At 53.7% G+C, this 121,896-nt stretch overlaps 5 protein-coding genes and 1 pseudogene across 7 annotated transcripts; 5 read left to right on the top strand and 1 right to left on the bottom strand.

The window, feature by feature from the left end:
* The first annotated feature begins 574 nt into the window (after nt 1–574).
* On the top strand, nt 575–38,083 carry LSS (lanosterol synthase). 2 transcript variants are annotated; one of them, XM_047099875.1, is made up of 22 exons: nt 575–634; nt 937–1,105; nt 1,732–1,870; nt 4,482–4,590; nt 5,621–5,742; nt 7,123–7,219; nt 9,347–9,482; nt 9,800–9,908; nt 10,473–10,591; nt 12,587–12,684; nt 13,153–13,180; nt 15,175–15,231; nt 15,912–15,983; nt 16,312–16,362; nt 16,949–17,098; nt 17,715–17,811; nt 18,669–18,774; nt 30,311–30,376; nt 30,896–30,976; nt 31,514–31,684; nt 32,644–32,722; nt 33,286–33,508. In XM_047099875.1, the coding sequence occupies exons 1-22, from the start codon at nt 621–623 to the stop codon at nt 33,415–33,417; spliced, it is 2,202 nt and encodes a 733-aa protein (XP_046955831.1). In that variant the 5' UTR covers nt 575–620; the 3' UTR covers nt 33,418–33,508. The 2 variants fall into 2 exon arrangements, with proteins under 2 accessions (XP_046955831.1, XP_046955830.1); XM_047099874.1 differs by lacking the exon at nt 32,644–32,722 and having other exon boundaries at nt 33,286–38,083.
* A 644-nt stretch (nt 38,084–38,727) lies between these two features.
* On the top strand, nt 38,728–38,847 carry LOC124527454 (uncharacterized; annotated as a pseudogene).
* Nucleotides 38,848–42,133: 3,286 nt separating this feature from the next.
* SPATC1L (spermatogenesis and centriole associated 1 like) lies at nt 42,134–60,751 on the top strand. The gene is made up of 4 exons (XM_047098736.1): nt 42,134–42,335; nt 46,807–47,157; nt 60,143–60,294; nt 60,425–60,751. Exons 1-4 carry the CDS (start codon nt 42,134–42,136, stop codon nt 60,749–60,751), a joined length of 1,032 nt encoding a protein of 343 aa, XP_046954692.1.
* A 2,782-nt stretch (nt 60,752–63,533) lies between these two features.
* On the top strand, nt 63,534–83,060 carry FTCD (formimidoyltransferase cyclodeaminase). The gene is made up of 14 exons (XM_047100032.1): nt 63,534–63,587; nt 64,349–64,532; nt 65,355–65,483; nt 67,613–67,701; nt 67,821–68,000; nt 69,580–69,717; nt 69,972–70,103; nt 75,850–75,911; nt 76,365–76,494; nt 76,588–76,749; nt 80,317–80,360; nt 80,564–80,702; nt 81,911–82,006; nt 82,974–83,060. The coding sequence occupies exons 1-14, from the start codon at nt 63,534–63,536 to the stop codon at nt 83,058–83,060; spliced, it is 1,626 nt and encodes a 541-aa protein (XP_046955988.1).
* LOC124526512 (small nuclear ribonucleoprotein G-like) lies at nt 65,829–66,059 on the top strand. The gene has a single exon (XM_047099527.1). The coding sequence runs from the start codon at nt 65,829–65,831 to the stop codon at nt 66,057–66,059; it is 231 nt and encodes a 76-aa protein (XP_046955483.1).
* Nucleotides 83,061–86,947: 3,887 nt separating the features above from the next.
* COL6A2 (collagen type VI alpha 2 chain) lies at nt 86,948–103,703 on the bottom strand. Of its 2 annotated transcripts, none has more exons than XM_047099598.1 (27): nt 103,586–103,703; nt 102,854–103,452; nt 102,573–102,593; nt 101,805–101,870; nt 100,979–101,032; nt 100,852–100,896; nt 100,588–100,614; nt 100,348–100,374; nt 100,220–100,264; nt 99,653–99,706; nt 99,199–99,261; nt 98,347–98,409; nt 98,043–98,132; nt 97,306–97,368; nt 96,652–96,714; nt 96,392–96,454; nt 95,944–96,006; nt 95,607–95,657; nt 95,260–95,295; nt 94,884–94,946; nt 94,572–94,634; nt 94,352–94,387; nt 94,167–94,212; nt 93,794–93,946; nt 93,115–93,567; nt 92,907–92,945; nt 86,948–87,546 (listed from the first exon to the last, which is right to left on the bottom strand). In XM_047099598.1, exons 1-27 carry the CDS (start codon nt 103,695–103,697, stop codon nt 86,948–86,950), a joined length of 3,057 nt encoding a protein of 1,018 aa, XP_046955554.1. In that variant the 5' UTR covers nt 103,698–103,703. The 2 variants fall into 2 exon arrangements, with proteins under 2 accessions (XP_046955554.1, XP_046955553.1); XM_047099597.1 differs by lacking the exon at nt 86,948–87,546 and adding an exon at nt 89,625–89,920 and having other exon boundaries at nt 103,586–103,697.
* Nucleotides 103,704–121,896: the final 18,193 nt, after the last annotated feature.

Raw genomic sequence — 121,896 nt, 5'->3', positions numbered from 1 at the left:
GCCCCTGGGCCCGGGGTGGGGGGCGGGGGCGGTGGAGGGGGGGCGGAGGCTCGCCTCACCAGGCCCATCCCCATCAGGGCAGCTCGGGGGCTCAGCCTCCTCCGGGTCCCTACCACCTCCCTCCTCCGCCGAGGAGGCTTCCCACCTCATCGCCTGGAGGCCCAACCTCGAGGCTTCCGTCTTCCCCTCAAGCACTCACCTCCAGCTAGCCGGCCTCTCCCTCAAGGGCAGGAGCTCTTCCCTGCCTGTAACCTCAGCCTGAGCCTCTCTCCCAGATCGCTCCCGCCAGTCCGCCCTCCTCCGGCGCACCGGGACCCTCCCCACGCGGCTCTAAGCCTCAGGCACTCCTCCTCACCCTCCACGCGGCTCGCCACCTGGAGCTCCGGACCTGACTGCAGGCCCCGCCCCGCCTAGGCCACGCCCAGGACACGCCCTCATCGCGCTGGGGCGTCTGGCTCTCCACCACTGAGGCGGCCGGGCGCGCCCTGGGCCCACCCTCGCGGCGTTCTGATTGGCTGCACGGACATCGGCCCACCGCGCTCGCCCGAGGCACGAGTCTATGTATTGAGCGCGCGCGGACCCGCGCCAGGGCGTGGGTGGCGGACATCGCGGCCGGCTTCATGACGGAGGGCACGTGAGTCTCTGCTTCCCGGGACCTCTGCGCGGCCCTAGCACGCCCGCTGGACGAGGCCGGGACCCCCGAGAAGGGAGGGAGCGGTCCGGAGCGCGGCCGAGGGGCCGCGGGGGCGGGGGCTTCGGGGAGAAATCCGGCGGCGGGGGCGTAGTGGCCCAGCTGGCGCGGAGAGTTCTCATTTTGTGAGCTGAGGAAAACGGTGGCCTGTGTGTGGGCTGCCGGAAGGGACGGCCGCGGCCTCCGGGCTCCGACTTGGGAAGAACGGGCAGGACGGCCTCTCACCGGAGCGCGACCATTTTCAGGTGTCTGCGTCGTAGAGGGGGCCCCTATCGCACCGAGCCCGCCACCGACCTCAGCCGCTGGCGCCTCCGAAATGAGAGGGGAAGGCAGACGTGGACGTATTTCCAGGAGGGGGAGGATCCTGGCCGCGGGCAGACCGGGCTGGAGGCGCACTCCCTGGGACTGGACCCGGTAGGTGGGCGGAAGCCGGTGCGCAGCCCCTGCCTTAGCGGGGAGCGCCGGGCCCGGCGGGGGTGGGGCGTGCGGACCAAGATGTCCCCTAAAGGTCGGCCGGGCTCCTCTGCTTCAGTCCCTTTAGCACCAGGTGACTCGGAGGAAACCGCTGTCCTTTTGAGAAACACGTTTTTGATCCAGGGAATTGCATGTGAGCGATTCGGCTGGTGGAAGGAGTGTGCAGCGCCGGGCGGTGGGGCTTCTCCCTGGGGCCTTGTCTGCCGGTGCCACCTGCCGTGCCGTTCAGTCCAGTCCCGTCCCGTTGGCGGCCCTTCCTGAGGGGGGGGGGGAGAGGAGGGCAGGCCCGGGGCAGTACTGCACCCCTCCCGCGCGCCTGGACATCTGTCTTACTGATTTAAGACGTCCCAGAGAAGTTATGAAGAAATTTGAAAATAGTGACTGGAAAGCAGGAGAACGTAGAACCTTCCTTTTGCCTCTTGAGGTGGCAGTGCTTTCGAAGAGTTGTAGACTTTTGATCCAAACAGTTGAAACTTGGAAAGTAATTTTGGCCTGGCTGTAGGTGCTGAGGGTTCCTCTGGCCTGGCCACAGACCCCTCATCTCTCCTGTCTTTTGTCTTCTGCAGACCGGTTACTTTAAGGACTTGCCCAAAGCCTGCACAGCCCACGAAGGGGCTCTGAATGGGATGACATTTTATGTGGGGCTGCAGGCTGAGGATGGGCACTGGGCAGGTGATTATGGCGGCCCACTCTTCCTCCTGCCAGGTAGGTGGGTGCTGCCCCAGCTTGTGGGTGAGGCTGTCCTGGGGTCCTGGTCGGGCCTGGTTCAGGCCCTTGGTGAATGTAGCATGTGAATGAGTAAACAGGTGAAAACCCAGGAGCTTACTTGGAAGATGTCTCTGGAGGGTTGCCTTGTGCCTGTGTTGTCCTGGTGTTGGTGCTGGGGAATGGGAGTGCCATCCCCAGTGTTCACTGCCAGCCCAGTGTTTCCGTAAGGGAAGCAAGGGGTATTCTTGTGGGGACAGAGGAGGAGTGGCTCTTGAGTCCCAGTACAGAGTGGTAGGGACACTCCAAGGGGGAGGACCTAGCCTATGTAAAGGTGCTAGCTAGAGTGGGCAGGTGAAGGGTGGGACCTTTTTAATTTTTTTTAAGTTTATTTTTAATCTCTACACCCAACGTGGGGCTCGAACTTACAACCCCTGGATCAGGAGTTGTGTGCTCTACCAACTGAGCCAGCCAGGTGCCCTGATGGGTGGGATCTTTAAGGCTTCTTTGGGCAGGTGGGGGGAGGCCAGACAGCTTGGGTGTGTGAACTTAACCTTGAAGGGGTGACTGAGGGAGCCAGGGCAGGGAAACTGCAGGTTCAGTTGGTTGAGTCCTAGGAGGATTGCACTTGGGCCTCCTGGGTACTGAACTGGTTTGGCTAGGTAAGGCCATTGTGTTCTGAGAGTGTTTCACTGAAGAAATACTTGGCCATGTAATGTGAGAAATCTCCTTTGAATTTATGTAGAAGAACTCTTTTCTCCTAGTGGGAGGAGCATTGGGAATCCATTGTGTTCTTGTCTCTCCTGGGCTGTACGTCATTATATCTTCTTATCCAGGAACCCACGGGCATGTCCTTAGGGGCAAGTCAAGGGCCTTTTTCTTCCCTTGGCCCCACTAGGAGCCTGTTGAGACTATTCCAGAGGTTTTCATAGGGAAGTAGTGGCACATGATCCCACTGGTCTGCTTTGATCCTGGGCAGAGTGACAGGACTTCACTGTGTCTCAGCCACCTCATCTGTGACATGAAGATGATGAGAATCAGGTTAGGTCATACACGTACAAAACCAGGCATGCAGGGAGCTCTTGGTCCTGCGTTATTTTAGGCTTGCTGCTGCAGCTCTGGGCTCATCCAGCTGGGGCTTCTTGCTCTGTGCAGGCTACAGGTTGGGGCTTTTCCTGGGGTTCCCCTTTTTGGACTCTGGATAGACCTTCTTCCTCAGGTTGATGCTGTTCTGTTCAGAAGTACCATTCCAGCGTTCTTCCGTGGCTGGGTGAGCTTTGGTCCTTCCTTTATCTGCTTTAATTTGGAAAATGCTCCTGGTGGGGGGGGGGGGGCGATTCTGTATAGACAGTTCCTGACTGAGTGTGGTTCATGTGGCATTGACTATTCCCAGGGGTCTTTATGGGGGAGGCAATGACATGGCACTGGCTTGCTGTGACCCTGGGTAAGGTGACAGGACTTCACTGTGCCTTAGCTGCCTCATATGTAATATGGGGAGTTGGATTCAGTCATATATATACATATATGCATCGCTGTGGTGAGCCCTGATTCTAGGGTCCAACCCCCTGGGTTCCTGCCCCAATCCCACCACTTGGGGCCCCTGCCTCAGTTTCCTTGCCTGTAAGATGAGGGAGACACTGGTTCTGTTTTTTGCCCACGTGTGTTTCTTTGTCTTGACAGCATTGTAACTGATGAAAAGAGATGGGCTTGATTTGGGATGACTTTTTTCTGTGAACCTCTGTAGCATCTCCAGACCTAGCTGTCCCTTCTTCCAGGCTGTGTCTCTGTGTGGCCATGTCTTCCAGGGCTTCTGATGCCTCTGATCTAGAGCCAGGCATGTATCTCATGGTGCATTTTGGCTAAGGCCTACCTTAAGACACCTCTCCCCTTGCAGGGCGCTACAGCATGTGACTGATGGAGCCAATGCTAGGGGAGATAAGAGTGGGGTTGAAGATGGCCTGGGAGCACCATGTTGAGGAGGGCTAGGCTGGGTAATGTTTATTGTCCTTCTCCCACATTTGCAAAGTGACATATGCTAGTAAAAAACGTATAGGGGCGCCTGGGTGGCTCAGTCAGTTGAGCATCTGACTCCTGATTTCAACTCAGGTCATGATCCAGGGTCGTGGGATCAAGCTCTGCATCCGGCTCTGCACTGAGGTTGGAGGCTGCTTAAGATTCTCTCTTCCTCTGCCCCTCTCCCCCTCTTGACACACACTCTCTCTCACTCAAAAAAAAAAAAAAAAAAAAAAAAAATTCCTACGTGTGGTTAAAAAAAAAAAACATATAAAACAGAGAAACATAAGCAATAAATATTCTGTCCAGGGGTGACCCATTTGGTATTTCTTTTCCAGCAGGTATGGACAGTATTGCAGGACCCTGAACTTGGCTGGGTGGGCTCTGCACACCCTATGTAAGGAGTGTCCTGTGTTGTGGCTGCTCCCCGGGTCCTCACTCCCAAAGTCCCTCGTGAGGCCAGGAGGAATAGCCTTCTCTGGTTTGTTTCCATGCAAAGGAGACCCAGCTCCCTGTTGGGTTGAGAGGAAAGGGGCCTAGGCTTGGCAGTACTGAGTGTTCCTCCTCCCAGTAAAGGAACGTCCTTTCTGCCACACAGGTCTCTTGATCACATGCTATGTGGCGCAAATCCATTTGCCAGCCGGATATAAAGAAGAGATAGTGCGGTACCTGCGGTCAGTGCAGCTCCCTGATGGCGGCTGGGGCCTGTGAGTCATTTTGTTACTGCACACATGTGCTTACTTGTGCACACATGTTCATATGTAGGAGATATACCTGTCAAGGGTGGGGTGACTAGCTCTGGACCTGGGTGGGTCGGGGGGAGAACTTGGGAGGAGGGAGGTTGGCTGGATGCTGTGTGCTGAACTCTGGTTTCCCAAGGGTCTTACAATAGGTGGCTACTTGCTTTCTGGGCGTTGGTTTCATAGCTTATGTTGTACCTGGACTTTATGACTGGTTGAGAGGCTCTTGAGACCCACACCCCACAGAAAGCCACCTGGCTGTTATTGCTAAGGCAAAAGGAAATTGTTCTGGGCCCTGGGATGGCAGCAGGTGGAACCAGGGGGGCCAGGTAACCCTCCCCAGGTCTCAGTGTGCCTTTCTGACACTTAGCACACTCTGGGAGCAGGGTCTTCCCCCAGGGTGGTCAGCTGCCTGCCCACCTTGGTCATGGGCTCTGCTGCCCCTTGTTCTACACCCAGAGATGGGGTTCTTTCTGGCGGGCTGAATCCACACCACAGGGATTCTCCATTAGAATTCTTGAAGGACAGCCCAGCCTCTCTTCATCCCTTGACAGAGTTGTGGGCCTCAAGCTTAAGGCCTTGGCTCTCGGGCCTGCAGGTCCCAGGGCATCTTGGTGGATGTTGAAATCTCATTAGTGCCCTTGGACAGGCACAGGGTCTTGGCCTTACCTGCCATGTTGCCTCTGATGCTTGTTCTGTGTGCTGTAGTGACAAAGGAGCCTTAGTTGGATTTGCACCCTGGGACTGGTCATGTTGATTCAGGCATGGGAAGTAAGCCGAAGAGGCAGGCAAGTCCTGCACAGGCACTTTTGGAACTGTTCAATTATGGGAGGCACGTGAATTCTTACTGGAAAATTGCTGTTCTGTGTTTTATTATGTTGTCATGTTGTATCAGTGTAAGGTAATTTAGTATTTTTGATTTTCTGAGGAAATTTTGCTGAAAACCTTACAAGTAATGAAACATGGCATTCTCTCACTCTGTCCTTTGCTCCCCTAGGCACATGGAGGACAAGTCCACAGTGTTTGGGACTGCACTCAACTATGTATCTCTGAGAATTCTGGGTGTTGGCCCTGACGATCCTGACTTGGTACGAGCCCGGAACATTCTTCACAAGAAAGGTACCCCTGGCACAGCGTGCATTGGGTTAAGGGTCCATATCACCTGGGCATAATGAGCTCTAGCCAATGAGAACTAGAAAGATCAGCCTCCATTTGAAATCCTGGGTGAAATATGTGAAAAGGGATCCATCAAAGCAGAAAGAGATGGACACATTCCAACCTCACTGGTATTGTTTCAAAAGGGAATTAAGATAAGTACATAATCCCGTTTGTCTCACACAATGGCAAAGACTCAGCCAGTAGTCCGCCAGTGTGCTGCTGGCAGGGCTATACCTGGAGTGGCTTTTCTGGAGGCAGCTGGCTCTGCTCAGCCCCACAGTCACCCTCCCACACACCCCGTGGGGCTTCCAGCAGCTGGCGCCTCTCCCTCCCCTCTGGACTCTGAAGGTGACAGATTATAGCTCTGGGGGGCGTCTTGGCTCCTGCTGCTCTACAGGTTGGGCAAGGTCTCTCCCATTTGTGTGTCACAGACGTTCCATGATCTGCCTGTCCTCCTCGCTCCGGTGCTCACACAGAGGCCTCCCGTCAGCTCCTTGAGACCCCTTCCTACCCTGGGCCCTGTATATGGTACTTCCTCTGCCTAGAGCACTCCTCCTGACCCACTCCCACCCTGCTGCCCGGGAACTTCTACTTAGCCTTCATCCAGCACTGTGGTTGTCACTTCTGTGGGAGCCCTTCCTGACCCACCAGGCTAGATTAAGCCTCTTGGTGGACATTCTAATAGATCCTGCGTTGTTCTTCACAGGTTTTGTTCTGATGGTGAACTTGTCGTTAGCCTCAAGGCTGCTTTCTGGTTCCTTGCGTGGTGAAGGAGTTTCCTAGTAGCTTTGTGGGTGTTTGACTTTACACACCTGGGTTTGGGGTGAGGCCTTGTTGGGAAGCATGTCCTGGACAGTGTTTCTGTGCCTAGGCCTGGTGCTTCTGGAAGTGGCCCCAGTTTGGCGTCTTGAGTGTCTCTGAACGCCATGTTGGGGCATGGACATGTCTGCCAAGTAGGGAGTCCCAGATGAGGAACAGTTAGGTATGGTCCCCCGAAGAGAGAAAGCTGAGTGTACGCTCACTTCCCCTCATCACCTTCTCTAGGTCTGAGGCTGCTGCGTGCATCTGGGCCCCTCGCCTGCCCAGGTAGCTGCCTTCCTGCAGGTGGAGGCTATGAATGTCTCTCTTGGGGCTGGACACACTTATTCTGGGGAAGCAGCTGGTTCCACTCAGCGACTGTGCTGTTGGGTGGTTCTGAGCAGCTCTGGAACCTGCTGCTCATCTGGGGTTGGAGGATCCTTAGCACTGTCTTCAGTTCATGTGAGAAGAGGCACACGTAATTTCTGAGGAGCTAATCTTCATAGTAAGAGGCAGATGATCTGGGCCTTTTCTCTTCTGCAGGTGGTGCTGTGGCCATCCCCTCCTGGGGGAAGTTCTGGTTGGCTGTCCTGAATGTTTATAGCTGGGAAGGCCTCAACACTCTGTTCCCGGAGATGTGGTATGTTTGTCCTTCTGAGGTTGATGTGTGGCTGGGTTGCCAGTGCCTTGCTGAGTTGTGTGACGGGCCCTGGATCGCTTGCTGCCTGTTCCCCAGGTGAAGAGGCGGTCCATTCTGTGGAGTGAGGCTGTGTTAGGCTCCTGGTGGAGGCCTGCTTGGCTGAATCCTGCAGACAGATGGAAGGGGTTCCCAGTTGGGCAGGACGGAGGGAGGTACCGTGGGGGTGGGCCATGTGGCAGGTGGGTGGGGCCCTGCAGGGCTGGGAGAACCAGTGCTGTCCTGTGTCTTGTTAGGGATGTTTTGAGCATCTGTAGAAGTGGAGACAAGAAGGCAGTAGGCCATGCAGCCCTTGCCAGCCTCAGCCCTGGAGTGTGCTGTGCTGTTTGTTCTGTTCCCTTAGCTTTCTGCTGGTGAATGTGAAAGTTAATGCCAGACATCATACTTTATCTGTGAACACTTCAGTGTGTATCTTTAAAAGAGAAGAATTTCCATGTTACAACAGAACCACAATGCTTTTTAAATACTCAGTAAAATTGGGGCACCTGGGTGGCTCAGTAGGTTGATTATCTGACTCTTGATTTCAGCTCAAGTCGTGATCTCACTGTTCAGTTTGTGAGATTGAGCCCCATGTCAGGCTCCGCGCTGATAGCACGGAGCCTACTTGGAATTCTTGCTCTCTCTCTCTCTCTCTCTCTCTCCTGTCCCTGTCCTTCCCCTGCTCGTGCACATGCCCTCCTCTCTCTCTCTCTCTCTCTCTCTCTCTAAATAAATAAATAAATAAATAAATATTTAGTCAAATCAACACTAATGTGATACTTCTAATCAATGATATTCACGTTTTGTGAATATCTACTGAAAGCTATGGGCGTCTTCCCAGAGAACATTCACGTGTGTGTAGATCCCCCAGAGTCCCCGTCAGGAGGTGAGCCCCCTGCTAGAGCCCCTGCTGGCTCCTGGGAGCACACCAGTGATGTTGCAGCCCCCCAGAAAGCTATCAGGGAGGTTGGAGGGCTTCTGTTGTTAGATGACTTTGGTAGAGGAGAGGCATCGGGTGAAAGATCCTGATGAAAGTGCTGAGGGCCAAGCCTTTGCAGCCTTGAGGGGCAGTGAGGAGGCAGTGGGAGGGGGTCTGTTACCCAAGGCCTACACTTGGGAGGAGTCCGGGAGGCATTCTGGGGCTATCCCAACGGTGCTCACTGGCTGCCTGCTGGCTGCACCCTGGACCTGCCTGGTGTGTAAGGAATGGGCAGAGTGCCAGGAGGGTGTGTGGGTGTCAGAGCACTGTTTGTTGTCTGTGCCCCTACATGGCGGATCTGGCAGTCAGTGCTAGGCTGTGAGGGCACTGCCAGTCTTTCCTGGAGTGGTTTTGAAGGGGTGGGTAGAAGATGAAAGGAATGTGTGCAGGAGGGGGACCAGAGATCCTGGACCACCAGCTACAGAGAGATTGTAAAATACCTCCCTTTAAAGTGAGTAGACAAGCCCTTGAGGGTGAGGGAAGTGTCCTGAGGACAGGGTTGGGAGAGGCGGGAGCCTGCCCAGCTCGTGACTGGCATGCCCATGCCTCTCACACACGAGAATAGGAGGCTTGAAGGGAAAGCGTGGGGAAAATACTCTGGGTACCCACCTACGTGGGAAGCTGGTGGAACTGTGTATGCTGAGGTCAGGCTAACTGGGCAAAAACGTGTTGGTGGTGATAATTCTCCAAGCCTCAGTCCTTGGGAAGATGTGCCAGTTCTAAATGGTTTTAGGTAAACTTTTTATTTTGGAACAGTTTTCAATTTCCACAGAAGTTGCAAAGATAGTCCAGAATGTTCCTGTAGACCCTTCACCCTGTTTCTGTTATTAACAATTTATATTTCTGTGGTACCTTTGTCCCAGCTGAACCCACAGACAGTCCTGAAAGTTTAAGAGTCAAGTCTCCTGGTTTTAGGATGTGCCCAGCTGAACTGAGAGGAGTGGTTGTCACTCTTGCAGACTGTGCTCCTCGGCACCCCATAGGAACGTGGCTGTGACATGCCGACTTGGGCTGAGCATAGCCATCTACCCCGACTCCACCCTTGGAAGGGCCTGGGCTGTACTGGTGGTGACGGCGGGGCCAGATCTCCTGCTGACATGCCGTCTCCCCAGGCTGTTTCCTGACTGGGTGCCTGCACATCCCTCCACACTCTGGTGCCACTGCCGACAGGTCTACCTGCCCATGAGCTACTGCTACGCCATCCGGCTGAGCGCTAAGGAGGACCCACTGGTCCAGAGCCTCCGTCAGGTAAGAATTCCTGGGCAGGGACCCCAGGTGAGGGGTTACCCTTGAGTCCCGACTGTACACGCCTGCTTGCCGGAGACCCTGCAGGGCTGAATTCTATGAAGTGGGGGTGAATCCTGCACCTCCCCGTATCATAAGTGACTTCCCAAAAGGGCTTGCACGGTGGGATGGCCTCAGGGCACCTGTGAGCAGAGTCCTGGCCTGCGCTGTGTCTTGGGGAAAGAGGTACTGAGATGGGGCTAGGGGTGCAGATGTTCCTTGGGCGTGCCCTCGGGAAGGGAGTGGGCAGAGGAGGGTGCTGAGGCGCTGCTGCCCCCCAGGAGCTCTACGTGGAGGACTACGCTAGCATCGACTGGCCGGCGCAGAGGAACAACGTGTGCCCTGATGATCTGTACACGCCGCACAGCTGGCTGCTCCGTGTGGTGTACGGTGGGTGCTTTCTGAGGGGCTGGTGGGCCTCCTACACCTAAAATGATGCTGACTCTCCTCCTCTTCCTCACCGCCTGTCGTTTGGGTCCTGTGGTGACCAGGGCTACCGTGTGCGCCACGTGTCCAGTAGGCCTGCCCTATCTTCACCTCTGGAGCAAGCCTGTGGCTGGGGCTCCTGGACAAGAGGATTGGAGGCTGCAGGCCTGGAGGGCACGCTTGTTCCTTCCTTAGGGGAGAAGGGGCAGGACCCTGTGGGGCCCAGCTCAGACCCATCTTCCTGCGAGAACCCTGGTGGCTCGGGGGCCAGCATGGGGTGCCGCGTGTGAGTCATGTTCCCTTGATCACATGTTGTCTTGCTCACGTCTTCTGTGCTGAGCCCTGGGGTGGGAGCTGGGTCTTTGCCCCAGTCAGTGCTGAGATGCACCCGGGCTGGAGTTCCACTCGGGGGAGTGGACCCTGAACATGGCATCAGGGACAGGGCAGGGCGGCATACTAGGATGTCCAGGAGGGTCATGGGGAAGGCCCCAGGTGCTGCCCTGTGCTGACACCCTTGACTCCCCGCAGTGTTACTCAACCTGTACGAGGGCCACCACAGCACCAGCTTGCGGGAGCGGGCCATCCAGAAGCTGTACGAGCACATCGTGGCCGATGACTGCTTCTCCAAGTACATTAGCATTGGCCCGGTCAGTGATCCCACTGCTGGGTGTCTGGGCCTGGGGTGGGCACCCAACTGCAGCCCATGTGGGGGGAGGAGCTGGGGCAGAAGGCCGTCTCGAGGCCAGTCTCTGGAGCTGGGAGTGGGGGTCTTCCCGGAGGTGAGGTCTCCCACGAGAGCCTGGCAGAGAGAACCCCCATCTGTCCCCTGTGTCTTGCACTTAGTACTCCCTTCCCTTCCTGTCACCTGGTGAGTGTGTAGTGCTGCTCCTGGGGCTGCCTCTCAAGATCTCTCTGGCTGCTGGGAGGGATGCTTGGCCTCTCCTGAGTGTCTTCCCTAGAACTCATTTTCTGCCCTTGTCCTGTGGGGTTTGGAGTGCCGGGGCTCTTGGGTTCCAGTCCTGGTTCCTGCCGCGCCTGGTGACTTGGAGCTCTCTCCTCCGAGCCTCCAGGCTCCTGGGCTGGCTTTGCGTCGTGAGGCTGTGGAGCTTGACAGAGGGCGGGTGTACCCCAGCCGGTGCAGGGTTGGGGGGCTGCCTTACGGCCGTGGGGTGACAGCTGCGGGGGACGTTGTTGTTTTGGGCCCCTGGTGGGCCGTGCCGCGGCCTCTCTGGGGAAGTCCAGTTGGTGTGGCATCCCGCAGCTCCGCTCTGCAGCCTGCTCCCTGGTGTTCTGTGGGGCCTCGGACAGCCTGGTGGGTTGTCCTGCCTCGACGGAGCAGTGGAGCAGTGAGTCGTGTTCCCTTAGCAGCAGTGTGATTTTCATGGGCTTTCGGCTCAGCACTGAGTAAAGCATGGCTGACCTACATGAGAACAGCACTTAACTGCTTATGAGAAGCCAGAGTCGGAGGTTTGGGCCTTTATTTTTTTTTTTATAAATTCTTTTTTTTTTTTTTTTTCAACGTTTATTTTTGGGACAGAGAGAGACAGAGCATGAACGGGGGAGGGGCTGAGAGAGAGGGAGACACAGAATCTGAAGCAGGCTCCAGGCTCTGAGCCATCAGCCCAGAGCCCGACGCGGGGCTCGAACTCACGGACCGTGAGATCGTGACCTGGCTGAAGTCGGACGCTTAACCGACTGTGCCACCCAGGCGCCCCAAGGGCCTTTAGAACGTTCTGTCCAGGGATGCCTGCCTGCCTCAGTCAGTTGAGCATCTAACTTCGGCTCAGGTCATGATCTCATGGTTCGTGAGTTTGAGCCCCGCATTGGGCTCTGTGCTGTCAGTGTGGAGCCTGCTTTGGATGCTCTGTCCCCTTCTCTCTCTGCCCTTCCCCGATGCTTGCGCACGCGCTTTCTCTCGCTCTCATTCTCAAAAATAAACATTAAAAAAATATATCAAGGGGCGCCTGGGTGGCTCAGTCGGTTAAGTGTCCGACTTCGGCTCAGGTCATGATCTCGTGGTTCACAAGTTCGAGCCCCGCATCGGGCTCTGTGCTGACAGCTCGGAGCCTGGAGCCTGCTTCCGATTCTGTGTCTCCCTCTCTCTCTCTGACCTCTCTGTCTCAAAAATAAATAAACGTTAAAAAAAAAATTTAAAAAAAAAGTATCAAATCATTTCTTAAAAAGAAAACAAAAAACCCAACATTCTGTCGTGAGCAAGCAGTCCATGCCACACAGGTCTTGTCTCTCTCTCTCTCCCCTGCCCCTCGAGGCTGCCATCCTGTTCTGCGTCTCTGAGTTATTCAAGGCACACCCTGCATGCCCACATGGGGGACCCCCAGCCCTCATGGTGGTTGTGCTTGCTCGCCAGTTGCCTCGGCTCACATTGTTTCTCACAGGATGCTCTGTCTTCTGTCTATGCACGTGCCCCAGGCCGTTCCCATCTCCCTTTCTGGCGGCACAACTTGGCTAGGTCTCTGGCTCTCGGGGCTTGGTGAGCAGTGAGTTGCTCCGCTTAGAGTTGAAGGCCTTGTCTGGCCCGGAGCGAGGCTGTGCTGGGGGCCCAGTGTTTGGGCTGTGGTCCTCATGCTTGGGAGCCACTACAGGTCTGGAGCAAGGTCCTGACACAGCCATGTCTCCTGCAGATCTCGAAAACCATCAACATGCTTGTGCGCTGGTACGTGGACGGGCCGGACTCCTCTGCCTTCCAGGAGCACATCTCCAGGATTCCTGATTACCTCTGGTGAGTGCAGCTGGAAGGGCCTGTGGCTGGTCAGCATCACACTTGGTCCCTGACGCACATGGCTGAGAGCCAAGGGCAGACGTGCGTGGGGGCCTCCCCAGCACAGTGGCAGGCGTGGAGATCACGTATGTGTATAGTGACATTTGGAATCAGGAATTTCAGGGGTTGTGTGGAAGATGGTGAGGGTTATCTCTGAGTTGAAAGATTTGTTATGTGGCAAGAACTTCTGGTGGTTTGGGAAGGTAGAGCTAGGAAGCCTGGGGGTGCATGGGGCAGGTTCTGGTGAACGTCAGAAAGGCCTCGCCGACAAGAGTAATGGGTCAGTCACTGATTGCAGTTGGGACCATGGTGGGTGGGTCTGCCAGGTGGGTCTGCTGCCAGCAGTGGGGTGAGCCGGGCTCTGGGTGGCCGCCTGACTTCGGCTCTTTGCCCTCTGCTTCCTGACCTGGGCTTTTCTTGTCCTCACAGGCTGGGTCTCGATGGCATGAAAATGCAGGTAAAGGCTATAAAGCCGTGGCCGTTTGCTTCCTTTTCAACCATTCCTGCTCTTTAGGTTTGTTAAGATTCAATAAGTCCTCACAGTGAGTTCTGGCAGCACGTGCTGAGCGGCCGCTGGTATCCCCAGTCCTGAGTCTGAGGGGACAGCCGGGGTGCTTCCTGGGCGTGTGCCGTGTGACAGCGATGCCGACAGGCCCCAAAGGCTGCGGGAAGGCTGAGAGTCTGCAACTCCCCCATGGGAGGTGGGCGTCAGGCAGGGAGGAGGGGAGCCTGTGCTTCATGCCCCCAGCCTCGTGTCCTCGTACCCCCGGCTGAGATGTGCTCCCCTGTGGCCCTTCTCTGTGTCCGCTGCTCTGCTTTTTGTGCCATTTATCATAAATGGTGTTCTGCCACCACCTCCCTCCCTGGCTCATTTCCTGTGTGTGACCCTGGGGGTGGAGGTGTCTGGTCACAGTGTGGCTAGGGCTGACCTGAGAGCGGTCAGCCTGGGAACCGCTGCATCACCCCGTGGGAGTTTTGGTGACAATGTGCACTGTCACCCACCTGGCTAAGTGTGGAAACACAGAGCCTCTGGCAGTGTTCTTGGGTCAGATAGGCCACTGGCCCTTGGGACAGATACACATGGACCCAGCACTGCCCAGTACAGAGTTCGCTTCGGCGTCCTTGCCTTACTCCCAGCTCCCTGACTCTTACATGCCAAGTGGAGGCAGGTCACAAACCCCTGTGTGGGCTCTCCATCCCCTCTGACTCCTTGAGCACCCCAGCTTATTTGTTCTTGCAAAATCACACTGCTTTTGCCTTATGGGGTTGATGACAGTCCCTAGTTTGGTTTTGTGGCAGGTTTGTTGGCATCAGGGTTTGAGCCAGGTGACTGGTCCTCGAAGCCACTTTTGCCCAGTGGTCTTCTGGGTGCTTGCCCTTCCTTCCTGGATGACTGATTGGTTCCCAGGGCATCCCCCTTCTGGATCTGACTGGTTGTTTCCTCTGTGCCCTGTATTTCCTGCAACTGGCATTTAGACCCTCAGGCTTGATCCAGTTCAGGTTTCTTTTGGCCAGGAGGCTTTCCTGGTGGCAGGTGTCCTTCCTATATATTGTCCTGCAAGGCCATGGTTTTTGTTGCTCTCTCAGTGCCGCCAATTGGTCTGGGCTCTGGCCTTGCCATCCCTGTCCCTATTATCCAAGTGTCTGTCACCGTCTATCTTAGTGTCACTGGGATTTGGCCACTGGCATTCTGGTGGGACCAGAGTGTTGACCAATGAACTAGGCTCCCAGGGTGGGATTTGAAGGGGGCCTTCCCAGCTCTGTTGAGGCTTCAGCCAGGCCCCACCACCTCCAGGTGTACTCAGAAGTGAGGGGGTGTTTTTGGTCATCATTGTGATTGGGGCAAAAGCCTGTTGTTGGGTATTGGGACAGTGGAGGTCACGGGCAGTGGTTGTCCAGATACCGGAAGTGCCCTGAGAGGGTTCTGTCCCAACTGGTGGCCTGGTGAAGGCAGGTGGAGCTGCCTGACTCTCATCTGCCTGCAGAGACGTCCCCTTTCTGGCCCTCAGGGGCATTGAGGGGTGCACAGAACATGGAGCCTAGGTCAGGAGTTGGCTAGGCTCCCACCACTTTGCGGGAGCTGTTGTGAGCCCCCAGACTCCTCCTCGGCCCTTGAGGTGCCCTCGATCCCTGAGGATCCTGGGCAGTGGTGGGTGGGTAGAGGGAGCTGCAGCTGCTGTTCTAAAAAAATTTTTTTTTAATGTTTATTTTTGAGAGAGAGAGAAAGAGAGAGAGAGACAGAACATGAGTGGGGGAGGGGCAGAGAGAGATGGAGACACAGAATCTGAAGCAGGCTCCAGGCTCTGAGCTGTCAACACAGAGCCCCGATGCAGGGCTCGAACTCACAAGCCACAAGAATCATGACCTGAGCTGAAGTCAGATGCTCAACTGACTGAGCCACCCAAGTGCCCGGCTGCAGCTGCTGTTCTAATGGCTTGTGCTTGCGTGCAGGGCACCAACGGCTCACAGGTGTGGGACACCTCATTTGCCATCCAGGCTCTGCTAGAGGTACGTGGCTCTGCCTCCTTGTTTTTTAGCCTCCCGTGGCTCCAATTGACTTTCCTGGGTGTCCACCCCTGCACTCAATGTGGACGTGGCACTTGCTAGCCCTGACCCTTTGTCCACCTGGACTCCGAGGCCTCTGGCGATGGTCTTGCTGAGGCAGTGATCTTGCCCAGAAGTTTTGGCAGTGATCTTGCCAGCTGGGAGGCTTCAGGAGTAGGGAGCGTATAAGGTCTATTCCTGGGGAGACAGGGCAGGAAGCTTCTAGCAGGGAGAGTGGGCTCTAGGCTTTTCTCAACATTCAAATTGCTCATTATGGGTACCTCTGAGCACATGCTGGAGGGAAACCAGAATGTGTTTTTGTGCTGGTAGGATTGAGAGTGGTGACATTCTGGAGAACCTTGAAGAGTGGTCAGGGCCACGTATGGTCTGCCTTAGATGGGGCAGGGATCCTCTGGACGTGGGCTGGGCTGGGCTCCACTGGATGTGGTGTGGACTGTCTCTTTTGCCTACTTTATTTCTCTGTCACATCTTTCTGACTTGTCAGCAGAATCCAGAGCCTGAGACTCTGGTGAGACTGCTCCTGTTTCCCAGTGGTGGCAAGACGTCACCAGGATTGTCTGGGAACCACTTCATCTGTGCAGGCTTGTGTCAGCGAGCAGCTTAGCCTCTGTTGTCTCTTCCAGGCGGGGGCACAGCACAGGCCCGAGTTTTCATCTTCCCTGCAGGAGGCACATGAGTTTATCCGGATCTCACAGGTGAGGTCGGATCTGACCTGAGGGTGGTGGGGCTTCTGCACGCAGAGGTACCGCCTCCTCACCTCTGCCTTGACACCCTGGTCTGCCCTCTCTGGTGCCGCGTGGTGCCTTGGTCATGTTTCCCCAGCAGTGGATGGGGGTGGCAGGCCTTGGGCCACGGGGTGATGCTTTAAAGGGTGCCTTTGGCCCCGATGGTTGAGAGGGCAGTAGGCCAGTGGCTCTTGGTCCCTGTGTATTTTGCACTAGCCCCTACTGGCTCTGGTGTCTGCATCTGATGGTGACATGGGCCTTCTCTGTTTTCTGCATGTGCCATGTGGATGCCGCCTAGGTGCTAGACAGCCCCCCTGACTACCAGAAGTACTACCGCCAGATGAGCAAGGTACCACGGCCATCCCTGTTTGCCCCAAGTCCTACGCCCTGCGCTCCAAAAGAGACCACCACAGTTAGCTATGCCTTGCTAGTTGAGAGGGCTCTTTCCTCGGTCTCCTGTGGCTTCCTGCTCTGATAGACACACGGTGTGGGGTTTCACCAACACACTCAAGGTTTCCCTGACTGGGGAGTTGTGTGCGTGAGTTAGTGAGCCATGTGGGGCTTCCTCATGCTGCCACGACAAGTGTTTTGTGCGCGCACACACACACACACACACCTGTGCCTCAGAGATGCTATTAGACAGCAGTACATGCAGATACCAGATACGCTGTCGGAATGTGGTTTAGGGTGGTGAGGGAGCTGCAGAGGGTGGAGGGCAGCTCCTCTGGGCGTGTGGGAGCGTGGATGCAGTGCACACCTTCTCACAGCAGGTTGGGAGGCTGTCCACATGTGTGTGGTGTGGGGCTGCGGCTGCACCTTCATAGTGGCCAGGGCTCTGCCTGGGTGAGGGAGGTACCATCACCTCGGGTGGTCCTAAAGATCAGGGTACGGGCTCGGCCCTCTGCCCTGGCCATGACTGGCCCCACACTTTCCAGGGTGGCTTCCCCTTCAGCACGCTGGATTGTGGCTGGATTGTTACTGACTGCACAGCTGAGGCCTTGAAGTCCATCCTTCTCCTGCAAGAACAGTGTCCCTTTGTCACCAAGCATGTCGCACGAGAGCGGATCTATGATGCTGTTGCTGTGGTAAGGCTGCTGGGCACGAGGGAGATCCGGCTGCCCCGCCGCCAACCCTTGGGTCCACTTCGTGCTGCGTAGGAGCTGCACTTCCCGTGGCTTTTGTGTCCACAAATCCCCAGGGCCAGATTGAAAGCCCAGAGGGGCATGTCCTCTGACAGCATCTGTGTTTGGGAAGCCGTGAGCCCTGTGTTGGAGGCTTGCATATCTGGCTGCTCCCAGGGGCTGCCTTCGGGAAGGCTGGTATTCTCCACGGGGTATCTGCAGAAAGATGAGAACTTCCGTTTGTTTTTGTGTAAAACCCTTTCAGTACACCCACTCTGTGCGTGTTTTACAATGGAGATCGTGTGGCTTGGCAGCACACATGTAACTTATAAATGGATAAGCAGGTGCATGTCAGGGTCCCAGATGGTCACTCGTAGAGCACGTGAGTGATAAAGTTGTGGCCCACTCCTCTAGGCACTGAAGGTCTCAGTTTAATATGAGAACTGGCCCCCCATTCCCCATCCCTGCCCCTTTCGTTTTAGCCTTGGGTGTTTCTAGAATGGTCTGCCACAACCTGTGGGCTCTCCCGCCTGCTTAACCACATGAGTGAACTCTCAGGATGCCCTCTCTCTGGTTTTAGTTGCTGGACATGAGAAATCCTGATGGAGGGTTTGCCACCTATGAGACTAAGCGTGGGGGCTACTTGCTGGAGCTGTTGAACCCCTCGGAGGTCTTTGGTGAGTGGTTGGCCAGCCAGGTGGTACGCAGACCCAGGGGCCCTGCATGCCCTGAGATGGATTTGCCAACCAGAGCCCGGAGTTCCTCCCCCAGGGTGGGAGCAGTGCCAACAAAGGTGTTGGCAGATGATGGTGGATCCTTTAAGGAGCACTCCCTAAACACTGGAATGTTCTGTGCTCCTTGGCCTCTGAAGGTGGTCATAGTGCCTGTGGTTGTGGATGGAAAAGCTGTGGTTTTGTTTCTCGGAGGTTGGCAGAGGAGTCACCTGGCTTTCTGGCTCGAGCCTGGGCTGGCTCCTGCTCTGTTTTCCATCCTCCGTGGAGACCACCCTGTGTCCTGCGTGCTCTTCATGGAGCTCAGGCACCTGGCAGGAGGGTGTCGGTAGGGACCCCCTAGCCCTGTGTCCTCCCTGCTGTGCGCATGGTTCCGGTCTGTAAGGGCAGCTGCTTTACCTGAGTGCCTTCACCTGAGTTTCTCCTTGCAAACCTTGCAAATGCCCCTATACCCTGCTTGCAGGTCTCTGTCTCGCTTCTGTAACTGTTAAATGTGGTCTAGTTGGAGTGGCTCTGCCCTGTACCCCTCTCCTTTCCCCTCCCACTGGCTTAGCTCTCCTGTAGCCAGATGGGCCTCCAGGTCACTGTGTATGTGCCGGCCACTGTCCCCCCGCCAGTGGCTGTGTCTCCTGGGCCAGTCACTGGGGTCTCTTGCCTTGTTCCTCTGGAGGACCTTCAGGCTCTGGATGTTCCATGTAGGTCTGCATGTTATGATCTTTGCATTCTTCATGGTGTGGTCTGAGCTGCCAAATTGGGCAACAAGGTGAAGCTGATAGGCATCGATTCTTCCTTCCCTCTTCCAGGGGACATCATGATTGACTACACATATGTGGAGTGCACCTCAGCTGTGATGCAGGCACTGAAACTTTTCCATGAGTGTTTCCCGGACCACAGGGCCAGGGAGATCCGGTAAGGGTGGTCTTGGCACAGGGATGTTTGGTCACTGAGCCACGGGTTGGTCATCAGCTCAGGAGCCAAGAGCTGAGATGCTGCCACACAGGACACAGAGCGTGTTGTTGCTGGGGTGGGTGGCTCACTGCAGGAAGGGGACTCTGTGGATTAAAACTCACTTAATATCAGAAGGGATTTCCAGTGTTCCTGAGTCTAGTTGTATGCCCTAAAGTACAGTTGACCCTTGAACTGAACAACTTTGGAGTTAGGGGTGCCAAACCCCTGTGCAGTTGTAAATCTGTGTGTAACTTAAAAAAAAATTTTTTTTGCGGGGGGGGTGGAGGGCGCCTGGGTGGCTCAGTTGGTTAAGTGTCCGACTTTGGCTCAGGTCATGATCTCAGTGTTCGTGGATTCGAATCCCGTGTCAGCTCTGTGCTGACAGCTCAGAGCCTGGAGCCTACTTTGGATTCTGTGTCTCCCTCTGTCTCTGCCCCTTCCTGCTCACGCTCTGTCTCTGTCTCTCAAAAATTAGTAAACATTAAAAAAATTTGAAAAAGAAATTTTTTTTAATGTTTATTTTTGAGAGAGGCAGAGAGCAAGCAAGCAGGGGAGGGGCAGAGAGGGAGACACAGAATGAATCCAAGGCAGTCTCGAGGCTCCATGCTGTCAGCAACAGAGCCTGATGTGGGGCTCGAACTCACGACCCTCAAGATCATGACCTGAGCTGAATTTGGATGCTCAGTCGACTGATAGAACCACCCAGGCGCCCCATAAATTTGCATACAACTTTTGATTACCCAAAAACTTTACTGATAGTCTTGTGTTGACTAGAAACCTTACTGATAACATAAGTAGTTGATTAACATGTATTTTGTAGGTTATGTGTTATATATACTGTAATAAAGTAAGCTAAAGAAAACATTAAAATAATAAGAGGAAATATATTTACAGTACAGTATGATATTTATCGAGAAAAATCTGCGTGAAAGTGGAATCCATGTTCTGAAGTCAGTTCTACATCAAATATGTGTATTGAGGGCTCAGAGTGGCAGAGCTGTAACGCAAAAATGAGTTACTTTTCACATCTCTTAATGAAGGTCAGAAAGATCTGTACCCCCAACTCTACCTGTGTCCCCATAAACGGTAGTTTTTAAATAAGCCTGTCCTGTTGACATCTGACACATATGCAGAGAGGTGTACAGATCTCCTATGTGTGGTGCCTAATGAATTATCACCAAGTGGGCACATAGATGTAACCAGAAGCTGCCCTCCTGGTTCTCAGGCTGCTCTGATCCTACACTTAGGGAATCAGTCCCACAGCCAGACTCGTGGGTCTGGCTTCTTTCACTCGGCTCGGTGCTCGGTGAGGCCGTGGTTGCGGAGCAGCAGCCCACCCTCTTTGCTGGCGGCATTTCTGTTTGGCGCAGATGCCACACTTTGTTTATCCATTGGTTTGTCTTGGATCCTTGGGAGCCTTTCAGTGGGTTCCTGTGAATTATCCTGCTGGGAACACTCTGTACTTGCCCAGGGCACCCCCTTTCTTGAGGACACGTGCTTAGGAGTGTACTCTCTGTGTTGTGGGGTACGTTCATTCACTTTCGTAGATAACCCTTCATCCAGTGTGATCTCATTGTTTCATGCTTCACAGCAAACCTGGTATAGACTCAAGTTTGGTCGTGGTGTGCTTTCTTTTTTGGATATCGCTGGATCTAGTTAAAAAAGTACTTTTGAAAGGATTTTTACCACTGTGGTTATAGGGAAACCAGTCTGCTCTTTCCCTTCAATGTCTTTGTCAGGCTCTCCCAAGAAGGTAACGCAGGACTTGTAAGAGGAGTTGGAAAGTATATTTTCTTTTTAGATTTTCTGGAAGAGTTTGTGAGGTTTGTGCTATATCTGCCTCAAGTGTTTAGAGGTTCCATTTGGCCCTGGAGTTCCCTTTGACGGAAAGGGTTAAATTTTTATTTACAGGTTCAGTTTCTTGTTATAGAACTGTACAGATTTCCTTTTGTTTGTGTTTCTATCAGTTTTGGGGATTTTCCTGTTTAGCTCCATTTTCTGTGGATCAGCACAGAGCTTGCCCACGGTGCTCAACAGCTCCCTTGCCACTGATGGCCTCATTTCCTTCCTGATGTTGGCAGCTTGGACCTCTTCTCCACCAGCAGCTTATCAATCTCACCAGTCTTTTCACAGAAACCATCTTTAGTCTTTGATTCTGTCTAGCTATGTTTATGTTTTTGATGTTTGTTTTTGGTTTCACCAATTTTTGCTCTTTATTATTTTCTTTCTACTTTCTTTTTCTAACTTAGATGGATACTAAAATGATTTTCAGGCTTTTTAAATGTGCACTTAAGATACAGTAAGTCTTGGTGTATCATTCGGTTAAAATTATTTCTGTTGTGAGTTCTTCTCTGGCCGGGAGTTGTTCAGGAGTATGAGGCTTCATTTCCAAAAAAAATGGAGGATTTTCTAGTTGTGATTTGCTGGTTTTCTTCTGTCCTGGCAGGTGGTACAGCTGCTGGGGGGTTGTCACCTCTGTCTCGTCGTGATTTTGTCACCTGGGCCTGGGGGTCCATGAGCCATGCACTGCGCTGAAGGGTGATCTCTGGTCCCTTCCTCCGGGTACAGCTTGTTCTCAGTGACACTCTCGTGTAATTGACCTTTTTTAATGGATCATCTTTTTAGGAAGTATTCAAAAAAAAAAGTAAAGTGTGCCCTTTGGAGGAATCTTGGAGAATGCAGAAGCAAGCAGCTCATCATTGCTGGGAGGAATCTGTGAGGACTGCTTGATCTCCACGTTTCCATGGGTCCTATAGAGCAGGCTCAGTTGGTGCTGGCGAGGAGTCTGAGAGCAGGGGATGACTTTCCATGTCAGGAAGTCCCGTTCTCCTCCTGCAGGAGTTGTGATGGTTGTAGGCATTTCATTGTTTTAGTGGCCCAGTAGTGTCTTGGGTATTTCTAAGTTTTCATTGTCATTTTTCAGCTTTTCCCCATTTTAACCTTAATTAGTGTCCTCTTGCTAAATCTTCATCCAGAACCATTACTTTTCCCTAGATCCACGTGATTTTAGGGTCACCCTGTGTGGGGAGATCCCCCCCCTCCTCCACCCTTGCCCTTTCCTGGTAGTGTTGTCCTGGTCCCAGTCACTTCCCCTGTTGGCCTGGACTCCCCGACCCAAGGGGAATAGTGGGATGGGTGGGGGCAACAGTTCGGGAAGCACAGAGTGACTGTTGTTAACTGTGTTAAAGCTCTAGACCATTTTTATCTCTTGCCAGTTTGAACAGAAGCATTTAAATAAATGTATTAATTTATTATATTAAAATTTTAAATTTATCTGGGGGAGTTTTAGAGATATAGTTTGAGGTAGCCAGGTACTGTGACGCTACATATATGGAACATTCCATTTTTACTACCTTGACTTGAAATTCTCTCTTAATTTCAAGCTTACAGGAAAGTTATACTAGTAGTACAAAGCTTTCCTCTTTATCTTTTACCAAGATTCTTCAGCTGTTAACATTTCACATTTGCTTCATTGTGTTCCTTCAACGTATATTTTTTCCAAAATCATTTTAGGGTAAATTGCAAATATGATGTGCCTTAATCCCTAAAATCTGTAGCATTTCTTTTTAAAAATTTTTTTTTAAGTTTATTTTTGAGAGAAGGAGAGAGAGAGTCGGGGAGGGGCGGAGAGAGAGAGAGAGAGAGAGAGAGAATCCCAAGCAGGGTGAAGAGCAAGATGTGGGCCTTGATCTCAGAACTGTGAGATCATGACTTGAATCACAATCAAGAGTCAGATGCTTAACCGACTGAGGCACCCAGATGCCCCAATACTTTAGCCTTTCTTAACAAGGATATTCTCTTATGGAAATACAAGTCACAGTATTAACACTGTATAATATTAATGTCGATATAATCCTATTGTTTATTCTACAGAATTTATTTAAATTGCCCAAGTTGCTTTTATAGCAAAATCTTCCCTCATGATTTAACCCAGTGTCACTGAATTGAGCTGCCAGCTGTTAGTCTCCCCCTGGAACAATCCTTTAGTGTCTCCTTGGGGTTGACGACTGACATTTTTAAGGCTGTGACAAGTTTTTGTAGAATATCCTCAACATGTGTTTTTCTGGTGTTTCCCCATGATTAGATTCAGGTTATGAAATTACGCATTTATGTCAGGAAGATTACAAAAGTGATGGGGACTTCTTAGTGCATGACACCAGGATGTGCACGTCAATATGGACCCTGTGATTAAGGTGATGACCACTTGTTTTCTCCACTGTGAAGTTACTGTTTTTTTCTTGTGGGAGAAAGTGTTAGATTATGTAAGTGACCTGTTTCTCATCAAACTTCTACTTGTTAGTTTTCTCATCTGATGATGATTTTTGCCTGAATCATTATTTATATGATGGCTACAAAACTGTCATTTTTTCCATATGTGTTAGTTGGTGTTCTACTGTTTGCTTTTCCCCTGTTTGTTTATTAATGTGGAGTCATGGGTTCTTATGCTGTTGACTTTTTCTTTTTTTTTATTGTGTTAAAATATACCTAATGTGAAATTTATCACCTTAATCATTTTTATTTTTGTCTTTTTTAAATTATTATTATTTTTTTTTTTCAACGTTTATTTATTTTTGGGACAGAGAGAGACAGAGCATGAACGGGGGAGGGGCAGAGAGAGAGGGAGACACAGAATCGGAAACCGGCTCCAGGCTCTGAGCCATCAGCCCAGAGCCTGACGCGGGGCTCGAACTCCCGGACCGTGAGATCGTGACCTGGCTGAAGTCGGACGCTTAACCGACTGCGCCACCCAGGCACCCCTTAAATTATTTTTTTAATGTTTATTTATTTTTGAAGGAGAGAAGACAGAGCCCAAGAAGGGAAGGGACAGAAAGAGAGGGAGACACAGAATCTGAAGCAAGCTTCAGGCTCCGAGCTGTCAGCACAGAGGCTGATGTGGGGCTCGAACTCACAAACCGTGAGATCATGACCTGAGCCAAAGTCGGATGCTCAACTGACTGAGCCACCCAGGCGTCCTTTAAATTATTTTTTTAATGTTTATTTTTGAGAGAGAGAGAGAGAGAGAGAGAGAGAGAGAGAGAGCGAGTGGGGGAGGGGCAGAGAGGGAAACACAGAATCCAAGGCAGGCTTCAGGCTCCGAGCTGTCAGCACAGAGACTGATGCGGGGCTTGAACTCATGAACCGCGAGTTCATGACCGGAGCCAAAGTCAACGCTTGACCATCTGAGCCACCCAGGTGCCCCTGTACCTGTTAGCTTTATTTCCTCATCTCTTCTGCCCCCATTCCCTGGCAGTCCACATTCTGTTTTTTGTCTTTTCTTACCTCATGTAAGTGGAATCCTGTAATATATTTTTGTGACTGGGTCTGTTGGTTCTCACCCCCCTTAGGAGCTTCCCATGTATAATCTGAAACGTGCCTTGTATGTGGAGGGCAGGGAAAGACCGAGGAAAGAGACAGACCCTCCAGATGGGTAGGGGCAGTTTTTTTTTTAATTTTTTTTTTTTTTAACATTTATTTATTATTGAGAGACAGACACAGAGCGTGAGCAGGGGAGGGGTAGAGGGAGGGGGATACACAGAATCTGAAGCAGGCTCCAGTCTCTGAGCTATCAGCACAGAGCCTGACATGGGGCTCAAACTCACAAGCTGCGAGATCATGACCTGAGCCCAAGTCTGTTGCTCAACCAGCTGAGCCACCCAGGTGCCCCTGGGCAGTTTTAATAAGCAAAGGCGTGTCTTGGGGGGGGGGGCGGGGAAAGGGGCAGAAAGGTAATGGATCCCTGCAGGCTCTCACCAGATCATAGAAGTTTATAAAGAGGCCCTACCTGGGCTCAGTCCTGTATACCTTGGAGAAGTTCTTTTTATTTTTTTAATTTTTTTATTTTTTTACCTTGGAGAAGTTCTTAGTACCACATCACCATCTCAAGGTTGGGTCCTTGTAGCAGCCTCTGGTAGCCAGAAAGGCAAGTGGAACCCATATCCCCAGGACAGGGGAAGGGGTGAGGAGCCTCCCAAGTGCCCAGGTCCAGCTCATGGGTCAGTTGGCAGTCGCTCCTTTTTGATGGCCTTCCCCAACAGGCTTATTTCACTGAGCATAATGACCTGAGGGTTCATCCATGTTGTGATTTGTGTCCAAAGTTCCTTTTTAAGGCTGAATAATATTCCATTGTATAGATAGACCACATGTTGCTTATCTGTTCATCTGTTGAGAGACACTTGGGTTGCTTCCACGTTTTGGCCATTGTGACTAATGCTGTAGTGAACAGCATTTAAATTCCCTGGTGGTCACTTCAGCTGGAGTGGGAGGTGCAGCAATGTCTGATCAGAAGCAGCAATCAGAGCACAATATTTTGGAAGACGGTCCTTTTTGCCCACCTAGGCGCTGTAAGCTGTGTGTAAGCTGCTCCAGGAGTAGGTGCACACCAGCCTGTCGAGGGGCTGGGGCTGGGAGACGGGTGGCTGCTGCCGTGCTGAGAGCTGCAGTTTCCCCTCCAAGCCTCCCCCTGGAAGTTGCAAGCCTCGGACAGACTCCAGAGTTACAGCAGACAAGGTGCTGCCGGTGCCGTTGGTGCCCAGGTGGGAGACAGGTTCCTGGGGCTTCCTGCTCGGCCACCTTCCCAGAGTCCTCTCCAGTTGATTTTTGATATTGATCTTACAGCTAGACAATTTGCTGAACTTAAAAATTTGATGCACTTTATCTTATTGAGCAGTTTTAGGTTTGCAGGAAAATTGAGTGGAGGGTTCCTGTTTACCAGCCCCCTTCCACCTCCTACCCCATCTTGCATAAATTGGTTCGTTATTTTACAATTGATGAACCGATATTAATACGTTATCATCCAAAGTCCACGGTTTACATTCAGGGTCACCCTTTGTGTTGTACATTCCATGGGTTGTGACACATCTATAACACGTGTGTTCATCATTATCCTATAGTAATGTTTCACTGCTCCAAAAATTTTCTGTGCCCATTCACCCTTCCCCTTACCTGTCCCTGAGAATCACTATAGTTTGCCTTTTCCAGAATTTCACAGTTGATTTGCTTCTTTCACTTAGTGATATGTATTTAAGTTTCTTCCCTTTTTCTTTTTCTTTCTTTAAATGTTTTTATTTATTTTTGTGAGCACGTGAGCGAGGGAGGGGCAGAGAGAGAGAGGAAGACACAGAATCGGAAGCAGGCTCCAGGCTCTGAGCTGCCAGCACAGATCCGGATGTGGGGCCCAAATTCATGAAATGTGAGATCATGACCTGAGCCGAAGTTGGACACTTAACTGACTGAGCCACCTAGGCGCCCCTCTTCCCTATCTCTTCATGGCTTGGATGGGTGGCTCAGTCAGTTAAGCATCAGACTTGCAGTTTGTGGGTTTGTGGGTTCAAGCCCTACATCAGGCTCTGAGCTGTCAGCACAGAGCCTGAAGCCTGTGAGATCATGACCTGAGCTGAAGTCTGATGGCTCCTTTGTCAACGATCACTTGATTAAATTTATGGGGGTCTATTTCTGGGCTCTCTATTTTATTCCATTGGTCTCTTTGTTTATTCTTTCTCCAACACCACACTGTCTGATCACTGTAGGTATTATAGCAAGTCTTGAAGTTGAGTGGTGTTGGTCATTGACTTTATTCTCCTTCCGGAATTGTATTGGCTGTGCTGGGTCTTTTGTCATTCTGTATAAACTTTGGAATCTGTCAGTATTCCAAAGTAACTTGCTGGGATTTTGATTGGGATTGCATTGAATCTATAGATGAAGTTGGGAATATCTTTGATTTCTTTCATTGGATTTTTGTACCTTTTCTGTTATAGATATTGTACATATTTTGAGAGATATATACCTAAGTATTTAATTTTTGTTCTTGATGCTAACATAATTGATCTTGTGATTTTAATTTCAGAATTGCTCATTGCTGGTAGAATTGTTTTTTGTCTATTAACCTTGTATCCTGCAAGCTTGCTATGATTGTTTAATAGTTCCAGAAGTGTTTGGGTTGATTCTTTGGGATTTTCTATATAGATATTGGGATTTTCTACATAGATAATCATGTCATCTGTGAACAGGCACAGTTTTATTTCTTCCACACCAATCTATATACCATTTCTTTTCTTGTCCTGTTACATTGGCTAGGACTTCCAATACGATGTTGAAGAGGAGTGGTGAGAGGGTACATCCATGTTCTTCATCTCAGCAGGAAGGCATCATTTCTCACCATTAAGTGTGATGTTAGTTGTAGGTTTTTTGTAGCTGCTCTTTATCAAGTTGAGGAACTTCTTTCTATTCCTAGTTTGCTGAAAATTTTTAATCATAAATAGGTGTTAGATTTTGTCAAATACTTCTGCAGCTATTGATGTGATCATGTGATTTTTCTTTTTCAGCCTAGTTGATTTGATAGAGTATATTAGTTGATTTTTGAATGTGGAATCAGCTTTATGTACCTGGGATATCGTTTGTGGTATATTATTCTTTCATGTTATTGTATTTGATTTGCTAATACTCTTGAGGATCTTTGTGTCTGTGCTGCTGGGAGATAATGTTCTATAGTTTCCCTTTCTTGTGATGTCTTCGCTTTTGGTATTCAGGTGATGCTGTCCTCATAGAATGAATCAGGCCGTGTTCCCTCTGTGTCTATTCTCTGGAGAACACTGTAGACACTTTGTATAATTCCTTCCTTAAATGTTTAGTAGAAATCACCAGTAAATCCATCTGGGCAACTCTTTATATTCTAATTAATTGTGGCTTCTTTTGATTCTTCTCCCTAGACCGTCCTATCACTTGCAAATGATACATTTTTCTTTGTCTTACTGCCTTGGCTAAGCCTGCATAGCAGAAGTGGCAGTAGTGGCATCTTTGTAGTATTTCCTGATGTTAAAGGGGGCTGCTTCCAATATTTCTCCATTTAGAATGATTTTTGCTGTAGGTTTTTGTTAATTACCCCTTTTCAGGTTAACAAAGTTCTTTTTTTGTAATTAAAAAAATTTTTTTTTTTTTTTTTTTTAATTTTTTTTTTTTCAACGTTTATATTTATTTTTGGGACAGAGAGAGACAGAGCATGAACGGGGGAGGGGCAGAGAGAGAGGGAGACACAGAATCGGAAACAGGCTCCAGGCTCTGAGCCATCAGCCCAGAGCCTGACGCGGGGCTCGAACTCACGGACCGCGAGATCGTGACCTGGCTGAAGTCGGACGCTTAACCGACTGCGCCACCCAGGCGCCCCTAAAAAAATTTTTTTTTATGTTTATTTTTGAGAGAGAGACTGACTTCAAGCAGAAGAGAGGCAGAGAGAGGGGGAGACATAGAATCCAAAGCAGGCTTCAGGCTCTGAGCTGTCAACACAGAGGCCGACGTGGGGCTTGAACTCACAAACCGTGAGATCATGACCTGAGCCGAAGTCGGGTGCTTAACTGACTGAGCTACCCAGGTGCCCCTTTTGATTTTTTTTTTAAATGTTTTTTTTTGGGGAGAGAGAGCGCGAGCGAGCATGAGTGCGAGCGGGGGAGGGGCAGAGAGAGAGGGAGACACAATCCAAAGCAGGTTCTAGGCTCTGAGCTGTGATCACAGAGCCCGACGTGGGGCTCCAACTCATGAACCATGAGATAATGACCTGAGCTGAAGTGGAATGCTTAATCAAGTGAGCTACCCAGGCGCTCCTGACAAAGTTCTTTTTTTTTTTTTAATTTTTTTTTAACGTTTATTCATTTTTGAGACAGAGCATGAATGGGGGAAGGTCAGAGAGAGAGGGAGACACAGAATCTGAAACAGGCTCCAGGCTCTGAGCTGTCAGCACAGAGCCTGACGTGGGGCTCGAACTCACGGACCGCGAGATCATGACCTGAGCCGAAGTCGGACGCCCAACCGACTGAGCCACCCAGGCGCCCCGACAAAGTTCTTTTTAATGCTACTTTGTTAAGTTTTTTCCCTCTGTTGTGAATGGGTGTTGTATTTTAGGAAATGATTTTTCTATCTCTGTAAGGATGATAAACATAATCTCTTTTATATGTTAATGTCATAGATGATTACTATAGATCTTCCTAGTGTTAAAACCCCTCTGTTTCTGGAGGTGTTTTATGCCAACTTAGTATTGCATATGTCCAGCTTAGTATTGGCATATATCTATGCTGTATTCAGTTTCTTAATATTTAGATTTGAATTTTGCATCTATGTTCATTAATCAATAGCCTGAAGATTGTGCTTTGCTACATCACTTTTATATGGTCTGTTGGATTTGCAGAATAACAAGGGGTGTTCCTTCCTCCTGTGTTTTCTGAAAGAGTTTGTGTAACATTAGAATGATCATTGTTGGTGAGTTAGTAGAACTTACCTTTTAAACTTTTAGGCCTGGACTTCTTTTTCTGGGCAAAGTGACTCCTGTCTTTAGTAGTTGTAGAACCATCCAGGCTCCCTCTCTGCTTGAGGTGGTTTTGAGAAGCTACTTTTCCAGTAGTTTGTGCGTTCTGAGTTTTCCCATATGCTGCCGAAAGTTTTTTTATTTTCTCTTAACCTTTTAGTTTCCACTATACTTGTGGTCACATCACTCTTTGGTTGCTAGTGTTATTTATTTGTCCCTTCATCCTTTGTTATCTCTTGCTGAGTCACAACATTACTAAGACTTGGTGGCTTCAAACAGCACATGTCTGTTGCCTCACAGTTTCTGTGGGTCGGGAACCTAGGCACAGCCTAACCAGGTGCTCTGCTGCAGGTTCCATGGGGCTGCAGCCAGGATGCCGGCCAGGACTGGGATCTCATCTGAGCAGCGGCTAAGGGAGGGTCTTATGGCATTCATGTAGTTGCTGGCAGGTTTCCATTCCTTGCAAAATGTCAGCCTCAGGGTCTCATTTCTTCTCTGACTGTTGTCTGGAGCCACCCTCAGTTTCTTGCCATCTGGGCACCTCTGTGGTGTCTCATGAAGCTGGGAAGGGCCAGGGAGTCTGCTTGCGAGACAGAAGCTAGACTTCCCTGTGCCCGAGTCACGGAAGTGATGTCCCATCAGCTTTGCTGCAATTTGTTGTTTGGGAACAAGTCTTAGGTGCCGTCCACACCCAAGGGATGGGATGACATGGGTGTGGGTACCTGTTGGTGAAGGTCACGGGGGTCACCTTGGAGGGTGTATTTGTATCTTCACTCTGGCCTTTTCAGGGAACCAGTTATTCTCCTAAAGTACCAGTTAGACTTAGGATGGATCTCTGCCCTCAAAATCTATTATTTTCTAATTTTTCATTTCTTTTTAAAATTTCATTCTGTATATTTACTGAAACTCGCGTCAGTGACATTATTGGGGTGAAACAGAGTTTGTCTGTATCTGTAGCTGCTTGTAATACGGGTTCATCGCTGACATTTTACTTCCCTCCTGCATTTCTTTTCACTGGCAGTTTGCTTCTCCCTCCTCTGCCCTCTCATCCCTTCTTCTCTGACCTTTGCATTTCTTCTCTCAACTGTTGGTTTATTTTTACCTATTTTTGTAAGGGAGACCTTGCTCATTCTTCTGAGGCCGTGGGACGGGTGAACTCAGGGTGGGTGGGTTGCTCTGTTGGTTAGCCATCCTTCTGTGTTCCAGGGAGACGCTTGAGCAGGGCCTGGAGTTCTGTCGGCAGAAGCAGCGGGCTGACGGCTCCTGGGAAGGGTAAGTGAGCTCCCGGTTGTGTGCGTGGGATGGGAGGGCTCTGCTCTTCTGTGCTCCTGTGATGCTCAGTCGTGTGCTCCGGGAGTGAGCTGCCAGCAACAGATTTCTGGTGGGCCTTGTTCAGTTTTGAACACTTGGCCTCACGCTGGCGGTGCTTGCTCAGCTCACTGTTAAAGCGGTTTGGCCAAGTGTGTTGGAAGGGCTCGGTGGCCTGGTTTGTTGTGTCTGTGATTACTCCTTCCTCTGGGTGTGCATCAGTTCTTACACTGCTTTGTGGCGGCAGCAGCTGGAGCCATCTTGTGAGGGTGGGGGGTGGCAGGTGTGTTTTCCTTGGCCTGAGAGCCTGGGGACACTAGTCAGTTGCTTGCTGAAGGCTATGTGGATGGGTTTCTTGCAAATCACCCCAGCTTCCTTGATTCCGTGATGGAGGGTGTTCCCAAAGTCCAGCAGAATTCCTGTTGTTTTACACGCCCTTCTGAATGAGACTGCAAGGCTGAGGTCCTCCTGTCTCCCCTCCAGCTCCTGGGGAGTTTGCTTCACCTACGGCACCTGGTTTGGGCTGGAAGCTTTCGCCTGCATGGGGCAGACTTACAGCAGCGGGTGAGTATGGGCATTTGTCCCTGCTGGAGTGAGGCTCTTTTCAGCAGGACATTCTGTTGGGGGTGTCTTTTCCTTTGAAGTATTTTGTATTTTTCTAAGCTCATGAGCCAACAGCACCCTTTCTAGTAAAGACACTGCTCTGGGAAGTTTCTGGCTTGTGTGTGGAGGGGCACCTTGGGCTTGCGTGGGCCCCACGCCCAGTGGGATACCCTCTGGGCTGGGCTGAGAGAAGGGAGGTGGCTCAGATCTGAGCTGTCTCCAGCCACCTCACCCAGCTATGTTTTGTGGTGTTTCGGGGTGGTCATACCTGTGCGGCATCTGCAGCCAGAGAGCTTTTCAGTTTATCTTCCCAGCATACCTAGGAGGCAGGTGTCTCTGTGCCCTTCACTTCACATAGTGGGTGGGACTGGGGTGCAGACTGCCTCCCTCCCCCCCACCATTCTCCTCCCCTTACCCCTGGGGAGGCCTGGCCAGTGGGCCATCGGGCCTGGGACCTCCCTGGAGTGACAGCATCTCCTGTCTTGCTGGTCTCTACAGGGCTGTGTGTGCGGCGGTCTCCCAGGCCTGTGACTTCCTGCTATCCCAGCAGATGGTGGATGGGGGCTGGGGGGAAGACTTTGAGTCCTGCGAGCAGCGGCGTTACATACAGAGTGCCACGTCCCAGGTCCACAACACATCCTGGGCCTTGATGGGGCTCATGGCCGTCAGGTGGGGGCTGTGAGACCCATCCCCAAGTAGTGGGGTTGGGAGGAGTGGGGTGTGGGTGGCTGACCTGTGAGCAGGCGTGGGAGGAGGTGAGGCCTGCAGGGCGAGGGCATATGTCTGGCCAAACACAGGGCTTCCTGCAGAGAGGCTTGCCTTTTAGAAGACCACCCAAAGTGACAAGGGAGACAAGAGGCCTGTGTCAACAGCGTAGGGTGAGGCAAGTCCCTGTAGTTGCTGTCTTTGGGCCTTCCTACCTCCATGTGTGTGTGTAAGCACAGACACGTGCACGTGTGTGCACGTGTGCATACATGCACACAGACACGCGTAGTGTCCCAGCCTGTGCGGTCTTGTTGGTTTTGAGGCCATTTGGGGAATCTTCCTAAAACTCCCTCAAAATTAGGCCAGGTCAGTGTGAGCAGGAGCAGCAGTCTGTGGGGGGGACCTCTAGGGAAGGGGGCTCAGGGACCAACCCCCAATCTGCCTACCACAGCCAAGCTCAGTCCTGCACCCTCAGTCCTGGGGTGTCATCCCTTTCCATGATGAGTGAGGATTAGCACATGTGGCGTGTGCGGCCCTCAGAGGGTCCTGAGGACCAGTGGGCCGACAGCCATGAGGTTTCACCTCATTCTGTCCAAAAGAGCAGGTCTGGAGCAGGCGGGGCCATCAGCCAGCCACATGTGTGGGGCTGCCCACCTGGCCTGCTCACCTCCACATTGGCTGCCTTTTGCATTTTTGTGGGATTCTGGGTAGAAAACGTGCAGCGGTAGCCTGCAGCGTGCTAACTCTCATGGTGGGTTCTGGTTCCTTGTGTGCGTCAGCGCCAGTTTAGTCACCACGCAGGATTTCCCATCTGCCTTGTGCCAGTAGCGCAAGGGTGCGGGTGCAGGTTGGGCTGTAGCCAGAGGCGCTTCCCCCAGAGAGTGGTGGCAGGTGCACTCAGTGCCTCCTCTCCCTCCCCCCAGGCATCCCTGCGTAGAGGCCCTGGAGAAGGGAGTCCGGTGTCTGCTTAGAAAACAGCTCCCCAATGGCGACTGGCCCCAGGTATGCTGAGGAGGTCTGAAGAGCTCGAGGCCCAGCACCGACCTCGATTTGCACGAATGTTTTCACAGCCCTACGCTGTCCCTGTGTCCCTGGTGACCTCCTCGCGGGCGGGGTCTCAGCTTTGGGGATTTGAGATTAGTGAACACCGCCAATGAGAGCCTGTGGTGGAAGCAGGTGTACAATGAAGCCCTGGCTCGGAGGCAGGGCTGGTGGTGCTGGGGCAGAGGATGCTGGATAGCCTCAGGCTCTGCCTCAGCATGGAGTGCAGGAGCACCTTCACCTGTCTCCTCTGATGTGGGGTCACGAGGTCACACGAGGCTGACCCCCTCCCTTGGATGAGTCCAGGGTTGACAGCTGTGAGGGGCTGGTAACTCAGGCCAGAGGGTTTGCTGCAGGGTGAGGGGTCCAGAGCTAGGGTGGCAGCAGGGGGATGGCCTGCAGAGGTTCCCTCGGAAACCCCCCCGCCTCTGGGAGCCTGCCAGCTCTCTGGCTAGGGTCTCTGTTCAGGGAGCCCCTTAGCCACCTGCTAGAGCCTTTGTGTTTATTTCTCTGTGTTCTTTCAGGAGAACATCCCTGGCGTCTTCAACAAGTCGTGTGTCATCAACTACAGCAGCTACAGGAACATCTTCCCCATCTGGGCCCTTGGCCGCTTCTCCCACCTGTACCCTGAGAGTGCCCTTGCTGGCCGCCCTTGAGGGTGCCTGGCAGGCAGTTGGGTGGTGGGCACTGTTGTCCGGGAGGGCGGGGCAGGAAGGGGGCATCATCTCCCGTGAGCTGCAGGATCCCCTGCCCAGGGGTCCAGTGCCCCTCACAAACCCCTTCCCCGGGGTGGGACCAGGCCTGGGGCAGGGGTGGGGCCGGTGGCTTTAGGTACTGGATTTTCAGGGTAGGTTTAGTTCTTAGAAGAGCTCATGGAGCTCAGGTGAGGAAAGGAACAAGATGAGCCATGATCCTGGCACAGTGTGTTCTGCAGCACCTAGCCAGGGTGTGCGGCCTTGCTTTAGGGCTGGGAGGGCTTTCTCCACCAATACTTCAGTTCTTGGGAGAGGGGAGTGCGGCCTCCCCTCTTCCTGCCCGGTGCTGCCCAGGAGCCAGCCCGACTGGGCTTGCCCCTAGGCTGGCTCTTCCTATTTCTTCTGTCTGTGGGGCTGAGGGACGTGATCTGTTCACCGTGGCGGCCCTGGGCTCGGCAAGGGACAGGGACCAGACTCGCCGAGTGTCTGTGGCTGTGTGGAGGGGAGTCAGATGTGGCTGCTGGCCGTACCCTACACCCTAGGCTCACCCACGCTGCATCGTGGTCACCAGTTGTGGGCGCCAGTATCGCTCTCTCCCAAGTTTGTAGCCTGCAGTGTCTCGTGCTGACAGGCGCAGGCAGGAGACTAAGTGTGACGAGGGACAAGTGCTCGTGAGTGGTTTAGTGGTTACCACCATGGGGCACCACGTGTGCCAGGCACAGCGGAGCAGTCAGCGCTGCTGGCTGGACGGGCCTGATGCTGTAGGGTGCCCTCTTGGCCGCCGCCAATGCTCATGTCCTGGTTTGTGCTCTGAGGGGAAGTGAGGGCTGGAATTCCAGGGTGGTGCCTCTTAGGAGCTAAACCTTTCAATTCCCTTCTGGCTCTATGTCTGGTTTGGTGTGCATGGATTTGGGGGCCAGGATGGAAAAACTTGGGCTCTGGATTTGCCTTTGACCTATGAGGACAAGTGGGTCATGTGCTCAGGGCTTCGCTAGGAGTGTGGCTGTGAGGAGTCACCAAGAGCTTTGATGAGAATAAAATCCAGGCCTGGTGTTGCCCCTAGGGCCCTGCTCTGGTTGGCCACCCTAGTGCCTCTCTGCCTGTTCTTCTGTGCCACCTCCTGGATTGGTAGCCGCCCCTGACTGTGCTCCCTTGGCAGACCGTCCTCCCTCAAGACAGCCAGATGTCGGAGTGTTCCTCTGCTCCTGCCATTCTCTGCCCAGATCCCTACAGGGCCATTGCTGAGACTTTGCACCATATGGCCTTGACCCTGCAGCTCTCTTGGCCTTGAGTGCCATCCCTGACTCTGCTTGGGGCTTGCCTGCTTTGGGCTTGAGCTGTTCCTTCACTAACTTCTCTTGCCCCAGGGTGGTGCTTCTGCTACGAGCCCTGCAGGGCTGGGTTTTGTGTACACGTAGATGGCCCCATCGGCTCTACTGGCTGCCACACTGTGTGGCACGTAGTGGGTGTTCAGTGGATACCTGTTGACATCAGCACTTCTCCCCAGACATTTTTAAACTCGGGTTTATTTTGGCTGAAGGAACTGTTGGGATCCCTTTGAAATCATCGGGTTTGCTCTTGCACTTCTTTTCGTGGCCCCTGTTCTCCCCAGCTGGGGTAATAGCAACATAGGTGGTGATTGACCACAGTCTGCTCCTTGAAGTGGCTGCTGCCCCTGGTAGGCTCCCAGCCATGGCCAGATCATAGGGTTAATGAAACCTAAGAAATGAAAATCTACTTTTATACTGCAAATGTTGTCACTTCTGTGGGCAGCTACCTTAATAAATTGACATGTGATTCCCTTAGAAGCATGTCACACTTGTGTTTTGTCTCATCTTGGAAAGAGTCACAGATGTGGGGTTTTCAGAGACTCACTTGGATACCATGTTGGACACTGGGCCACCACCTCATCAGTTTCAGGGGATAAGAGTAACTGCTTAAAGATGAGCAGGTGCATGTTGTTTTGAATGGAAATTATGCGCTTCAGCCTAATTAAAAATCAAGTTCTCAACAAAACAGAACAGAAATAGAATGGACTCATGAATATAGAACAAACTGGTGCTTGCCAGAGGGGAGAGGATGGGGGATGAGTGAAATAGGAGAAGGGGCATAAGAACACAAACTTCCAGTTATAAAATATGTAAGTCAAATGATAGAAAGTACAGCATGAAACATATAGCTGATGATACGGCAGTCCCATTGGGTGGTGACTGCACTTACTTTGGGGGTACTGAGCATGTACACAGTTGAATCAGTGTGGTGCACCTGAAACTAACACAACCTTGCGTGTCAGTTGTACTTGAGATTAAAAAAGAATCAGGCTCTCTTTCCTGGGCAAATCATCAAAGATGCTTGAATTCAAATTATTTTTGGTTATTGGGAACAGATTCTGAGTATTTACTGGGAAGTTTTTGCTGGAGCCATATTAGGTTTTCTGCATTCACCAGATGTAAACTTTAAACCTTTCCTTTGAGGAATTCTCTAACTATAAATCCTTAACTCACAGTGGAAATTCAACTCTAAGAAAATACTTTTCCTTACTGAACCTAATCAATATGCTACATATATTTAGATTTTATTTAGGCAATAAAATGTTATAAAAAGTAATGCTATTTACTGTTGCTTCTTTATCCTTTTCTTATCTCAGCAGTTATGCTAATTATAGGTTAATTGGTCAGCTTGATTTATCTTTGTCTCCATCTGCAATATAAATTTTTATTCACGATTCACTTTGTTTAAAAAGGAATTGAGGGTAGAAACAGAGGAAAGTCGATAGGACATGAGGCATGGGTCGGGGTCAGATTGGTTTGTTCTTATGACCTCAGTTTTGGTGCTTAGCTTTCTAGGAGGTGGCTGGAGCTTACACACAACAGCCCCAGTGGTTGGGGAGATGCTGGTCTCACCGGTTGTGGATGGGTCACAGCTAGGGCGTCTGCTCGCGGTGGGATCCCACCATAGTCACCCACATAGGTGGCAATGGAAGGAGGCTGAGGATGCTGCTCTGGAGAGCACCGGGCCACTCTGTGGTATGAACTTCGTGCCTGGCATTTTCACCTGGGGTTTTGGGTGCTGTCTCAAAGACTCCCTTTCATCACTCAGGAGGATATAAGGGTGATATGGATAACTTAAGGTTACCTGTTTTCTTCAGTGAAAATGATTCACCCATTAGTTTCTCCATGATGACTACTGGTGGGTGATTTCCAACCTTTCTCTGGGGACAGTGATGGCCCAGGGAGTGTCTGAAACCCATGCTTGAGACAAGTGGAGAACAGCTAGTTTGCATGGCTTCAGGTGGCCTCAGATACCTTCCCCACAACCAGGCCTTTTGTGGGAGTGAGACGCAGTGGGCTGGAGACCCTGTGTCTTTGATGCCCTCTCTGGTTCTTGGGAGGGGGTAGAGAAGTGGGGGCTATTCTTGGACCATCCAGGAACAGGTGAGCACTGAAACAGCCCATGGTGGCCAGAATACTTAAAAAAAAAAAAAAAAAAGTGCCAGTGACCTGTTGGATGATCTTGTGTGGTCCAACATGCATATGATTGGAGTCTCACAGAATGGGGTGGGAGGGAGGCAGAAAAACATCTGAGTAATCATGGCTGAAATTTTTCCAGGTATGGAATATATAAACCCATAGATCTGTGATGCTCAGCAGACACAGAACAATCGCACAGACGAAACATGCCAAAACCAAAACCTCCTCCAGAGCACATCATGAGTTGATGAAAACCAGTGATGAATAAAGGCTTAAAAGCAATCAAAAACAGACATGTTATATACAGGTGAACAAAGGGAAGGACAGCTGACTTCTCATCAGGTAAAATGCAAACCAGAAGGCAGTGCTGCATGACATCTTTATAAAGTATTAAAAGGGAAAAACTGGTCAGCTTAAAATTCTCTATTCATGGAAAATGAAAGTGAAGGCAAAGTAGACCCTTTCCAGACAAACCAAAACTGAAGGAATTCTCCAGCAGCCTTGCCCTACAAGAAACGTTGTTTGGGCCCAAGGATAGTGATAACCAGGTGGAAACTGATCTGCACCAAAGAATGAGGCCCAGAAATGTTACGTGTAGAAGGCTTTTTCCCCTTTGTTAAAAACAAGCATACAAACAAAAACCTCTTTAAAATAGAATTAACTTTTAAAGGCAAAAACAAGAATGTGAACACGGACAAGAAATGTGCTGGAGGACAACGGCAGATGCTGCTGGGAGGGCTCCCCTTGTGTGTCAAGTGCTGCGTCCCCAAGTGACAGTATTTACCAGGACACAGATTGTTGTAAGTAAAAGGAACCTATTGTAAACCCAGAGTAAACCACTAAAAAAAAGAAAGGGGGTATAGCTAGAAAACTGATAAAGGGGACAAAATAATCCCAAAGGAGACAGGAAGAAAGAACAGACAGGACGATAGAAAATGTGATAAACCTAACTTGTGGACTGGATTGTGTCTCCCAACATTCATTTGGAAGAAAAGGACCTAAATTTGGATATGGGGCCTTTCAGAAGATGATAAGGTTAAATGAAGTCACAGGGTGGCTCTGATCTGATAGGACTGGTGTCCTAAGAAGAGATGAGGGGACACACAGGAACGACCACGTGAGGACAGAACTCTGCCCACACCTGATTCTCAGGTTTTGTGCTTTCAGAACTGTAAGAAAATAAATTTCTGTTGTTAAAGCCACCCAGTCTGCTGTTTTGTTAGGTAGCCCTAGAAAACTGCCGCACCAACCATTTAAGTAATTTTACTAATTGAAGGGCCAAGTGCTCTAGTTAAAAGCAGAAACTGTCACATTGAATGAAAAAGCATGACTCGTGTGTTGTCCGTGAGAAATTTTAAATGCAAAAATACAGGATAAAAGGACTAGTTTAGAAAACTATACGAAAAAACATTAATCATAAGGAAAAGTACTATATTAATATAAGGTAGGTTTCAGGAAAAGGAATGGTACTAGAAGCAAAGAGTCATTTAATAACAGTAATGCGTATGCCCTAATAACAGAGCTTCAGAATATGAAAATCAAAAACGGGCAGAGGGAGAGGGAATCCAATAAAGTGGGAGATTTCAACATTGTCTCAGCAGGAACAATCTTGAGTAGACAAAATCTTGAGCCAACTTGAAGTGATGGACATTTATGGAACACTTCACCTAACATTCTTTTTCAAGAGCTTATGGCCCATCATTCACTAATACCACATGCGGGGTGAGGAAATTTGAAAGGATTGAAGCCATACAGTGTATTCTCCAACTGTAATGGAATGAAATTAAAAATCAGTGACAAAAAGAATACTTGGCAGGGGAGCTACCATTGCACTCCGAATGTGCTGACCCCTGCGATTTCCCCAAATGTAGGAAATTTGACTGCATAATTTGTGATGGGGGAAAAAAAGAGAAAATCCCAAATATCTGGAAATTAAGCAATATGCTTCTAAATAACCAATGATCAATAAATGAAAGTACAAGGGAAATAAAATATTTCAAGCTAAGTGAAAAAAATGACATCAAAATTTGTGGAATGTATCTAAAGCAGTGGTCATAGAAATGGTTACAGGCTGAAATATTAACACTAATATAAGGTTTCAAATCTGTGATTTAAATGTCCACCTTAAGAATTTTATTTTATTTATTTATTTATTTATTTATTTATTTATTTATTTTTAATGTTTATTTATTTTTGAGACAGAGAGAGACAGAGCATGAACGGGGGAGGGGCAGAGAGAGAGGGAGACACAGAATCTGAAGCAGGCTCCAGGCTCTGAGCTGCCAGCACAGAGCCCGATGCGGGGCTCGAACTCACAAGCTATGAGATCGTGACCTGAGCCGAAGTCGGACGCTTAACCGACTGAGCCACCCAGGCGCCCCTTAAGAATTTTAAAACTAGGGGCACCTGGGTGGCTCAGTCGGTTAAGCGTCCGACTTTGGCTCAGGTCATGATCTCCAGTTCATGGGTTTGAGCCCTGCGTCAGACTGTCTTGACAGCTCAGAGCCTGGAGCATGCTTCAGATTGTGTTTCCCTCTCTCTCTGCCCCTCCCCTGCTCATGCTCTCTCTCTCTCTCTCTCTCTCTCTCTCTCTCTCTCTGCCCCTCCCTGACTCACACTCTGTCTCTCTCTCTCTCTCTCAAAAATAAAAAAAAATAAAAATCTTAAAACCAGAGTAAGTAGAAGGAAGGAAATACCAGATAAAAGAGCACAAGTCAAATGCTGTAGGAAACATAACAGAAGAGATCAGTGAAGTTGATGCTTGGAGAAACTTAACAAGCCTCTGGTCTGATCCGGAAAGAAAGGACACCTACAGCAGGCATTAAAAAGGTGCATTGCCACAGGTCCCGCAGATACCAGGCAGTATCCAGCCTGGTTACCCCCAGGCCTACTGACCTGGCGTGGTCCGCTCGAGCTCACCGTGCTGCTGCCTCTCTGCATCCCACTGCTCGCACTGCCTGGCTTGCTGATCCTTATATCCTGCTGCACACACCTGCTGGCGCTGCTGTTCCACGTTCACGTTAGGTTTTCTGCTATGGCCGTGCAGTCTGTCCTCACAGGCATGAGACCACAGAGTACAATGAGAGAATGTCGTGGGGTGCTCAGTGCCAGTGTTCCACAGCGCAGACACGGAAAAATGCCCTGAAAGACACGGTTATTATATAGGTGTTCCTGAGAAGAAGTGGGAAATTTAAATCACCCTGTATCTATTTTAGAAACTAATTTGAAATTTAAAACTTTCCTAGAAGAAAACTCTAGTCTCAGATGGCTTCCTGGTGAATTTTGTCAATCATTTAAGACAGAAATAACAATCTAACACAAATACCCAGACATTCGAGGAGGAGGGAACATTTTGCGACTCCTTTGAGAGGGTGTGACCTTGATAGAAAACCAGACCAAGACATTACTGGAAAAGGAAATACAGATCAATTTCCCCACACAAATACAGAAAATATTTAACAGACTACTAGCAAGTTGAACCCAGTGATAAAAGAATGATGCATCATGATCAGAAAATTGGCAGACGGTGATGGTCCTGTGGCTGGAGGGGATATGATTTCCATAGGGTTTTCTAGGGGTCGTAAGAAATGGCATTTTAAATGCCATGGTGTAGGGGGGATGCTTTCATGTCCCAGGGCCTTGCTCTTAGGGGTTTCGAGGGGAGACATCCATCCTCCGTCCTGGGAGCTCCTGCACACCCTTGCTTAGTGGGAACTACCCATGTCCCCGCTGTCCTTGTCTGATGTGAGAGGCTGTGGGTCCAGACACTGGGCCTGTTTCAGGTTGAATGAGGGACGTTTGGGACTTAGAAATCCTCTTTCCCAGGGGTGCCTGGGTTAAGCGTCCGGCTTTGGCTCATGATCTCACGGTTTGTGAGTTTGAGCCCTGCATCACACTCTGTGCTGACAGTTCAGAGCCTGGAGCCTGCTTTGGATTCTGTGTCTCCCTCTCTCTCTCTGCCCTTCTGCTACTCACGCTCTCTTTGTCTCAAATAAGCATTTAAAAAAATTAAAAAAGAAAAAAAATCTTTTCCACAAAACCCAACTCAAGGCTTTCTCTCCTTGAAGGAACCTTATGCTAACTTGGCAGTCTGGGGAAAATAATGGCTTTCTTCTACCTGTACCCCGAGTGCCCTTGATGTGGCATGGGGAACCCTGGGTGTTGGGGCTGAAGGATGGAGGATATGCTGGTTCCTTGTTTGGACTCTATCCCTTCCTAAGAGGATCAGGACATGACCTCTCTGGTGCCTCAACGGCTGCCAAGAAGCACGACCAAGAACTCCAGAGCCAGGAAACAGTGCTGAGTGCATTTATTGCCCTCAGTAGTTAGTTGGAAGAGCGGGTGTTGGGGTGGCTTTTTGGTGGTCCCACTACCTGAGGACCGAAATCTGCACCCTGGCAGGACTCCACAAACACAGGTCTGTGTGTGATTGGTCCGCACAGCCCTTGTGCCCGGTCAGGGGGAGTCTTCAGTTAGGTCCAGTAACAGTGTTCCGGTCGCTCAGGGCTCACAGTCCAGCCCTTCTTACGAGGGAAATGTGGTCAGCAGGCTGCCTCCAACTGCCAGCCCCTTCAGATCAGAGCCCTCCTGGAGTCCACGGGGCTTGTGGGCTGTTGGGGGCATCCGAGCTCCCCTCCCTCTGCCCCACTGCCCCTTTTTCTTAAAGTGTGTGTCCCAGGTGCGCACCCTAATACGTGTCTGCACACCAGACACCGGCCTCGGTTCTGGGGGATCCCGCTTACCCCCCAGAATGGGGAGCCACTCATGGGCAGAGACACCATGAGTCAGGCGGAGTAAAGGCAGAATCCCCCTGAGGTCTGCACATGCCACACGGTGTGGATGGCCCGATGCTCCCCTCAGCCCAGCGCTCTGGCTGTTGCTAGAAGGTGCCGGCGCATTCCTCTCTTGAGCTCACTGCCCTCCCCTCAAGACCCGTCCTCATTCCTCCTGTCCGTTCCCTGTGTTCTTGGCACTCACTCTTGGTGGGAGGTGTTGCTCTGTGGGCACCGGCCCAGGCGAGGTCTGTGGGTGCAACGGGTGGGACGGGCGACGGCCGGGGTGGCACTGGCTCTTTAAGGGCGACATCACAAGGCTGCGGAACGCCAGGCAGTGGTGGAACTCCAGGGCTGTTTCTGGAGCGTCTACGGCACTGGATTTTCACCTCCATGGGGCCGCAGGCCCATGCGTGAGCACCTAAAGACGTGGCCATGGCCGAGGGGAGTGAGCTGATGAACAGGCTCATGAGTGAGAATGCAGACCTGAAGAAGCAGGTGCGCCTCATGAAGGAGAACCAGATGCTGAAGCGTCTGCTCAGCGAGAGCTGCCAGGAGCGCTGTGGCCTTCGGAGCCGGGACCTGCTCTTCCCCAAGGCACCCGCCTACCCCGAGGACAGCTCCCCCGGGAGCGCAGGTGAGGCTACAGGCAGGACAGCAGGGCCCAGCTGGCTGCTGGGGTCCAGGAGCTGTGGTGAGGCCGCTGTGCCCCGGCAGGGGCCTTGTTCGGTGATGCCGGTGGTCTCGGGCCCCTTCCCATCCCTCAGGCCTGAGTAAACCAAGACCCAGTTCCCCATTCTCCTGTGTGTCCTCAGGTAAGGCCCTCTGGGCCACGAAGCCACATCTAGAAAATGGGGTGGGCGTTAGCCCCCCACCTCACTAGCTGCTACTCACCAGCCCCCTGCACAGAGCTCATGGATGCAAAGCCCCTTGGGCAAACATGTCCTTGGGGTCCTTCAGCCTCAAGGAGGACCTTGAAGAGGGAGCCTGGACAAGCAGAGGGTGGGGGTGGAGGATGGCAGAAAGAGGACAATGACGCCCCAAGGGGCAGCTGGAGAAAACCCTATCCCCACCAGTTCTGAATTCCCACCAGAGGCCAAGGCACATGCTTGTCACCAGAAACTTGCTGAAGAGGGACTGACCTCCCAGGACTTGTCACCTGTGTGACATCCCACAGAGGGTCAGTGCTGCCTTCTTGGGCCACCAGGGATGCATTGTGCAGTGGCTGCAAAAGGCACTTGTCACCAAGCCTCATAGGTGCTGTGATTACTGCCAAGAATCAAACCCAGTGTGACTTCATTGTCCTTTGTCCTGAGAACTGGGTCAGGCTGGGGCCACCTCTGAGGGCTCAGAGCCACCCCTGTGTCAGTACTGGCAGGAATGCTGGGGCCCTCCCTCTCTCACCTTCCCTCCCATGCCTGGTTAGTAGAGGTGCGGACTCACAAGGGTCGGGCTGCTCCTGGAGAGACCCTGGTCAGGGCCTAGGTCAGGGCAGAGTCTCTGAGACCACAACCAGCACCCCTGCCTGTGGGTCACCCCTAGCAATCCCAGACTTTTGCCAGACACCAGTCTTAGCAGGAGCTCCAGTCCCCCTGGGCCAGCCCAACACCACTAAGCCTTCCACACAGAGGCCTGGAGCCCTTGCTGCAGGGCGTGGGCCAACGTCAGCATGGCTGACCATCCTCAGGGAGGGGCCACCCCCATGCCTGGGGCTCTGGGACGCTGCCTTTGGGCCTGGCCACAACCCTCAGCCTTCTTTGGGGACTGGAGTTTGGAACAACTCTTAACACAGCAGCAGACATTTGTGAACAGAAGGGAACTGCCACCAGCAATGGCTCATGTTTCCCACGGGCCCTTAACGTCTGCCTTCAACGAAGGATGTGCTTTAAAAACCTGTTTTCTTCATTCAACAACAGGAGCTCCTGGCAAACTTATAAATACCCCAAGAGGATGTAACATACAAGGCCAAGCTCGTGCTCCTGGCCCTGCTCCCAAAGGGAGCCACTGTCAACATTTTCTTGGGTTTCTGTCTGAAATTTGTGGTGGATATTCATGTGCACATCGGGGGATCTTCTGGGTTCCCCTAAACACGGTTGAACTGTTCTATACTTTGATTGCCCCCTCCCTCCACCTTACTTTTGTCACCTGGAAGTCCTCTTTTCTAGATCCAGGGCCTGCACTCCAGCGCTGGAGCGACTCTCGGGGTGGAGGGCAGGGGTTCCCCACAACAGCAGCCCGGCGCCAGGCCAGGTGGTGCCCTCCAGCCCCCTGCCACCTGCCATTGGGGTAACGGCCGGGAAATCCTTGCGTCAAAGGCCCTGTGCTGTTGAAATAGATGCTGCTGTGTCCTCTGCGCCCTTCCAGTTCCCTCCTGACCCACAGGACCACGCACAGTGGCTAGGCTCGCACACCAGCCTCTTCCTCAGCTGCCTGTGTGCCCTGTGTGCTACGCTTGTTAGTTTGGTCTGTTTTCTGAGTCTACAACCGCCCTGTGTGCAAATGATTTAAATGAGATCGACAGTGTGTATACTTGTTAATTTTGCCTTTGTCTTTGCCCTTGGTATTCCCAGAACCCTGGCTCTGGTGGCAGTTGGGCCTGGGGGTGGAGGGGCATGCAGGCTAGGTGCTGGGAGGACCCTTGTAGTCCTTCTTTTTAAAGAACAAGAAAAATTGAGAAACAGCTTGTTTTGTTCAGTTTCCATGACCTTGTTTGGCCTTGGTAGGGTGCCCTCAGCTCCTGCCCTTGGCCTGCTCCATCGGGAGGCCCCGGGCTCCTGTTGTCTGTCCTGGTGTTCACTAGGATGGGTCTTTGCTCGGGATCTGGGGACTCTGTTCCTACCTGGATCTGGGCTTTGGTCTTCTTTCTGTGGGATCTCTGTTTGGGGATTTGATACCAGACTTGTGACCAGTTATAATCTCAATCAAGAAGCATCTTTTAATTTTTTTCAGTGTTCCAACCTTATTTATGTAATATAGGGATTAAGAATCATTTGGAGCCTGAAAGAATTTACCGCTAGGCCCCCAGGCCTGCAGCCCTCAGAGCATAATTGTTTTATAACTTCTAGATTTTTCTTCTTTGCTTACTGGTCCATTTAGTTTTTCTACTTCTTACTGAGTCATTGAAAAATAATTTCCCGCAAGAGTTCTCCTGTTACTGAAATCTTAGTGACGATGCAGTTGTGTATAATGGTTGCTTGTAACTCAGACCTCTTCCTGGTCTTTCTTATGTTGCTTTTCTCATTTCCAATTTTATTTCTTCATGTTTTCTGTTTCCCTAAGGTAGTTTTCCACAGTTTCATGGTCTTGTAGACTTTCACAGAACTGTCTGCGGTGTATTTTGCGGTCGTGTTCATTGTTTTCTTAAGAGCTCCTCTTCATATCTTGATTTGAATGTTTAATTTTGAGATGATATTTATTTATTTATTTATTTATTTATTTATTTATTTATTTATTTATTTTTTAACGTTTATTTATTTTTGAGACAGAGAGAGACAGAGCATGAACGGGGGAGGGTCAGAGAGAGAGAGGGAGACACAGAATCTGAAACAGGCTCCAGGCTCTGAGCTGTCAGCACAGAGCCCAACGTGGGGCTCGAACTCACGGACCGCGAGATCATGACCTGAGCCAAAGTCGGAGGCTTAACCGACTGAGCCACCCAGGCGCCCCGAGATGATTTTTAAAAAGTAATTGAAGCATTTAAATTACTAATTTCAATCCAAATACAGTTTTAAACGTACTGATGTCTTAATATATAAAGTTCTGATTTTCATTATTTCTCAATAATCATTGTTTTTTATTATTATTTCTTCCTCGATGTGATCGTTACTTGGGAGAATGCTTTTACTTCTGAGGAAATGCAATTTTCTCCTGGCCACATGGGCAACAGGAGGCAAGACACATCCTAATGGATGTCTTTTTTTGAACATTTTTTTCTGAGAAATCATTGCTGGAGATAGATCGGTTCCTGAGGAGGCACCTTTTAGGATATAATTTTTCATGATAGCTCTTAAAACACACTATTTCTCAAGTATATATTTACCTTATTGCCAGGAGAACAATATTATAACATGAGGGTAAGAAAGGATTTTATAAATCAAAAAGAATCGATAAGTTAAAGTTGACTACATTATAATTTAAAACTTCTGCATGAGAGTCAGTATAAAAAAGATTCAGACCTAAGCAAGGCACCCACCGGAAGACACAACACTTTTCATCAACAAGGAATTAGTATGCAGGAGACAAAAAAAGCTGCTACAAATAATTTTAAAGACTACCCCTCCCCCCGAAAAAACAAGCAGAGAAAAGGCAAAGAAAATTCACAGAAAGGAAACCTGAGGGGCCGATGAGCACATGAAATGATGTTCACTATCACTAGGGATTAGGGAAAAGCCATGTGTTGTTTTCTGCCGGGGGACCACTGATGTAGAATACAGAGGAGGTTAAACAGCACACACCTGAGCCCAGTGTAGACCGTATAAACAGCACACACCTTGCCCACTGTGAGCAAGGAGGCACATTAAGGAATGCTGATTATAGCTTTGCTTTTTCAAGGAAAACAGGAATCATCCCCATGCTTATCAACAGGGCAGTGGATATGAAAATTCTGTGTGTGTGTGTGTGTGTGTGTGTGTGCGCGCGCGCGCATGTGCGCGTGCACGCTCACATGCGTGCATGCATGCGTGCCCATGTGTGCCAAGAAATGGTTAAATGTATCAGGTAAGCTACCCAATGATTCAATATGGATGAATTCCCAAAAAAATGCTGCAGCAAAAAGGTATTTTGCAGGATAAAACATCTATAGGATGATACCATTTATGTACATTTAAAAGCATAAGCAAGTCCCTCTGTATTGTGTGTGGGTTCCCAGGTGGGTGGGAAGCGCATGGGGGCACGTGTGCTTGCCATGCCCATAAACTTGAGGCTGGTGGTTTCCTCAGGTGGGCTGGGCACCCACAGTGTCATATTCTCTAGAGGGAGGAGGAGGGCTCTGAAACATGGGGTGGGGTGTTACAGATTGAGGCTGGGTATGTGGATGTTCTTCTGTATTCTCTCCCTCCTTAGGGATGTCTCAGGAACACAGCCTGACCTGCCTTCCCTCCCCGTCCCAGGTGCAGACTTTGGAAGGTTCAGTGGCGTCCCTGATGCACCCTCCCAGCTGCAGACGTCCTCCCTGGAGGACCTGCTGTGCTCACATGCCCCCATCTCCAGTGAGGATGACGCCTCCCCTGGCTGTGCCACCTCCTCCCAGGTGCCCTTCAAGGCTTTCCTCAGCCCCCCAGAGCTGCGTGCACCCCGAGGCACTGACAGGAAGCTGTCCCTGCTCCTGAACCCCTTGCAGGACCCGCTGGCAGACAAGACCCTGCTGGAGCCCAGGGAGATGGTCCGGCCCAAGAAAGTGTGCTTCTCAGAGAGCAGCCTGCCATCTGGGGACAGGACGAGAAGGAGCTACTACCTTAACGGTATGGCCCAGGCAGGGGCGGGCACCAGGGTGCAGTAGTCTGGGTGACCAGCTGGGCACAGCTTCTCCATTTTCCTGCAGAGGGAGGAGAGTGTGGCTGGGAGGCCAGGGTCTGGGGCTGCTTCTGTGGACATTTTTTGCCTATTAAAAAAAATGGACTTGCTTATCTTATGATCGAGTGGTCAGAGGTCTACATATATTCTGGATACAAATCCTTTTCTGGGTGTATGTCTTGCAAATGTTGTCTCCCACTCTCTGGCCTTTCCAGTTGCATAAGTGTTCTTTAAAGAGCAAAACTGTTTAATTTGATAAAGTCCAGTTTATTGATTTTTTTTGTTTTATACAGTTCATGTTTTTTGTGTCCTATTTAAGAAATCTTTGTCAAACTCATGGTCACAAAGATTGTTTCCTATGTGTTCTTCTAGAAGTTTTATGGCTTTAGGTTTTACATTTAGGTTTCTGATCAATTTCAAGTCAATTTTTGTGCATGGTATGAGATTTGCATTTGTTGGCTTCTTCCAACACCAGTGTTTAGAAAGATTATTTTTTCTTCATTGAATTGCCTTGACCCTTTTGTCAAAAATCAACTGTTCATATATGTATAAGTTTATCTCTGGACACCTTCCCCCCGCCATGCTGTGTTATTTGTCTGTGTTGATTCCAGTACATATGGTCTCGATTACTGTAGCTTTAAAGTAAGATCGTCATTCATATAATGTCTTGTTCTCCATTTTCAAAGTTGCCCTGGCTATTGTAGATCCTTAGCATTTCCACATGAGTTTTAGAATCAACTTGTCCAACTTTGCAAAAAAGCTTGCAAGGAGTTTGATTGGGATTGCTCTGGATGTACAGATTGATTAGGTCAGTTTTCAGGGAAATTAACAATTTATTAATAATAATGATATTGAACCTTTGGGTCTGTAAATGCTGTGTGTCTCTCCATTTATGTAGTTCTTTAAACATTTCTTTCAACAGTGTTTATAGTCTTCTATGTATAGATCTTGCACATTTTGATAAATTAATTCTTAGTATTTTCACATTTTTGATACTATAGGAAATAGTCTTGCCTTTATCATTATCAATTTCTGATTGCTCATTTCTAGTATATAGTAACACAGTTGATTTTTGTGTATTTACTCCTGTGATCCTTAATTTTATTTGTCAACTTGACTGGGCCATGAAAAGAACTACCCAGATAATTGGTCAAACATTCTGGGTGTTTCTGTGAGAGTGTTTCTGGATGAGTTGAACATTTAATAGACTGAGTAAGCACATTGCCCTCTCAGTGTGGGTGGGCTTCATCCCATCACTTCAAGGCCTGAGTAGGACAAAAAGATTGATCCTACCCCAAGGAAGAGAAAATTCCTCCTGCCTCGTTGCCTTTGGACCTGAAACATGCCTTGAACGGAAACATGTTTTTGAGTTTCAAGCCTGCAGTGCTCTGGACTGAAACCACACCATTGGTTCTCTTGGTTCTCAGACCTTTAAAGGCAGGCTAGAACAACATTTTCAGTCTCCCTGGATCTCTAGCTTGCTAACTCACCTTGCAGATCACACAGAGACCCTGTTGGTTCTGTTTCTATTTCTCTGGAGAACCCTGAAAAATAAAAATGTTGTATCTTGAAACCTTACTGAACTCACTTATTTTTTTAAATGTTTTTATTTATTTTTTTTGAGGCAGAGTGTCAGGGAGCAGGGAGAAGAGGGAGGCAGACAGAGAATCTGCGCTGTCAGTGCAGAGCCCAATACTGGGCATGATCATGAAATGTGAGATCATGACCTGAGCTGAAGTCAGAGGCTTAATCTATTGAGCCATCCAGGTGCCCCCTGAACTCATTTGTTCTAGTAGATTTCTTTAAGTTTATTTATTTTGAGAGAGACAGAGCTTACAAATTTGGGAGGGGCAGAGAAAGAGAGAGAGAGAGAGAGAGAGAGAGAGAATCCTAAGCAGGCTCCACACTGCCAGTGCAGAGCTTGATGTGGAGCCTGAACTCACAGGCCAGCAGATCGTGACCTGTGCCAAAGTCGGACGCTAACTGACTGAGTCACCCAGGCACCACTGTTCTAGTAGCTTTTTGTAGATTCCTTAGGATATATGATTGTGTCATTTGCAAATAAAGACAAATTTATTTTTTCATTTCTAGTTTGTATTCCTTTTATTTTTCTTATCTTATTGCATTGGCAAGAAATGGTGACAGTGGACTTTTTCTTTTTTATCTTTTCCTAATTTAGGAAGCATTCAGTCTGTTATTGGTAAGTATGATGTTAGCTCAGGTCTTTGTAGATGACTTTTATCAGGTTGAGGAAGTTCCCTTTAATTCCTAGTTTTCTTATAATGAATGGATATTGGATTTTGTGAAATGCTTTTTCTGCATCTACTGAGATGAGCATTTGGTTTTTATTTGTAGTCTGTTTCAGCTAATATGGTTAATTACATTGATTGATTTTTGAATTGTAAACCAACCTCGCATTCCTGAGATAAACCTTACTTGGTCGTGACGTATTATACTTTTTTGTATTGTTGGATTTAATTTCCTAAATTTTGTTGAGAATTTTTGCTGTCTATGATATTGGTCTATAGTTTTCTTTTCATGTCATTTTCTGGTTTTGGTACCAGGTTAATGTTGACTTCAATGAATGAAGCGGAAAGTACTCCATTCTCTTTAATTATGTAGAGGAGTTTATGTAGAATTGGTATCATTTATTCCTTAGATGTTTGGTAAAAGTCACCACTGAATCCACCCAAGTCTTTAATTTTCTTTGTAGGAATATTTCCCCTGCCACAAGTTCAGTTTCCTTGTTGATATACAGCTATTCAAATGATCTATTTCTTCTTAGGGAGCTTTGGCAATTCACTCACGATAGTGAGCTTTTGTATTTTTTAAGGAATTAGTCCATTTCATCTAAGCTGTCAAATTTATTAGCATAAAATTGTTTCTAGTATTCCATTATTATCCTTTTAACATCTGTAGGATCTGCGGTGAGACCATCTCTAATTTCTGATAGTGGTAATTTTTGTCCTCTTTCTCTTTTCCCCTAATATGTCTGGCTACAGGTTTATCAATATTGTTGACTTTTTTCTGTGAAGAATAGATTTTGGCTGAATCTTGGAAGGCCAAAGTTGGACTAGAAATGATTGCTAGAACATCTCAGGTATATATCACTTCTTCCATCCAATTTATGCTTTAAAGACAGAACAGGATGGTAAGAGAGACTGATTCCTGATTAGAGAAGTGTATGAATATAGAAGGGGAAATTTGCACTCTGAGCTTCACGGCCCTCATCTGCCCTGACAAACTGCTGTGCAGTCAATCTGGTTTTCAGCTTGAACTCTTGGGTACTTATGCAGCCTCGCAAAGTGATTAGGGAAGGAGAACACTAAAGACTACAGTGCACTGCGGCAATAAAGTAAAGAAGGCCTGAATAAGTGGAAAAACATCTCGTGTTCGGGGACCAGAAGGCTTTACATCATTACGATGGCAGCACTCCCCAAGTTGACCTGCAGATTCAACGTGATTCCCATCACAATCCCAGCTGGCTTCCCTGCATAAATTGACAAACCCCTCCTGAAATTCAGGTGGAAATGTAAGGGACCCAGAACAGGCACCCCAATCTTGAGAAAGGAGAGCAAAATTGGAGGACTTACACTTCGCAATTCCAAAACTTACTGTAAAGCTACAGGAATCCAGGCAGTGTGGTGGTCATAAGACAGACGTACAGAGATCAGCAAAGTAGAATTGAGGTTCCAGAAATAAGCCCAGGCATTTACAGGTTTAATGTGCAACATGGACACCAAGACTTGTGTCAGCAGAGAGAGACTTGTCTTTGCAACAAATGATGTTGGGACAAGTGGACAAACATGTACAAGAATGAGCTGGACCTCACACCACATGTGAAAATTAACTCAAAATGTATCAAAGACCTAAAAAAAATCTAAAAGAGCTAAAGCCATATAACACTTAGAAGAAAACACAGAGAAAAATCTCATGACCTCGGATTTGGCGATAGATTTTCAGATGTGACACCAAAAGCATTAGCAACAAAAGGAAAAGTATATGGATTGGGTTGTATCAAAAGTAAAAATTTTTGTATTTATTGATTTTTTATTTTAGAAAGAGAGAAAGTCCATGAACAGGGGAGAGGGGCGGAGGGAGAATCTTTTTTTTTTTTTTTAACGTTTATTTATTTTTGAGAGAGGTAGTGAACGAGCAGGGGAGGAGCAGAGGGAAAGGGAGGGGGACAGAGGATCTGAAGCAGTCTCTGAGCCGTTAGCACAGAGCCCGACACGGGGCTCAAACTCATGAACCATGAGATCATGACCTAAGCTGAATTTGAATGCTCAACCAACTGAGCCACCCAGGCGCCCCAAAACTTTTGTATTTCAGAGGAACACATTTCAAGAAAGTGAACTGAGCCTACAGAGTGGGAGAAAATATTTGTCAATCAGATGATAAGGGGCTAGTATTCAGGATATATAAGAACTCTCTACAACTCCACAGTAAAAAGACAGTCTAATTAAAAATGGGCAAAACACAATGAATATTTCCCCAAAGAAGACGTATAGATGACAAATAAGCACATGAAAAGATGCTCCAAATCCTCAGTCATCAGCCAAATACTGATGAAACCACAATGAGAAACCACTTCACGTCTACTAGGACGGCTATAAAAAAATGAGGGACCGGCACAAGTGTTGGAGAGGATGTGGAGACAATCGGAACCCATGTACATTGTCGCTGTGGAAAGCAGTTTGGCATTTCATCAAAAATTACACATAGAATTACCAATGATTCCATTCCTGGGTATATGTATCTAAAAGAACTGAAAACATTTGTCCCCACAAAATTAAAAAAAATTTTTTTTGATATTTTTATTTATTTTTGAGACAGAGACAAAGCACCAACTGGGGAGGGTCAGAGAGAGAGGGAGACAGAACTGAAGTGGGCTCTGCCTGACAGCAGAGAGCCCAATGTGGGGCTCGAACTCACAAGTGATGAGATAGATCATGACCTGAGCTGAAGTCAGACACTTGGCTGACTGAGCGCCCCCACACAAAAATTTTTATATGAATGTTCATAGCAACGTTGTCCATGATAGCGCAAAGGCCTCTCAATGGACGAAGGGATGAACAGAATGTGGTCCATCCACGCAACGGGATTGGTTCTGCCCCAGATAGGAATGCTGTGCTGACACCTGCTGGAGTGTGGAGGCACCTCGGAAACAGCTGAGAGAAAGCCAGCCCAGCCCGAGGATCACCTGCTGCGTGGCTACACTTGCATGAAATGTCCAGAATAGATAGATCCATAAGGACAGGAAGTAGTTTGGTAGCTGCGGGGCTGCGGGGAGAGCGCTGTGTGACTGATAGTGGGTACAGGGTATCGCTTTGGTGATGAAAATATTTTGGAATTTGATTGCGGTGATGGCTGTACAACTGTGAATATAGAAAAACATCTGAACTGCGTACTTTGAGAGACTCAGCTTTATAGGATGTGAATTGTATCTGAATAAGAAACATTTTTAAATGATCGGGGAAGCATTGTGCCCCATATGCCTCAGTTCCTTTGTCTGTAAGTGGGGTCTGAGGCCCCTTTGGGATCATGGTGAGGATGAATGAAGTCCCAGAGGGACCAGAAAACGCTCCTGGGGAAAGAAAACGGATGCCGCCCCCCAGGATGCCTCGGAGGGCTCCGAATCCCCATCAGGTGGTGCTCCTGGGAGGGGGCGTCTTGCCAGGAACCTCCCTCACCCGCTCACCTCCTGAGGCCCAGAGCTGTGTGGGGAGCCACTGCCCCTCTTGCCGCTCCAGCTGCTTGAGTGACACCAGATCACTTCCCGACACCCTCTGTGGCTCCGTTTCCCCGGCATTCCACCCCAGCATTTCTCCTGGGCCCTTGGAGCCCTGCACCGTCTCTGTTCATATCCAACTTTCCCCACCCGGTGATCCTTTGGCTCCAGGGCCCCACAGCTCCGAGGCCTTCCTCGCGGGGTCTGCCGGGGGACGTGTGGCTCTGGCCCATCTGCATCCACACCCTTGTGGCCCCTCCTTCTCCCCACCCCCGCCTGCAGAGCCGCGTGGACTGTGCCCCGTGCGCCTCGGTCATGGACTCCCCGCTCAGTGTCTGCAGGTGCGGCTGAGGGAGTGGAAGCACAGTCCCCTACCCCCTCGGCCTGTCCTCTCTGGCTGTCCGGCCTGTCCTGGAAGGAGCTGATAAGCCCGTGCTGACTGGCTGTTATGTGCTGGGAGGGGCTACCGTGTTCCTGCGGTGGGAGTGACCTGGCAGCTTTCTGGGACTAGCGGTTATGTGGACACAGTCACAGGAGGGGGCCAACTGTACGGGTCACAGGTGTGGCTGGTCCTGGGGCTCCGCAGCGCTCACGGCTCAGATGGCCACACGGGAGGCTCCCCTGGGCTGGTGTGGGGTGTCCTGAGTGTTGGAGCCCGAGCCTCGGGAGGGTGCAGTTGTGTGCGGGTAAGAGGACCCAGTCCGTGCGTGCGCTGCCCGCCTGCTGGGTGGGCCCCGTGGGCTGCACCCGGTCAACGCCCTGGAGGGTCTGCATCGCGGTCAGGTTTGGAAAAGCCACAGGGGCTCTAGGAAAGGCTCTGCAGATGGCTCTGTTATTAAGTGTCTCTCGTGGGGATGAAAGAGCAGAGTGTGGAAGCGGCAGGGGTCTGGGGGCGCCGCTCAGGTGGAGGGTCCCCAGCGCAGAGGCTCTGCCTGACTCTGACGCCGGCCCCCTCACTCGGGGTCTCTCCATGTCAGATTCATCCAACGGTAGTGACTGGCAGGGTGTTTTTCAGAGAGCACAGCGTTTTGAAGGCGTGGCCGCCTGTCTGCTGCTCAATGAGCAGAGGCTGCTGTAGGAGGGCAGATTTGGAAGCAGGCGTTGGGGGGGAGGGTGGCTGCTGGGCCTGGAAACATCAGGAAGACAGTTAGACAGGATCTCCTGCCCACCCAGCAATCCTCTCCACAAACTCAGGGAAGAGTTTTATCATCAAGTAAACATTAAACCAGCCTGTGATGCAGAGGCTGCCAAGACAGCCAGGCGGACTGGACCCGTCACATGGGGCACGCATGTGCTGTCGAGTCACATGGGGCACACACGTGTCGTCGAGTCACATGGGTCACGCGTGTCGCCGAGTCACATGGGTCACGCGTGTTGTCGAGTCACGAGTTACACGCGTGTTGTCGAGTCACATGGATCACGTGTTGTCGAGTCACATGAGTTACACGTGTCGTCGAGTCACATGGGTCACGCGTGTCGTCGAGTCACATGGGTCACGCGTGTTGTCGAGTCACGAGTTACACGCGTGTTGTCGAGTCACATGGATCACGTGTTGTCGAGTCACATGAGTTACACGTGTCGTCGAGTCACATGGATCACGCGTGTTGTCGAGTCACATGGGGCACACACGTGTCGTCGAGTCACATGGATCACGTGTTGTCGAGTCACATGAGTTACACACGTGTCATCGAGTCACATGGATCACACGTGTTGTCGAGTCACATGGGGCACACACGTGTTGTCGAGTCACGAGTTACACGCGTGTCGTCGAGTCACATGGATCACGTGTTGTCGAGTCACATGAGTTACACACGTGTCGTCAAGTCACATGGGTCACGCGTGTTGTCGAGTCACATGGATCACGCGTGTTGTCGAGTCACATGGGGCACACACGTGTTGTCGAGTCACGAGTTACACGCGTGTTGTCGAGTCACATGGATCACGTGTTGTCGAGTCACATGAGTTACACACGTGTCGTCGAGTCACATGGGTCACGCGTGTTGTCGAGTCACATGGATCACACGTGTTGTGGAGTCACATGAGTTACACCTGTTGTCGAGTCACATGGGGCACACGTGTTGTCGAGTCACATGGATCGCATGTGTTGTGGAGTCACATGAGTTACACCTGTTGTCGAGTCACATGGGGCACACGTGTTGTCGAGTCACATGGATCACACGTGTTGTCGAGTCACATGGATCACATGTGTTGTCGAGTCACATGGGTCAGCATGTTGCCGAGTCACATGGATCACGTGTGTTGAGTCACATGGGGCACACACATGTTGTCGAGTCACGAGTTACACGTGTGTTGTCGAGTCACATGGGTCACGCGTGTTGCCGAGTCACATGGATCACGCGTGTTGTCGAGTCACATGGGGCACACACGTGTTGTCGAGTCACGAGTTACACGCGTGTCGTCGAGTCACATGGGTCACGCGTGTCGCCGAGTCACATGGGGCACACGCGTGTCGTCGAGTCACATGGGGCACACACGTGTTGCCGAGTCACATGGGGCACACGCGTGTTGTTGAGTCACATGGGTCACGCGTGTTGCCGAGTCACATGAGTTACACGTGTCGTCGAGTCACATGGATCACACGTGTTGTCGAGTCACATGGGGCACACACGTGTTGTCGAGTCACGAGTTACACGCGTGTTGTCGAGTCACATGGATCACGTGTTGTCGAGTCACATGAGTTACACGTGTCGTCGAGTCACATGGATCACACGTGTTGTCGAGTCACATGGGGCACACACGTGTTGTCGAGTCACGAGTTACACGCGTGTTGTCGAGTCACATGGATCACGTGTTGTCGAGTCACATGAGTTACACGTGTCGTCGAGTCACATGGATCACACGTGTTGTCGAGTCACATGGGGCACACACGTGTTGTCGAGTCACGAGTTACACACGTGTTGTCGAGTCACATGGGTCACGCGTGTTGCCGAGTCACATGGGGCACACGCGTGTTGTCGAGTCACATGGATCACGTGTTGTCGAGTCGCATGAGTTACACGTGTCGTCGAGTCACATGGATCACGCGTGTTGTCGAGTCACATGGGGCACACACGTGTCGTCGAGTCACATGGGTCACGCGTGTTGCCGAGTCACATGGGGCACACGCGTGTCGTCGAGTCACATGGGTCACGCGTGTTGCCGAGTCACATGGGGCACACGCGTGTTGTCGAGTCACATGGATCACGTGTTGTCGAGTCACATGAGTTACACGTGTCGTCGAGTCACATGGATCACACGTGTTGTCGAGTCACATGGGGCACACACGTGTTGTCGAGTCACGAGTTACACGCGTGTTGTCGAGTCACATGGATCACGTGTTGTCGAGTCACATGAGTTACACGTGTCGTCGAGTCACATGGATCACACGTGTTGTCGAGTCACATGGGGCACACACGTGTTGTCGAGTCACGAGTTACACACGTGTTGTCGAGTCACATGGGTCACGCGTGTTGCCGAGTCACATGGGGCACACGCGTGTTGTCGAGTCACATGGATCACGTGTTGTCGAGTCACATGAGTTACACGTGTCGTCGAGTCACATGGATCACGCGTGTTGTCGAGTCACATGGGGCACACACGTGTCGTCGAGTCACATGGGTCACGCGTGTTGCCGAGTCACATGGGGCACACACGTGTTGTCGAGTCACGAGTTACACGCGTGTTGTCGAGTCACATGGATCACGTGTTGTCGAGTCACATGAGTTACACGTGTCGTCGAGTCACATGGGTCACGCGTGTCGCCGAGTCACATGGGTCACGCGTGTTGTCGAGTCACATGGGGCACACACGTGTTGTCGAGTCACGAGTTACACGCGTGTTGTCGAGTCACATGGATCACGTGTTGTCGAGTCACATGAGTTACACGTGTCGTCGAGTCACATGGATCACACGTGTTGTCGAGTCACATGGGGCACACACGTGTTGTCGAGTCACGAGTTACACGCGTGTTGTCGAGTCACATGGATCACGTGTTGTCGAGTCACATGAGTTACACACGTGTCGTCGAGTCACATGGGTCACGCGTGTCGCCGAGTCACATGGGTCACGCGTGTTGTCGAGTCACATGGGGCACACACGTGTTGTCGAGTCACGAGTTACACGCGTGTTGTCGAGTCACATGGATCACGTGTTGTCGAGTCACATGAGTTACACGTGTCGTCGAGTCACATGGATCACACGTGTTGTCGAGTCACATGGGGCACACACGTGTTGTCGAGTCACGAGTTACACGCGTGTCGTCGAGTCACATGGATCACACGTGTTGTCGAGTCACATGGGGCACACACGTGTTGTCGAGTCACGAGTTACACGCGTGTTGTCGAGTCACATGGATCACACGTGTTGTCGAGTCACATAGGTCATGCGTGTTGCCGAGTCACATGGATCACGCGTGTTGTTGAGTCACATGGGGCACACGTGTTGTCAAATCACATGGATCACACGTGTTGCCGAGTCACATGGATCACACGTGTTGTGGAGTCACATGAGTTACACGTGTCGTCGAGTCACATGGATCACACGTGTTGTCGAGTCACATGGGGCACACACGTGTTGTCGAGTCACGAGTTACACACGTGTTGTCGAGTCACATGGGTCACGCGTGTTGCCGAGTCACATGGATCACACGTGTTGTTGAGTCACATAGGTCATGCCTGTTGTCGAGTCATATGGATCACATGTGTTGTCGAGTCACATGAGTTACACGTGTTGTCGAGTCACATGGATCACACCTGTTGTCGAGTCACATGGGGCACACGTGTTGTCAAATCACATGGATCACACGTGTTGTCGAGTCACATAGGTCACACGTGTTGTCGAGTCACATGGATCACGCGTGTTGTCGAGTCACATGGGGCACACGCGTGTTGTCGAGTCACATGGATCACGTGTTGTCGAGTCACATGAGTTACACACGTCTTTGAGTCATGGATCACACGTGTTGTCGAGTCACATGGGGCACACGCGTGTTGTCGAGTCACATGGATCACGTGTTGTCGAGTCACATGAGTTACACGTGTCGTCGAGTCACATGGATCACGCGTGTTGTCGAGTCACATGGGGCACACACGTGTCGTCGAGTCACATGGGTCACGCGTGTTGCCGAGTCACATGGGGCACACACGTGTTGTCGAGTCACGAGTTACACGCGTGTTGTCGAGTCACATGGATCACGTGTTGTCGAGTCACATGAGTTACACGTGTCGTCGAGTCACATGGGTCACGCGTGTCGCCGAGTCACATGGGTCACGCGTGTTGTCGAGTCACATGGGGCACACACGTGTTGTCGAGTCACGAGTTACACGCGTGTTGTCGAGTCACATGGATCACGTGTTGTCGAGTCACATGAGTTACACGTGTCGTCGAGTCACATGGATCACACGTGTTGTCGAGTCACATGGGGCACACACGTGTTGTCGAGTCACGAGTTACACGCGTGTTGTCGAGTCACATGGATCACGTGTTGTCGAGTCACATGAGTTACACACGTGTCGTCGAGTCACATGGGTCACGCGTGTCGCCGAGTCACATGGGTCACGCGTGTTGTCGAGTCACATGGGGCACACACGTGTTGTCGAGTCACGAGTTACACGCGTGTTGTCGAGTCACATGGATCACGTGTTGTCGAGTCACATGAGTTACACGTGTCGTCGAGTCACATGGATCACACGTGTTGTCGAGTCACATGGGGCACACACGTGTTGTCGAGTCACGAGTTACACGCGTGTCGTCGAGTCACATGGATCACACGTGTTGTCGAGTCACATGGGGCACACACGTGTTGTCGAGTCACGAGTTACACGCGTGTTGTCGAGTCACATGGATCACACGTGTTGTCGAGTCACATAGGTCATGCGTGTTGCCGAGTCACATGGATCACGCGTGTTGTTGAGTCACATGGGGCACACGTGTTGTCAAATCACATGGATCACACGTGTTGCCGAGTCACATGGATCACACGTGTTGTGGAGTCACATGAGTTACACACGTCTTCGAGTCACATGGATCACACGTGTTGTTGAGTCACATAGGTCATGCCTGTTGTCGAGTCATATGGATCACATGTGTTGTCGAGTCACATGAGTTACACGTGTTGTCGAGTCACATGGATCACACCTGTTGTCGAGTCACATGGGGCACACGTGTTGTCAAATCACATGGATCACACGTGTTGTCGAGTCACATAGGTCACACGTGTTGTCGAGTCACATGGATCACGCGTGTTGTCGAGTCACATGGGGCACACGCGTGTTGTCGAGTCACATGGATCACGTGTTGTCGAGTCACATGAGTTACACACGTCTTTGAGTCATGGATCACACGTGTTGTCGAGTCACATGGGGCACACACGTGTTGTCGAGTCACATGGATCACATGTTGTCGAGTCACATGAGTTACACGTGTCGTCGAGTCACATGGATCACACGTGTTGTCGAGTCACATAGGTCACGCGTGTTGTCGAGTCACATGGATCACACGTGTTGTGGAGTCACATGAGTTACACGTGTTGTCGAGTCACATGGATCATGCCTGTTGTCGAGTCACATGGGGCACACGTGTTGTCGAGTCACACGGGGCACACACATGTTGAATCACATGGGTCACACACGTGTTGAGTCAACCTGCACCCCGCCCTCAGGAGATGAGGGGACACGCCTACCTAGCCTCTCCCGACGCACCTGGTCAGAGGGGTGGGCCTTCTGGTAAGGCTTACTCTTGACCCAGGTGCCTGGCCAGAATCCCCTGGGGGAGGGGCAATACAAATAGTCCTGGGCTGTAAAACAAGCTCTTAAAGACATTTCTGTCCATCTCAAAGGGACAGAGAGAGGACTCAGGATCACAGCTTTCTCAGGTTGCTCTAAGGGGGAAAAGAGAATAGGTCTCTCTCCTTTTTGGTGACAGAAAAGTCAAGGTTTTCTTTTCCATTTGTATTTGCCCTCACAGTGGAGGGCAGGGGAAGCAGCAGTGGGGAGGAGCAGGCCATGCGCCTTCATCATGCTTGGGCCCCTTTGGGAAGCCCCGCCCAGGCCCCAGTGGCTTCACCCCAAACTTACAGCAGCTGCGTTTAGGTTGGTCCTTTTCGCAAAGTAGATCCTGGGGCACGGGCAGGAGGAAGGCGGGTGGCCCCTGACCGTCCGTGTCCTGGAGCCCCCAGCCTGGCTCACTGCCCCCGCTGCTCACAGAGATCCAGGGCTTCTCCAGCGCTGAGAAGGACGGGCGCATCGTCGGGGAGATTGCCTTCCAGCTGGACCGGCGCATCCTGGCCTATGTCTTCCCGGGAGTGACCAGGCTGTATGGCTTCACCGTGTCCAACATCCCTGAGAAGATCAAGCAGGTGTGCCTCTCCGCCCCAGGGTCCCCTCCCTGTCCTGGAGTCCCCTCCCTGCTGTGAGGACCCCTCCCTGCCCTGGGGCCCCTGTCGCCCCCACCCACGCCCGCGCTGTGCCCACCCCCACCACCCCCAGACGTCCATCAAGTCCCTGGACGGGTCGGTGGACGAGAAGAAGCTTCGTGAGCTGACACACCGCTACCTGATGCTGACCGCGCGCCTGGAGAGGCTGGGTTACAACCGTGAGGTGCACCCGGTGTTCAGCGAGTTCCTCATCAACACCTACGGCATCCTGAAGCAGCGGCCCGACCTGCGTGCCGACCCGCTGCACAGCAGCCCGGCCGCGCTGCGCAAGCTGGTCATCGACGTGGTGCCCCCCAAGTTCCTGGGCGACGCGCTGCTGCTGCTCACCTGCCTGTGCGAGCTCTCCAAGGAGGACCGCAAGCCGCTCTTCGCCTGGTGAGCCCGCCCGCGCCCGCCGTGCCTTGCCTGCAATAAACATGTTTGTTCCAAACCCGGGGGCCACGTGCCTCCTGCGTGTCCCCTCCGGCCCGGGGCAGGGGCCCGGTCTGCCGACAGGGCGCCCGGGGCCACAGGCGCCTCTCACCAACCGGGCCGCGCCCCGGGCACCCGGCCCGCCCGCCGCCCATCCCCGCGCGGCACTGTGGCACTCTATTAAAATCATCTGTTTTCTTGTGTACCTTTACCTTTGGCTCTTTGAAGGCGTGGAGGGCGTAGCAGGATGTGCCTGCTGGTATTTGTGGAAAGAAGCCAGGACCGAGCCTCCAGGGCAGGGGGCTGTGGCTCTGGCCAGGCTCCCAGACCCTCCGGCCCTCAGGGCCTTCCCCATGACCCCATTACCATCCTCTGAGGTCTGTCTCCTCCTGTGAAAGGGCCAGTGGCTGGTTTCCCCAAACGGAGAGGCTGAGGCAAGGATCCGGATGCTGGGGGGGCAGCAGTAGAATCTGCAGAGCTCTGCGAAAAATGAAAACACAGGTCTCTCGTTCAAAAGTAGGAATTTCAAGAAGGTGACACAGCAGCGTGTTGGATGGAGAATAAGGCCCATGCAGCTGTGAGGATTCCTGGGAGGCTATTTATTTGGGATGATTTGATGTACCCCACCCCCCGACCCCTGCTGGAGCCATCAGTTCCCTGTCTCTCCTGGGGTCTTGAGGACAGGCGACCTTCTGGGCCCACGCGAGGACCAGGGCCTGGTGCTGGCACCTTCCTGGCCTTGGCTGCGAGTAGAGGGTCTCTGGTCACTTCTCTGCTGGCGGTGTGAGGACCGTCCCTCGGTCCTCACAGCCTCCGGTGTCCCAGGTGTCCAGCACCTTAGGGCACGGCTTGGGCAACTTGGGTAACGAGCACCACAGACCAGGGGCGTTCGGACAACACACATTTATTTCCTCCTCGTGCTGGAGGCTGGACACCTGAGGTCCAGGTGGTGGCAGGGCTGGTCCCTCCTGAGGCCTTTCCTGGCCGTGTGGGTGCAGCCTTCTCCCTGGGTCCTCACATGCTTGTCCCGTGGCATGTCTGTGTCCTGATTTCCTCTTCAGGACAGCGGTCAGAGGGGATTAGGGTCATCCTATGACAGACATAATTTTAGCTTTATTACCTCTTTCAAGACCCTGCCTCCAAATACAGCTAATTCTGAGGTGCTGGGGAGTCGGGGCTTCTACCTATGATTTTGGGGGTGGGCACAATTCAGTCCACAACTGACGCCATCCTCCCCTTCCAGCCACGGGACGCCGACGCCCAGCTGAGGGACTCTCTGACTTCGGGGGTCTCTGCAGGGCGCACACAGGTCTGGCACCTGGGCTGTTGGAGGAGGGACTGGTGGTGGGCACTTCTGGGATGCAGGCTCTCTCTGGGTGAGCCTTGGCGTTAGGAGCCGGGTTCGGAGGAATGTTTCTATTGGGTCTTTGCTGTCTGCCGGGTGCTGCTGGGGCTCCCCTGTGACCGTGCTGGACCCAGGAGTGGAGCAGCCATCGTCTGCGTCCACACGGGGGAGTCGTGGCTGGAGATGGCCTGGCCCGCCCCCAGCCTCCGGGGTCTCTGGGCTCGCCTGGCTGCTCCAGGGCTGACGCTGGAGAGGTGGGGTCCCGAAGCCCACGCAGCTGGGGATCCGCGGGATCTGGGCATCTCCTCACCTGGGCCCTGTGGCTACCCTGCACTGCCACGGCTGTGTGGGTGCCTGTGCCTGGGAAGAAGGCAGATGGGGCATGGTCTGCCTTTGGGGGGTCCCTGCAGGGGGATTGAGAGTGCCCTGAGAGGCGGGGCAGAGGTGAACCTCAGGTTTGAGGTATCTGTACACTGCTGGAGTGGCCACGAGAGGTGGCTTTGCAGACTGGAAGTGCCCACCCCATTCGAGACGGCACCGACTCCAGCTGGGCCCTCTGGGTGCAGGGCCCTGGGCTGCTGGCCTGAGCACATCACTTCTTTGTGGGGAGCCTCTGGCCTCGGGGGACAGCAGCCAGCGGCTGGGAGAGCCGGAACTTCGTCGTGAGCACTTGCTCCCCAAGGGCATCCACACACGTGCACACACTCGATCTCTCGCTGCCCTTCTCCTGCCTGGCCAGGCTGAGCTGCCCTCCACCAAGAGCCTCGTCCACCGGTGGCGTCTCACACACGATCCCTCTCATCTGCTTGCTGCCTGAGGCTCACGAGTTGACATGAAGAAATCGGGGCTCAGTAGGTCGCCTGGAGGGCCACATGGAGGGTCGCGTGAAGGGTCACCTGGAGGGCCACATGGAGGATCACGCAAAAGGTCGCTTAGAGGATGAAATGGAGGGTCACATGGAGGGTCGCGTGGAGGGTCACGTGGAAGGTCACTTAGAGGATCAAATGGAGGGTCCCCTGGAGGGCCACGTGGAGGGTCGCGTGGAGGCTCACACGGAGGACCACACAGACAGTCCTCAGGAGCGCCGGGACCAGCTGGGATTGGAGCCTGGACTGGCCTGAGTCCGCTGCCTGGAGAGGATTTACTCCCCACCCCTGCCGAGGCCCTGCTCTTGGCTGGGTATGGGGATCCCTCCCCTTCCATTGTCTGGCTCACAGGGGTCCTGCTCCCTTCCCAGCCGCTCTGCGTTTGCACAGGGACCACAGCCTGTGGTTAATAAGCAGCCCGGCCCCCATGGGAGGGCCCCGCCAGGTGGATAAAAAGGCCCTGCCAGGCACTGCAGAGTACCGTCCCTCCTTCCCTCGGTCTGCCCTGTGAGAGGAGTACCGGGATCGAGGCCCAGACCATGTCCCAGCTGGTGGAATGTGTTCCCAACTTCTCCGAGGGGAACAAGCAGGAGGTGAGGTGCCGGGGGGGGGGGGGGAGGCTAAGCAAGTGGTCCAGGGCAAGGAGAAAGGGGTGTGCTTGGTTCCCGAAACAGAACCACTTCTTGTCAGCCCCACAGGGATGGGTCCCATGAGCACTGGGACTGAGAAGTGGCTGACGGGTGAGGAGGAGACTGTGGGATGGGCAGTCAGGCAGGGGTCCTGGACCTGGGTCTGCGTCACAGGGAAGTTGGAAGGTCTCCAAACCTTATCAGGTGGGCTCTGACATTATCCCCATGTCAGCCATGAGGAAACTGAGGCACAGAGAGTTGGTGCAGGCCACTGAGGGCCACGGAACAATTTAGGCCCTGAGCCCCTGCTCCCAACCACTGGGCTGTCCTGCTGCCTCAGAAGGTTCTGGGCCATTCATGGCCCTCCCCTAGTGCAAATGCTCCCACTAGGGGCTGCTTGGGGAAGCTAGGGCCCTGACCTCTGTGACCTTGGCCTATAGGTCACCTTCTGGGAGCCCCAGCAAGCCCTCTATCCAGATTCTGACTCCTGCCTCGGTTTCTCTTGGAGGGTGCCGCCTGTTGCCCCCTTCTTGGCAACCATAGCTCGGTGGTAGGCCTCTCTGGGCTTGTACTCTTTGAGGAATTCCCAAATGCTCGGCACCAGCTCCTTAGGCCCATGTTTGGGTGGTGGTTGGGGCGGCAGGAAAGTCATGCCCACCTCTGAAGCTCCTGTTCCCTCTTCCAAGTGGGGAAACCGAGGCACAGTGTCGGACTTTCATCCCCAGGTGATTGACGCCATCTCCCGAGCCGTGGCGCAGACCCCGGGCTGTGTGCTGCTAGATGTGGACGCGGGCCCCTCCACCAACCGCACCGTCTACACCTTTGTAGGGCAACCCAAGGACGTGGTGGAGGGGGCCCTCAATGCTGCGCGGGCTGCCTTCCGGCTCATCGACATGAGCCAGCACAAAGGTGAGGGGCCAGAGCACCAGGCTGTCTGTCCTCACCCACAGGGTTTGGCTCAGGGCATAGGGGCCGAATGGCCTGTGAGCTTACCCTTGGGGGACCCCTGGGACACAGAATGTGTTGTGCCGGGCAAAGGTCCGTGGCACCTCCACCCATGTTTTGGGGGTTCCCTGTGCATGAGTGGCGGTGAGACCGTGGCATTCTGTTCAGGCCTAGGGGCCTTGGGGGGCAGGGTGGCAAAGACTCGGAAACCGGCCTGTCAACAGCCTGCAAAAGCAAACACATTTACTGTGGCAGGCGGGGTCAAAGGTTGGTGGACACAGGGAGCTGGTCAAAAGGGCAGGGTCTCTGGCCACTCACAGTGGGGGGAGGTGAGGCCCCACTTGAAGGGAATCCACAGGTGATCCCAACTGGTAAAGTTAGAAAGCTTATCTCAAAGCCAGGAGCTCCCTGAGGGGGGGTGGGGGAACGTGGCGGGTGAGGGGGCTCATCATCTTGGGGGGCTGCTGACCATAGCTTGTCTGACCCACAGTGGGGGTTCTGGTTTTGAAAAGGATGCTCTGCTAGCTGCCCAGGGCCGGGGGGTGGCAGGGAGGGCTGGGCGGCAAGACCAGCCAGGCAGGACTCTGAACGCTCAGCCTGGCAGCCCCGGGCAGTGACCTTTGTGGCTTTTAGGAGAGGGAGGGGTTTACACAAAGATGCTGCTTCCCCGTGGGGCAGCGTGACCAGCTGGGTGTGTGGATGGAGGGCAGGTTGGGGGCAGAAAGTGCGGGGTCCAGGAGCCACCCACCCCTGGCCTCCCCTTCCTCAGCCCCCGTCTCTCTGCAGGGGAGCACCCTCGGATGGGAGCCCTGGACGTGTGCCCCTTCATCCCGGTGAGGGGCGTCACCATGGATGAGTGTGTGCTCTGTGCCCAGGCCTTTGGCCAGCGACTGGCGGAGGAACTGGGTGTGCCGGGTGAGTGCCCATGTCTGGGGTTCCCCCTGCTGGTCCCTCACTGAACTTCAGTACCCTCATGGTTCTCTGCTCTTAGCTCCTTAAAAATGCAGTTTAACACAAAAAAATCTGCAAACTGACCTACAGGGAAATGTCCTGCTTCTTCCATAACGAGATAAACACAAAGAGAAACCATGACCAAGTGCACCCGGGGTCAGGGAGCCAGTGGCCCTCACGTGCTGCCCGGCAGCGGACACTGCTTAGCTGTTTGTGAAGTCCAGTCCGGGCTTGCTAATAGAATCGTCTCACTTTGGGGAACTCACCCAAGTCTTTGAGTGGCATGTCTGAGCTCACCAAGTAGATGCCATGAGCAAAGCTCCCCCCACCGGGCTGGAAAAATTTATGGACAAGAAATTATTATTGAAATTAAACGGTGGCAGACACTCCCAAGGAAACTGTGGGGGGGTTGATCCCTTCATGAATCTTGTGATAGATGAATGTGTGGTGATGGCAACTAGTGGGCGACAGAACGACATTAGAATGGCGGTAATTCCAGAAAGTCATGTCATCGTGTTAGGGGCCTTGGAACGAGCATAAACAGTGGGTGTGCTCAAGGGAAGAAACCAGCGGCTTCCACACACCCCCTCTCTATGGCACCTGTTTTCCTACAATGTAAAAATCAGATCGCGCATTTTCATATTGAACTTTTTTGTTAAATAAACTTTTGTAGTTGAAAATGCTTTCTCAGACGTTCTGAACCTAGAAAATCGAACGTTAGCTCTTATTCTAATTTTTTCTAATATGAACTATTTCTCGTCAAGAACGACTTGTTCCAAACCTTTTATGCATTGATATAGAAGAATCTGATTAAATGTGAAGCATGGCTGGGGCGCCTGGGTGGCTCAGTGGGTTGAGCATCCAACATCAGCTCAGGTCATGATCTCACAGTTCGTGGGTTCCAGCCCTGTATCGGGCTCTGCGCTGTCAGCACAGAGCCTGGAGCCTGGTTCGGATTCTGTGTCTCCCTCTCTGTGCTCCTCACCTGCTTGTGCTCTCTCTGTGTCTCTCTCTCAAAAATAAATAAACATTAAAATTTAAAAATTGTGAAGCATGGCTAGGATGGCTCTTTTCCATCTTTTTTTAAGTTTATTTATGTATTTATTTTGAGAGAGAGACAGAGAGAGAGAGAGAGAGAGAGAGAGAGAGAGAGACAGCAAGCAGGGGAGGGGCAGAGAGAGAGGAAAAGAGAATCCCAAGCAGGCTCCACGCTGTCAGTGCACAGCCTGACGCAGGGCTGAAACTCACAAACAGTGAGAGCATGACCTGAGCTGAAGTCAGACGCTCAACTGACTGAGCCACCCAAGAATCCCGGCTTTTTTCCTCCTTTTAATGTAAAGATGAAGAACATGCAAACCTGGCTGGATTTCTTCTGAAACATTAATTGTAATTTTCAAAACTCTTGTCGCTTTGATGTACTCTGACTTTTCCAGGTACACCTACATTCCAAGTATAGTGCAGTTGAAGTAAAACACAGGAGGTAATGGATACGGTTATTCTGAATACAAGAATAGAAATAGAACTCTAGAGGAAAAACGAAACAAAACAAGAAATTAACCTAGAACAAGTGTAGATGAGTCGGAAACAGAGTGCAGGCCCAGCACAGGTCTGCAGACCGTGTCCAATGGGCAGATGGACGCGGGAGCGCAGGGCCCCAAATCCAACCCCATGCGGATATGGGCCAGTGCGCTCCATGCTGTCACAGTTGTGGTGTGGATCTTGGGAGTTTGTGGGGACTTTTGTTTTCCTTTCCTTATGATTCTTACTTTGTGGTCATACTTATGGTACAATGAGAATACATTTTAGAAAGAAATGTGAACATCCATCCCGCACATCTACTTCTCTTATAATCTCTGTGATGGTTTTTTTGGGGGGACATCTGTGCAGTGGGGAGCAGCAGGGGAGGGGTCTTGGCCCAAACCGAGTGTCCATCAGTGAGCACTCACACCCATGAGGCACAAAGAGATGGGAACCGAGGGAGGTTGGTCTTCCGGGCTGAGGCTGGCGGGAGCGGCCCACCTCATTTCTCCTCTGGAAGTGGGGGTTCTGGGCTGCCCCTGGCTGGGAGCCTGACCAGCCAGTCTCCCTCACAGTGTACCTCTATGGGGAGGCGGCGCAGACAGCCGGTCGTCGGACCCTCCCAGCCATCCGGGCCGGGGAGTATGAGGCCCTCCCTGAGAAGGTGCGTGTCTCCTCTCCAGGGTGGGCAGGGATGATTCCCCTCCGCCTCCCCCTTCCTCGACCCTGGCGGGGCGCCCCTCCCGTGGGGGACACCCCAGCCTAGGCAGAGTCTTCCCACAGCTCAAGCAGGCCGAGTGGGTGCCTGACTTCGGTCCCAGCTCCTTCGTCCCCAGCTGGGGAGCCACTGTCACAGGGGCACGGAAGTTCCTCATTGCGTTCAACATCAACCTGCTCAGCACCAAGGAGCAGGCCCACCGCATCGCCCTCAACCTCCGGGAGCAAGGGCGCGGGAGGGACAAGGTGAGCAGCCTGCTGTCCCCACAGAGGCCCAGCATCGTCCCCGGGGAATCCTGAGGGGCTCCTGGGAGAGAGCCAGGGTAGGGTGATGCCGTGGCATGGACCTGCTGAGAGCCCAGCCTTGGTGTCCCCAGCAAGTGGGCCGGGGCAGGCGGAGGTTCCAGTGTTTGAAGTCGGGGAACACTTGCCTTAAAAGACATTTCCATGGAATCGGTCAGGGTATAGCTGTTGTTAAAATATTGCAGCATTTCTAGTAGGAGAAGAGACGCTTCTGAGCCCCAGGTGCCCCCACAGGCCTCTAGGTGTCCCAGGTACTCCCAGGTACCCCCACATGCCTCCAAGATCCACAGGCACTCCCAGGTCCTGCAGGTGCCCCAGCTACCCCCAGGTGCGCCAGGTAATTCCAGGTGTCCCCGCATACCTCCAGGTGTCCCAGGTGTCCTGACCCTCAATGTCTGCCACAGCAACTGTCTCCTAGTTTGAGCGTTGATCTAGCAGAAAGTGTGAGTTGGACACACAGACACAGAGACCCTTGGTGAAGGAGGTGGAGGATGACATCCTGCTTGCTTGTCAGCCCCTAACCTCCAGAGACCTGGGTCCCACCAGACAGCTGAGGCCCCAGGAGCCCAGCTTCCCAGCCCGCAGACGCAGTACGGAAGCACAACACACACAGCAAAGCCCAAATCCTTCTTTCTGCTCCTGCTGAATTCAGAGGTCAAAGGTCCTTCTTAGGTGGACCGAGCCACCCCAAGAAGCGAGGAGCAGAGAGCCAGTCTCTGGGGTGAGGGTGGGATGGCAGGAAGGGACTAAACACAGGAGTTAGGGGTTGGGTGGGGGTGACCCCAGGCAGGTCCCCAGCACGTGGTAGAGACCTCAAACATAGTTCTCACCACACGGTCCACACCACACAGTTCTCACCACACAGTCCTCACCACACAGTTCTCACCACACGGTCCACACCACACGGTCCTCACCACAGTCCACACCACACGGTCCAACCACACAGTCCACACCACACAGTCCACACCACACGGTCCTCACCACACGGTCCTCACCACACAGTCCACACCACACAGTTCTCACCACACAGTCCTCATCACACAGTCCTCACCACACAGTCCACACCACACGGTCCTCACCACACAGTCCTCCCCACATGGTCCTCACCACACGGTCCTCACCACACGGTCCACACCACACGGTCCTCACCACACGGTCCTCACCACACAGTCCACACCATGCGGTCCTCCCCACACAGTCCTCACCACACGGTCCTCACCACACGGTCGACACCACAAAGTCCACACCATACGGTCCTCCCCACACAGTCCTCACCACACAGTTCTCACCACACGGTCCACACCACACAGTTCTCACCACACAGTTCTCAGCGCACAGTCCTCCCCACACAGTCCTCACCACAGTCCTCACACACAGTCCACACTACACAGTTTGTAAGCCATGGTATCAGTGGAGGAAGGGAGCCCTCCAACCAGCAGGGAGTGCAGGTACAAGTGGTTTTCAGCGCAGGTTCCAGAGGAGGACAGGCAGGGCCTGTGCTGGGAAAGTCGTTTCTTTGTAGCCAGGACGCCTGAAAAAGGTTCAGGGCATTGGCTGGTACTTGGATGAGAAGAACCTGGCCCAGGTGTCCACAAACCTCCTGGACTTTGAGGTCACCGCACTGCATACGGTCTATGAGGAGACCTGCAGAGAGGCCCAGGTGAGCAGGACGCGTGTCCCCTGCTGGCCGTGGGGGCCCCTCTAGGTGAGTGGGTCAGGTGTCCTCCGCTGGCCGGGGTGAAGTCTCTCCAGGTGAGCAGAGCGGGCATCCCCTGCTGGCCACGAGAGCCCCTCCGGTGAGCGGGGTGGGCGTCCCCTGGTGGCTGGGGTGACGTCCCTCCAGCTGAGCGGGGCAGGTCCCGGGACGTCTCGAGTCTGGCTCCTCTGAGCGTTGCCCCTGCTGGACCTCTGCAGGAGCTGAGCCTTCCGGTGGTGGGCTCACAGCTGGTGGGCTTGGTGCCCCTGAAGGCCCTTCTGGATGCCGCTGCCTTCTACTGCAAGAAGGAGAATCTCTTCATCCTGGAGGAGGAGCACCGCATCAGGCTGGTGGGCTGCGCTCCCGAGCGAGGGGCTGGTGGGGGGATGGGAGCGAGCTTGATGCTCTCAGAGCAGGCCTGGTGCTGGAAGCACCTGCACCCGGGCCTGGAGCCCTGTCTGCGAGGCAGGGCCCCGCTCCTCCTCTTCTGCTGTTTTAGTGTCTGGGCTTAGATGAGATCATGCTGTTAGCATTTTGGGGAAAAGAAACTGCAGAAGTTTTCTTTGTGACCAAGAAGACATTCAGTCTTGTAAAAATTCCTCAGAGAGGATGCACATCACTTCCCCCCCACGCCTTCTGGTGTCTGTCCTGGGGGCGCCTCGCTCTGGCGAAGGTGGGAGCCCTCACTTCCGCGTCAGCCCTGTGCCCACAGCACTCCGGGATGCACCCACGAACGTCGCCAGGTTATTTAGAAGCTGGTGCCATTGTCCCCAGTGATACCTTTACTTGAATTTCTCCACAATGAGCACGAGTGCTCTGACACACTCTGAAAGTCTTTGTCTTTTCGTAGTTGAGTTTATCCCTTTGCATTTCCTGATTCAGCAAACATGTCTGGACTCTTGTCCCATTTTCAGGCATGTGGGAGTGTTGGATGTGGTTGCTTCCAGTTTTATGGAAGAGTCTATTTTTTAGGTATTCTGGTGATTACCTTTATAACTTAATATACTTCTGTTTTTGATTTATCGGTTTAAAAATGTTATCCATATTTTCTTTTTTTTTTTTTTTATTTATTTTTGGGACAGAGAGAGACAGAGCATGAATTGGGGAGGGGCAGAGAGAGAGGGAGACACAGAATCGGAAACAGGCTCCAGGCTCCGAGCCATCAGCCCAGAGCCTGACGCGGGGCTCGAACTCACGGACCGCGAGATCGTGACCTGGCTGAAGTCGGACGCTTAACCGACTGCGCCACCCAGGCGCCCCCCAAATTTTCAAATATATAATTTGATTTGTCAGTTTCTATCACTACACTGACAGCCTTCTATGGAGGTGAGAAAACTTACTTAGCTTCTAGTCACATCTTTTCTTTCTTCTCTGTTTCCTGAATTTTTTGAGTTATAGTAGTTTTTAGTGGGAGGTGGGAGTTCTTCTGGTGGTCAAACTTTTTTCAATTTTTCTTTTCTTTTTTTTTAAGTTTATTTATTTATTTTGAGAGACAGGGAGAGAGAATCTCAAGCAGGCTCCACGCTGTCAGCACAGGGTCCGACTCGAGACTTGAACTCACGAACTGTGAGATCATGACCTGAGCCGAAATGAAGAATCAGACGCTTAACCGAATGAGCCACCCAGGCACCCCTCAACTTTTTCTTTTGTAGTAAAGTACTCGTAACGTACAATTGGCATCTTAACCATCTTTAAGTATACAGTTGGTGATATTAAGTACATCATAATGTTATGCAGCCATCATAACCCAGGATGGGTTTTTTGTGTCTGCAAAAAGCACCATTAGAGTTCTGATAAGGACTGCACCGATTCTGTGCATTGCTTTGGGGAGTATGGACATCTTAACAATAGGAAGTGTTCCCATCCATGAACAGGGGCTTTCCATTTATTTATGCTTTCTTTAATATCTTTTAGCAATGTTTTGTAGTTTTTTTGTACAAGTCCTTTACCTCCTTGGTTAAGTTAATTAATTCCTACTTATTTTATTCTTTTTGATGCTATTGTAAATGGAATTGTTTTTGCAAGTTCTTTTGAAGATCGCTCATTGTTAGTGTATAGAAATGCAACTGACTTTTCTTTGTTGACTTTGTACCCTGCTTCCTTGTTGAATTCATTTCTTAGTTCTAGGTTGTTAAATTATTAAGTTTAAATAATATGCTTAATCCTTTCTCTCTTTATCAATGTTAGACAGTGTTTGTTGATGTTTGTTTGGTGAAGAAAGACAAGAATATTAGTGCACTTGTGCAACTGGTCATCTGTGCTCTAAATTGTTATGTTGCTATTTTTACATTGTCAAATTTATAACATGTACCTTCTGTAACTGGTCCACATGTATTAAATAGCCACAGATATTTAACCTTCGCTCTATTCATAGATGAGGTCATCTCTCTTCTTACTTATCTGTTTGTTGTTTGTTGCCTGGATCTCACAATCAAGGAGATTTCCCCCCGTCCCTGACCCCTCACAAGCAGATTTTGTAAACCAAGACTCATGGTGCTTTTCCTTGTGGGATCTGGCATGCTTGACAATATCTTTCTGTGAATTTTTTCTTGCAAGACAGTTGGAAAGCCAAAATCCCAAGTCACTTGTTTTCCCTGAGAATATTGCAAACCTATCTTTACAATCTTCTGGAATTATATGTCCCGTGGGGAGGTCTCAGACTGCCTGGTTATCTCCCCGATCTCCAGGGACGTGTTTTTGTCCGTGATGCCTGCAGAACTCCTTCTCTGTCCTCAAAGTTCAATAAGCCATACACGTCTTGGTCAATTATTCTACATCATTTTCTTCTCTGGATTAATGTTCCTTGTGATTTACAGATTCCATTCTTGCTTAGTTTTAGGAATATTTTCCTCTGTTATACTTTTGATCCTGTTATTTTGTTCTTTTACTTTCAGGATGCCGGTCACATTGCAGTGGCATATTTCTGTCTTTTCTTGACTTTATTTCTACTTCTTCCCCTTTGTGTTCACTGTGGTTTTCTCGAACCTAGCCTCTAAGGTACTGATACAGTTTATGGCCAGGTCTGTTACAAATTTTGTGTATTTTTATGTCGCTATAATTCCCTGCTCACAAGAAAGATGTGGGAACGACACAAGGACAGGACCTCCCTTACATACTCCAACTTCACCTGTATTTCGCATCTGCCCTCTTTGCTTTATTATTCTCTCTCTGTATTCACACATAGTCGTGTTGTGTTTTTTTGGACCGCCTGAGAGTAGGTTAAAGACTGTACTATTTTACCTAGAATGTTTTCAGGTTTCATTTCTTAAGAACAAGGACGTTCCCTGACACAACCTCAGTACAATGAGGAAAATCAGGAATTGAACGTTAATACAATTGTAGTATCTAGTCTGCAGACCATCATCGCACGACACCGATGTCCCCGTCATTCCTATTACAGTGCTTTCTGCTCCCACCCATGGAGGAATCCGGATGACAGTCATTTATTGGCTTTAATCCTGAACCATTCCTTGTGCTCCTGCCCTTCATTGACCTTGACATACTTTGAAAGTACAGGGAGCCGTTTCGTACCACGTCTCATGACTGCCGTGGCTGTATGCTGGCGGCGGGAGCAGTGCAGATGTGATGTGCTGTCCTCAGAGTGCCAGGTCAGGCGCCCATCATCTCCCTGTGGCCTGGGGTCCTGGGGTCAAGGTGCCGTTATCCGCTGCAATGTTTCCGTTTTTCCTTTTGTGGTGAGCGCGCTGTGGGACGTACTTTAAGGATATGTAAGTACCCTGTTCCTCTTAAAATTCCAGCCATAGGTTTTAGCAGCCAGTAATGGTTTTCTAATTTTACCCTTTTTCTGTAAGAAAATGCTTTCACCTCTCCCACATTTATTTATTCCTTATCAATGTGTTCGATGCTCTCCTGTATCTTTTAACACATTATTTTTTATTCTTTATCTGAAAGCTCTAATATCTGCAGTCTTTGAAGGTCTGACTTGCACATTGCCATATCAGCGAACTTTCTCACAGTGACTTGCTTTGTGTGTTTTGTGATTTTTGATTACGAGTGCATGTTCTTTGCAACTTTATCTGTGGTAATTCTTGGACACCTGGGTTAAAGTCCGGATTTGCCTACATAAGTTCTTGGGGACATGATCACACAGGGCCCCCCAGATTCAGTCTTTTGCTTGGAGCTTTGGGACCCCACATGTAGAGAGTTCTTTGTGAACCGTCGCCCACATCCCCACCAGGGAGGCCTGTGGTTAGAATTCCCATGAAGGCATCTTCCTGCATCCCCAGAGGGAAGGCAGAGTGTGAAAAGTATCCCGATGACATCCTCAGTGGACTTCTCCCCAACCCCGCTCATCCCTGGAGATGTCCCCTTTCAGGGGCCTCCAGTCTGACCCCCACTCCTCAGGACTTGACGCCTGCCTTGCTCATGAGCGGCTTCCAGAGGCTCTCAGATGTCCCTGGGGCACCCAGCTTCAGGGCCGGCAGGCCTGCCTGGTTCCCTTTCTGGTCATCTCTGGCCTCGAATGAGCTCCTTTACTTTCTGCCCACTTAGCCAGGCATGTGAATTCCTTTTTAAAGTTCTGTTTGTCTTTCTGAGGTCTTGTGTGCCAGGAGAGCTTTGCCTTATTGCTTGTTGAGGACTGTCTGGCAGGCTCCCAAGAGGCACTCCTTCTTTTTTTAGTGTTTATTTATTTTAAGGGGGGGGTGGCTATTGCTAATGGGGGATGGGCAGAGAGAGAGGGAGACGGAGGCTCCAAAGCAGCCTCCACTCTGACAGCACAGAGCCCGATGTGGGGCTTGAACTCACAAGCTGAGAGATCATGACGAGTGCCGAAGTTGGACGCTCAGCCAACTGACCCCTCCAGATGCCCCTCGAGTCCCTCTTACCCATTTCCATGTCCTCGGGGAGACCTCCCCCCCGCCCTTTGCTAGCTTGTTTCTCTCAAGCATTTCTCACTTTCTAGTTTTGTGGAAAGTTTTGCCAAAGGACACAGGAGTGCTGATGCATAGGGGCACTTGTACCCCAATGTTTATAGCAGCACTCTCAACAATAGCCAAATTATGCAAAGAGCCTGAATGTCCATCAACTGACAAATGGATAAAGTTGTGGTTTATATACACAATGGAATACTACTTAGCAATGAGAATGAAATATGGCCTTTTGTAGCAACGTGGATGGAACTGGAGAGTGTGATGCTAAGTGAAATAAGCCATACAGAGAAAGACAGATACCATATGGTTTCACTCTTATGTGGATCCTGAGAAACTCAACAGGAACCCATGGGGGAGGGGAAGGAAAAAAAAAAAAAAAGACATTAGAGTGGGAGAGAGCCAAAGCATAAGAGACTCTTAAAAACTGAGAACAAACTGAGGGTTGATGGGGGGTGGGAGGGAGGGGAGGGTGGGTGAAGGGTACTGAGGAGGGCATCTGTTGAGATGAGCACTGGGTGTTGTATGGAAACCAATCTGGCAATAAATTTCATATTAAAAAAAAAAGATTAAAAAAAAGCAAGTTATGTAGAAAGTGTCAGCCTCATTGGCTCAAGAACGCACCGGGATGTGCCACTGGCATATACACCATAAAGTCTTTTGAATATTTTTTGGTGAAAAGAATTCTGGTCTTAAATGGAGATTATTCCAATTTTATTTTGAATTCAGGTAAAATCTATTTTTCCTCACAAAACAAGTCTTATGTGTAGGTGAGTCAGGAAGCTCCTGGGCTTTAAAAGCTGTGAGGACACCGTGTGTGACACCCAAAGAATTAAAATCTTTCCCAAAGGGACAGTTTTGTTGGCCCCTTTCAGTGACGGGCTCACGTGTGGCGTTTTCTGTGGGACGCATGTGGCTTAGAATGAGGGGCTTCCTCTCTCTGAGCCTCAGTTTCTCTGTGGGATAAGAAGTGTGGGCGGGTGTGTCAGGAGGTCTGTGGGCCCTGCTCTGGGCTGGGGGCTCTCCCAGGAGCCCGTGCTAAGCAAGCTCCTGGCAGCGGGCACGCAGCCAGCTCTGCCTGGCCCCCGCCACAGAGGCAGATGGGAGCAAGGGTGCCATCGCGGACTCAGGTGGGACCCCATTATTCAGTAGCCTGCCTCATGTGTGGGGGGCTGAGGTGGGTCCTCATCACCAGCCCTTTTTCCAGGTGGTGAACCGGCTGGGCCTGGACTCTCTATCCCCTTTCAACCCCAAGGAGAGGATCATCGAGTGAGCACAGCCCTCACCCCCGCAGACACCTGCCTCAGTCCTTCCAGAGCCTTCCGCTTGGCCACTCATCCATCGGCAAATGCCAGGGTGCCCGTGCCAGCCATGAGGCCGGAGGCTGGTTGAGGGGACACAGTGAGGTCCCAACAGGGTCCCACTGTGTCCTCACGAGGGCTTCTGCGTGGGCATGGCCACTCTGCAAACTGGGACTGTGCCCCCTCCCCTGTGTTGGTGAGGGGGTGTGTGGGAGGGGCCTGGGGTCAGGGATCAGGGTCTGAGCCAGCCCTGCCCTCACAGCCTGGCAGTAGTGACCCCGGATCCTGTCTTCCATTCCCCTGTCCCTGAAAGCCCCATCCCCCATCCCTGGCCCTGCGTGACGGAGGACACATCCCCTGTCCCTGCCCCTAGCTCTTCCCTCCCCTCTCTGAGCTTTGCTGAGCCGACCCTTCCCCACAGGTACCTGGTCCCCAACAGTGGGCCTGAGCAGAGCCTGGTGAGCAAGTCTCTGTGTGCCTTCGTCCGTGAGGTGGGCGCCCGCTCGGCGGCCCCGGGGGGTGGCTCGGTGGCAGCGGCCAGTGCAGCCATGGTGAGTGCGAGGCAAGGGGCGAGGGACGAGGACAGGGCCCGGGGCGCCTGGCCTGGGGTCCCGAGTCTCACGCGTGGCTCATGCCTCGCCTAGGGTGCCGCGCTGGCCTCCATGGCCGGCCTGATGACCTATGGGCGGCGCCAGTTTGAACACCTGGATGCCACCATGCGGCGCCTGATCCCGCCCTTCCACGCGGCCTCTGCTGAGTTGACCGCGCTGGTGGACGCGGATGCCCGGGCCTTCGAGGCTTACCTGGTGAGTGCTCAGAGAGGGGGTCAGCTCATGATGGGGGGCGCGCTGGGGAGAGAAAGCTCCTGCGGGGTCACAGACAACTTGCAGGAGGGGGAGGGGCTGTTGCAGGCTCCGGTGTCTGGGCACCGGGGGAGGTTGGAGACCCCGCCTTGAGCGTGAAAGGCTGCTTCAGGGGCTCTGAGGGTTTGGCGCAGGCGTGACCCCACGCGCACATCCACGGCGGCGTCGGGGTGGGGTGGGAAGTTCAGTCCAGGCTCAGCACCTGCCCCCCAGCTGCCCCTGAGTCCTACAGTCGGGTTGGCACGCAGACCCGCAGACGCTGCAGGAAGGCGTCAAACAGGGAGGGTGGGCAGTGAAAATCCTAGAAGAGCCGGTGACCGATGGTCCGAGAGAGACTGGAGAAGACGTTTCAGCCACAAGGTAGAGAGAGGACCACAGGGAGAGCTGGCGGGTCAGATCAGAACCCGCTCGCTCACGGGCAAGAGGCAGCTGGTGTGCCAGGTGGTGGGCGACAGAGAAGGGGCTCAGAACCCAGGGCAGAGGACGGAGGAGTCCAGGACCAAAGCCTGGCCATGCATCTGTGTCTGAGAGCAGTTCCTGGTGGAAGGCCCCGGGAGAGGCATGAGCTCGCAGCTGCCAGCCGCCCCAGAGCCACCTCGCGGGCAGAGCTGGGGTGAAGGGCAGTCTGGGGAACAGGCGGGCCTGCACTCTGATGACTGCCGGTGACCTCCAGGGCATGCCGTGCACCCCCAGAGTGAAGGCTGTATGTAGACAGGGAAGAATCAGAGTCTCATCTAAATAAGTCACCATCTGGAACTCAAGTTCATGGCCTCTGGGAGGGAGGTGCAGAGACAGATCTCCTTTTCCCATTTGTGTTTTTATGTTTAAATTTCATTTGTTTGCTTTTGAAAGTAGGTAAAAGCTTCAGGGGTTCAGAATTCACAAGGGCAGGAGAGTAGCAGATGAGAAGACCCGATGCCCTGCCTCCCCCTGCCCACACGCCCTAAACAGGTGCAAGTTCTAGGGCATGTGTCCTGGGATGGTTATCTATATTCTCGTAGATGCAGCTTTTTTTTTCTCTCCTTTCTTACACAAATGGCATCATACGTGTTCTTAGTTCGCCTCTTGCATTTCTAACTTGGTCTGGCACATAGAGACCACACCCCTCGCTGCCAGCACAGATCTTCCCCAACTTACCAGGGGGTCACATCCAAAAGCCCATCATAGATTGGAAACAGCGTAAGGCGAAAATGCATTTGTTGCATGTAACTTACGCACATCACACTTAGCTGGTCTGCCTTACACGTGCTCAGAACACTTCCGTTAGCCTGCGGACGGGCACAGCCGCCTGGCCCACAGCCTGTTTTACAAGGAGGGTGGACGTCTCGAGTAGTTGACCGAATACCGTACTGAAGTGACAGGCAGACCGTGTGGGCCCAGAACGGTCGTCGGTGTGCGGGGACCGCGTGGCCGCCCAGCCCCGGGGTGACACGGCGTGTGGAAACTCCAGGCACCGTGTTTACTGAACGCACATCCTTTGGCACCGCTTACAGTCGAAAATCCTAAGCCGAACCCTTGTAAGTTGGGGACTGTCTGTATCCTGCAGACGTCTGGGTCACAGTGCGGTTGGCCAGCCCCACTGGGGGATTTAGGCCCTTTAGTCGGCACCCGGGCGGTTGCTGTGGACACCTCTGGCGTCCGTCACTGGGGGCGGTGGGCAGCCTGTGGGAACGATTCGCAGAAGGACTTGCTGCCCAAGGTGGGTGCGCTTCTTTGAAGGACGCTGCCAAGTGGCCCTTGCGGGGCTGCACGGATGGGGCTCTGCCTGAGGGGTCTGAGGGCTCCTCCCCGGGACCCCCGCCGTCGGACTTGTAGTCACCCCGTGGTTTGTCTCCTGGAGCGGCCCTGGCGTGTACTGCTCAATGTGTGTGGCAAGGAGCGTTTCTTGTATTTCTCACGGCGGTGTTGTGTCCCTTCTGGAGAGGAAAGGCACTTTCCCGCTGGCTAGGCCCTTCTCGCACACTTGGGACTCGCTCTGTGGTTTGCCGCTGGCCGTTTGCTTCCGGCGCTGCTCGTGCTGCTTCCTGCCCGGGAGCCTTGTAGGCTGCATGGGTTTTCGTCCCTGAGCTTGGAGTCTGCCGTTTGTTCTTTCCGGTCACGGTTCACAGGGCCTCCTGGCCGTGCTTGCTGGGCTTCTTCCTGGTTCTTCCCAGACTCCTGTGCTCTGAGAGGCGGTTAGGGAGAAGCATCCGTTTAAATATAGAAACAAACATTTAGGGCTAGCCACCAGCGATTAGAAATAAGGTGAATGAATAGAAAACAACGGGAGGGAGGTAGAAAAATGAAAATCTAGTCAGAAGGCAGGGAAGAAAAGAAAGATAATCAGCAAGGGTGTGTGATTTAGAGAGCGCACCGTCGGAAGCCACACACGCGAGAGCGAGAGCAGCGTGCCACGCTCCCTGGAAGCAGGTGGAGTTCTGGGAAAAAAAAGGGACATTCTTGTCTTGGGCCAAATGCGCAAGTAATTTTCAGGTGGGGTTAAACAAAGTTCACAGTAAGCCTAACTCCAAGTGGGTGGCGTCCTCGCCTGGACACAGATGTGAGCGCGTGAAGGACAGGCTTCACTGACATCAGCCCCGATTGGCCCAGTGGAGACTCAGAGCACCCAGCCTGGCGGCCTCACGGTGACAGCCGGGGTCAGTGCCCCACGTGTGTGAGGACTGCTGTGGAGACTGGGGGGAGGCAGCCCCGGGAGACTCTGGAGACACTGGGCAGTGACTCGGTGGGTTCTGGGCGGGGCCATCAGGCCTGCTGACACAAGCGTCGACTTTTGGGTGGAGATTTATCCAAGTCTTCAACAGGCACATTCCCCACCTGGCAAGGCCCTCAAGCCCTGGGCCCTTGCAGTGGGCAGGGTGGGATTTCGGTGTGTGAGGGAGAGGCCTGGGCAGACGGGGGTGCACAGATGGGGAGCTGACGTAGTCACCGGCGTAGGGTGAGCGTGGCCAGTCCCGGAGGAGGGCCCGAGCCAGTACCGGTGGGGGGCACACCCGTGAGGTCTAGACTCGAGTGGTACAGTTGCCTGTGTTTTTTTACAATTTATTTTTAATTTTTTAATGTTTATTTATTTTTGAGAGACAGAGACAGAGCGCCAGCAGGGGAGGGGCAGAGAGAGAGGGAGACACAGAATCCGAAGCAGGCTCCAGGCTCTGACCTGTCAGCACAGAGCCCGATGCGGGACTTGAACCCAAGAACCACGAGATCATGACCTGAGCTGAAGTTGGACACTTAACCTACTGAACCCCCCAGGTGCTCCCAGTTGCCTGTGTTAACGCACAAGCAGTGACTGGAGTCCATGCTGTGTGAGGGGACACCTGGTCCCTGAGGGCGTCCCCAATCCCTGAGTGCCTGGAACCTGGCAGAAGTGCTCCCGGTGCATCCATGCCCGCAGAAATGCCAGCCCTGGGGGTGCTGGTGTGGACACTGCCCCTTGACCTGCCCAGACTCTCCGTGTGGCCCCGGGCTACGGCCACTGCTCACCCCACTCGCTTGTGTGTTCTGTTCTGGCAGGAGGCAACGAAGCTGCCCAAGGACACACCTGAGGACAGGGACAGGTGAGTCGTGGGGCAGTGCCGCCCCGGGCCATGAACACCCAGGTGCCTTGATCTCGGAGACATTTAATCCACCCGCTGGGGCTGTGTTGTGATTGGGGAATGACTTCCCTGTTGGCCCCACCCTGGTTCTGTGTGCTGGGGGGGCGCCGTGGGTGGGGTCCGGGCGGCCCCTGGGCTCTCACCATGGACCCCCTTGGTTTTAGGCGTGCAGCTGCCCTGCAGGAGGGGCTGAGGCAGGCGGTGGCCGTGCCCCTGGCGCTAGCAGAGAAGGTGGCCTCGCTGTGGCCCGCGCTGCAGGAGCTGGCACAGTGTGGAAACCTGGCCTGCCGGTCCGACCTGCAGGTGCTTGGGACTCAGCCTCCCATTGTAGGGGAGCAGCGGGGAGGGTCGTTGGGTACTTACTGAGCCAGGCCCCGGGCAGGAGCACTTCCCATGGGGTTCTGGCTGGTCTTAGCCCGCAGAGCACATTGGTTCGTCCTGTTTGAAAAGTGGGAAGTAAGGATTTTATTTAAGCCTGCATGGCAGAGGGGCTGAAAGTCTAATGTATCTCCAGAGTCCACCCCTGACCATAGCCCACAGACCGTCCTGGGGACCCCATCTCCTACCCTGCCTCATCCTCTCCCCTTCCCTCCTTCTCACGGCTGCTATTCTGGAAAATGCCTAAGCCCCCTCGCAGATGTGCACAGGTCACCCTGTGCCCTGCCGGTGCGTGGAAGGCTCAGGGTGTGGGAGCATCAGAATGGGCTCTGTGATTTCCACAGTCTGTCCTGAGCTCCAGTGTGTGGGGTCTCTACAAGAGAGACACCTGTTTTCGGTGGTCCTGGGGCCTTGGAGAAGCCTCTCTTCCTCCCCTTGGGGGCAGCCATATGCCATCTGGGCCAAGTGGCTCGGCGGTTCTGGGTTCTGGATTCATCCCTAGGCCGTGCTCTGACCTGCTCTCCCCTGGTGGCTGGCAGGTGGGAAGCAGGGATGGGACTCAGGAGCGCCGGCCATAGTCAGAGCCTGAAGCTGGCAGGCCAGCGGGCCACGCCTTGCTCAGACCCGAGGGGGCCTCTTTTTCTTTCTTTTTAGAAAAATTTTTTAAATCTTTATTTATTTTCAGAGAGAGACAGAGCGTGAGCAGGGGAGGAGCTGAGGGGAGGGAGACGCAGAATCAGAAGCGGGCTCCAGGCCCCGAGCTGTCAGCACAGAGCCCAATGCGGGGCTCGAACTCACGAACCGTGAGATCGTGACCTGAGCCAAAGTCGGACGCTTAACCGACTGAGCCACCCAGGCGCCGAGGGGACCTCATTTTCTCCGCTCCGGCTGTGGTTGTCATCTGTTTCTGGAGGGGCCAGGCCAGAGCCCCCCCTGCTGTGCGTGGAGCCCCATAGCCTCCTCAGACAGGCCAACCCTGTGTCTCATGGGGACCCCCGGGGCGCTCAGTTTGCCATCTTTACTGATGGGGCGTGAGAGCCCCCAGTCGTGGCCCCGTGTAGCAGAGTGGGTAGAGCGGGCCTGCCATCTGCGGGGTCACGGACCGCCGGCCCCATGCCTGGCGCCTGTTGCAGGTGGCGGCCAAAGCCCTGGAGACAGGCGTGTTTGGGGCATATTTCAACGTGCTCATCAACCTGAAGGATGTCACCGACAGCGCGTTTAAGGAGCAGGTGAGCGGGAGGGCGTGGGGGCTGGGCCCCGTGGCGGGACCTGGAGGTCGCCCTCAGGGCTGTGGTTCCAAGATGCGGGCCCGGGGGAAGTGTCCACCTGTGGAGATGTTCCTCTGGCCTCCTGTGGTGGCCGTTGTCCTCTCTGGGGTTTCTGTGGTGGCAGGTGGCCAGGCCACATCAGCTGGGAGAAGCTGGGGGGCTGCTCGGTGGGAGCCCCATGCCCTCTATGGGGCCATCCTGAGCCGCCTTCCACACTCACCCGCCTGGTGGGGCCGCCAAGGCTGGGGTCCCCACGGTCGGCACCATAGCACTGGCGCACGCGACCTCAAAGAACGGTCACCAACCTATGATGCGATCTTAGCTTCAGCCTCTGAAAATTTCGTTGTGATCGCTGTTGAGGTCAATTTGAGGAATATACTGTTCACCATTTTAAAGTGTGCAACTCAGCGCATTCTGCACATGTGTGACCACCACCTCTATCAAGTTCCAGAACATTCTCATCACTCCAAAGGGAGGCCCCCCCCTCCGTTGTAAGACCCCTTTTCCTCAGCCCATAGCCCCTGACACCACTCGTCTGTCTCTGTGATTTTGCAATAATCTTTAAAAAGTGACCTTCCAGCTCGGGATGAAGGCCTTTTCAGGGGCTGAGCTTGGCCTCTGAGGGAAGTCGCTGTCCACCACGTGCCCACGTGGCTGTGGACTGAAGATGGGCGCGGGGACACAGCCTTACCCTCTGCAGTGGTGGCTAAAGTGGGAAAAACAGGAGGGTGGGGGGCCTGGGCCCGGCAGTCCTTACATCTCAAGAGAGACATGAGAGGAACCGGGGTTCCCCAGGTGGGGGGCTCGGGACCACCCCAGAGAGGACGGGCCAGGGAGCATGGCCAGAGGGCGCAGAGAGGTGGCAGGGACTGCGGGCCGGCGGGGACGGGCTGCGGGTGCGGGGTGACACCTGGCCTTTGTCTGGCAGACCCGCCAGCACATCTCCAGCCTCCTGCAGGAAGCCAAGACCCAGGCAGCGCTGGTGCTGGACCGCTTGGAGGCCCGGCAGGAGTGAGGACGCCGGAGACCTCGTGGGCTCTGCACCCCTCAGTGCCCCTCCCCCTTCCCAGAAGGGTCCAGCCTCGCCCGACAGCACAGGACAGCCTCCAGTCACCACCCCTGTGGGGCCCGGGGTGGGCTGGGTGGGGCCAGGGCTCTGGGGCGGCAGAACCGCCTCCCGCCGTCTCTTGTGGCTTCTAGTAAAGTCACGGCATACCAATAGTGTAGTGTGTTTGGGGCTGGAGTGTGTTTGGGGCTGGAGTGTGTTTGGGGCTGGGAGTGTGTTTGGGGCTGGGAGTGTGTTCGGGGGAAGAAGGGAAAGGTCGAGCTACGTGGGCGGGGATGGGGGGCTCATGACAAGTGCGCATGGGGGCAGGTGGTCGGAGGAAGTGTGGGCACAGCATGAGGTGACACACAGGTTCCAGGATTCCATGGATGGGTGTGAGATGCCACTGGGGCCTGAGCCACAGGTCGCTGGGAGCACCCGGGGCTCACTGAAGGGTGCCTGGGCTAGGTGGCCCTGGGGTCATGCACGGGACAGAAGTGCCCCAGATAGTAGGGCCCCTCCATCACATCTCAGGGAGGGGGGTGTGGCCGGCGTCCGGTGCTGTGGGGGTGGCCAGGTCCAGATGCCGGGGCGGGTGAGGAGAAAAAGGAACAGCATGGCGGGAATTCGTGGGGCAGGTGATGAGTTCCCCTGACCTGGCTGGGAGGGGACAAACCATCAGACCCGGGGGTCCCAGGAGGGCAGTTCCCCCATCTCCCAGCCCACAGCCCCTCTACCTTCTGTTGCGTCCCGCTGCAGGATCTAGGGAGGGTTGTCGTGGAGGTTCCCCAGGGCTTCTGTAGGAGCGCAGGCTGGGCCCATGAGACCCTCCCGCCTGGCAGGCAGCCCCAGATTCAGGTGTTGCCGGGCCAGGGATGACAGCGGTGACTGAGGGGGGTGCGAGGGGCTCTGGGTGGGAGCTCCAGGTAGAGGAAGACAGCAGGTGTGCAGCGGCCCTGGTGAGGGGTGCTGGTGAGGCTCGGCGCAGGTGGCTGCGTTCCCCAGCGGGATGCCACCCTGGGGGCTCCGAGCCTTGACTGGGCGAGGGTGGGCTCTGCCACAGGAGGCCACGCCATCCCCAGCTGCAGGCTGAGCTTTTCCTAGTTTCATCTTTCGAAAGACGCAACGTGTTACGCGCTCAAAAACCGAAGCGACGCAGAGGTTGCGTGAAGCCTTGTTACCCCGTCCCCGCCAGCCCCCCACGCCCTCTTCAGGGTTCACTGCTTCTGTGTTTCGTGCCCACGTAGCATCTAGTGAATTGTGAATATAGATTCTCAATTCTTGCTTCACTGTGTAAGGAGAGCAGATTACATGCTGGATTTTGATTCTACTTCCCGAGAGCCCCGAAGGCCTTTCGTATTGGTATTTAGAGAACGTGTTTTATTCACTCATCCTTTCCCCGTACTTTCTTAACCATTTCACTGTGAAACATAAGACACATTCAGAAACCACGACCAGTAGCTCAAGGATTTGTGCCCATGTCCTGGGTGACCCTCTCGTGTCACAGAATCCCCCCTACCCCCACAACCCTGCACTAAGATGACTGGACCCGTTTTCCTCTTGGCCCGTCAGGCAGGTGCTCGGATGTCCCTGTTTGAACATTTGAGAGGGGATGTCAGTGACGGGTCGCTGGTGAGGAGATCTTAGCGAGGGGACGTTGGCGAGGGACATAAACGAGAGGATGTTATTGAAGAGATGTTAACGAGGGGACGTTGTTAAGGGGACATTGATGCGGGCCTTACTGTGGGGACATCATTCATGAGGGATGCTGGTGTGTGGACACTGGTAAGGAGACGGGTTAGCATATGGTTAGTATATGTTTGGGATGTTAGGGATGTTTGTTAGGGCATGCTGCTGAGGGAACCTTGGCGAGGAGACGTTAATGTGGGGATATTAGAGGGCATGTGTTGCTTTGAGAGTCAGGAGGAGTGTTGCTGGTGTGGGCCCCTCATCGAGATCGTGAGGGTCTAGATCATTCTAGTCCAGGTCTGTCCTTCCTCCAGAGCAGAATTCATAGGACATTCACTCAGGATGAGAGACCCCTTCAAACACGTTGTTGCAGAGGTCACAGAGTACACGTGTTGTTTCTGGGTAAGAGGACCCATGGCCTTGGGCACATTAAAAATTTTTTTTAAATATTTATTTATTTTTGAGAGAGAGAAAACAGAGTGTGAGCAGGGAAGGGCCGAGAGAAAGACCCAGAATCCAAAGCAGGCTCCAGGCTCTGAGCTGTCAGCACAGAGCCCAATACAGGGCTCAAACCCACAAATGGTGAGATCATGACCTGAGCCGAAGTCGGATGCTTAACTGACTGAGCCACCCAGGCGCCCCAACTTATGCACATTTTTGAGGCCTGGGGAGTCCACTGAGCTCCCACAGGGAGCTAGGACCCCCACTTTTGGGCGTGGCATGCTGGTGATGCCTCGTGGCTGGCACCTCTCACCGTCCTGGGTGGGTTCTGTAACCACTGTGCCGTGTGCTTTGGTTTCAGACTTCTGGCCTCCAGGTTGGGGGACAATTTCTGTTGTTTAAGCCACCCAGTTAGTGGTGGCTTGTTGAGGCAGCCCGAGCAAACAACAAACAGGAAGGTTAGAGGGTGTACCTGCGGGAGCCGGTGGCTTGGTGTGGTCCTCCAGGCAGCACTTCCCGGATGGTGAGTTTAAAAGACCAGGGAGTCTGAACAAAAAGTCACTTAGAATCTATCTACCCAAATGGCCTCATGCAAACCGACAAACTTTTTTTTTTTTTGAGAGACAGAGACAGAGAGAGGGAGCAGGGGAGGGGCAGAGAGAGAGGGAGAGAGAACCTCAAGCAGGCCCCGTGCCCACAGCTCTGTGCTCATGACTTGGGGCTTGGACTCAAACAGTGAGGTCAAGAGTCAGACGCTTAACTGACTGAGCCACCCAGATGCCCTACAACAAACATTTTTAAAGCACTTTGGCTTGGTTTGGGGATAGAGAGGGACTTCCCTGAGCAAGTAGCATTCTTTTCAGCTCAATGCCGGCAAGACAGGTGTGGATTCCATGGAATCCATGGTTGAAGCTGTCCAGTCTATACATTGGGGTGGTGTGGACAGTCAGTGCCCGGAGACAGCACCTGCCCCCAGGAGAGGAGGCCAGCCGGGGCACCATGATCAGTCCTGGTGGCCTGTGAACGGTCTGAATGTCTCCATGGCCACTGCTAGGGTCCTTGGTGGGCGCACACATAAGGAGGCGGAGAGCAGGAGGCAGTTCAGAGCCTTTATTGTATGGGGGTGAGTGCATACAGGAATGTGCAGGGATGCTGTCACAGCTCAGTCTGGGACAGGTGACCTCCAAAGGCCAGGCGGACACTTTGGAGCAAGCCCAGTGGAGTTGGAGGGGCCCACAGAGACCCTCTGGAGCATACCGCAGGGGCTGAGGAGCCCAGGGCTGAGGCTGGGTGGGGGGCGGGCAGCGAGGGGCCTGTCCGAGCAGGATCTGGAGCACTGGCCACCGGGGTGCGCCCCGGGAAGCCTCTAGGGTCCAGAGAGGGCATGGAGAGCGGGGCGTGGGCAGGAGGGGTGTAGGGCTGCGGGACCCTCTGGAGGAGCTGGGCGTGGGTGGGGGTCCTCCTTTCCTGACCTCACACCCACACCTGGAGAGATCGAGTCCCCAGCATGCGGGGCCTCTGGGTGGGGTCTGAGTAGCACCAAGGATGGGAGGACGGCGCCTGCGGGACCGGGGAGCTGGGGGTGCCAGGCTGAGGGCGCAGGGCAGGGCGGGGCGGGGCGGGGCAGGGGCGGGTGTGGCCTTGGGGGCTGGGAGTTCCAGATGCTGGCTGGAAGCCGGGGCCGGGGGCGCAGGGCAGGGGACGTCGGGGGGGGGCGCTGGGGGCCGCTAGCAGATCCAGCGGATGAACCTGTCGAAGAAGCCGGGCTGTGCCAGGCTGTCGTAGTCCTTCTCGCGGAAGACGGCGGCCGCGTCGCCCAAGCTGATCTTGGACAGCACGTCCGCGTCCACGTCGCCGCCCACGGCCACCACGGTGGGCACCACGTTCTGCTTGCGCATGGAGTGCACCGCCTCCTCCAGGCTGTCGTTGCCCGTGACGCCGTCGGTGAGGAACACGAAGGCCAGCTCGGCGTGGCGGCGCGCGCCCGGGCGCGCACCGCGCACCACGTGGTTGATGGCGTGCACTATGCCCGCGCCCACGTGCGAGAAGGAGTTGAGGTAGCGCGCGCCCTCCAGCGCCTCGTGGATGACCGTCAGGTTGGACGTGAGCGGGAAGGCCACCTGCTGCTCGCCCGGGCCCCCGAACTGCAGCAGGGCCACGCGCGCGTTGAGCGGGTCGTCGTCCCTGCGCGCCAGCGTCAGCCGCCGGGACACCTCCTCCACGAAGCGCCGCGCCTTGTGGAAGTTCTGCTCGCCCAGCCGCTCGGAGCCGTCCAGCAGGAAGACGATGTCCACAGGCCGCTGCGTGCACTGGGCCACGTACAGCTCTGGGGGCAAAACGGGGTGGTGGGCGGGCGACCCGGCTACCTGTCCCGGCCGCCGCAGGCCCTGGCGCAGCCTGGCGCCCCGCCTGGCCGTGCCCTGTGCCCATCTATGTACACCGCCCCCCACTGGAGCCCTAAGAGCCACCAGGGACTTGTGGGGTGGCGTCCAAAGTCACCCATCATCGGGAACCCCTACCATAGTGGCCCCAGGCGAGGATGGGGGCTCCTGCCCCATGTCCTCGGAACCTGTCACCATCTTTGCTGGTTTTGCTCTCACCAGGAAATGTCCCCCAACGTGAGGGCCGAGAGGCTTATTTCTACCCTCCAAGCACCGTCTCTCCAGGCCTTCCTGGGCAGGAAGGGGACCCCTGAAATGGCCACAGCCCACAGTATGGGTGGGAGAGAGGGTCAGGGAGGCTGTTTTCGAATTTGTAATCACGTAAAAAGATCTCATAAAGACTTCCAGCCCTGAAGACCTCCAGGTTGCAGGGACGCATCTCTGGCCGTAACCCCCTCAGTCCCTGTTGCCCCAAAGCTGCCAATGCTGGCTGGGCCACACCTCTCCCAGTTTTGGGGGCACAGGCAAGGGGAGCCGGTGTCCTCTCTGACTGGACACCTGTCTGGTAGGCAGTAGGCACAGGTGCACCCAGACCCCTGCAGCAGCCTGGGTGACTCTGCTACCTGAGGAGGGCCCTGCTGGCGTCTGGGTGGTCACCGGCCCTGGACACGCCAGAGAGTGTGGGGGCGAGGCCACGCCTCTGCGGGATGCGAACGCCACAGCACAGCCTGAAAACCCACTCCTCATATACACGTGGCCCTCCCTCCACAGACATGCGGCCAGGCCCCCCTGCTGCGGCCTTGCTGGAGACTTCAACCAGAGCCACAGTCGGGGCTGGGTGGCCGGTCCGGCTTGCATTCAGCTCCTGAGCCCTACGGGCCCCCCTCTGGGACGTGGGTCCAGATCTGCTGACCCCTGGGGCCAGGAGCGTGGGGATCCCATCAAGGAGGTTCTAACTCCTGGCACCAACGACCAGGGCCTCAGCCCAGGACCCAGGTTTGGGGCGGCTCTGCGGGCACCGGGCACCCGCCTGCACAGGGGGCTGCTTCAGTCCAGCCCCCAGCCAGCGGCATGTCGCCCCAGCACATCACTTGCACAGCAACGTGTTCACATTCTTTTTCAGCTTTTATAGAATGTTTAAGATGTGATCACAGCATCTGAAGGATGCCCCCCTGGGTGCGTCACCACGCAGTGTGGATGCCAGGCCACCAGCAGATGGAGCAACGATTGCAGGATTCTTTTCAAAGGAGCTTCCATTAATGACATAGCTTATTTTGGGGGCAGTGCGGACGAAAAGCAGCTTCTGCTTTAAATCCACACAGCCAGGACTTGCTGAAAACGTCTAGCAAGTAGTCTAGGTCCCCCGCGCTCCCAAGTCACTCCCAGCAGAGACACACGTGGGGGGAGGGGAGTTTTCCCCAAGGCATCAACCAGGGAGGTTGACAAAAATGCACACGGGGTGACCACAGGCAGAAGCTGGAGGGGAAGCTAGGAGTTCTGGGCTTATTTACGAGGCTCTGCTCCTTTCTCTCAATTTTTGGCTAAATAATGGCTCCCCCAAAGATGTGCACACCCTAATCCTGGAGCCTGTGAACATGACCTTATATGGCCCAAAACAAAAACAAAAACAAAAACAAAAACAAAAACAAAAAACAAAACCAAAACACCACCGCAGATGGAATTACATTATGACCTTGAAACTATTCTGGATTCTCCAGTGGGCCCCGAGTGCCACCACAAGCTCCTTATAAGAGGGAGACGGGGCAGTCAGGCTACAAAAGGGACAGGCTCTGTGACAATGGAGGCAGACAGGAACTGGAGGAGGCAGGAAGGGTCTTCCCTGGAGCCCCCGGAGGGAGCGTGGCTCTGCCACAGCGGGGTCTTGGATTTTCGGCCTCCAGGCTGAGCGAGAATAGATTCCTGTTGTTTTAAGCCCCTTAGCATGTGGTGGCAGCCACCGGGAGCTAACGCAGCTGGGCCGGGCAGCTCTGGCCAGCCCTGCATGCGGGCAGCCCCTGCGGCTTCAGCAGAGGGCCAGTGCGGTCTCAGGGTCCCCCACAATGTCCCTGTGCACCAGCTTAAACGTGTCAATGAACAGTTCCATCCAGTCCTGCCGCTCGTTGCCTGTGGCGAACTTGGCTCGCTCTGCGGTGTAGACCAGCACGGCCACCAGCCTGGAGTAGGCGGCCGGGTCCTGCGTGAACTCCGTGGCGTTTAGCAACTGTTGGATCAGGGGGATGGTCCTGGGGAAGGAGGCATCCGGGCCCTCTTCCGTGCGGAGGAAGGTGACCGGGGGCTCGCCGCCAGACCGCGGTCCATCTGCAGGGGCATCCAGAGAAGGCAAGGGGGCGGGATGAGGAGGCGGGAGGCTGCAGCTCCCCCACTGTCAGCACGGGTGCCAGAGCTCGCAGGGGACTTGGGGGCCAGCAGCAAAGCGCATTACCGGGGGGACGGGGAGCAGAAGCACCTTCGGGGTCGCTAAAGACCTGGAGACCTGCAAGACTCTTGTACACAAGGTGGCACTGAGGCTTGACCGGTCTCGGGTTGGCTTCTAGCGGCTTGAGGCTGTGCCCCCGGAGGACCCCAGCCCCACTTACAACACCTGACTGAGAAAAGCCAGTGCGGCCAGGAGAGTTTAGTTGGTTCCAGCCCCCACCTGGCGATCGGCAGGGGCGCCCCGGACCCCCTCTCAGAAGAGCTACCAGAAACCTTGCTGTGATAAATCCTCCTTCCTGTGTTGAGGCGCCCATCTTCCAGTGCCCAGAACTGTCCCCTCACGGACCCGGGGGCTCCGACACGGACACTCGCGGCGTCAGGGCCTAATCTTGTGGACGCCCTTCTCCAGGTGCACGCACCACGGCCTCCTGTCCTAATGTTCCAGGAGTTTCTGTGTCCTCTGGGTAGGTGCCAGGTAGCGAACCCAGGCGGCCTGGTCCCGTGGAGCCCACACCCCTGACACACACACTGCCCCCCGTGCCTGAACCCCGGCACGCCCAGCCCTAGAGAGTCTCCCGCCTCTGTCCCAGGCAAGTTGGGCTCAGGTCGCCCTGGGGCTCCCGCCCCTGCAGCAGCCGCCCAGACCAAGCTCAGTCTGCACCTCAGCTGGTGTCCAGCTCTGTTTCTCTTTGAAGCTCTCGTGGTTCCGACCCAACCAAGCAAGCTGCTCCCTGGCCTAGGGGTGGCTAGGCCTCTGGGTGGATGGAGCCATTTGGCCCAGAAGGTCAGGGTCAAGCCACAGCCAACAGTATCCACCTAACATCCTGTTTGCGGCCTGGAAATGCCCAGAGGCACACCCAGCCCTCAGGGTGCCAGGGGATGGTTGGCGAGATCTTATCCCGTAGTTACATCTGCTTTCTTCCTCTCTGGTCACCGTGTCTAGTATGCTTGGAAATTTTGGTCGCTTTAAAGGATGAGCTTATGACTTTAGCAGAAAAGGTAGGAGAAGATGGAAAAGGGTGTCCCAGGGGGACCACCCCCTTTTACTGCAGGGTCTTGGAGGCTCAGGGGAAGCAAGGTCAGCATCCCAGTGGCCAGTGTTACTCTAACGGCAAAACCAGGGACCTCACAAGAAAGGAAACCGCAGCCTATCCTGCTCATGAACACAGATGCAAAAGTCCCCAACGAATTGTTAGCAAACCAAATGCCACAATATATAAAACAATTTGTACACCACGACCAGATGGGATTTATCCCAGGTCTGCAAGTTTGGCTCACCATCTGAAAATCCATGCCCTCCATCACACTGACATGCTAAAGAAGGTAAGTCACACGATCCTATCCAAACATAAAGAAAAAGCACATGACAAAGCCTTCGTACTGGTTCATGATGGAATCCTCGGTGACAAGGAACAGAGGGACCTTCTCAGCTTGACAAAGAACCTCTACAAAGAACCTCAGCTAACTTCGTACTCAGTGCTGAAAAACTCAAAGCTTCCCTGCCACGGCTGGGGCACGGCGAGAGTGTTGGGCCCTGGCACCAGGGGTGAGGCTCTGGGTTCTGGCCTTCAAGGGGCCAGCCTGATGGGGGGCCCCACCCCAGGACGGGCAGGGCAGGGACACAGCGGGGGGGGGGGGGGACGGTCGGCAGCTCCGTGTGGCCTCAGGTCTCAGATAGCTGTGGGTACTGCCTCCAGCCATCGCCAGCTGACTCTGGGGACCCCAGGCCCAGGCGGCGTCCAGAGTGATCCCAGAACTCACATAGCCGTGGTGTGGCCAGAGGTACAACCGCGATGGCCACTTTCTGGGATGTTCTCTGTGAGGGGAAGTGTGGGGACTCCTGCCCCCAACCCAAGACAGTTCCTTCCCTCGGGTTGCCTTTGCGCCTTCAGTCTTGCCCCCTGGGGGGTATACACGCAAGCCCAGAAATGCTGACTTTGCACGGCAGACGTGGACGTGGGTGCAGGCCACGCGTTTCCTAGCTGTGTCCTCTGCTGGACCCGGCAGCACGGCCTCACGTGCCCCCACGGTGGCCCCCACCTCCCCGGGCCGGGTCATGGGAGGATACGGGCCCGGTGCCCGCGGCCCGGCCAGAAGGCACGGGGCTGGTTCCAGAACCCAGGCTGGTGGGGAGGTCTCCAGCACACCCAGGGCGCCTCCGTGGGCCCCCTGGCCTCAGTCACTGCACAGCTGAGCCTCGGAGGTAGCATCTAGATGCCAGGGGAGCGCGGACGATGCCGTCCTGCCCCTTCCCTGGCCCCAAGGGACCCCAGGGACAGCCTCTCTGCGCACCCAGCACCTCAACCTCAAATGCAGCGCGACCGTATCAGGCGAGGGCACAGGCCCCGAACACAAGCGGGCGCCTGCTTCCAGAGGCAGTGGCTCAGGGCTGTTGGGGCGGAGGCAAGCGGATGGGCCGGCGCCGTGTGGCGCTTCGTGCGTTCACCTCCCGGAGGTGAGTCAGCCACTTTGCGGACCGGATCCAGGGCTTCCGCCTGTGGGAGCTGAGATGGCCCTGGGGTGTCTGCTCCTCCCGGAGGGTGGGGACCACAAGGTGACGAGGCTGTGAGTCTGCGCTGGAGACCAGTAGGCTGCCAGCCAAGCACGGGCCGGGACAGAGCACCTCCCTAACGTGTGCCGAGTGGGGGTGGGGAGGGGTGGGGTGGTGACCGAAGGGCTCCAGATGTCAACCCCCACCCCAGCCCCTCCTCAGACGTGCCGGGGTCCTGGGGCCTCGAAACCACCGGTGTGGGCTGAGACGCCAACCTGCAGGTGTTTTTCCAGGGAGGGGTCCCGCAGCGGCCCCTCCTGCCCAGCACCCGGTTGCTTGCTAGTCTAGGGCAGGGGGCTTGGCAGCGCCCCGAGTTACCTGTTTGGCAGGGAAGGTCCGGGCACACGATCTGAGGGTCTGGGAGCAAGGAAAGGGGCCGAGGGTCCCGGTCAGTCTCTGCTGGGGCCGGCGGGGGCTGGGCTCCCCCACTGCCCGTGGACGCCCCAGCCCCCTCCCCCCTGCCGCGGGTCCCCCTCCCCACTGGACGGACAGGCCCAGGGAAGCGGGTGGTCTGGCCGCTGCTCACCCGGGCACAAGACATCTTCCATGTCATCGATGAACTTCTCGGCCACCAGGTCAGAGAAGAGGGTCATGTTTCGCACCTGCTGCGGCTTGTCGCAGGCGATGGAGTACAGGTTCTCGCTCTCGTGCCTCTCGTGGAACATGTCACCAATGCCGATGGCTGTCACCGTGACGTCATGGTTGCACAGCGCCCGCAGGTTGAGGTCGTCGTCCCGGGGGTCGTGGCGGCCGTCCGTGATGACCACCGCGAACACGCGGGTCTTCTGGCGCCGGCTCTCCTTGATGAGCTTGTTGTAGGCGAACTTGAGGGCCGAGGGCGTCCAGGTGCCCCCGGCGATCCACTCCAGGTTCTTGACGGCCTCCTTGAAGCTGGATAGGGAGTCGATGCGTTCGTCATCCAGCTGGATGGCTTCGAAGGTGCCCTCGTGGCTGTACTGCACCACGCCCACGCGGGTTCCTGCGGCGGCCAGACACAGGCATGAAGGTGTCACCGCCTTGCATGGGTCGCCACCCTCAAGCGGAAACTTGGGGCCCCTGGGCAGAGCTGAGACCCCCTCCCTTGAATTTCTGTCTGTCCACCGACTCTTGTGACGGGACCTCAGGGCTTCCGGCCTGCCTGGCCTCCCTGCCCGTGATTGGGACCTCCTGACTCCCCACCCACCCCAACCGCGGGCGCAGCTGACCGGTCTCCGACTTGGGGTCCTTGGCAATGGCCCCCAGCCTGTTGACCACGTTGATGACAAAGTTCTTTTCCAGGGTGAAGTTGGTGTAGCCGATGCTCTCGGAGCTGTCGATGACGAACACCACGTCCAGGGCCCCACACCGCTTCTCGCAGTCTGGGGGTTGGGGGCAGGGTCAGGGGGAGAGGCAGGTGGCTGTGTGCACTGACCCCAGGCCCTGGGAGACACGCCCACGGTGCACGGCCAGGCGCACAGGGAGACACAGTGACCCTGAGGGGGAGGGCGCGACCCAGGCAGATGACCATGACCCCTGGACGAGGGCCCCCCAGGGACACGAGTAGCCTAGCTCCTCCGCCGCGTGGGGGCCAAGACTCACCGCAGCACCCGCATGTCTCCCTCACGTAGGTCATGACGTCGCACTCCTGCGACACAGGGGGGGGTCAGCCCCGGCCCAAGAAAGCAAGCGCTTGCTGACCTCGGCCTCTGACCTCATCCCCGCCGCCCTTGCTTTCCCATTTCAGGAGAGAGGGGAACACCATTCCATCTCCACCTGACACTTACCGTGAGGCCGGGATCTCCAGGGGGGCCGGGCTCTCCCTGGAGGAGGAAGGATGACAGTGAGGGGTGGTCCCTGTCTGGGCCGAGGCTGGGCAGCCCCCCACACCCTGTGCACCGACCGCACGGGTCTGCCACCGGCACAGCCCTGAGGTCTGCGGTGCACGCTGGCTGGGCTGGCCCAGGGCTGTGGCCTGAGCGCTGGAGGGACCAGCCACTGACCTACCTCGGGTCCCGGTGCTCCTTTTGGCCCCCGCAGGCCGGGCTCACCAGGGGGACCGGGATCCGCCTGAGGAGGGAGAAGGGCAGGTGGGTGGCAGCCTTGACCCTGGCAGGCCTACAGCCCCCTGCACCCCCTGTCCCTGCAGCCCCCGTGCACTCTCAGCCCCTGTACCCCTCGGTACCCCCAGCACCCCCCCGTAGCCCCCGGCACCTCCCCTGAATCCTCCTGCACTCCTGGCCCTCGTAGGCCCCGGAAGCCCCCTGCACCCCCTGCACCCCCCGGCACCTCCCTGCACCCCTGGCCCTGAGTACTTACAGGCTCGCCCTTCTCGCCCTTCCTCCCGGGCTCTCCTTTGGCACCAAAGTCACCTCTGCTCCCCTGAGACACGGGACACTGGTCAGCCAGGGGTGGGGAGCTGGGCACTGCCTCCACCCCCAGCCAAGACCTCCAGGGCGTCTGCGGGGGTGCAGCCTGCTTTTGTCGGGAAGAGCCTGTGCCTGGCAGTCGGGTTTGCTGCTGGGCCACTACACATGGCATCTCAGGAGAGATGCGGTTTCCGTCTGACGGAGACTAGCACGTGGCAGTTACCACCACGCAGGGCTCAGCACGGGAAGCTGGTTGGTGGCCGAGTGGGAGGGGAGGGGCATGCAGGCCACCCCACGGTGGGTGCGGAGCGGGCCTCGGTACGTACCTCAGGGCCGCGAGGACCAGGCTCGCCTTTGTCTCCCTGGGAAGCAAGCACAGGTCATGGTCACGGAGCCTGAAGGGCTGTCCCTCGGGCGGGCGGCTGGCTTTCCCGGGGACCCAGAGATGTTTGAGAGCCCCCCCCCCCCCCCCCGACGCCTTATGGTCTCAGGTGTCACAACCTGTATAAAGCCATGGGGCTGAAGGTGAGTGCCACGGCAGCTGCACCGGGTCTGGGACGATTCCGGGGGCCCTGCCCCTGCCAGGTGACCCTGTGCCCACTCCCTCACCTTGTCCCCTGGAGGGAGGCCCTCGCAGGAACTAGCGGGCCCCCAAACCCATGCCAGGACTTACGGGCGTTCCTCGGGGTCCTGGGTAGCTGAATCCAGGCCTGCCGGGGTCTCCCTGCGGGACGGGGAGGCCGGTCAGGGAGGGTCCAGTGGGAAAGGAAGAGACCGGGCTGGCAGGGACCGAGGACGAGGGCGGAGGGGGCTGGGCTGCTGGGCTGGTGGGGGGCAGCCACGCGTGCAGGGCCCCGCCTGGGGAAGGACGTGCTACCCCCCAGGGTGAGAACAGCGGGGGCTGCCCGGCCCCCTCATGTCCCCCACGCCAAGGGGGCCGGGACTGGCACGCTCCCGGCCGCCTCACTCTAGAGCTGAGGCTGGTCCTGTCCGGCAGGGTATGGGGGTACCTTGGGACCAGGCTGTCCTGACTCTCCACGGGGACCAGCGTCACCGGGGTCTCCCCGAGATCCCTGAGGGCAGAGAGAAAGCGGAGTCAGCACAGATGGGGACTGATCAGCTCCAGCAACACTGCCCTTCTCCCCTGCTGCCCTGGGGGGACCGGGCGCCCTGAGCTTTAAGGCCCGCCTCTTCTTCCATGTGCCGCAGCCCGGCCCCCAGATTCCACACCCTGTCTCCCCCTTGCTGCCTCCCAAATGATAAAGCTGGAGGCCTCAGGGCAGGGCGTCCGTGTGAGGTGCACAGTGGCTCTCGTCCCCCCACTGTGCTGCTGTCCGAGTGGGTCATGGAGACAGTGTCCTGCCTGGGAACAGTGTCCTGAGGACAGGAGGACCCACGTGGCATTACAGGGTGGGGGCCCCAGAACCGCAGGGCCCTCCCAGGTGTCCTGCTGCTGACCTTCTTCCCGGGCTCTCCGAGAGCCCCCTGAGGGCCTCTGGGTCCAGGCAAGCCTCGGTCTCCCTGAAAAGAAATCGGATGAGGGCACCTCAGAGACCCCGCTGTTGATCACTGCAGATTAGGCAGGGATGGTGGCGGGGGGGGGGGTTCCTCCTGCTCTCCAAGAGGCCCTGGGCAGAAGAAGGACAGGGGGTCCGAGATCCCCCCCTCCAGCCGGGGAGCTGGGTGCCTGCCCTGGGAGGATGAGTGGCCTCACTTACCTTGGCTCCTTTGTTGCCAACCTCTCCAGCCAGACCCCGGGGCCCCTCAGGGCCAGGGTCTCCCTGTTGGAAGAGAGGCCCAGTTAGCCTGGGCATGTGGAGGGGCAGGGGAGAGGATCATGTAACTTCCTGGAGGGGAGGATGCCAGATTATGGCAGGTTTCGCTGGAACAGCAGCCCTGCTCATGCAGGTTCATGCACCAGGATAGGGACTACCACCCATTTCCCAGAGGAGGAAGCCCCTCCTTCAAGCCCTTGACCCAGGTCCTGTGGGATACGGTCAGCCCTCGGATTTTACCACAAAGACAAAGACATCCCGAGTTAGCTACAGGAGTGTGTGTGTCTGAAATCGAAAGCTGCGGGGTGGAGCAGTGCGAAGCCTGCACAGCTGTGCATGTCACTCATGAAACTGGCTTTATCCTGCCCACGCTCCTCGGCAGGGCTTGTGGGTGGGGATGACCTGCCTCCTGTTTTCTGAGAACCTGTAGGAGGTGCCTCTGCCCCCACCAATGGCCAGGACCCAGGGGTCACTTTTGTTTTCCTGGGTGGACCATGGTGGGGGGATGTTGCTTGTCCGTTGTCCCATGGCCCTGTCGACACCACGGTGAGACGCTGGTGCAGACTCAGCCAACAGCTGCCCTTCTCAGACACTCACCTTCTCACCCTTGGGGCCGTCACCGCCCGGGCTGCCCTTGGCTCCTGGGTCCCCTCTGCGCCCCTGCAGAGAACAGGGGAGGCCTTGGTGGTAGGGCCACGTGGGGCCTTCACGCTCTCTGGTCTCCACACTTGGACATGGACTTTGGGGGAGGGGCCTTGGTCATCTGTTGGGTAAGTTTTGTTGTACCCAAGGATTTAAGAAATGAGGAGTTCCTGATCAGCTCATAAGACCTAGTCAATTAGGAGTTTTAGCTGATGTCACTGGGGCCCAGCTTGGACCAGCCATCAGCACGGTCACTCTGTTCACTTCTGGTCTGAGGGTCAGGCTGGGACCAGGTCCCATTCGACCTGCAGTAGACGTGAGGGGACAGCTGGGCGGGGTCACCGTGAGGGACCCACAGGGTGCACGCCTGCGTGTAGGTTCAGCCCTCGGAGTGTCTCGCTGGGAGGGCACTGTGGGGACACCGGGTCCGTTCCCAGGCAGCGGAGCCTGGCCAGCAGGGGTCTGGCCCTGCCTGAGTGCTACCGCAGGCGGTCTGTTGCGCCAGGGGGCAAGGGGCACACGAGGAGCAGCTGGAGGATGCAGGGCGCAAAGAGGCCCCAAGCAGGGTGTGGGGGGTGCCCCTGCAGGCGGGGCTGGGTGGGCAGGCCGGACCCAGAGGGAACAGCCCACACCGGCCGGCCGCCACTGACCTCTGGGCCCCAGGGGTCGGTGGGGGAGGAGCGCGAACTCACAGGCTCGCCTTTGGGTCCTCGGGGGCCAGGCCCGCCCTTGGCTCCTTTCACACCGGGACTTCCGGGGGCCCCGTTGTTGCCTTGATACCCCTGTGGAGAGGAGACATGTGAGCCACGGCAGGGAACGGCCCCGCTGAGCGTCCTCACTCCACAGCCCGGCCGCCGTCGGGTGGGTGTGGGGGGCCCCGGTCACCCGGCAGCGTGCGCAGAGTACAGGGCCTTCCTGCGCTCCCTGCTCTGTGCCGGCGGGCGCGGCTGCTGTCTGGCTGCAGCGGGAGAGCGGGGACCCGCCAGGGGCACTTGCCTTGCTGCCTTTGGCCCCGTTGTCTCCTGGGGGTCCTCTGCGTCCCGGGCGGCCAGCATCTCCCTGGCAAAGTTTGGAGAGATCAGTTTCCCATCCCTCGGACGCTGGCAACAGGGCAGGACCCTGCTCTCGAGGGGTGGGCCCCGCGCGGCCGCGCGGGCGAGTTCGCCAGACACGGGCCCGGCGAAGGGCTGTCCTTCCTGCTCCTCCGGCGGCCCGGGCAGCCAGGAGGGTGGACGCAGAACACCCGCGGGAGCTGAGAGCTTTCCAGAGGGGGCCCGGAGAGGTCTGGGAGGGGATTGGGCTTGCTGTGGCCATCGGGGCACTGCAGAGCTGAGCCAGGATACACGGTCCTAAGCTGGCCATGGACTGCTACCGTTTCGGGCAGGGCACTCCGTGGCCCCCTGTGTGAGAGCACTGCCAGGGCGTGGGTGTCCCATGACCCCCTGGGCGTGGGCACCCGCAACCCTCCTGAGTGCGAGCACCCCATAACTCCCCTGAGTGTGAGTACCCCACAGCCCCAGGGCGTGGGTACCCCGTGATCCCCTCCCGAGTGTGAGTACCTCTGACTCGCAGTGTGAGCACCATACACACCATGGACAAGGGCACCCCTTGACCCCTCTGGAGGCGGGCACCCCGTGACCCTCGTGAGTGTGAGCGCCCCACACCCCCTGGACATGGGCACCCTGTGACCCCTCAGGCAGGGTACTCCCAGGCCTCCTGCCTGACAGCCGGTTTGCAGGGACAGGCCCTCTCGGCCAGGCTGCCTCTCCCCGGGGCCTGGTGCTGCAGGTGGGGAGAGGGCCACTGGGTCTGTCGTGGAGGGCCTGCCACCTTGGCCAGGCAGCCTACCTTGGTGCCCTGGTCCCCTTGCTCCCCAGGGCTGCCGGCGTCGCCCGCGTATCCATCGGGGCCCTGCAAGACAGGATGATGGGGCTGTCCTGGCTCCTGCCCCGAGCGGTGCCGGGGTTTCCCGGTCAGCTCGGGGCTGGCTGGGGGAGGGTGGCAAACACCCCACTGTCTGGATTGAGTGCTCCGCCTGGGTCTCCGCTGCCAGAACCCTCCGTCAGGACTCTGAGAAGTAGCCGCCCTTGACCTCCCCCAGAATTCCCTGAGGTTATTCCCTCCTGTGTGACCACGGCCCCAGCTGAACCCTGGGTGGGAGTCAGGTACAGGCAGGAGAGGGGCTGAAGGAAGGGTCCGAGCTTCCTTGCTGCAGCTTGAGGGGCTGGCCACCACCCTGCCCACCCCGCCGGGTACCCAGAGCCAGGGGCTTAACCCGAGGAGGAACACAAGCTGGGCTTACCCGACTCCCGGGGTCTCCCTTGCAGCCAGGAGGCCCAATGCGCCCCAGTTTGCCCTGGAGGAGAGGAGGGGAGGGGAGGGGAGGGGGAGGGTGCGTCAGGGAGGTGTACCAATCACGGGTGTATGCACAGGTGCGGTCTGTGCGGCTTCCACACCCACGGGCACACAGCTGTGTTTCAGCGGCTCGACTGCATGGGGGCATTTCTGTGGGGTGATGGTGAGTCCCCGGGCCGTAGCCAGAACAGAGGGTCCGAGTGCCTCTCCCCGTGCCCACACGTGTGCATGTGCGCAGCCTGCCAGGCGGGCCAGATCTGGAGCACGGGGTGGGTCCTCGGGAACAAATGTCCACTGGCTCTGTCGGTGTTATTTGTCCCGTGTCCACTGGATAGGTGCCACTGGGACCCATCAAGCTACGGGCTGTGGGCAGTGGCCGGTGGGGCCCAGAGGCCTGGCCCTAGGTAAGAACCTGAGGGTCTCCCGGAGGCTCGCTTACCCCCATACGTCGGAAACACCGATATGCACCTGCACTCCCGCCCAGCCCAGGCAGGGCGCCCGAGACGCACTCTACCTTCTGTCCATCCGTCCCGTTCTTGCCAGCCAGGCCAGGGGCCCCCTGGAGGGAGAGGTGTGATCGTCAACCCGGGAGCAGCAGGAGGGGGGGGCACCCGGCCCGCCCGGCCTGCACAGCCAGCTTACCTTCCGCCCGTCAGCTCCAAATTCACCCTGTGCAGGAGGAAAGTGAGGTGGGTCAGTTAGGCGCCTTCAGCATCACGGAGCTGCCTCAGGGGCCCAGGTCTGCCTTGGACCAAAGAGGCCAGAAGGGCCCCCGAGAGGGCCGCTCGTGGCATGACGACAGGTCCCGTGCCCTGATGGGGGCCACAGGCTCGCTGACGGATGCTGCTGGGGGCTGGGGCCGTGGCTGTGTCAGAGTCTCACCTTCTCTCCTTTGAAACCAGGAACACCCTGAGGTGGGAAGGAAAAAAGAGCAGCGTTACTGTGGGGTGTGAGCTGCACCCACGGGCTCAGGGGAACAGCGGCTGGGTGTCAGCCTCAGGCGGGGTGCTCGATTCGGGGACGACTTCCAAAATACCGAGATGCTTCACTTCTTGCGTTGAGAGTGGAGAGGGTGGCCAGCCCCACCTGACCCAGGCTTGTCCCCACATCCCACCGGCCATGGGGGCAGGGCGGGCAGCAACTTGCCTTGGGTCCCGGGAATCCAATGGGGCCTTCGATGCCTGGATCTCCCTGTGGAAGAACAGAGGCCACAGCTATAACCCCAGTCCTGGAGAAGCGCGGCCGGCGGGGCAGGGGTGGGGAGGACACTCACCTGTCGTCCTTTCTGCCCAGGCTCTCCTGGCTCACCCATGTTGCCCTTGGCACCCTAAAAGCAGATGATGGAAAAAGGGGTAAACTAAGGCAGAAAGAGGACAAGAGACTGCAGGAAGCAAGAGGGCAGAGGCTTCTGTACTGCTGTGTCCTGTTTTGGGGCTCCTCTGTGGCCCCACAGAGGCCAGCTGTGGTCCCTGAGGCAACTTCCAGCGACCCGCACCCCGGAGGACCACGGCGGCCAGAGCTGTGGCCACATCCATGCCTGGGCACCACCACCCAGGAGAGAGGGCAGTGGGAGTGTTTAGCCGGAGGCCGGGTGGACGTGTGTCTACATCTCTACTGGTTTAAGCAGCTCCCTTAGAAGAGGCGAAAACCCGAGGCTATGTGGTAACAACTTCCCCATAACTGTGTCTCTGGGTGGGGGTTGCTCAGCCCCCCGAGGCCTCCCTCCCTCCTCGGCCTTCATCTATAACCTTTGACGTGAACTAGTGGTATTTCTGATACCCTGGTAGTGAGTGTTGTAAGAAAAATGGAAACCTGCCTATCTGACAGACGGCAGAAGTGGGTGCTTTGCGTGAATTAGCAACCGCGTCACTACAGAAACCTGCTTCCGGTTTCGCTGCCGTGCTCGAGCTGGCTGCTTTACCAACCTCAGTACTAACAGAACTGTTCCTACTTTTCTCAAAACGCCATTTAAAAGGACGTAGATAAAAACTGAATTTTGGTACTTCTAAGGTCAGAAGCGTTGAGGCCATTCGAGGTGTGGTTGGTCCTGAATTTGGAGCTGAAGAGGCCAGGCCCGGGGGGCCATGCAGGCGTCTTACCTTCTGTCCGCGGTAGCCCTTGGGGCCGGGAGGCCCGGGGATCTCCAGGCAGCTCACCTTGTAGCACTGAAACAAGAAGCAAGCGGCGTCCAGTAAGGCCCGGGTGGGAGGCCCACTGGGGGGTGGGGCGTGGCGAGCACGGGCTGGAGGCAGGAGCGGAGTCGGAAGGTGCCTGGGAAGCCCAAGCCCACACACACTCTGGTCACGTTTGGGAAAACCGAGGCTGGGTTAAACAATGTCTGATCGTAGCCACTTATGCCTGCGTGTCAAACCACCGTGTTTGTGAGCAGCTGTTCTAGGAAGGGGCGTGTTTGCGGGAACCTCGCAGAGCGGGAAGCGACCGTTCCGGGCTGTGAGCTGGTGCTGAGGACGCACAGGGACAGGGGAGTGTCAGAGCCGAAGGTCCTGAGCCACACGGCACACGAGCCCCCTGCCCGTCCTGCTGGCCTGGCTCAGGTGGACAGAGCCCACCAGCGTGGAGGGCGGCCCTGAGCCTTGGTCCTCATGGTGTGTGCTTGGTGGTGACCCTAATGCCCGCCCCCGGGTTTAAACAGCCTGGTTTTGGACAGGAGCCCTTCACGCAGACTTAAGAGCCTCAGGCCCAAACGTGGAGCAGAGGGGCCTTGCTGCCTGGCCTCCGCTTGTCTGTCCTAGACGCCGGGGAGCACCAGGGGGCTGGCACGGGGGTAGTCGCTCCTGGGTCAGCGCCTCAGAGGCCCAGCGAGCAGCACCGGGCCAGGGCTGGCAGGAACGGTAAACGTCTCTCACCTCTCCATAGGCTTCATGTTTCTGCAGGAAAGACAGAGAAACGCTGCTTAGCTGAAGCTGCAGGTGGGGCAGCGTCGCATCTGGGTGGGAACACAGCACACTGGGGCAGGGGGAGACCCTGCCCGGGGCTTACCCTCTCCGGACGCCTCCCTCACAGATGGGTAAACTGAGGCCCGGAGCAGTGTATGGCCCGCCGCCGTCCCGGGTAAGTGGGTCCCAGGGCTCTGGCCCCCACCGTCCCCTCCTGGTGCCCCGCGGGTTAGGGTCAGGGAGCAGCTCACCATGACCTTGATGATGCGGTTGATGGTGTCCTGGTCGATCTCCGAGTCGGGCTGCATCGTGGCGTAGTTGTTGCGGTAGAGCTCCAAGGGCATGCTGGCGATGTCCCGAAGGCCCTGCTCGTTCAGCAGGTTCTGCCTGGGGGCCACGGCGAAGAGCCGGATGCCCTCCTCGCGGGCCCTCTCGGCCTGCAGCTTGATGCCCCCGCACGGGCTGCCGGTGACGTGGCCGTCGGTGATGACCACCGCGAAGTTGACCGCGCCCTTGCTCTTGTGCTGCCGGATCTCCTGGGTCATGTTGGCCAGCGCGCAGTCGGTGAAGGTGCCCCTGCGGAAGGACTGGATGCCCTGCAGGCTCCTGGTGAAGGAGGCCCGGTCGCTGTCGGGCGGGCTGAACACCTCCACCAGGTCGGAGAAGTGCAGGCCGCCGTAGCGCCAGCTCAGGACCACCTGGTCCAGGTAGGCCTCGTCCTGCAGCTGGCTGGTGAACTGCTTCACGAACTGCCGCATGTGGTCGAGCAGGCTGTCGGTGGGGGACTGCATGGTGATGCTCTCCGACGTGTCCAGCACGAAGTACACGTTGATGGGGCAGTCGGCCTTCTCTGGGGGGGCGGGGCACGCGTCACCGGCCCGCCCCGGGGGAGGGAGGCCCCGCGCCCGCGGGTTCCGGGCTCTGCCCCCACAGCTGCCCACCCCGGGCCCCGGGCCCCGGCCCCCGGCCCCCGCGGCCAGTACCTGGGCAGTGGTTTCTGTCAGAGGTGCTGGGGCTGATGAGCTCCTGCTGCTGGGCACGGGGGGTCCCCAGGAGCCCCCAGAACAGGAGGGCGGAGCAGGGGCCCCGGAGCATCTTGGTAGCACCCGCGCACTCTGGTGTCCTGCAACAGGGAGGAGCGGCCACTGCAGACGGCGCTCGCGGCTCGTGCCGCGGCACCCCTGCGGGCCCCTGGGGCCCTCCTCCCCAGGCGGTGGGAGCGGGCGGTGCGTGGGCTCAGGGAGACGCCCTCTTCCCTCGCCCTAGGCGGGGGCAGGCCGCACACATTTAGTGGGCTAAGAGACTGCGAACTTTGGGCTTGATTCTGGGTGGATTCAGACGCTCCTGTCTCTGCCCTGCGGGGCTGGGTGCACTAGGCGGATGGCGCGTTCTCGGAAACTGACGTGCCGGTGGCAGGCGTTGGTGACAACGAGCACGGTGCAGGGGGCCTGGGGGCGGGCAGGGCAGAGGGGTCAGTTGGGGTGACTGGGAGGAGGGGTAGCAGGGGAGGGGAGGAGAGGCCCAGGCTGGGGCAGGGTGGCCTTGGCAGTCGATGCCAGCCATCCCGCTGACCCCATGCTGACAGACCAGGGGGAGCGGCCTTGGGATGGGGTGGGGGGAATGAGAGGCGGACAGGCCCGGGGGGCTGGCAGGCGGTGAGTGCCAGGGTCCTGCTCTGTTGGGGGGACGGCGGCGCTGGATGGCGGGGGGTCCTTCCCCAGTGCGGCTCACCGTGTCCTGTCATGTCTTCGTGGGGACCGAGGCTTCCCTGCTGCTCGCTGCCCCTTGCAACCGGACAGATGGGGAGAGGGCCTAGGGCACGGGTGGGTGGCTGGGTGGCCTCTGGGGACCGGGAGGGAGAGGAAGGGGCTGGTTCTGGCGGGATTCGCACAACCTGGGTCACATAAACGCCTCGCTGCCTTTCAGGGCCCCCACAGCAGAGGGCGGACACAACAGAGAATGCTGCCCCAGCAGGGGCTCCTGGCCTACCAGTGGGGAGCACTGGTGGGCTGGGCCCCGGGGGCAGCTGGTGTAGGTTCCCTGGTGATGCCCCTCAGTGCATCACCTCTTTTGAGAGGAGGTGGATTTGGGCGGGGGGCAAGTTTGAGGTTCAAGGTCGCTTGGGTTGACGGTAAGAGGGGCTGGTCCTGGTAAAGTTGGGGGTGAACAGGACATGGCCCTGCCTCCCCAGCAAAGGTCATGGTCAGGTCAAGAGGCCATGACCCTGCAGGCAGAGGCTGTGACCCAGCAGGGCGGTGACGATTGCCCAGACTAAAGCAAGCCCAGTGGGTGTGCCAGGGAATCCAGGGGAGCTTCCTGCATGGGGTGCTGGATGTGCCCAGACGGAGGGGACTGGCTGGAGGAAGGCGAGCTCCTGGCTGAGGGAAGGCTCATTCAGGGGGGGCCGGGGGCAGCCCTTGGCTGAGGCGCGGGTCGGAACGGTGGCGTGAGGGGCAAGCGAGGGGCTTCCCGAAGAACCTGGAAGCCGGAGGAAGTCAGGCTGCATCAGTCAGAGCAAAGAGGTCCAGAGCCATCAACCACTGGTGACGGCCGCTGTGGTCGCTGTGGGACCTTGGCAGGGCAGGGTGGGGGCTGGGCAGGGCTGAGCACTGGGATGTGGGTGCAGCTCTGTCCTCTACGGCCCTCGCCCTGCTGCCCCCAGCCGGGGAGCCTTGAGTCCCATCCTGTCCTGTCTGCTATGGGAGGGGAGGGGTTGCTGAAGGACCGGGGGTTCTGTGCCCCGCTCGGCCCCGCTCTCCATGGGTGCACACACACTGCACAAACCACGCATATCACACACACCCACACACGTGCTACTGCACACACAATCAATTAAAAGAGGCGCCCATAATAAGGTGTTCTGGTGAAAAATCTTACTCTCAAATGAAACGAAGGATTAAAAAAGTCATCTACACAGGAGAAAACACAATAGCAGCAACAAAATACGTAAAGGACCTAAAGCAAAGAGTTATTTTGGCGTGTGGTGGGCAGCCTCCGGGGGGGCCGATGACTCCTGCCTCCTGGATCTCACGCTCTTCTGAAATCCTCACGCACTCAGCTGTCACTGGCCTGTGTGAGCTGTGGACAGTGTGTGACTTCCAAGATGAACTCACAGAAGGCATCACGGCTGGTGCCTGGCCCTCTCCCGGGTCACCCACTGGAGGGACGCCAACCGCCGTAACATGAAGACGCTCACGCGGCCTCTGCAGAAGCCCACGAGGGAGAACCGAGGCCTCCAGCCAACAGCCAGGTGAGCGAGCCACTGCAGAAACACATCCTCAGCCCAGTCAAGGCTTCATGTGAGCGGAGCCCTGGCCAATTCCCTGACTGTGACTGCAGCTCATCAGGGACCTTGGGCTAGAATCACCTGGCCAAGCCATTCCTGCATTCCTGACCCAAATAAACTATGACATAGCAAACGCTCACTGTTTTAAAGCCCTAAGTTTGGAGGTAATTTATTACACAGCAATAGATAACTAATTAAGGCATCAAACTCTTCCTCCACAATATCATAGACAGAAAAACAATGAGACCGTAACTGCAGAATTTTGTGAAGAAACTAAAATGAACCAAAGATGTCTGTCTAGTCAACCTAGCTTTATGTAAAAGATAAAAGTTTCAGATGTGCAGGGGCTCACCTACATACCATTTCTAAAAAAATTCTGCAGACAACAGAGAAATGAGTAAGAGTAAATGAGAGAGCAAAGAAACCTGAGAAATACAGTAAAATATAAAAAATGAAGGAAAAAAGGGCCAGAAAGCACAATTAAATGCCAGAAACATCACATGGGCCAGTTGGGACAATATATGTGGATGCTTTAAATTCTTCCGTTAAAGACAAATATTCCCACACACCCTATGTTTACAAGAGCAGGATCAATAACGACCAAACTATAGAAAGAGCACAGATGCCCACTGGCTGATGGGTGGATGAAACAGATGTGGTTTCTGTACACAATGGAATATTACTGAGCCATCAAAAAGAATGAGATCTTGCCATTTGCAACAACACGGAAGGAGCTAGAGAGTGTTACGCTAAGTGAAATAAGTCAGGCAGAGGAAGACAAATATCATATGACTTCACTCATATGTGGAATTTAAGAAACAAAACAAACAAAGGGAGTAAAAAAGAGATAAACCTAAAAACAGGCTCTTAATATAGAGAGCAAACTGATGGGTACCAGAAGGCAGGTGGATGGGGGATGGGTGAAATAGGTGACGGGGATGAAGAGGTACAAACTTCCAGTTATAAAATAAATGAGTCATGGGGACGGACAGCGTACCATGCACTTCCATGATAACGTCGCGTGGTGACAGGTGGTGACCACGCTAACGGGGGGGGGGGTGGCGGATACAGCTGAATGTATAGAATTGTCGAATCACTAGGCTGTACACCTGAAAGTAATCTAGTATTACGTGTCAATTATACTTCAATAAAAAAAGAGAGAAAAGAAAAGAAAAATATTCCTAAATTGGATCGAACAATGAAACCTGTCTGATGACGTTTACACGGGAGTGACACTAGATAGACTGTCACAGATGGTGCAGAGAAACTCAGGGCAGGTGAGCACAGAGAGGAAGACGGTGGGGCCACATCGTGGGGCCAGTCTAAATTGAGACAGAAGGGTGAGGGATGGCGCCAAGAAAAAGATGAAGGCTGCTATCTGATAATGAGTCTATCGGATTTCGTAGCACAAAATTATATACAGCAAAAGTGGTGAAAAATCAAAGAAAAAGCTGACAAGCCAATTATTAATAGAAGACTTTATCTCAGCTTTCAAAGTTCTTGATAGATCACATAAACAATAACAAAAAAGAGGATCTGAATGTCATGTTTTGTAAAACTCTGGTAGTAACAAGTATGGAATATGTATTTTCTAAACATTAGGATTTGGATAATGTGCATAGAACAGACACACACGTACCTAGATCTATCTTTGAAACCTACAAGTAGGGAATGTATGGTCTTTTAAAAGTTTTAGAAAATTCATTTCTAGAGCGACCACAGATCAGCTTTAATTAATTTAAAAAACAATTAGAAATTGTAAGGATCAAATTCTCTGAACCACAATGCAAAACCAGTCACTAGTAAGACACACACACAAAAATATTAAAGCATCTGGAAATTGAAAAAATTCTCTCTTGCTAAAACGACATAGGAATTAGTGACAACAGTGTTATGTATCAAAACAAATATTAAAAGGTCAAAGCTGTAACTGCAGGACAATATGTAGCCTTAGATGCTTTATGTTGTAAGATGGAAAATTAGTGTAACAAATTAGACAGTTAAAGAAGCTAAGGGCAAAAGTAAATTAACAAAATGAGTCTCAAGAAAATAAGAGAAAGAAAATAATAAGAAATAAACCAATTGATTACAAAACAACAGTAGAACTATAAATACACCTAAGAGCTGGTTCTTTGGAAAAGTCAATAAAGTAGAAAAATTTAATCAAAAATAAAAATGATGAGGCACGGATATAGTAATACAAGAATTTAGGAATGAGTAAAATAATGTAGTGATGGATGAAGAAGGTTTTGAAGGAGCATACCACGTGCAGCTCTAAGCTAACAGTATGAAAGACCATGCTCTGGAAGAGCCTGAGGAGAGGTGCGGAACTGATGGGACTCCGCCCCAGAAGGGGGCACGCCCCTAGGGTTCTGGCCCACATGGATTTGGGTCTTCAAGGACAAATGCTTCTCTGCCTGTTCCAAAACATAAAAAGATAAGCTTTTCAATTCATTTTTAAATTTGGAAAAGCCAGAGGCCAAAAATTGATCAAGGAAGTCCCTAAAGGAACTCTATAGGCAAATCTCACTTTTAAACACAGTTGCAAAAATCCTAACAGAGACTAGACAATAAAGTCCAGTAGCATGTTAAGGACGACTGTACCAAAGCTAGACGAAGTTAGTTTAGAAATCCGATGATGCGACACTACAAAGCATATTAACATGAAGCACATTAATATAAAAAGAAAATCATGTAACTGCTTTAAGGAGCCCAGAAACATCCATTTCTGACTGAAAAAAAAAAAAAAAGGCAAACTCCATAAGAAATTTAGGAGTTGAATTAACATTACAAAGCATATAAATTTAAAATCAACAAACAATATCGTATTTTATACAAAAACTAAAATAGGCGTCCTTATCTTTGTAGGGCACAGATTCCTTCAAGAATCCGGACCATTCCATGTGACACAAATGCACAGATGCCCATGTACAGAAATCACACCTTTCATGAACTCAGGGAGTCCATCCATGGACCTGACCCCAGATTAAAAATTCCTGCACTCAGGGGTGCCTGGGGGCGCTCAGTCGGTTGAGTGTCCAACTTCAGTTCAGGTCAGGATCTCGTGGTTCGTGAGTTCGAGCCCCACGTCGGGCTCTGTGCTGACAGCTTGGAGCCTGGAGCCTGCTTCGGATCCTGCGTCTCCCTGTCTCTCTGCCCCTCCCCCACTAGTTCTCTCTGTCTCTCAAAAATAAATAAACGTTAAAACAACAACAGCGACCACAACAAAAACCTCCTGCGCTCAAACAACGCCCGCAGACAAACAGACAAGACAAAAACCCCTCTGGTTTTCAGTGTTGTGTTGGAAGCCAATGCAATCGGACCATAAGAAGAAATAAAGTATAAATCTTGGAAAGGGAAGAGATGGAAAGTGCCCTCGCTAAAGACGGGACTGTCCACCCGGAAAACCCAATAAAATCAATTGTAAAAAGTTTACGGGAAGGCAGGGGAGGTTCAGTGAGGCAGTTATAAGAAAAATATATACGAAAGGCTGTCAATTTTCTTCTGTCGGCAACAACTAGTGAGGAAATCCAATGGAAAAAGCACTATTTACATTAGCAAGAAAAGCAATGTAAATCTAAGGAGTGAACTTCAGAATCTAAGAATGTGCAGGACTCATTAAACAGACTCAAAAAAAATTTCTAAGGAACACACAGGAGAGACAAACCTTGTTTCTGGATGAGAAACACAGTATTTAAGAATACCAGTTCTTTCTTTTTTTATTTTTTAAATTATTTTTTAAAATATAATGTATTGTTAAGTGGGCTAACATACAGTGTGCACGGTGTGCTCTTGGGTTTGGGGGTAGATCCCGGTGCTTCATCACTTACACACAACCCGGCGCTCATCCCAATCAGCGCCCTCCTCAGTGCCCATCACCCATTTTCCCCTCTCCCCCGCACCCCCGTCAACCCTCAGTTTGTGCTCTGTATTTAAGAGTCTCTAATGGTTTGAGAATATCAGTTATTTCCAACCGGATCTACAGCTGAATGTAATTTTGACTAGAATCTCCAGGAAACATTTTTGCTTCGTGCCTGCCGACATGTTGACAAAAAGAACCCGAGGCAGAAAGAATAAAGGGTGGCTGAGAGCAACAAAAGACACAGGGTAACGAGGAGAGTTGTGCTATCAAGGGCTCGTGCAGCGATCCGGCACTTATGGTTTGGTGGTGGACTGCGCCAACAGGCCACCCGGCAAGCAACGGGCCACGCCGCACGGAACTGGGCTGAGACTGGCCCTTCCGCACAGCGACGGGGTCCTGGGCCAGGGCTCCCCGACGTGATGAGAAACGGGCGTAGTCTCGCCTGGACCCAGATAAATCCCAGAGGTGAGTGCGAAACAGACTAAGAAGCCTTTGGGGAAAACATGGAAAGAATGAGACGACGAGGGAATAATATCTCCTACGATCGCCGTGCACCAGACGCCACGCTACCTCTCCTCACGCAACACGACCGCCCTCGGGCACTGGTACCCTGACGGTCCCCGCCTCCCAGTGAGGAGACGGAGACCAAGTGGAGGCAACTTGTCCAGGATGCTCAGCCAAGAGCTGAGGTCCAAAGCCAGGCGGCACGGCTCGGGGTCCACTCTCTTGATAACTGGACTCCCACAGGGGACCTTCCTCACAGCACAAATGTGAGCAGCCCTGGGACAGACCAAGAGCCAGACAACAGTCTTTCCAAGATTCCATATTTTTCTGAAGTTTACTTACTTATGTATGTATTTATTTATTTAGAGTGAGGGAACACATGTCAGTGGGGGAGGGGCAGAGAGAGAGAGAGAGAATCCCAAGCAGGCTCCATGCTGACAGCATGGAGTCCAATGAGGGGCTCGATCCTGCAAATCATGAGATCATGATCTGAGCCCAAACCAAGAGTCAGACGCTTAACCGACTGTGCTTAACCGTCGGTTAAGCAAGAGACTGATGCTTAACTGACCGCTTAACCCAGGTGCCCCAAGATTTCATATTTTTAAGGTTTAAAAATTTTGATGGCCTGCTATTAGGTGTGCAATGTTTACAACTATTACAGTTTCTTGCTCTATTGAAATTTTTATTAACATATAATGTCTTTTGTCTCTTGTAACTGTTTTTGACTTAAAGTCCATTTTACCAGACATTAGTACAGCCACCCTGCTCTCTTTTGGTTCTGAATTGCATGGAATAACTTTTCCATCCTTTCACTTTTTTTTTTTTAATGGTTATTTATTTTTGAGACAGTGAGGGTGAGAGGGGGAGGGGCAGACAGAGAGGGAGACAGAGGATCTGAAGCTGGGTCTGCGCTGACAGCACAGAGCCCAATGCGGGGCTCAAACTCACAAACTGTGAGATCATGGCCTGAGCCAAAGTCAGACGCTTAACCAACTGAGCCACCCAGGAGCCTCCTCCATCCTTTGACTTTTAACCTACTTGTGTCCCTGGATGTAATGTGAGTCTCTTTTACACAGCTGACCCTTGAAAAGTGCGAGGGTCAGGGACGCCGACCCCCCGCTCCCCACACTGTGTAAAACTTTCGACTCCCCCCAGACTTAACTGCTAATAGCCTACTGTTGGCTGGAAGCCTTATTGATAATAGAGAGTCGATTAACACTTACCGTGTATGTTATACGTATTACAGATTCTAATGCTACAGTAAGCTAGAGAAAAAAACATTAAGAAAATCATATGGAAGAGAAAATACATTTATAGTACCGTAGTGCAGAAAATCTGCACGTAAGTAGGCCTGCACAGTTCAAACTCAGGTTCAAGGGTCGGCTGCAGTTGGATCGTGTTTGTTTATAATCCATTCTGCCAGTCTCTGTCTTTTGATTGGAGAGTGTAATCTGTTTACAATTAATGTAACTACTGATAAGGAGAGACCCACTTCTGTCCTTTTGCTATTTGTTTTCTATATACCTTATAGCTTTTTGTTTCTCATTTTCTGCATTACGACTTTTTCTGTGTTTAGTTGATTTTTATAGTGAAACATTTACATTCTTTCCTCATTTCTCTTTGTGTATATTCTTTAGGTATCTATGGCTACCAGGGGGATTACATTTAACATCCTAAAGTTACAACATGCTAATTTGAATTTATATCAGCTTTACTTCAGTATTATACAAAACCTCTGCTCCTTTACAAGCTCTACCCCATCACTTTCAGTTACTGATGTCAAAAAACTACGTTTTTATACATCGTGTGTTCAAAACATAACAAAATATTATTTTTAATGCGTTAGTTTCTTAAGTTATGTAGAAAGCAAAATGTGGAATTACTGTTGTTACTATAACATTAGCTTTTATAATTGCTCATGTGTTTATCTTCACTGAGATCTTTATTTCTCCATCTGGCTTCAAGTTACTGTCTAGAGTCCTTCCATTTCACCCTGGAGGACTCCCTTGGGTGTTTCTTGAAGGTCAGGTCTAGCAGTAACAAATTCCCTCAGCTTCTGTTTATCTGAGAATGTTTTAATTTTCCCCTCACTTTTGGAGGACAGTTTTGCTAGATATAGAATTTTTGGGTGACAGTTTTTTTTTCTTTTAGCATTTTGAATATCATCAGCCCACTGCCTCTGGTCTCCCAAGTTTCTGATGAGAAATCTGTGGGTAATCTTATTGAGGACACGTGGATATCATGAGTCATGTCTCCTGCTTATTTCAAAAATTTCTTTGTCTTGGTTTTTTGATAGTTTGATGACAATGAGTCTCAGTGTGAGTCTCTTTGAATTTATCCTACCTGGAGTTCATGGAGCTTCTTGGATTTTATGTTCATGTCTTTATCAAACTTGGAAGTTTTGAGCCATTATTTCTTCAAATACTTTTCCTGCCTGCTTCTCTCTCTCCTCTCCTTCTGGGACTCCCACACTGTGCATGCTGGTCCTTTAGGCTCGTTCACTTTTCTTTGATCTTTTTTATTTATGTTCCTCAGACTCAATAGTTTGCACTGTCCTATCTCCAACTTCCCTGGCTCTTTCTTCTGTCTGCTCAAGTCTGCCTTTGAATTCTTCTAGGGAAGTTTTCATTTTAGTTATTGTACTTTTCAGCTCCTTTATTTCTTTTTGAATTCTATATAGATATCTCTTTATTGGTATTTCCTTTTTTTTCAGACATTGTTTTCTTGATTTCTTTAATGCTTTCCTCTAGTTTTTTTGAGCGTTTTTAAGATGGTTGTGTTTAGGTCTGCCTAGTAGATCCACCATCAGGTCTTTTTCAGGGTTAGTTTCTGTTGGTCTATGTTTTTTTTTTCCCTTTGAACAGGCCATACTTTCCTGTTTCTTTGTATGATTTGTGATTTTTTTTTTTCGTTGAAAACTGGACATTTGAATCTAATGATGTGATATGTCTGGAAATCAGATTCTCCTTCCCCAGGGCTTGCTGTTTGGTTTTGATTGTTATAGGCCATCTTCGTGCCAAGGATCAGCCTGAAGTGTAAGTAAGAGGTATTCTCAGGTGTTTCCTGACCCCACACCTTCCCTGAACATGTTCACTGCCCACCTAATTCCCCTCTATATGCAGCTGCATTCTAATGCCCTACTCTTCAATGTCTGGCTCCCCCAAAAAGAAAGAGAAAAGTGAATAGGGAAAAAAAGTGGCCATACTTTAAATCCCCTGTAAGTAAATTCAGCCAGAGAAAGAAGGGATGGGGACTTGCAACGATGGGAGGAAAGGAAACAACAATGGCAGCCTCAATGGTTTAAGAAGAAAATATCACAGAAAGTAGCTTCTCTGTACACCAACAAATTGGATAGCCTTGGGGAAATGGACAAATTCCTAGAAACACAAAACCTACAAACCATGAAGAAACAGAAGTTCCAAACAGATCTATAACTAGTAACGACATTGAATAAGGAACTGAAAACCTCCTGACAAAGAAAGGCCCTGAACCTGATGGCTTCGCTGGTGAATTCTACCAAACATTAAAGAAGAACTAACACCAGCACTTCTTAAACTTTTCAAAAAAAGTTGAAGAGGAGGGAATATTCCCTTACTCATTCTATGACATCAGCATTATGCTGATCCAAAGTCAGACAAAGATACTACAAGAAAAGAAAATACACACCAGTAATCCTATTGAACATTGACACAAAAATCCTCCACAAAGTATTACCAAACAGAATTCAATAGGATAGTAAAAGGATTAAATACCATGAGCAAGTGGGATTCATTCCTGCAATGCAAGTATAGTTCAACATCTGAAAATTGACCAGTGTAATATAACCCACATGATATCTCAATGCAGAAAAATCTTTTGATAAAATTTAATATCCTTTCATGATAGGAACACCCCAAAACTAGGAATAGAAAGAACCCATCTCAATATAACAAAAGCCATATATGAAAATTGACTTGGATATACATGTTCATGGATTGGAAGACAATATTAAGTTGAGTGGTATTGATGTCAATACCACTCAAAATGATTTATAAATTTAATTCAATCTCTATCAAAATCCAAATGATGATTTTTGCAGAAATAGAAAAAAACATTCTAAATCCATAAGAAATCTCAAGGGATTCTGAATAACATAAACAATCTTAAAAGAGAAGACCAAAGCTGGAGGACTCACACTTCCTCATTTCAAAACTTACTACAAAGCTATAGTAATGAAAACAGTGTGGTACTGGCATAAAGACAGACATATAGACCTGTGGAATAGAGTCCAGGAATAATCCTTGCATATATATTCAAGTACTTTTCAACAAAGATGTCATGACCATTCAGTGGGGTTAAAGAGAGTTCTTTTCAACAAATGGTGCGGGTGCAGTGAAAAATGAGTATCCACAAGCAAAAGAACGAAGTTGGGCCCTTACCTAACACCAGACACAAAAATTAACTCAAGTGGATCCATGATCTAGATATAAGACCTAAATCTATAAAACTTAGAAGAAACGTGGGGCAAAACCTCACAACATTGCAGTTGGCAATGATTTCTTGGCTGTGACACCAAAAGCATAAGCCACTTAAGGAAAAATAGACAAACGGAATTTTCTGAAAAATAAAACATTTTGTGTATGAAAAGATACTATCCACAGAGTCAAAAGGCAACCCTACAGAATGGGAAAAAGTCTTTGCAAATTGTACATGTGGTAAGGGATTAAAGTCCCGAATAGATAGAGAACTTCTAAAACTCAACAACAAAAAAAAACCAAATGACTTGACTCAAAAATGGATGAAGGACTTGAATAGAAATTTCTCCAAAGAAGATATACAAATGGCCAATGAGCACATGAAAAGATGCTCAACGTCATGAATCATTAGAGAAGCACATACCAAAATTCTAAGGATATCACCTCATACTCATTAGGACGGCTAAGATTTAAAAAACCCCAGGAAATAACACATGTTGGAGGATGTGGAGAAATTGGAATTATTGGCTGGAATGTAAAACAGTAGAGCCTCTGTGGACAACGGTACAGTGGTTCCTCAAAAAAAAAAAAAAAAGATAAAATTACAATATGATCCAGCAATTCCATTTCTGGCTATATACCACCCCCCAAATCAAAAGCCGGGTCTCAAAGAGATATTTGAACACCCATCTTCATTGTTCACGTTAGTGATTACTCCCAATAGCTAAAACATGAAAACAACCCAAGTGTCCACTTGCATCACTTGAATGGATAACCACAGTGCAAGCACAGAATATAGTGCAGTATATTCACACAGTGCAGTATCATTCAGCCTTAAAGAGAAAGGAAGTTCTGTCACCTGCCACAACATGGATGAACCTTGAGGATACAGTATGTTCAGTGAAATACGCCAGTGACAAAAAAACAAATACTGTAAGATTTCAATTATATGAGGGACTTAGAATATTGAAAAAATCATAGACAGAAAGTAGAATGGTGGCTGCCAGGGACTGGGGACGGGAAAGGGGAGTTAGTGTTTAATGGGTACAGGGTTTCAGTTTTTCGAGAGGAAAGGAATTTCAGAGACGGATGGAGGTGATCATGTACCTAATACCACTGAGCTCCACACTTAAAAATGGTTACGACGATAAGCTTTATGTTATGTGTATTTTACCATAGTTTTTAAAAACTGGGGGGAAAAGTTCTTACAAACTAGTAAAACTGAGCACCCATTAGGAACACGGGGAAACCACAACCAGCCAAATGGTCAGTAATCAAAAGCTGTCGAAGGCACAGGAATCGAGGCCCTACAGACAGACCAACAGTGCGCCGCTCCTCACCCATGAAACCGGCATGTGAGAAAACCAAAACAAACCGAACGAACAGCAATCCTGCCCGTTGTGGAGAATGCCAGCGTCCTTCCCCACTTTCCCGGTGCGTATCTGACGGGAAGCCTGAAAGCCTTGACACTTGTCAGAGCTTTTGACCCAGAGCCGCTCTCCCAGCAGCAGGGGCCCCTCACCGCTGGATCCCCACCTCCACCTGCTTATTACAGCGGCTGCAATGGGCCACCACGAGGCTCACACACTGCGTGGCGTGGAGCGTTGACATGTTTTAGGTCACCCGGGAGCGTGTGTGTACCGTCTGTGGAGAATGTCGCTTCACGACACGGCCCAGTGCCAGCCCTCGCCCCTCGGGTGGGGGTTGGGCTCCCCCAGGTGCTGCTCAATGAGCAGCATCCCATGATCCTTGCCCCTTTGCAGGTGCACCCCACACCAGGGTCCCCCCTTCACTTTGCACAAACGTGTGAAAGAAGCCAGAGAAGGGACTGATCCACTGAAATGTGGAAAGAATCAAACTATTTGTGGTTTTCTTAATCATAAGAACTAAGTTCTTCCGGCATCACAAAGCATTCTGTAGGTGCAAACGTGGTCTTCCCACACTCTGCACCCGGAGACCCTCGGCAGCCCTGGCAGTGAAGAGGGCAGGTACTATTAAGCCCAGCCTGGTCCTACAGATGAGAAGATGCTGGCTGGGGAGGAGGGTGGGCCGGCCCACAGCCGCTGCCGAGGCCCCAGCTCCTTCTCCTCGGCACTGGCCGTCCCTCCTCCGACCTGGCCCATCCCGGGGTGCTCATCTGAAGGCCCCCCTGCTGCCCACAGCTCGCGGAAACACAGGGCCACCCTTCTGGCCAGTGACGCCGAGTCCGCTGCGTGTCATATGCACTGGCCGGGGCCGGGGCCCGGGCTGCGCCCAACCTGGTGGCCCGGTGGCAGGAGCCCTACCTACTCTGTCCCTGCACGGTGCCTTCCCTAACCGCTGTGCCCAACGACGGCCCCCGCCCTGCTGCGGACTTTGTCAGCCTCCCGGGTTTCTTTCATTAGCACATGGTGGCAGCGTCACGGTGGCCAGCAGGGCCCAGCGGCGCATCGATTCCTGAGTCTGCCAATGGGCCACACCTGGGACTCTTGTGCCCACCTCCTCCAGCCTGGCCTGGGAGACTCCAGGTCACATATGCCCGGGGCTCCTGCCTCCGCTCCCCCCACCCCACTCTCCTGCCTCTGAATAACGTCAGGAAGGCAGACAGCGTCCCTCCTCAGAGCCCCAAAGGCCTGTCCTGCCTCCTGGCCTGGTGAGATGAGGCTGGGAATAAACCCCAAAAGGCTTTCTTGTTGTTGTTAAACAAATGTAAGATTATCCCCGGACCAGAACTCCTTTATTGCAAGAAAAAAACCCGCGAATCTGTGGATCTCCAGCTTCCTTCTTCTTGGGCATTAATCTAAAAATGAGGTTCCTTTTCTTGGGGACAGCTGGGTAGACAGAAGGTATGGGTGCTGGAGCTGGTGATTTTCTCCCTGGGTACGGGGGGGGGGGGAGCGGGGGTGGTGGTGGTGGTGGTGGTGGTGATATGCCCTGTGGCACACCTGAGGCACCACGCCCTGCTGATTTTTGTGTTGTTAGTATCAGAGACCTCTCAGTTGACCCCCCCACCCCTACCCTAAAGCCTTGCTCTAAGGGTGCTGGGACCCCAGGGCCCTATTAAACTGGATGAGGAGTCCTGGGAGGGTGTGGGGTCTGGCCCAGCAAGGGGGCCGTCACAGGCGCCATCAGCCAGGACTCCTACTTCTGCAGCCCCCTGCTTAGTCTCACCCGGCACACTTTGGTGGGCAGCGGGGCTGGAGAATGCGGGTGGGCCACCTCCAGCCTCAGAGGAATGGGGGGCAGGCTAGGCTCTTGCTGATTCTAGAGTGAGGGTGGGGGGGTGACCTGTCCTCTCCACTAGAGTATCAGGGACCCTTTGTCACCTGAAGAGTGCCTGGGGGGCCCTGGAGAGCTCATTCTGGACCTGGCAGCTCCTTCCAGAAGGAGGAGGAACAGGCTCTCCCTCTTGAGCCCAGAGGAGAGGGACCAGCCCCGCTGGAGACCCGGTGCGGGTTCCAAGGCAGAGGGGCTGGTCTTCCCGTGGGGGTGACTTGGGCTCCTCAGCCCTCTGAATGTGATCTCTAGGCCAGAGATAAAACCAAACTCCCAGGAAGCAGCCAGGGGTCCGCCTGCACACGCTGAGCCCCTGGGGGCTATTTGGTGAGGAGGTGACCGCGAGGTCTCCCCCCGCTGTCCCAGCAGCCAAGCCCGGAAGCCGCAGAGTCTTCGCACCGAGCCCGGAAATGGAGGAATCCCTCCCAAACCCCTCAGCTCTGCCCCAGAAGGTGCCAAAGAGGGGGCGGCCAGACGAGTCCCTCCCCCGGTCCCCACCGCGTCCTAAGCAGCGGGCGTGGGGAGCTCGGAGGGAGGGCAAGCAGCTGGAACGGGGGTCGCCAGGCCCGCGCGCCCCCGGCCCCCCGGCCCCCCGCGAGGAGCTCGCTCGCCACCGGGGAGGCCAGCCGGCCGGCGGGTCCCAAGGCGCCCGCGCGCGGCCGCGGCTCCAGGCGGGTGCCGGGCCGGCCGAGCGGCGCTTACCTGACCCCGGAGCGCGCGGGGCGCCCTCGCCGGACACGTCTCGAGGAGCTCCGGGTGCTGGCGGCCGCGACGCGGGCTCCGAGCGGGCGAGAGGGAGGGGTCCGCGGCGGGGGCCGCCCACTTTATACGCCTCCCGCCGCCCGCCAGGGCCGCGCCCCGACGCCCCGACAGCGCGGACAGCGGGAGGCGCTGCGGCCCCGCGGATGGCGGGGGACCAGGGGTGGGAAGTGAGGGCCCTGGGGTGGGGGCATGTAGGGTCGGAGGGGTGGACTGGGGGGCGGGAAGTGAAGAGGGCGCGGTGGGGAGGAAGGGACAGGGGTGCAGTGTGGCGGGGGGACGGAGGGTTGGAGGGGGACACGGGGGGGGGGCACTGCTGGAAACAGGGCGTGGCCGGGGCGCGGGCGCTGCCACCTCTCCTTGAACTGGTCCGAAGCCCCCGCCCCAGCCGTCCTCACAGCCCTCCGCGCCGTCCAGTCCACACCCGTCCACACCTGGACCGCACTGAGGCAGCTGCTTGGACTTCACGCCCGGCCTGGCTGCCTGCTGCCGCTGCCGGATTTCCAGGCCGAGCTGACCTGGGAGATGGGGAGCCGCGCCCTGCACCCGGAGTGGTGGGAGGCACCGGGGACTCGCCCCTGGACGGCGCCAAGGGGGCCCCATTCTCCGTGTCCCCCTTGCTCAGGCTTAGCCTGACCTAGCCTGGTCTGGGAACACGCAGCCCCTGCGACCCTGCGAGTCAGAATGTGTTTCCGCGCCGTGGGCTCCCGCCTCCCCAGGGCCCGAGAGCCTCCCGGTCAGATGGGAGGGGACTGGCTGGGAAAGGGCAGGGGTTCCAGGACAGGGGGAGCCTCAGGAGCTGCAGGGGCGGGGCGGGTGGAGCCTGCAGGTGCACTTTCCCTGGAGAACTCCGCAGGTGGGCTTGGTGCTGGGCCCAGAGGCCGCCGCGATGTCCGAAGTCCACCCGTGAGCAGAGTCTGGGGGCCCCTGGCAGAGCTGTGGTGGGAGTCCCTGCTCCCCACTCTGGAGTGGCAGACCCCCACTGGGGTGCAGGCAGGGCTGGGCCGAGGTCCTGGGGGTCTGGGGCCGGGCTGGATCACTGCCTTGCAGGGAGGGGGCTGCGGCTCCAGCTTCCGTTCGGCGAATCTCTGATTTAGCACCCTCCCCTCAAGAGGAGAGACGTGCGCTGCTTCTTGGTCACCTGCATGTGCCCCGGGGCATGCCCTCTGGTCTTCCTAACCACTTCTTTCCATCTGCAGCCTGATTCTGCTGCACCGGGGTCCCACCGACTGGCCAGATGAGGGCAGGGTTCTAAGGAGGCATCTTTGTGTTTTCAGGGAGCCCCGTGCAGACCCAGATTGTTCAGGCAGAGGGGAGTAATGTCTCCCGTGAGGAGGGACAGGCCACCCCTGCGGCTGCGCCACAGGACGCCCCTACTTTGATGTCCAAAGGGCCTTTGAGATGTGCCCTGGCCCCAGCACGTGGCCTCCCACCTGCTCCTGGCTCCCAGATCACCCCTCTGCCTGGGCCACTCTCAGTGCCCACTCTCTGCCCACCATCCCCGGGAGACACCAGTCACTCCTCTGGTCCGGCACCGTGTTTCTCTGTGTGCGTCAGGTGCCCTGAGTGAGGGGCACCGAGGGAGGCAGGTGTGTGAGAGTGTGTCTGTGCCTGTCTTCCCCTAAAGAGCCCTACAGCATTCACTTGGGTGACTGGATTCACACCCAGAGCGTCATCGTGGCCTCCCTGTTGGAGGGAGGTTTATGGGACCAGGTAATGAAAGGAATCTTGGCTAAAGTGTTGGTCACAGCGGGTCCCCTCGTCAACAGACCACCCAGGGGTCGTTTCCCTGGTTCCCAAGGGTGTCATTGTCACTCCCATACTTGGCCATCGGAATAACTGGGTTCTGGCCGGTGTGGTTGTGGACACGGCAGGGGGAAGCCCAGGGGAAACTCGGACACTGCCCACCCCACTCCACCCCCCACCCCCCACCCCCCACGGCCCAGAGAGCAAACCGCAAACAATATCGTGTCCCTGGAGGTTGAGACCTGGAAGAAGCAGGGGTGGTGGGCCCCACCGAGCCCGGAGACCAACGAGAGAGGCTGCAGGCCATTGAGGCTTAACCACGGGGCCGCCCAACCTCCTCTGCTGTGTGGGCCTTGGAATTCCGGCAGAATTCTGGCGATAGCAGATTAATGGGGCTGTGGATTTACAATTGCATTATTTTCCATCCTAATTAGGAAAGACAGGAACAGTTTGCATTCGCATGGGAGGGATGATAGATAATATGCATTTGTGGTTTGGCCTCAGGGTCACGTTAATCCTCCCCTCTGTCCTAACGTGGTCTGGGAAGCTGGGTGCCCCGGACATCCCCCAGGGGCAGGACACCGTGCTGACCAGGCAGGTCAAGGGAGAGGAGGCTCGTGTGCCGGAGGCCTTCGGACACATGTGCCCCAGAGGGTGGGAGATGAGCTCCTGGGAACATCCAGAGGTCTGCACTTCAGGGAAGGCTTTAGGGGTCTGGTGGTCAAGGGCATGCTGGGATATCCCCCTGAAATTAAAAGACAAATAGCCTCCTGTTGTATCCTCTGCTTCAGAGAAGAAAGTACAGGCCTGGTGGGACTTGCGGGCTCTGAAGACTACATCCCCCCCTTGGGAATATTACTCTGACCCATATCTCAGGTGACACGGAGGCAGTCAGCTTTAAGGAGGGCCTAGGAGCAGGACATGTCTCTGCAGCAGGCCCCGGCTGGGGCCATGCGGTGCTGGAGATGTCCCTGTGGGAAAAGACACCCAGTGGAGGGCTCTTGGGGCCCCTGCTGGTTCGCTTCCTACCCACTTCCTTCTGTGCAAAGGTCCTGCCGTAAGGACCAGCAGCGAGTGGCCTCACCTTGTCGAGTTTCTGTTTGTCTCTCCAAGCGGTAATGGGAGTGGTAATCATGCCATCGCTCCGTGCCTCCTGAGGAGCACGTCACATGCCAGACCCTGCGTGTGCAGCTCAAGGACCCCCCCCCCCCCCCCACTGCCCTCAGCTGAGAGGACATAGGCCAGAGCTGAAGAAAGCTTCCCCAGAAGGCCCAGCCTGCTGGCAGAGGGCAGGCCCCTGGGCAAGGACTCGCCTTGTGTCTCCACATCTGCAGGGGAGGACCCAGAGCTGAGCGGCCCCTGCAGGGAGCCGTGAGTCAGTAGGTCCTGGAGCCTCTGAAATGCAGCCTCCTTGGGGCCCCGTGGTTC

Source organism: Lynx rufus, unplaced genomic scaffold, assembly GCF_022079265.1.
Source record: "Lynx rufus isolate CCGP_SWC_20201006 ecotype Redwood Valley unplaced genomic scaffold, mLynRuf1.p SCAF_5, whole genome shotgun sequence".
Taxonomy (NCBI): Eukaryota; Metazoa; Chordata; class Mammalia; order Carnivora; family Felidae; genus Lynx; species Lynx rufus.
The sequence above is the reverse complement of the archived record's forward strand: the minus strand, read 5'-3'. Positions and strand labels throughout refer to the sequence as shown.

Excerpts from the sequence above, each read along its gene's own strand:
- COL6A2 (XM_047099598.1), bottom strand. The coding sequence starts at position 103,697 with ATGCTCCGGGGCCCCTGCTCCGCCCTCCTGTTCTGGGGGCTCCTGGGG. Across the intron at positions 100,265-100,347 it reads TTGGAGCTGACGGGCGGAAG|GGGGCCCCTGGCCTGGCTGG; the intron begins GTAAGCTGGCTG and ends CTCTCCCTCCAG. Across the intron at positions 94,388-94,571 it reads AAGGAGCACCGGGACCCGAG|GGAGAGCCCGGCCCCCCTGG; the intron begins GTAGGTCAGTGG and ends TTCCTCCTCCAG.
- FTCD (XM_047100032.1), top strand. The coding sequence starts at position 63,534 with ATGTCCCAGCTGGTGGAATGTGTTCCCAACTTCTCCGAGGGGAACAAG. Across the intron at positions 63,588-64,348 it reads CCGAGGGGAACAAGCAGGAG|GTGATTGACGCCATCTCCCG; the intron begins GTGAGGTGCCGG and ends TTTCATCCCCAG. Across the intron at positions 70,104-75,849 it reads AGGAGCACCGCATCAGGCTG|GTGGTGAACCGGCTGGGCCT; the intron begins GTGGGCTGCGCT and ends CCCTTTTTCCAG.
- SPATC1L (XM_047098736.1), top strand. The coding sequence starts at position 42,134 with ATGGCCGAGGGGAGTGAGCTGATGAACAGGCTCATGAGTGAGAATGCA. Across the intron at positions 42,336-46,806 it reads CAGCTCCCCCGGGAGCGCAG|GTGCAGACTTTGGAAGGTTC; the intron begins GTGAGGCTACAG and ends TCCCCGTCCCAG. Across the intron at positions 47,158-60,142 it reads AAGGAGCTACTACCTTAACG|AGATCCAGGGCTTCTCCAGC; the intron begins GTATGGCCCAGG and ends CGCTGCTCACAG.
- LOC124526512 (XM_047099527.1), top strand. The coding sequence starts at position 65,829 with ATGAGCAAAGCTCCCCCCACCGGGCTGGAAAAATTTATGGACAAGAAA.
- LSS (XM_047099874.1), top strand. Across the intron at positions 1,106-1,731 it reads ACTCCCTGGGACTGGACCCG|ACCGGTTACTTTAAGGACTT; the intron begins GTAGGTGGGCGG and ends TGTCTTCTGCAG. Across the intron at positions 17,099-17,714 it reads TCTATGATGCTGTTGCTGTG|TTGCTGGACATGAGAAATCC; the intron begins GTAAGGCTGCTG and ends CTCTGGTTTTAG.